This window comes from Ammodytes marinus (assembly GCF_949987685.1).
Source record: "Ammodytes marinus genome assembly, chromosome: 5".
Classification (NCBI taxonomy): domain Eukaryota; kingdom Metazoa; phylum Chordata; class Actinopteri; order Uranoscopiformes; family Ammodytidae; genus Ammodytes; species Ammodytes marinus.
This window is the reverse complement of record NC_137234.1, coordinates 10801843-10904739: the sequence shown is the minus strand read 5'-3', so window position 1 is coordinate 10904739 and position 102897 is coordinate 10801843. Positions and strand designations below refer to the sequence as shown.

The following is a 102897-nucleotide window of genomic DNA, read 5'->3' as shown; positions in this document are numbered from 1 at the left end:
TGCTTCAGCTGACTGAAGGCTCGGGCTCAGCTGTTAGCCACAGAGCTACTGTTTTGCTAACACAACTCAAGACTCGCACACTCTACAAATAATAATTCTAATCGGCCAATATGTTTAACAAGAGTTCCATCTAGCTAACAAAGCATTATCCCCCAACATAAATAACACAATTCATGGAGAAAATTACTGCGGAACGTTTACATTGCGGGCTGCAGCCTGAAGTTACTGTCTTAATATGCGGCCAAACGTACTCACATCGTCTTGACTGGATTCCGCCGCCGCTATTATTATCCTAAGTCTGAGCGTATATCCACACTTTATTTCTGCCTACAGTAACGTGACTTCACACACTGTGTGTATGTTTATGTCTGTCTCACAAAGAGACTCGCTCACAACCAACCTGTCACACAAACACACACACACACACACACACACACACACACACACACACACACAGACAGACACAGAGGTGAAGCAGTGAGCAGCGGAGTGATTTTTGTCAGTTTGATTAACAGTCCCAGAGATGTTGGACTCAGCGCGTAGCGAGATCAACTGGCACATCGTGGGGACAGTAAAATACGGCCCTCTTACTGCAAGCTCCAGCACTTCTGCTCTCAATTCACCGGCCAGTATTGTTGTTGTAAAGCAGCTGACCGGCGCGGCGCTAAATGTTTACGTCACACCTGACGCTGTTTACAAGCACCTCTTTCATTCCGGAGCGCTGTGTAAAAGGGGCTACTGATGCGCCAGCAGGCCGGCGTTGCTTGGTTCTGTGTAAATAACACAGAAGCAAGCAAAGCCGGCATTTTGGAGTGATGTTGTTCCGTCAATATGCCGCAATCTCTGTGTAAAAGGGGCTTTAGTTAGACTGATTACTTAGAAACATAGCAGTTGGATTAGCTCTTTCCATGGGAAGCTCTTCCACATATTAAGGAGGCACAATCTAAATGCAAATTGCTAGCTGATATTAATTTTTTATTTTACCCTTGGGCGTTGAGGTGATCTCAATAGGTTAAAGGTTGTTTTATAGCGGAAAGGAGTAATTGGAGTCCTACCTGTTGTTCTGATACGCCAACCAAGTCAGAAGAAGGTCCAACAATAGGCACCCCTTCTTAAATGGTCAAAGTGATCTTACAACACTAGGATTACACATCTGTTGTGATGCACTGAATATTTTTTTTTTTTGGTGCAGCATATGTTATAGATTTTTCATCCAAAATATGTTTTCAAAGTCATTAAATGTGGACTAAATGGACAGCCTTGACAATATGTGCCATTTATTGCACATTGCTGTAATTTGGATGTCCAAATCCTAACCTCCAGCAACACTAATGCCATGCTCTGCCTACCCGGTATTACAGGCCCTCATTACGGTAAATACTGACACACTTGTCAAACTGTCTGAAAGTAAATTGGTATTCAGTTCCCAGGTAACCATGGTAATAGTGGTGACTGAGAGGTACATTGCACATCATTATTCATTGCACAGTGAAAATATGAAGCACAGACATGTTTCTATTTTATTTTTAATTAAATGCCAGAAATGGTTATGTCATTAGAAGACACAACATCGCACTAAAACATAAAATGCTGATTGTAAAACAAAATGCAAGAGCAAAATATATTGTAAAATTGATAATCAATATCTCACAGAAACGTTTGGTTAATCAATTAAATCATTCTTAACCATACTGGAACCCAAAAGTTGGCAATAGTTCCTCCATGAACTTGATTATATTTATATTTATGCAGTTTCCTTTCATTTTCTGGTAGAATGGCTCAATAAAATGACTTCCCATCTGATTCTGAGCATGTCCGTTTTTGGTTAAGGTACTTGTCCTGACTCGTTGAAGTTAATTACTATTTCTATCAATAGGCTTTAACCTTTTGTGACCTCTATGTTGTTGTGATTCAATTTAAGCTCTGCTCTGGGGAATATGAACTTATCTAAGAAAAAGGGTAATTACTGTTCCCAATATGGGGCACATTGATTTCCTCTACCGCTGAAACGTTTTGTCTAATTAGTCCATAGCATTGGCAAAAGGCTAACTATTCAACATTAATGTAGCCTTTAGGCGTATATTTGCTAAAGAAATAAAGGGGTCAGCCAGCATCTAAATAGATTTTCTTTATTTCTCACCTTCTCAAAAACTGAAAAAAAGACATCACAAGTCTTCACAATTTTCATAGTTTAAGATTAATATTAATGATGTTTGATCATCTTAGCATAGAAAATTGTTGATTAAACACGCTTGTTGATTTGATCAGTTGTCTTGTCTTTCAGTTTTCCAAAAATAATTTAATGGCAGAAAAGCAAAAGGCAAAGAAATGCCAATCCCAGTTCAACTCCACAGTTCAAAATAACATTTGAGAGTTAACTTTTCAGACAAGTTTCAAAGTTATTCCGAACACTCGCTCAACAGCATGTCAATAAAAGTTATCTGGCTGAGATTTGAAAGTTTGGTGATTGGTCTTCTGAAGAATTCTTCTTTTCCAACTCCCCTCAGAATAGTTATTCTGACTAAATGCAAATGTAGGAGTGCATAGTGGTAACTATGCACTCCTACATTTCTATTACAAGGATATAGCCTTATTTAAGTAAGTGACGTGCAGGCAGCATTCTGAGACTCACTCCCATGGTCTACTGGCATAATGTTGACAGACAAGGTAAGTAAAGTTACAGTTTTAACATTTGGCAACTTTATATTTCTTGGAAATTGTATTTATAAACCATAACTTTCTTATTAGCTTGTTGGCTAGCACAATATAACGTAGGGTTATGGATGTTGGACTAATCATTTCTTGCATGATACATTCATGAGACGTTGGCTTGATACTATTGTCAGTTTTATACGACCCTTACGTCTAGCTTTCAGTGTGTCTCAACAGTGTCAACACAGCTAACCTAACATTTAGTGAACTAGTTTGACACAATATAACAGCCTTATTATAGAGTTGCCACACTCCTATATTGACGCAAATTTCAATTACAACGCTCATTTAGCTGAATAGAAGCATTCATCTGTCAGCGTAATGCAAGACTATTTCCAACTTACTGTAGACTGTTGAATTGGTCCGTTGTTTTTTTCTTGGCCAAGACAATACTAAACTGACGTGAGTTGAAACAATTATTCAATTTATTGTAATTTATGTTCCCTGTGCTATATTTAAGAAAGGTTCTGAAAAACATCATGTGTCTATGTAACTGCCCGTTTTCAGGCACCATCAGTCAATCATGCAAAATATGATCTTATTTCTTTCAATGTTTTGTTGTTGTTCATATTTGCTTTGTGTTCTTTATTTTCTTTGTTTAACGCTGCATTTGTTCAAGAAAGGTACTGTATAGCTAATCAATGCAGTTACCGACCATTCCACTAGGTGGCAGACATGGTTCCTACGACTGTCAATTTTCCAAAGAAGTCTAAACCCCTATAGGAAGCACAAGTCACTTCCTTTGGGCAATTGTTTGGCATGGTATGCACTAGGGTTGCGTTCCGAATCGCATACTCTTTCTTTTTTCTATTCTACATACTACATCCGACGATAAAAAGAATCTAGTTAGGATGCAGTAGACATACTATTGGGACATACTTTTCTCTCTTATTTCATCATAACATTGCGCCTTGATCTTGCCTCTTGCTTTTATATCCGTCGCATCCCCGTTTGTTTTCATAACATGGACCTATAGGCTTCGTCGATGTTACGTCACTTCACGTGCGCACTGGATTGTGGGTCAGAATCGCCCAAATAGGATGCACTTTTCAACACTAACAATCTTGGCCGCATGAAGTAGACCATCCGGGTATTCTAACCATCCTAAATCTGGCCACAAGAATCGGGACATCCTAAATCTTTTTTCTACATACTATATAGTAGAAAGTATGCGATTCGGAACGCAACCTAGGTCCATGGGTATGCATGGTACACAAGTTATAATAGGTTCATGGTACACAAGACACAGACAGACACAACAGTCAATTGTTTGAATGAATGGAAGACAGAGCTGGACTAACACCGGTATGGGAAATAAGGTACAACAGAAAGCTTTTAACTGTGGATTATCATTTTTTTATTGTATAAGATTTGTAGTTTTTGTTTGTTTTGTTTAAGCTCACTTAATGGAGCTGTGATGTGTTACTTTGTAGACATGTGAAGGTACTATGTGTTTGGTTTGTTTGTGTCGGTCATTTGTGGGTGTCAAATCAATAATGTTATAAACTTTTGAGCTCTTATCAGATCATTTTCATGCAAATGAACGTGTGCAGCTTGTTCATTTCATAATATACTATGCTCCTATCTCATCCGTGTCCATAACCTCCTATTGGTTGTACGTACGTGTCCCAATATTCATCTTGTGTTGTCATTTAATCTGATGAGATTTTAATATGTTGTATTTTGTATCTATATAGTTCACGGTGCTCGAGGTGCATAAAGAAAAAGATAAAGTTGAAGCATCAGTTGGACTAAGAGCGTCATTTGCCACACCACCCGAGGGGCCGATACAGTGAAAAATGATCGCCACATCTGAGTCATCCTTCTGGCCTGTGTCATCCTCCATCCACATCTGAGAGAATCAGTCTAAGGCGCAAGTTTACATGCGCTGGTAAATATTTGACTATTGCAAGCATTTAGGGTCACCATTAAGACGGCACACCATAGGCAGAATTAATATTTCAGAAGTCAGTTGAATTGAAGTGGTAATGAAAGTATCATTCATTCAGTGGCCTCCTTCGTGCTCTATTCATAATGTAGTCTGTAGGATTTGTGGTAATTTGGTTAGCTGCTGTATTCATTTCAAAGGGTATTAAAGTCAAGTGTGGTGTTTTCAAATGCTGTAAAGAAGAGGTTCCACCTTGACTTTGCTTCAGCCCTGTAAGCTGTATTCTTTTTCGCCAAAATAATTGCCTTTTTTTCCGTCAGCGTCATTGTTTTATTCACATGCAGTCACGATATTCCGCACGTCCGCTTAGTAGTTCAATCTTTTAATATGTCCGTTCTCCTGTTGAGTTGTTCACCACGCTTCTATCCCCATTGGAGCATGACTGAAAGTACACTAGTGGTACAAAAGGTTTTCTGACTTGGAGGCATTTGTACAGATATAACTATTTCCTATCTCTACTTTGAATGTGTGTAGCACTCTGCATAAATCAACAAGAGAAAAACAGGGGCATTTTACAGAGCAAGTCGGACATTTAGTGCTTGACTTTGTTTTCTGCTGCGGGGTAATGTTTTTATTGATTACTGCTTGGCTAAGTAGCTGGGGAGGAGTGCAAATCTGGTGTTGAATGCTTAGAAACAATTGAGGGCAAAGAACTAGAGTTGATTAAGCTGTCAAAATGTCATGCAGATAACAGTAAAATAAATAGTAAAAGGCATAACCACATCTCTGTTACTGGTATTGGCACCTTGCTTTATTAAAACAAATTGCTGTTTGTGAGCAGACCTTTCATTGGAGTTTACGTCTCCTCTTCGACATGATACCGTCTCAAATCCCAAACACATGCGGCTCAGCTGGATCTGAGATCTGTGTTAGCACTTTGATGGATGGGTGCCCTTTGAAAAGGTGCTTCCCCACCATCCACTCAACGCATTTGGGGACATGTGTCAATTCCGAATGATATTTCATCCTTTGTCTTATTCCCACCAAATCCATGAAAAGAGCAAAAGCAGTAATGAATTGATCTGTGTTGCAGAAAAACCTGATGTCCTGCCGCTTATGCCTCTGTGCCGCAGGGCTCCATTGTCATCCAAAGACTATTAAAAATACATAAATGTGTCACACCAGGTGCCATGGTCTTTCATTACAGGGAATATGGCCACTGTTTATTTGAATAAATATATTTTTTTTCTAAATCCTGCATAGTGTACACAATTCCTCTGCTGTAAATACTCACTAGAGGACCACATAGTATTGATCCACTGATAAAATGTGTTCCCATCAAATATATTATCTCCTCCTTTCTGAAACACTGTCTAAAAACTACAGTGCTCAGCTGTTAACATTAACATCTTCAGTGGGAACAAACTGGCTTGGGACAGACAGACAGTTAAATAGTATACAGAGACACGAAGCCTACTAACTTGTTAAGGATTTATGGTCTTTTTATGGGGTTCATTCACAGCAAGATGCATTTAGAATATTGACAACCTTTTGTTTTACGATAAAAAACAATCAGAGTTGAAGTAATTGTTTTTGGATTCGAGTTTCTTGGGGTTTTACTAAGTTATAAGAAGACACGCTAGATGATATTTTTCTCAACCACAGTGCTTCAATACATCCTATTCACGTTCATGTTGGTTGGTCAATGGTATTTTCTCTGCATACTAACAACAGCGAGATGAAGCAGCTGCTCAAAGTTTGCCATATTTCATTATTGCAATAAGGTGTTACTGTACTATAGCCTTAGTCACATCATTATCACATATTTGAATATGAATGTGAATGTGGCCAATGACTGTACACAGCTGGGAAATAACATGTTATACCTCCATCTGATGACTTGCACAGCGACCACAATGACGCATTGAAAAAAAGATTTGCTGTGGTACACAGGGTACTGTCGTTCTATAATAATAATAAAGGGGGGATTTCTATTCAACCGCTATGCATGTTGTTGTCACAGACTGCAAGAGTTGCCAGAAACTAAACAGAGAGATAGTGTTTGTTATTTGCATTAACTGTACAATAGAGGAGTATATGGGGAAAAAGATGCAGCTACTGACAGGGAGGATTTCTCTGGGGACACTACCTGAATAATAATGACACCGCCTGACAGATTAGAAGAAAGGTGTGGTTTTCTGTACACCAACCCTGAAACAAAAACAATGGTATTTCCAGCAAAGGGGATTATAGCTTTTAGTAATTGTGGCGAGATTGGTAAATTCCCCAAAGGCAACATAGGTAGATAAGAGATAACTATGTTGATCCTCTGTTTCGCCACACATTGTACAAGGTGAGTGCACAGAGGGGCACAGCTGGTGGTCTAGAGTCAAATATAATGTAGTGTTATGCTATAGGAGAGAAACTACCATTCATCATTCTCGATTTAATTCTTACCTCAAAATGTACATCAAAATAAATCTGCTTTCTCCTCTCCTTAAGCAAAAAATTGTGTTCTCAAGCTTGTCATATATGTGGCTTCATGAATAATGTAAGTGTAAATCGAAATGCAAGGAAAGAAAGAAATATATGTCACACGGGGTTTAACATAATAATAATAATAATAATAAAGCCTCCACACTTGATTATCATCCTACTCGGTTCCCCATTTCACACCTTTAGCCTAGCTGATGGGAAGAACAATCATATTTTATCAGCTGTGTGATCGCTCTTAATGTGTGTGGAGGACGTGCACATTACAGCTATCACTAGGAGTCAGGGAAATATGAAGGAATGCTGTTGAGGATTAAATGGGACGGTGCTCTTTGTGGACAAGCCGTACAAATGCCACACCGTAAAATTATGATTAGGGGAAGTCATCAACCCAAATGTTAATTGAATTTGGAACTTGGATATAACCCTGCATAGCTTGGGGTTTTACACTGGAAAAAAAATGCCAATTCAAAAATAAGTAAAAAAAAAAATAAACAAACAGCAACACAAGGTGTATTTCACTAAAAGAACATTTGCCACTGTTCTAGATTTAAGATAATCAACTACTTGAAATAAGATAATGAAGTGATATCTTGATCTTGAAGTTAGCTAGAAATACACATGTTGAGCATCTGTTACGAGTAATAGGAAGATATATAGGGGAAGGTGGGGTGATTTGTGCATTTTGGAAGTTGCAAAACCCCTTGTTTCTAGAAAACCGTGGAAGAAATTGGAAATGTGACCACATATTTAAGAAGAGCCATCCATTTGACTCATCCTGTAAAGAAGGGAGACACAAGGAATAAGATATAAGCACATTTAAGCTCAAAAAACTGTGTTTTGCCTTTCAAAGTAAAATTTCCATGATCAAGGTTTTTTGATTATTGTGTCTGAACAATTATAGACACGTTTGAAAACATTTGACACATGTTTTAGTGCTTTGGTATGCTACACTTTGAGTCTATATAGTTAGCACGATGTCAACCCTAAATTGCTGCATCATGCCTATTATCCAAAATTCTGGGGATGGGGTGATTTGTGCGCAAGGGCCTGGGTGAGTTATAAGTAAGTAAGTAAGTAAAATGTATTTATAAAAGCACATTTATGACAGTTTGCACTGTCCAAAGTGCTGTACATAGTGCATTCAGTAGGTAAACAATGAAGGTAAAATAACAATAACCAAAATAAAAGACGTAAAGCCCATACATCCACATAAACACAGATAGTAGTGCAGAGGTAAGTAAGTAGTGCAGAGGTTAATGGGGAGGAAACACCAGGGTGTACATATGGGTTTTGAGCCTTGATTTAAAGGCAGAAATGTAGGGGGAATCACATTTGTCAGGTGGCAGTTGGTTCCACAAGCACGGAGCAACTAGTGCAAAGTACATTTCTGAGAGTTGTGCCAGTGGCATGGCTGTATACGCTGGTCACCAAAAGAAAGTGATTGTCTACAGTAGCTCAGAAGAGAGTGACATCTCAATTCCACTTAACGACACCACTGATGAGAGTTCAGATGGCCAGAAAGATGATGATGGTGACTTTGTCATTGTGACAAAATGACGCACAAATCACCCCACTACGTGGGGTGATTTGTGCGACAAGACAACTTTTTTTCCAAAAGCTATATTTCTTAAACAGTTTATTCCAGATCCAAAGTTTTTATTGCCAGGGATGCACAACATCCTGAAATATATGTACATATTTGAGTTGGAGACATAACTGTCAAGGCCTCACTTTAAAATCACTTTGAGTAAAAAGTTGCACAAATCACCCCACCTTCCCCTATATATTTTTTTAAGATTTTTTCTTTTGCATTTTTATGCTTTTTATTGATAGAGTAGAGACAGAGTTGAAATGGGACAGAGAGAGGAGTGACATGCAGAGAACGACCGCGGGCTGGAATCGAACCCGGGTCCGCTGCTGGCCGAGGCCCATGGGGGGGACGCCTTACCAACTGAGCTAAAGGCGCCCCCATAATTGTGTCATAGTAAGCCAGGTTTATAATCCTGATTTTTAATTCCAGCGTATTGAATTTACAAGTCCCTATAGCTCACTGAAATGTTGCTTGTTTAGGTAATTGTGTATATATATTAAAGGTGGGGTAAGCGATACTGGAGAAAGTTTGTTGACAAAATAACTTTTTGTCAAATCAGTGAATATTTCCTCAAAATCTGTATCCTGCCCGTAATGTGAGTGCGCTGAAATAAGGCTGGTGTTAATACACAGTTTAGGCTCAGTAAACTGGTATGTAAACAAAGGGAATGTAACATGCCCATTTACAGAGCCTAGGCTGTTTATTTATACTAGATTTGTTTTCATCACAATCACTGTATGGACAAGAGGCAGCTTGCGAGGAGATATTCACTGATTTGACAGAAATTGATTTTGTCAACAGAATTGCTCACCCCACCTGTAAGCATCATAAGATATTTTGACTAGAAATTAGACCAACGTACTTAAGATACGTAAGATTTAGAATTTTTGCAGTGTAGACCTGTATATGTTGCTGAGGATGCATGAGAACATGGGGTTGTTAAGTTGATAGTCCTGCTAAATTGTCCTGTTTCCCATAACTGTGCATCTACACATGTTCTAATGAAATTAAAGGAAAGTGCAGTGGCGTGGAAGGTGGTTCAAAGTGCATGAAGCCAAGCCAAATTATGCTTTTATGACTTTTCTGCTCTGGTGCTCAAAAGTGCTGTTCATTAGAAAGCAGGGCAGGAAATGAGTGCAGTAGAAAAGCATCACAGAAAACTCTGCTGCATTATAATGCATAATCAGGGAGGGTGCCATCATTTCATAATGCATGACAAGCCGCTGGACACCTGGAAGGTGATGTCTGCATCTTTCATTTAAATTTCAATGTATTTGCATTTAATTCATACGGTTCCTGTCAAGTTTCCTCTTAATTTTAAAAATCAAGAATGAGAAATATTTTTCACCAGTACACTTGATCACAACCATTTATTTTTGAATTAGAGTAACAATGTGGCTAAACTAGGAGGTTATGCAGGTTCTCAAACAATCTTAACAAGCCAGATATACCAGTTGTTTACTCATCTCAGTGCAAACAGGAGCCGGTCATAAAACTGAATTAACTAAATGTCTGTGTCCACTGTAATCAGCTCTACACATACAAGCCCTCACACAATGATATCACTACAGCATATATGCCAAACACTCTGAAAACAGCTTACTGTGCTAAAAATTTCCCAAGTAGGACAAAGCTATGTGCAGAAGCATCACATTTGAGCCTATTCTCTTAAACGCAGGTTTTCATAAATGAATAAGGGGTTTGTGTACTTTCTTATTAACAACACAATGTATATATATATTTTAAGCTATGGACACGTGGAAAGCCCAGGGAAAATTAGTATGACGGCATGAAATATATGTATCGATTAAAAAAAAATATGTTTTTAAGGGTTTTCACCCTAAATCTCCGAGATATAGACTAACATCAGCAGCCTGCTCAGGGGAATAATTAATCATAAGAAATGTCTTGAAAGGTTTTAATAGAAACATCGAATTGGTTTTGCCGCCGGGAAGCCATCAGTGTCTCAACTCCAAGCCCAGACTCCTGCATTTTCTGAACAATGCAAGCTTTGTATCTTTCTTTAGTTTCCCCTGTTTCTCTTCTGTAAGTGATAATTAAATAGTCCCATACAAAATACACACAAATACAGAACCGTTAATTGCTTTGTGCTTTTATGAGTTATTTTGCAGGTAAACATAACCCAAACAAGTAGTAGTAAGTGAAGCCTCTCAGCGGTGGTATAGTTTATGCTGTCTGCCCAGGTATATAACCTTCATTCATGACCAACGGATACTAATTCAAATAGTATACAGCTCTGGAAAAAAATTAAGAGACCAGTCTGGATTTTTCTTATATCTTCATTGGAAATACTCTTAATGACAGTATTTTTGGGGGGGAATTTGGTAGAAATGTTGTCAGTAGTTTATAGAATAAAACCAAATGTTAACATATACATATAAATAGTAAAAGACACTGAATATTTGGAGTGGTCTCTTAATTGTTTCCAGACCTGTATATTCTTTCTATTTATTGTCATCTTTGTTAGAAAGTATACTGGCTTGGTAGAAGAAACACATTCCTACACAGTGAGCCCTGGAAAATGTTGATTATATGCTTTGAGAATGATGCTGCTTGAGGGTCCTGTGTCTCTTTGACTGTTAAGCCGAACGTCTGTTTGCCTGATATGAGTTAACAGTAGCTTATATTTAAACAACACAATATATATCCCCCTGCCACAATTATAGCCCCGATTATTATATCAGTGTTTGTGTGTCGGTAAAAGATAATCGTTTGAGAAGCTTCCTGGATTATCCCCCAATGTCACACAGTGGCCTGCAAACAGGATTAGAACTTAATCTTTTTATTAAATTGTCATTCACATGGTAAATAAAGTTGTAACCGTTTTGCAAAGTAAAACCAGCCTTTATCAGAAGTGTCAAATGTTACCTGCATAGTGCATACATTTGTTCACGGACACACTCATTCAGTACATATCTAGAAATAGCACAAATGATGGACCTTAAATTGTTGGTTCAAATAATAAGAGGTTAACGGTGTAACAATATTCAAAGTAACCCTCTGAGACTTTCCATGTTAATTTTACTTTATATATACGTAAAGTGTGTTACTGCAACAAAAGTAATACAAGCTCTGAACACTAGAGTGCAAATGTCTCCCTTGTGTAAGCATTTAGAATTGACTCCACATCACAGCCCTTCAATTGATTTCTCCCAAACACCTTCATAGGTAGAATATTGAGTGAACGGAACATTGAATTGCTGTCGGGTATAAAGGTAAAAGGAAATCCATGCATGCAGGAGAGAGATAATGAAACGGAGTGAAGTCAGACCCTTAAGGCACAAACCAGTGACTCGCTCTTGGTCCCATGACAATAAAGATTTCCCCTTAAATTGAAATGTGGTTATTCTCTTCTCTTGACGGACAACGCTTTAAATAAAGGCAGGGCCAGCTCTCTTCCTTTTTGAATTCCCCCTACACAGTATAAGGGCCACTTCATTTTTAAGTATTTTATGTAATGGCCACTTTTCTGTGAAACAAACTCCTAATGTTATTGCCGATATGATGTTTTTTTTTAACATAAAAGCAATTATATTACCAAATGGCAATTTTTCCAAGGAAGCCATTTGATTTAATTTGCCCTAGTTATAAAGCTATGACACAAGATGGTTTGGTAGTCAATATGCGTCTCAGAACAAGATGATGGACTAACACATTCACATATATAGTTTGACCTTTTAGTTGGGGCAAGTTAACATTGAGTCGGAACAGACAAACTCAGGTGCACTCTGACCCTTTGATTGTGACATTATGGCAGCAATGGAAATAATTCACTCAAGTGCTGTAGTGTATGTACACATTTAAGGTACACATTTTCTTTTATTATGTTACTTTAAATACCTAACTTTTTCTCCACTTCTTTGGTTTTGTTTTTCGTTTGCATTTTAATCTTTCCTGTCCCATTAACCATATCATATGTCACATCGAATGTATCTTGTAATCCTAACTACCAACAGCCTATGCAGTAGTCAGTAGCTCTACCTTGACCGGCTTCAACAACAAACTGTATTGTTGCATATTTACAGTTTAATAATGCCATAATGCTTTATGGAAGTTTAAGAAACATATTTAATTACATTTGGTCTATTTGTATCTTTTGCTGATAACACTTTTGTACTTTTGACTTTTACTTCTAATGGATACTTTTCCCTGGAGAGGTGAAGAATTGCCTAAGTACGGTAGTTCACTTACAGAATTACATTTGCTTCAGTCAGAATGAGATTTTCTTGAGAGATATTCAATCAAATCGTCATGTAATCCACACTCGCCGACTATCAGTCATATCAGTGGAAAATTAGGTCCCCCCCATCCCTCCAAGCATTCATAAATAATGATAATGACTTACAGGAGCTTTGACGAGGAACCATCTCTGTGTTTTGGTGGTCAGAGTGCCCTTGAAAAGAACAAGAGGGTCTGAAAAATGGCCTTCTTGGAGCAATTTGTGCTATATTCCTTAGTTGAAACCATGCAGCTCATTATGCATTTTGGTAGCTTGGTAACCTTAAATTGCATTGTTGCTGTAATATGTCTGATTAATCTATTTCAGTGTTACAAATGCCTTAGAGTGCAAGAAATAGAATGCTAAATTAGTTTGGTTTTTTGTAATAGGTTTCACATGAGGGGCACGTCTACTTTTTTGCCCCAGCTCATTTAACACTTCCATCACTGCCAACAGTTCATGAGGTGGAGAGAGATTGGTGGTAAATTGTGGAGTTTGGAGAACAGCCCATTTAGCCTCGGGGATTTCCTCTGAATATGCTTTCAACTTGAAATGCAAAGTACTTCTCACTTCTCTGGTCTCAAACCAGCCTTGGAATTCCATCCATTTAAAAAAAAAATAGTTTTGCACTGTCTTAGCCACTTTTCGCCCAAAGTTCTCATTTGACTTTGCATGTTTTTCAAGGTATACAGGGTTTGTCCTTTTCCGTGTAAGAAATACATGTTGTGGCAAATCCATCATGTGTCTTCGGCTGTCAGACTCCGGGGGAAAAACAATTAAAGGTTCCACACACAGGTCGAGCTGCTCCAATAGTCAATGAGGCAGCCGCCGTGCGTGGGCCTAAGGACAACACATTCATTAAGAAATGCCAGTGAAGGAGGGATGCATGTGGAAGACAATTAAATGACCTACCGTATATGAGGTCGAGGAATCAAGGGACTGGAAAGACTGAGGAAAAAAATTATATGATATGAAAAAAGTGGAGCACAGAAGAAATTTTGCTCAGTTCACTGTAATTATTAAGCAATTAAAACTACAGAATATGTCAGACACTAAATTCAAAATAACTTTGATCAGGGGTTCCAGGAGAACATCAGTAAACAAAACAAAGTCGACAGTAATACACACAGACAAAACCGTGCATTCATTTGCATGCAAACAGACAACACGACAACATTCTTGACATTTGGCCAAGCCACAGACAATTTATGGCCACTGATGCTGCCGTCATATGCTGGTGCATGAAAGTGGATGCCCGTAATAGTCTGCACAGTCAATCAGTTACCATGAATCAGACGCTCAGTCCTTCAATGTCACTTGTCAGTGATGTCAACAATGCAATCAAGAAAGTGCGATGTATTGAATCACGGGGCACATTGTTCACCAACAATCCTTTGCATGGCATTGATTTCAACCAATAGTCCTTAAGCCCTCAGGCACTGGGATGTGGCTCATTGATGAGACACTCAGGGGAGAGAAAAAAAAAGGTCAGTTGAAGTGATTGATACACTCTTTTATGAGTGGTAATACAGATGGTATTACTTGTGCATTTTGAATGCTCTATCTCAATGACATTTGTTCCAACTGGGTCATAAAAAGCCAATTTGAGAGTGAGACTGAGTAATGACGTCCTTAGTTTTGTGTGTTTGTAAATTAGGCATCTAGAGAATATGCCATGCTATCTTATATGTGATGGCAGCAGAGGCGGGAGCCCTTGTGGCATCATGTGGTAGCTCTTTGAGCTGTTGTTTATGGCTGTTGAATGAGAGGAGAGGGGATATGGATTATTTGTTGAAACATCGATCCGCGCAGTGTAGCAGTAAGACAGCGTATCATTAATCCAGCTCACCTTCTTTCTCTTTGAAGAGTAAATTCTAATTATTTGCTAGAATGGAATTTGAATTGTGAGTTACGAAATGTTATTATTTTTTTTAAATGTAGATAAAGAAACCTTTTTTAGTGAACACCACTTACTATATTGCCCCGACTGAAATATCTCAACTACTATTGGATAGATTGCCATAAACTTTTGTAGACATTCATGGCTCCCAGGCTTCGAGTGAAATGGGTCGATAACTATTTGGATGGATTACCCTGAAATTTAGGGCAGACATTAATGCCCCACCCAGGATGAATCGTAATAACTTTGGCAATCCCCAGACTTTTTATGGAGTAATTTTATTAGGTCTAAATTAGAACTTGTCCGATACTTTTGTTTTGACGGTATACAAAACTAATTTTCAGAAGTCTCAGCTGTAGTTTGGGGTGTTTGCTAAATAGAGATGGTTGCATAAATACAAAACATGGTAAACTTGAAAACATCTGCACCTGCTAAACATTGGCAGTATAGCATTGTCTTTTAGACTATTTTTGCCAATGATCACTTGCCATGCTTAAATTGTGAAGAAGTCTATCAATTATTGTAAAGTGACAAGGTGTTCATTTATACTTTCTGACTCCGAGCCTTGAACTAGGGATTCAATTCTATTTCCAAATGCATATGTCTTATCTTCTTCTGCTTACAGTGGCAAATTCACCTCTCAGCATGATACTGAGGGATCCATGCATAGCTAATGCGCGGCGGTAAATTACATTAATTGTTTTAAACCCTGACATATCAGCACAATTATACCTGTCTCAGCAGTGCTGGCAAATGTATTATTGATCAACATGCTCACTGGTTAAATGATATGCTTCTGCAGCCGGAAAGGTGGGGAGCAGAGAGAGAGAGAGAGAGAGAGAGAGAGAGAGAGAGAGAGAGATATGAACAGATTTTTCAACCTTGTCCATTCAACTGTGATAAACTTCTCCCTTTCTCTCATGGCGGCTCTGGTTTGCCACCTCGTTCACTTTATCAAAATGACACGATACACAGCTCACTGTCAGTTCCATGTCTTAACTAACTGGAGTATCTTCCTCAGTCCTCACTCAGAAACGCTGTCTCGCAAAATGAGCCAGTTGAGGATAAGATATTCTTTTGAAGGTACCCTTGATGAGTGAAACTTATGTCTCGACACTGATTGAGTAATGTTTCTATCTATGAAAGCCTCAACAGCCCTTGTATTTTATCCAAATTGTTCGCCTGGCAGCCCTCAAAACATATTGAGTTTTACGACGCTTTCCAGGATCATAACATAAACTAACATATATTGCTGGATTATATTTAAGCTTTTAAGGTATGCACAGTTACTGAAACAGTTCAATAATAAAATATTTTCTTTCATGTCTTGCCTCGGTTACTCTATCTGTGAATTTCTGCTTTTTTCTCTTCACTCTAATCTTCTTCGTCACCTCGGCTCTGCTACACTGTCAAAGATCTTTTTATTAATATAATTCTCTCATCTTTTTTTGTGTTCTTTCCTTTAGCCTACCAGTCCTTGGAAGCTGTTCTTTAAATATAATTCTCTTGTACAATCCATAACCTTAAAATCACAAAAATGTTCCTGTCCTATCTATTTTATCGCTAAAGTCTTTCTGTTTTTTACGGCATAAAATTTAGTTCAAACAGATTTCCCTTTTATTGAACTGCATGAGTGCTTTTGAACCACTTTTATTATTCCCCATTGGAAGTCATTTCCAGCAATACGACTTTGATGAACCCACTCTACCCTACCTGGCCAGCATGCACATCAACAGACATATTCCAAGGAGGACACATTCATGCATTTCTAACAAGCCAAATGTCCAGTCATCTTACTCAGACGATGTTGAAGATCAAAATAGAGCTAAAAAGACAATGAAAATTAGACTTAGATTCCTCAGGTGTCTGCAAACAAGACATGTTGCTCAGTGTTGTGCGCGAGACTTCACTGTAGCTTAACTTTTTTGGTGCACTCTCCCTACTCTTATATTCTATCTTTAGATGCATGGCAGTCTTCGGCTTTCAGTGGAAAAGCTCTCAAAGCCCACTGTACACTGCTAACTGTGCACCCAACAGTAATCGGACACAATTTGCAACTAGCTGGTGAACATATGTGGAGCATTAGCAGCTAAATAGACACATATTTCCCTCAGGAATTGGTGCAAATTGATAAGAGCGCTATAACATGAGTTAATATTGGACTCACCGAGGTAAGGTGGCCAAAATCACTATACCAAATGAAAAATAATGCTGCAACATGCTGGTTGTCTAAATAGGCGATTGTTGCAAGTTCGACATATACAGTATGATTAACTTCTTATAGAAAACTGTATGCATGCATCCTCATTACACATTCTGCAAAATTCTAGTTTAGGGGGGGATGATGATGATGTATGCATAGTTATTTAAGTAACCATGTTTTTTTTTTTTTTACATCTGGTTACAGATGTTCCTGTCATCTTTGAACTCTCAAAGTACTCTGCACAGAACTGGGGATGATGTAAGCTTCACACTCTCCTCAAGTAATGAAGATGTTGATGACTTTGCACTGCCTGATATTGCATAACCCTTACTTTGTGATCCTTTTTACTCCGTGTTGGGCCATTTCCCTCTGACTGCTTTAATTTATGCCTGGGTTTTCAAATGGCTATCGAACATTACGGGGGCCAAGTGGTGCTGGCCATCACATGCATAATCCATTGGCAGTTCCGGTTAAACCTCGACCACTATTATCCTCAGGGGGAGTGAAACCAGGCAGTAGCAGCATTAGCCCTTCCCCTCCAAAAACAGTATGTGATTTGCATATTGAAGTTGTAAACATCTATCTCACTAAGGATTGTGCCTGAATTTATTCAATAATATCACTGAGCATTTCTCTGCAAATGTATAATCACTTAATGGGAGAAATACATTGACCTCTAATGTTGTTCTACACAGCAAACCAAAACATGCTTAACCCCTTTATTAGCTTCTATGATGGAGATCATCTATTACAAATAAGAACCAGAGGTAATCTATATTCCTCACCACCCCGCAGCATATCACCCAACCTTGAGTGTGAGTAACAATGTGTGTAGTGATCTACCAGTTCAAAGCATAACTTTACCAATTAAATCAACTTTTAAGTTTAACTCTGGGATTGCTCATTAGTTTACAATGCAGTAAAATAACTCATTGTCTAATTTGTCACTCTTCACATTGTAAATCTGGGCTGTAGACGTAAACTGTAAAACTTGTGTGGGGATTAATCGTGTTTTCCACACTCACTGGACACTGTTTTTTTCTTAGACAGAAAAATGAATACATCTTACAGCTCCGTCATCATGCATATGTGTTGGTTATTCCAGGCACGTCTGTCAATCTGCCTGTGAAATGGAAGAGCCAGGGGCTACTGACCCGGACACATGAGCTCCTCTTTGGTAATCTAACAACACGTCCCCAAGTCTTCACACTTGCACATTAATTTCAGATTTCTGCTGCCTTCTAGGACATGGCTTCTTGCTCCATCTTTGTGTTGAGTGAGTGGGCAATAGTTTATGCAATATGGTTATGATGGTTGATGAAAAAGACAAAGGAGTTTGAGTCAATCTATATACACCAGAATTGATTTGCCTTATTATTAACACTTAATTCATTTATCTTTCTGCAAAACTTTTAGGAGACTTCATGTAGGCATATTTGCAACCCAAAATACTGTATACTCACTTCTAAAGCAACACCAGGAAACTTCAAATCATATCACATACTTAAGAGCCGTGTCATACTAAAAATGCAACCTTAATTCAAGCATTAGTATTAAAATCATAGGCACCATTAGAAAGTATTTATAATAAAACATTTATTTCCCATTCGTTTGATTTACATTTGAATGCCTATGCTGGCTTTGTATTAAAACATTACAATCACAAACATGATTTTGTCTTGTTAAAAATATTCAGTTTCTCAAATCAATAGTGCAAATGTTTGATAAAGCAGATTTCATGACACTAGCTGGCTTCCCTCTGTGACATTGTTCCAGTTATAAGAGTGTAAACTGCTATTGCTTATGCTAATGAAATGACTTAAAATGCTAATACAAGATACAGAAAACTAAAACTTAAGCAACTCCCATTTCAGAGTACATGAAATGATAGCCTTATTTCTAAGGTCGACATGAAAGTATTCTCAATGAGACTTTTTTGTTTGTTCAATACAAAATCGGAGAACTTCCCACTAACTACCGAAATAACGACAACCCTTTTTCATGATACACAGCAGTGACAAAAACACTAGTACAAAGCCTGCGTATACAATTATATTAAAACTCTGATACAATACTCTCAATAAAACAGCATATGTAAGTACCCCGCTGTGTTTCTTATTTCCCCAAAGAAATCTTTACAAAGTGATCATAGGTTCTATCTCGAAACAGTACATAACCTGATTGTCTAGAACACACAGTAAGTGCCCTTGTCAGATATGAATATTAAAATCTCTACAGGGCAAAGTGGATTCAGAGCATTTCTCACCATGGTTAGAAAGTGCTTGTGAGAATATATGTTCGTTGGAGTGCCAGATGTACAGTACACCAACATCGGCTCTTAAAAATAAAAACTATAACCGCTTCCACAGATTACCATTCCCCATGTCTTGATAAGCAGTTTGTAAACAGATGAGGGCTCAGTGTTGACCTGAGTCTGTTGGTCTCCACAGGAGTGTCTTAACCCATTGATGACGGCTGCTGCGCGATGCCACATTGGCTCTCCTGCCTGATGCTGCGTCGCGCAGCATTATTACTTTATCTAATTTTCATGGCATTCCCAGCATAGAATGCACTGTCATTGGTTCAAATACACATGAGGTGGGTTTTGTTGATTTTTTTAAGAACACGTGACCACCCAAAAGTTGTGTGGTTTGCCGAAAATCACGTCAATCAAAAAAATAAAAAATAAAAAAATAAAACAAAATAATAATAAAAATACGCCGGCTATGTCGGCGACAGAACAGTTAGTGGCGTTTGGTGCGCAGAATCAAGGTCTACTATAGACTACTGACGAAAATCACACAACACATTGCATCTATTTATTAACAATATTTAATAATTTTCTAATTCATCTAAATTTGACGATTTTTAGAAATATGTGTTGGTGTGTAAGCGCTAAGGGAGCATGTTTAAATAAAACCTGTGAACCTTAACTTTTAAATGTATTTTATTTCATGTTTCTATGTGCTACACAGGCTTAGATATTAAGGTTTTGGTAGACTTGACAATTCGTACTATTTTTTCAGAAAACCCTCAGGCATTAAGGACATGCATCCTAGATTGCCATAGTCATCAATGGGTTAAATCAAAGTCGCTAATCAGCCACTAATCATGGAATGTTAAAGCGCTGTCCTGATCATCATCTCCCCGCTGTGACATCTTGCTGAATAGACACAAGGCTTTGTCTGAACTTCTTGGTAAACAGGTGACTGGCTCTTCCACAGTACGTATGTTTGGTGGTCTGTAGCGAGGCTTCCAGCGGCTCAAGCAGTGACGTCTCCAGGTTCTCACCGAACCGGTACTGGGACGAGGAGAAAAACGCAGGTATTATAATTTCTCATTTCAGGCGGGATCAAATTTTATGACACCTTTGTACACCCACACAGTAATGTGTCACTGGTGGCTGCACCCACTTTAATTTTAGCTCTACACCTGTTGAATATTGCATCGTGACTGACTGCCTTAATGGGACGATAAGAATTGCCTTTAAACCACACAAATTAAGTGCCGCATTTTATCTCTGGCAGTTCAAGACAATAACATTTGATTCATATCCGTCAATCCAGACAGTGTTTGGATGATGGATATCTATCGCAACCATACACGAATGGGCTCAGTAAGGCGTGACCATTTTGAAAAAGCTACAGCTGCAGCATTCCAGATATGCTTCTTTATTGTATGCTTTTGTGTGGAAGTGAACAGCACTTCTAGCTCTTCAGCCAGTTAATATAAGCAGCTTTTGTCAGTTTATTAAAAAAAATAGACGCAGGCCTTTTGTTTTTAATATTGAGGTGAGGCACCATTATTTTATTGCTCTAGTAAATAAGAAAGGATCACTATTTTATAGCCTCTCATTTGACTCGCGTTTCGCCAGGCATTAGGTTACTCAAAGCACACTTTCTTTATTATCCTTCATATACTGCAGCAGGCAATAAAGCACCATTAACAGCATCCTATTGATTTTTATGTGGATGCTGCTGGTGCGTTGTCCACACAGCCATCATGATGTCTCAAACTAGCATCAGCACTAAACATTTTTACTACTCTTCTGTGGGCTTGGCTGGGTAATGGTAGTGCCCTTTATTGCAAGCTCCCGTGCAGGCTGGGAGAGCCTGCCTTGGGGGCCGGGCTGACTAAGAAGCTCTTGGTGGGCTGGAAATAAGAGTTTCCTCCAGAATTGCCTGCTCCGGGCTTTAGGAGGCCGTCCTCAAAGGGACTGAGTGGGAACAAAGTGGGAGGGGGCCTGATAAGCTGGAGGAAAAGGAAGTAGTGATAAAAATTTAAAACAAAATACAGCTTATATGACAACAAAAGATGAAACATTTTCCAGTTTTAACTCTTTTCTGTCTGAGCCTGTATCTTACTTGTATCTGCTTAAAGGTGGAGTCAGCAATTCTAGAGAATGCTTGTGGTCAAAATAGTTTTTTTTTTGGTCAGAATCTGTGAATTTATTTTCATGATGTGCTACCTGTACGTACAGTGTGTGTGTGTGCGCTGAAAAAAACCTGCTAGCTATGGTGGGCCCCTTTTGTTTACATACCAGTTTACAGAGCCTACGCTGTGTATTAACACCAGATTTTTTTTTCTGCGCACACACAGTATGGACAGTCTTTGGGTTGTGAGGAGATATTCCAGATTTTGACAAAATGTGATTTTGACAACAAGCATTCTCCAAAAATGCATTCCCCACCTTTAATACAGGACACATCTTATATTTACTACTGACTACAAAGCCATCCTCAACCTCCTAAAATCAGGTGGAGACTGGTTTGAGCTGTCTGAAATGCAGTGTGTGTGTTTGTGCTGTCGGGAGAGACTGATGGAGGCATGAGGGCCGAGTGCCCCATAATGAAGCCTGCTCGTTTACCTAATGGCTGAGAACATTGCCCGCACTGATAGTGGCTAGGCTGGGCCCTGTGGCGGTAATGGATGGAGACCAGCTAATGAAGCTTCCCTTACTCCCCCGATTGCTGCCTGCATGTTGACCGGTGTGCTGAAATCAACAAAAGCAGATCGAAGGCAAGCCGCAGCAGTGAGACGAGGGCTCTCCCGGCTGACTTGCTTGCTCACCGATGATGCATGTGTAGTGGACTTTTAAGCTCCAAAAGCTGGTGAGGCATTTGGGGGTAATTGTGAGAGATGTCATACTTCTTCAATCTTCATAGACTGGTGGCAGCGAAGCGATGTCGTTGCAAATGTTTTTAGATTTTACAGAAGAGACAGCCAGACCCCACCAACTGTTACAACAAAGCCTATGCACAAACCCAGGAGCAGGATATTAAAGATGACGGTGGTGGTTCTATATTTTTAGCACAAAACCAACATTGATGCGCTGCGACAAACAAATATTGTCTCTGTGTCCCAATTCTGATATATCCAACTTCCTCTATGCCATGAGACTCCATTGTTGTCTAAAAACCAAGAAAAGGTTGCACTGACTGATATGTTTCTTTATTAAAATTACCAAAGACAATGTAGTTTATTTTGAGCCACGGTAAATACTAACTAGAGCAAGTATGCGGGATGTTTTATTTTAATTGTGTTATGCTGGAAAGAAGACATATGCAGTAGTGAAAATATTCAGAATAAGACGGAAAATGATGTTTCATAAATAGATTAAATTTTGTCAATAAATCTTTGACATGGGGGCATTGACCGAGTTAAAAATTATCTTGAATTGGCCTACCATTAACGATACTGAAATCAAGACTTTTTTGACGTGGTATATTATGAGACCTGCATTAGTAATGTACCAATACAAATTTCCGAATTAATGCCTTTTATAATGTGTAGATGTGTATAAACTCTTCAACAAACTTTATGAATACATATTAGTCTTTGAGTTGACATCATCTCAAGTCCAGTGGTTGTAGAAAGATGGGGTTGATTTGTCGGGTTTGTGAGAGATGAAACAGGATGACGGACATGTTTACCAGGCTATTGATTAAGCATTGGGGGACGGAAGTATCCATAAGAGAAAAGCAATGACCTGGAGTGCCTATTGATAATGTAATGACTAGCAAATGTTCCTCCAAATAGTCTGCTCCACCTACACAACCCCACTGTAGAGAAACAGAGGCGCTGGAACAATTAAAAGTCTATTAAAATGATCACTCCTCACTAGGATAAACAATGCCTTGTTTGAAATACTAAACTTTTGGAAGATTAATTATACTCAAGTCTATTCAGAAACTTTTTGCATAGTGATTAACATAGTGATTGTTAACAAAAAAGAACCCTTGAGTAAAGACAAGTTTCTTTATGTAAGGGCTTCAGAGAAACCACAGATTTCTGATTAGAGAGAGTGTGTCTCTACCTTTTGGATGGCCTCGTAGAAGGCTCGAAACGCTGGCTGCTTGTCATCATGGTAAACTCCCCTGTTACCATGGAGAATGAAAACCCCTTCTTGTTCAGCCTGTTGACAGTTGCTGCCGTAAATACAGTGGTCTGGACGGTAGTTCCATTGGCAGGGGAACACATAAAGGCTTTCTGAAACATGGCCAGAGAACACATACGCCGTTAGTGAAGCTTTGTTTTTGTCCTTAACATCACCATTCATGGCTAGAACCAAAGCTGTGTACATGGTTACGCATACCTGGATTATGGTGAAATATGATATTAAGAAGGTCCTGATCCCCCCACGTGATATTGAGTTTGTACTTCTGGAAAAGGGGCATGAGAATTTCCTTCCACTGGAGTGCAACTGTGGTCATGTCATTCTGGAAGGGAAAAAAAGCAATCAAGAGATCATTCGTATAATTTTGAATCCGAAAACTAGAAAACCTGCAATTCAGGGAAATGTATCCTTTTGTAAATACTTCACATGAACTCTTAGAAACTGTTTTCATCTCTCAAATCGACTGTTGTCAGTGTGACGATTTAGAAAGAATTACAAGAGTGACCTCAACTGGTGGATATTGGTGGTACAGCCACTCAGTGCAACTGAGCCAAATGGTTCTCATACACTGATTTTTATTTTTTTTTCCTTTTATACATTTAAATTATAAATATTTCCAATCTGCTTAATACTCCTTGATTTTAACATGAGTACTTATCCTTAATCTGTATTTTAATGTCAGATTGGCCATGAATAATACCCTGGTATATTAACTTTGCATTGACAACATTTAGTACAAAAAATAATCTACCTGCACATTACCTTAAAATATGTATCCCTGAGGCGCGTCATGTTAATGAGCATGACCCCTGAGTTGATGCCTGTTTTGCCATAGTAAGGGTGGCGGGCAAAACGGTTGTACCAGCCGATGCGTGGCTCCTCGTGCTCTGGAGCCATGGCGGCTAATTGGCTGGAATTGAACTGAGAAAGGAGGGCCCAGATGTCCTCTACCGGCTGCAGAAAAAGGATATCCGTGTCCACATATAGCAAAGAATCCACCTCCTTCAGAATCAGCTAGAAAAACAGAGCACAGAGAACTTATGAACACATTTTGAAAGTGAGTCATTATTCCAGGTTATATGCATGAAAAATGATTTTGGACCTACTGGCAGGAAGAGCCTCTGAGAGGCACAAGGTTTAAAGAGCTTCTTCCACTCATTGGCATTCTCCTTGGGGAAAGTGATGGGATAGATGGTGAAGTTAAACTTCTTCTGGACTGTCCTGGGCCAGGAGTTCAACTTTTGGAAAAGATAAGCACAAAGACAATTTTGACTTCAACTACATCCATCTGTAGGATTTAACTATTGCTCTTTAAAAAAACAATGGACCTGTCTTTGGGCCTAAAAGTGAAAACTTCTTGAGAATGCAGCTTTTTTTACTGTAAAAACCATTCATGCCTGTAGTATGGCAGAATGTTTCTCAAACGTGCACTGAGTTTAATTGATTTTTTTTTAATATAACACCTTCTTAATGTGATTCTATGAGCCAGTTAACAATGCCACAAGAAATCACTTTCACAGATTTAGACTTACAGCATGTCTGAAGCCGTCATGTAGTTCATCCTCAGCAAAGATGTGAAAGTGCAGAGGCTTTTTACTGATGAGAACAGCAGACTTCAACATGGTGAGAGTCTCCTCTAGCCTAGGCCCACAGGCCACCACAGCCAGGTGACTTCTCACATCACTGGCTTTCTTGACTGCAGAGTCTGACTTTTTTCTAAGAACCAAGACACATGAACATGAATCAGTATAATAATCCCTTAACTTGTATACACTTACAACAGCATGGATACACTGGATGTGGTAAAGAAGAAATTAATAAAGGCATCTAGAGGCTCAGAAGACATGTCCTCAGGCATGGAGGGTTAGAAATGTCATTAGGGTTAATGCAAGGGTGAAGAACAGGACATCACTCATACTTTGTGTTGCCTTCCAGCAATCATTCTAAACTACTTATAGCAAATTTGGAAATCGGAATGCAACCCGTCAGACATTTCAAAAAGCGTTTAGCTCATTTCCCATTCCGTAGCCTACATCTCATAGTATAGCCTACATAAACAATTACAATTGAGAACATTTTGTTAATGTTGTACAACAAGGTTTAAGTTATTGTCTATTCAACATGAAGACGCCAGGCAGTACAAGTTAAATCAATGTTAGCAAGAAATCCTCAAGTAAGCCCAAAAGCCTATTTTATCATTTTGTTTGCCAACAACTAGACTTTGATCGAGTACAACTTCTTCACCACCTACCTATTACTGTGGTAAGAGTCATGCAGATAAGATATTGGCCTGTGTCATGGTGTATACGTGAATTTCAATCTATGACTATTTACATAGAAAGGTTAAAAATATATTGTAGGAGAAAATACCTTTGACCATGTTCATGATGATGTGATTGCTAACTGAACGTGTCTTCAAGTGAGCAAGATGTTTGGTTTCTGAGAACTGATTGTCCTCATAAATGCTTTAGATACTTTATTCATCCCTGAAGGGCCATTTTATTGTTACAGTAGCAAATAATCAGAATCAGGTATCCTTTAAAGATTAAAAATGTGCACAGTGAATTTCTTCTTATTGAAGTGTGTGATATGAAGTAGGTGATTTCTTGTTAGTGGCAGTCTATTGAATATTAAAGAACATCAACATCGTTTTACAGAGGTCCACAAAATCAGTCATACCTAAGAGATGATTCCAATAAGCAGTTCACTCCACAAACATCAGCAGGCAGTCTCCAATATGGGTTCCAGTAAGAAACTGACAGTGATTTACACCTGACAGAATAAAAACATCACCTTTGGGATCTTCAACGTTTAGATTAATCTTGGACATCAGAACTATGCTTTGTGTGTATTGAAAAATTAAATACAATTTAAAAGCTACTGGGCAATGGGCATCAGAATCAGTTCGCAGCATATAAACTACGGTAGCCTATATGGTTAATACATTATAGCTAACAGGTGGAAGCTATTATACTTTTTTTTCTTTTACGACAACGGAACTTTGCAAACAGCACAAGTAGCCTAAAGTATGTAATAATATATTAAGTTAAATTACTATATAAACAATGTTAGCTAAAATGAAATAGGATTTACGAATTAGCTATGTGGTTTTAACGTTAGCTGAAGCAAATCAACAAACGTTTCAAAGGCAACATTATTATTGTGGGCCAGCTAACGTTATAGCAGCTGCAAATGTTGCCCTAATTACTAGTGTTAAGTTACTAATGTTGTTAACTTTGAAGGCTGGGTGACGGATTAGCTAGCTACCTGTCGACCCCTTCACCGTCTCGAGGCCCCGTCAGTCCTGGCATTTTCCTGATTAGATGCCCGGTGTCATGACGGCTCCTCTCGGCTATCCCCTGCTCGTTCAGGTTCCACTCGTCTCCGTCCTCCAGGGTGGAGGCTAGTTGACTGAACACATACAGCAGTGAGAAGAAGGTGAACGCCGTACACAGGAGAAATGCGTGAAGGTAGCATCGCATTTTGCGTTTTCAAGTAGTATGCGCTAGCGGAACATTTTGTATTGGTCGTAGTTACCATTAGATATAATACCGGCTAACTAATCTATCTCATAAATCAAGTCAGAAGGTAAAGTCTGAGGAACCCAGTTGGTGTTGACAGTTTGCAGCTCCACCCACCTCTGTTGCACGGTTGTAATTATCATACTGTATGGTCGTTATGTGTCAGTACACAGTGGGTAAAGGTGACAGCTTCATTATCAGATAGTAAACTGCAGGCAGCAGATTGTTGAGTAAGTAAGTAGCCTACATAAATTAATCATAATATGTCACACATGATGGGAACCTTTAATGGTTGGAACAAATGGCTTTAACTCAAATAAATAGCCTAGCCCCAATTAACCCTATTGATAACATAGGCTAGTTAAAAATGAGGATTGCGGAAGTGGTATGCACAAGTCAACACTCAACACAAATGTAATGCCCTCCACAAACACTTTTACCAAGGTATAAGCACAGAAGGTGCCTTAACCTGGGTAATAATAGTACTAGGATGTACTGTAATAACTAGCCTAACAAAAGCACCAAAGGATGTGTAAACTTTGATTCTTTATTATAAAACAATGCACCATATTTTATACTTGATCACATTTAGTTTGCAGAGTAGGACTAATTGACAGTAAAAAAACAAGTAGAAATGCTGTCTCTGCAATGCAATGAGGGAATGGTATAACGTAGCAGGTGGCAATACTCTAGGCTTACTAAGTTGTTACACTAAGTAAATGTTATCAGTTACTTTTCACCACTGTTTTAGGGCCTTCCTGATAGGAAACAATTTGTAGAGAACTAAAAGTGTAAGGAACATGGTGGAGCAGGTTAATAATAAAGCAAACATACATTACAGGGAAATGTGTGCAACTTATTGACCTTAACTAATAAACAAGTTAAATGCCAAATATATTGCCTTATATTGTTTTTATGGAACACATCAGTCAAGATGTTCAAAAGGTTAAATTCAAAAATTAAATCCACCAACTATGGAAAAACAAAATTAAATAAAAGATTTAAGGAAAATAGACGATCCAATAAAAAAACCTTCAAGAAACGCATGCGTCTACAAGATTGTTCCTGTTAATAATGAAAAAAATACATATTCAAGTATCTACAGCTTATTTTATTCAAAATTATTTTACAATATAAACAATTCTATAGATTAATTCATGCTTAACTATCAAGTGAAAGAGAAGCATAGTTTGAATATTTATTCAGTATTTTTACTAAATTATTCGACGGTAAAACAATAAATGGCATAAAAATGAGAGCTGGATAAAACCAGTTACCAACAGTGTTATGATTTACTGATAATGGCAAAGTGGAAATAATGCTGCAATTTCTTTTCTCACAAACACAAGATGCCATTAAGTGCAAATAATGATAACAAAATTCAAGGAAATACTACAATTCTGAGATGACTTCATAATTTCTTTCATAATGCGTCATCTATTCTGTGCAGCAAGGACAGACAGACAGACAGAGTGGGATGCCGAGGTGTCAAAACCCAAGTCACCACAACACGTGGCACAGTTCATCTGACATCCGGTATTTAATGCTATGGTTCCTTTTTTCACTTCATCATGATAGATCTTGATGTGACAGTTCTCCGAGTTGAGCACACAGCATACATCCTTGCTCCTGAATTCTTTATCATCGTGGGAAGGCAGTGAAAAAATACAGCTCCAAACGGAAGTGAATGCTATCGTATTGGCCTTATTATATATTATATATATAGTAGTATTTAAAAGAAGAATCTCTGGTTGAGGCCTATCAGAGTGCAGTTGAATGGGTTTTGTAGACTGGGGAGTTGTGAGGGTTAGTGAGTTTCTCCATTAACCGGCGACCCCTCCCTGTGAGGCGAAGAACACCTGGACGCCCCTCGTTCAGTGTTATCAGAGCTAGAGCCACTGTGACTGTGTGGGTCTGCTAAAGCAGCACCTGTTGAAGGGGATACGGGTTTGGCTTTCTCCTTAAAGTCTGTGATTATTACAGTTAAGTCTCCAACGGTGACCTCTAGATGCTGGGCGCTGCTCCGGTCTATGTTTTTTAACCTGGGCCTAGTAAAAGAGACAAACAGAAAGAAAGTGGATTTGAAAACTCGCAGACCAGTGAATATGTTTAAACATTCTGCCGTTACCTTTGAAAACATTAATTCTTTACCTCATCTTTTTATGGCTTTTCCTTTTCAGTGTTGGTTCTTTATCACTCTTTTCTTTCTCCGATTTGTCTTTCTTCTCCTTTTTGGGGAGAGTGGGTGATGCAAACTGCTGGTTTACCTGCTGTGCAACAAGCTGAGCGACGGGCCGTGGTTTCCTGAAATAGATGCACAATATATAGTTATTTATTGACCTTATAATTACATCTATGTCACTGAACCTGTGGCAAGGGTGATCATGTGGGTTGCACTGCTAAACAGTGTTCCTATCTCAATATGACCTGGAAAGAGATGGGGCCTTAAAATAAGAACTGAAAATAAAAATGTCTGGCTAAATCTCAAATCTCAAAGTGCCTAAATCTCTGACATAAAGTTAACACAATCTTAAAACAGTTTTCAGATGCCTATATGTAAATTAAAAGGGGCTGTGTTTGCTATAATAATGACCCCTAGTCATACTGGTTGTCAAAATATGCCTTCCTAATGCAATTTGCAATTAACTTGAAACAAAGGGTAGATACATTTTTTTTCAAAAACCTTGGAGTGTCAGTGATGTCAGTCAGACTTTCTCCAGCACTCTCATTGCGCAGACCTATGTTATTAATACTGCAAATTTGGCAATGTTATGGCTGTTATCTACTTATTTTTTCAATGGTCTGGAAAACAGTGGGTTTTAACCAGCTGCCTGTGAGAAACACCTCACGTTTGGATTACCATAAAGTAAGCTTCTTTTTTCCACACATGCATGCTAAACTCCAGAAATATTAGTATTTGTATGGTTGTGCTACAAAACTTGAATCCAGTGCAACTTCAAATGTTACAATGTTTGTGGAAAATCTATTTTTATCAACATCCACATAATTTTTTTTTAATGCAATATTAAAATATTCCTGCAGTGCTACGATTGGCAGTCATTCTTACCGAGTTGACGTCCCCTTCCTGACATCACACATTAAGCACTTGAACGCCTCAGCAGTGTTCCTGTATGTGCAGACGCTACAGTCCCAGTACCCATCGTCGGGGGAGGGCTTGGATTGCCGCTTTGGCCTTCGGACAGAAACAAAACAAAACCACTGTGATATCGGCATATTTTCAATGAGCACAAGTGATTGAAACGGAAACCTTTTACATACAAATAACCGCAGCAGGAAAGAGACTATTCTACAAGGTCTCCTCGGCTCAGAAGTGAGCCATTCAATGAGCACGGAGCAGCCAGTTCAAACAGGCAGTTTGCCCCATATTAAACCAGCAGCATATAGCCGCCATGAACAGTTCAGCTCCATCCATTGACCGAGCTTTCTGTTCTCAAATGACCCGTTAAAGTCTCAATGCAGAGATAGAAGCGACCGTTTACCTTGTGGGGCTTTTCTTGTCTCCCATCTGAAGAAACTCGGACTCGCTGGAGTTAAAAGGGAGCAATGTTACAGGTGAAAAACGCATTTAGCTGCTTCTCAGCTGTCGTGGAAACTCCTGTCGAAGGGCGGTCACGTGACACGGGTTCACCCAATCACTTGTAATTTAATCACAACAGAGACGGCAATGAATGTGACACGACATTGATTAAAAAAGGTGCTTTGTAAATTGTTACAGCACCGCGTGAGGAAGCTTTATGGAATGCGGAAGTTTAAAAAAGGTGTGTAAATCGGCACTCTGCTGAGTGTTAAGGAGAAATGTATAGGCTAACAATTGTTTGAAATGTAGGCCTATTCAATGTTGGCTGATTTCTTTATATCTCACGCACGCACACACGCACAGAAATAAATGCAGAGGTAAAATAATAATAAAAACATACTGTTTCTGGAGTAAATTAATTACGTTGGCAATTTATTACACAGTGCATGAGGGTTTATATGAGCTGAGGTTGAGATTCTGAAATTGGTCATACACAAGCCTTTGCCAAGTATGATGCCGCATGAACACAGCTGTAATGAAACCCCGAATGGGCCAACAATTTACTCAATTTGCAGGGATATACACAAACTTTACTGAGGGATATAAAGTGGATTATATATCTATTGATCAAATGTCCCACACGTTTATAAACTTGTCAGCATTAGCTACACATTGACAATCTACAACATCAAACATATCAAATATTGAATAACAATGTATGTGTGCTTAGTAGTCCACTTATTCTGATTGCAGGATCTCCTTTCGCAGCACAGAGGTGAGTCATTGTAGAATGTAAATGATCATTGCTTTGTAGAGGAATACGCTTTGGTACCTGTCCTAATTAATAAGTAAAGTATAATAATTAGCAATTGTAACACTGTCAGGGTGCATTCTGCCAGAGCTACTGCAAAATTTAATCTTGATTACCTCAATTTAAATACATTAAGGCCTACCTTTAGTTGACTATTTTAACACTTTTTTTTACTACTCTTACTGATGTAAAGCATCATCCATTTCTGATTAAGGTTAAAATAACATAAGACATATTGGGCATTCCCATCAAACATCAAGGGACTATGCAATAGGGTATTAAATTGAGGTTTAAAGGTCATTATTTTTTTAATGTATTTATTTTTCTCTGTCCGCTTTGAATGTGAATTCAACAGGGTAATGATGTTTCATACTGCGATACAGACAGTAGGCGGCGTCATACACTTGAAAGTTATTTTTATAGTCCGCCATTAAACGAAGAAGAAGATTCCCATCAAACACCACCAGAGGGCAGCAGCGCATTGCTTTGTGAAAGTGCAATGTTCAGAGAAGAAGAGAGGACAGTGGTGCTGCTGAAGTTGGCGGGTAGGATTGTTTTGATTTCACCTGCACATGTACTCTTACACGAAGACGAAAGTATGGACTTCTGTTTCACCTTGGTTGAAATATTAGTTTCCTTACGCGATAGCGGACATATGTAAAGGGCACTTAGTGTCCAGGAAGTATTCAAATCCTCATTCGGTAAGTATTCTTACAACTTCCTCTTTTGCTATATCGCTAGCATTCCTTACAAAAGTGCTAACACATGGTGCTTTATTCCTCACTGTCGTGTTTACAGCATACATTTGAGTAAAGCGCTCAAGCTAGTGTACTTATTGCAATCTACAGCTTTATTATGTGTCGTCGTCATATTGCTGTCATTCATACAGACTATTCTTATTCCCCATCAGTCCTTACTGGGATACTTTCGATGTAACTTTTAATTTTAAGGTGAACTAAGCAAGTTTCCATTGCACAAGAGTATGTGTATCAAAGTATGTGAAAAGAGAGTGGGCTGTTGACAAGTAGCCTATGGCGACTCATACCAGGGGACTCATTTTTTAAGTGTATATAAACTGGAATAACATTGCATCCTGGCCATCATGTGCTCCGAATGGCAAGAGCTACAGCATGGCGCAGTTTTGGTTGAGGATGTTGTTCCCCTGTGTGTTTCTGACTTTTAGACGCGCGCGTGCGTGCGTGTGTGTGTGTACGTGTGTCCAAAATGGCTTTGGATAAATATGTCCTTAAATTCAGAAGGCTGTAACAACATGTTTTCTTTTTTAAAGGCTTGTCATTCTCTTCTAAGACTTCTTCTCACACATACCAAAGAGGGACCAACAGTATTCTTTCAACAGTAAGTGGAGACAACTACATAATAATGTTATCAGTAGTTGTTTTCTTACAGAAATGACCTCAAAATGGACTGTTTTGGCTATAAAGTGCTTTTAGAGCACGCTCAGATTTTGACTCCAAACGGTATTAGCCCTGTGCACATTTTCAATCTCTTTAGATGCCATTGTATGAATTCACTTGTATACTAATTGTGCTGACTAGCAGCTGAAATTACTGTGAAAATAATCTTTCACAAAACTAGAAGAAACAGCAATGTTGCGTTTTCTTCTGGCACATTTACATGTTGAACTATGGTGCTCATGTTTATCAATGTGCGCTGTCCCTTCTAAATAAAGAAATCTCAAAGGAACTCTGAGAATGTGTGCAAATTTAATGATTGAAAAACTCCAATCTGAAAAAGTGTGCCTCACATCTGCAGCTTGTCTCAATTTCCCACGGTGGTGTTGAGGAATTCTAAAACTTTCCTTCAAGGCATTCCTCCACTGGGTGACACACTGACTGCCCAGTTATTTTGGCTCGACTAGTGTCTTACGGATTAGAGAGCCTATAGTTCATTACTGTTCAGGGATAAACAACCTACACCCATGTTCTACAGTATTATTAGTGAGTATTTATTTGGCCATTGTTTTGACTAATGTGAGGCCTTTTACCCCACTAAACCTTTATATTTATTCCTCCTCCTGTTCATCTAAAATCTTTTTCAGTAGTAAAATAAAAACGTTTTTTTGGAATGCTATGCACAATGTAAAATGTGTTTCACAGCTGTTCTTTGAACTCAACATAAAAACGTGTTTCTTTTTCTTTTAGTGGCATATCACCGTGGTCGAAAATCAATTAGAGAGTCATATGAAGAACGCTTTCCAACAATGGATCCAAGAGAGGTAAGATAACTTGTTTATATACTTGTATATGTTTTACACAACCCCTTTGTTAGGACGAGTTTATTGGAATAGAGCAGCATTAAACGATCAATGTATTACGGGTACAATTACTTGTCACGTCAGCATTTAATATTGGACAATGCACCGTCAATTTTCACCATATGAATAGGTTACTGTAAGGTTTAAACCAGGGGTACTTTCAAACTTTCCGCCTATAAAAGAATGAATAGAGCAAGATATTTACCGAGCTGATTTTTAGAATTTTGTTTTTTAGATTCTGCATTGTTTACATCTATGTGTAACTGCTGATCAATGAAAAAACATTTGTAGAACGTCTACCCAATCACTTGTGTGCGGCATAAACAAAACAGGGACCCACTATGCTCCATAGGCTAATAAAAGTAAATACCATATTCAACAGCAAAATGTAATGGTTGTTGTGATTTTGTTTTCAGGAGGCCCCATATTCCCAACAGTATTATGACAGAGATGATCTGAGACATCAGTTAGGCTCAAGGTATTTTTTATGGATTTTTTTGTTTTGTTTTTCACGTCCTGAGTTTGTTTTACTGTATTGTTTTTGTAATGCATCAAACTGACCACCAGGTGGAGGCAGAGTCCAGTCATTGAAAAGCTGAATATTGTTAGATGTGTGGCATTCTTTGCATGTAATATCACTGAGAAAAAATGGGTGTAAAATCACATCAACTAAAATATTAGAGAATATAATAATGTATCATTGCAAATTACTTGTTAGAAAAGTACAAGTTTGGAATGTTATATGATATCTGTGAAGCTTTTTTCTTTTCAATTATTTCTGTTCACACTGGTCTTAAGGTAAGCCCAAGAGCTTAACCCCACACAGGGCAGCAGAGTCCAGAAATGAATACTCCTACTTCAACAGACACCTTTCTCGCCCTGGTCACTTTAACATACCAACAGTTTATGGGCCCAGGCTCCCCTTGTCAGGAGTCATACCAGGCTCGAGAGGGGGACAAAGGGCACCAGTGTCTACTCACTCACCCAAACAACCCCACCCCCCCAACTCCTTACCCCACCCTGAGAGGAAAAACAGCTGGACCACTCCCTCTCACCCACTCACATCCCAGATATTCTATTACTAAACACTATGTTGGTCCATTATGCAGCAAATGAAACAGTACTTTAAGTTAATTTGGAAACGTATATGTTTCATATTATCTATTACTTACTATTAAAAAGCATTCAACCTTTGTAAACTATACGTATGCTTTTTAGATTACCATGGAGCGACTGTTTTTTTGATTTATTACATGTACAGTTTTAGATTGTTATAATCATTCAGTCCGTTTCTATCCGGGCAACTGAGTATTGTTTTGAGAAAGATTTGGAACAATTAATAACCTCATTGTTTAATAGCACCTATGTAATAATGCGCCATCATTTTTATCAGAAACATATCTCTACAGTGTTGGTTGAGGGGAAGGTTAATGTTTCAGCTTCTCCTGCTGAGAGGCAGCTGATTCCCTCTCCCCTCTTTCCAGACAACAATGCAGGAATTCTGTTAGTAGGATGCAGGACCCTTTCTTGCACAAGGTGCTATAGTGTGGCCATGTTGACAGTGGGGCAATATTAATCTACTTTCTCATTCTAGCTCAAACTCCAGGCTGTGTGCAACCCCAAGCAAGGGGGCAACTAGCAGGACACTTCTTGTCACACAGACACACACACTAGAACAACTTTTCATACTGTCTTTTGGAACTTTTGCCTTTGAGCTGTAAGTCCTTTTTAGGCTTTGTGAATCACCAAATGCATACTGTTCATTTTTGTCAGTATCAAGAGTTAATGGAGTGTACGTTATGCAGATTATCTCTGCTTCTGCAATGACTTATGGTCTGTGTAGGTGTCAAATTTCTTGTGCAGGTCTTCCCGATGAATGCTTTTTTTAATTAGGTGTGTTGTACATTCATTCAAACGTCTTGGCTACTTCAAACAGACCATGAGTCGTAAAAGTTTGAGGCCTTGTTAGACCTGCTCTTTGTTTGAGATGTGGCTTGAGTTCAGGCAAGGGTCGTGACAACCAGGTGCCTTTGGGTCATTTATTCCTGCGGGCCTAAAGGTTGTTCTTCGGACACAACCTCTTGAGTCTGGAAAATTGTAAAAAAAAAAAAAAAACACAAGGTGCAATGACCAATAAAGTTTTACTACTTGTGTGAGGTCTGTCACATGTTAGATAAACACTCTGAAATTGGTCATTACGCTACACTGTTGAATACATGGCTTTGTGACTTCAGCTCCATGTTTAGGCCTCTACTTTTTTTCTTCTTCTCCTAAATCAGTAATGAAGAAATATTATATCACAGCACTTTGAATGAACACTTAACGTAACGGTTTATTCACCATATTTTGTCTGGAACCGCTGTTGCCAGCGTGCAGGGCACCATTTGCCAGTCATTGACTTGTCTGTATTTTTAATGTCTTTCAGGAACAGAGGCAGACCCGCTCCCTATTTCCGCAACAGTGTTCGAGGGTATGGCCCTCCACCAAGGTCAGTGCCAGAGAGAAGTCACTGTCCTCACATCCATAGGGTTTTGTATTCATTTAACATACTTCCAGCTCTGCACACAGGCTTGTTGTCACTTTTTTCTTTTTGAAGAAGTGGGCTTATCAAAGTTGACACATTTTTATTCATTTATATTCAAACACACAAAGCAAAGGCTTCTCTTACATTTTTCAGAGAAAGTAGTGTCCAATGTACAAGTTTTTTTCATTATTTGTTGAATTATATTTACCTACAACCTGACACACTGCAGGTTTCTTTGAACATGTCACTTATAAAGCAAACAAAGCTTTATTTTCAGGTGAAACCTCCTTAGAAGAAGTGATGCCAAAGGTCTCTTGAGATGCACAATAAATACATTGTAAGATAATAATATGGATTCCAATGACTAGTATTCTATCCCTTGTTTTAAGTGCTGCACACTTGTGAAAATGTGTTCCTGCCTCAAGCAATAATGTACAGATACGAATGGATACAAAACTACAACAACTCAACTACAACTCTGCAACACTATCTTGCCACACAGAACCTAGACATGTTTTAACTTAATACTGTTGTGTATTCAGTGGACTACTGAACCTTTCGATTGTCGCTTATTTCCCTAGAGACGAGCATGATGGCTACAGGGTCTCCCCGGTAGTAGTCAGACGGGACCGGTCTCCACCAGGAAGGAGGGAAGTCCAAATATCAGTCAGGCCTGTATCCAACAGCAGCAGTAGGAGGAGCTTTTCCCCTGACATGGAAAAAGTATACGGCCAGATCCAGCAGATCCGTAAGTATTATGTCTTATGTGGATCCCGATAACAGCTCTAGTTTAAAGTTTTCAAAAGCCTCAGTAATAACCAGAAAGCAATGATTGCACCTTCAGGTTACAGTAGTGAATGAATGAATGATTTATTTCAAATATGCAACAACAGTACAATATTAAAAATGCATCAACAGGAGTCAGCACTAGTGACTCCTGCACTGATAAGGCCGCCAAGCACTCTATAAGGTTATAGGTTACAGTAGTGTGTAACATATGTGCTGTACTCTGTACTTAAAATAAAATAAAAATTATACTCTGAAAGAGGTGGAAAAAGGGTCAAACTTGTCTCCATTTCCCAAATCCATTGTACATTTATACCTACCGAGCTGTCTGACCTGCTGCCCGAGTGGATTATGACGTCCAATTACAAAGCACCACTGAGGTACCCGACACTATGTGATTGGTCACAGGCTGTATACCTGAAGCAGCATAGATAATGGCTGTGCTACAGTGGAGTTGTGAATTTGCCCATATCTAAGTCCTCGCAGCTGTTATACCTTCTAATGACAACAATAGAGACCGTTTTCCCATTTTACCTAGGCATACGTGTGATTGTAATGTCTAAAGGCATTAAGCCATTCCAGGTGAAGCATCTGTTTTCAGAGGTGGTGTGTAATGTGAAGGGTCAGGGTGTGCTAAAACATGTTAGGAAGTTAATTACACTAACACCATGCAGGCTGGGAAAAGGGATGCCTCTGGTTTATTGAGTCGGTTCGGCTTTGAATTCAGAACCTGACCTCCTTTTTTATTTTTTTTATGTGAAAAAGTAGTTCATGCGCTGGCTTAACAATGTCTTCAAAATCACTTTGGGTCCATCATTGTTCGTGCGTTCTTTCAGGACTTTTACAGGCTTTAGATCTTAAATAAGCAATTTTGGGCGTTTGAAATTGATGGATTCGCATTTTACAGATCTGGTCATAAAGTGATCTGACATAAGCAAAATTATAAGTCTGAGGGAAAGCAGTGTAAACACAGTCAATCCTCCGGTGCTTTGGTTTCAAAGATGCATTCTCATATTTATGTGTTGAAGGCTTAGCTTCATGTTTTACCACCCTTTTGAAGATGCAATAAAACTGTGAGAAAACATTTGTACCTCCCACCTCCACTCCCATCTGGAATACTAATTAGGCCCACACAGCACATTTTTGGTGAATGGGTAATGTGGGTATACAAGGTTCGGTCACGCACACAGAAGCTGTGTACAATCTTTTTTTTACATTTTTTTTTTATACAAAATATTGGTCAATGATGGACACAGGGGATGCTGACATGTGGACCCAACACCTGTATGGCTCGCATGTAGAGTTCTGGTGATCTGGGGTCTCACTTAACTGCTTCTACGAAAACTGGCTCTTAAAATGTAAAATGTCACCCAAAGAGCGCTTCGTTCCAACTGGTTATAGTCCGGCCTGTCAAACCAAACACAGTTTAGTCAGAGACCGACTAGCCAGCTCACTCGTGTAATCTTACAAGGTGTTTCAATGCACTGCAGTTACTTGGTTACTGTAGATCCATCTGCATATACAGCATATATACAATGTGAAAGTATCTAACTAAGGCTTAAAGGTGCTGTAAGTGGAATGGTTCTTTTAGCTAACTTCCTGTCAGTTACTGCAGTTAGCAGTCCCCTCGCTCGTCCCTACGTCACCACATTAATGCACTGCGGTCTTCAAGCAGGGAGTTATCTAGCATCATCTCAGATCCATAAGTGTGATAAAACATGATAGAAACCATCAAAACAGACATAGGGAAGGAATTTTACCTGCTCCGCCATTGTAGGCGCATAAACATTCACCCATCTGTTGCTCTGGCGTGCACCGGCAGTGAGACCATAAGTGAGACGGGTGCCGGTTTGTAGCCTTCTCTCTTGTGATTGGATAACAATTTTGGGATCCTCCGATAAGTTTATTTGCCGATTACAAGCAGAGCAGCTGACTGAGAGATCGGCATTATGAAACGCGCACATTATGTTAGTGATCACTGTATGATTAAAGAGCGATTTAACACTTATATTAACATGAATAAACCGCTTACTTCACCTTTTAAGTATTCATGGGTAGAAACAGACTAAATTACACTTCTGTAAAGTTTGTGTTTAGTTTCATTCAAACATCGGATGGAATTATTTCAAATACAAGTAAATGCATACTGTAATCACCTCACTTTCTCTAACTCTGCAGTTTTTGTCATGTATGCTTCTTGGATACATTGCATTTTTAGATATCAGCTTGTTGCTGTCTGTTTGGTCCATACATTCTTGAGACTGTGAGAGAAGCTCCATATTAACTCCAAAGCAAATTCAGATGGAGATTTCACCTTGGCTCTCTCTTATCACTTCAATCAATATCAATTCCTTCAGTAAAAACACACAACTCGGACATTCATGTTTATTTTTTCTAGACTCAGTGAAGCCAGCAGAGGACAATATTATAATTCAGGCACAGCTGAACTCCTCTTCCACTATTGTGTGGGAGGGTCCAACAAGGGAGTATTAAGAAAAACAATGATTTTTACTTTATCAGATGTCTCATAATGCCTTGGTTTTACGATTTGTACATAATAAAAAAAAAAAGATTTGAACCGCGGATGCTGCATTTAACGTTGCATACGTCCCACACAACTGACTCACCGGGATGTTCCCCCAGGATGCTCCCCCAGGGTTTATTTTGATACGAAGCAAAGCTAAATAGAAATACAAATTGTACGGCCGGTCCGTCTCTATGTCTTCTTAGATCAATCTCATTTTGTAGTAGATTTCTTTGTCCAAACTTTTTATTAAGCATAATAATTAAGAAATATTATCTGTGCGCTTGCTCAACCTTCCTTTCCATTTCCTTCTGTCTTTATACTTTCTCTGCAGATAAACCCAAAGTTCTGATCAACCACACTCCCAGCAGCTCAGTGGATGGGTCTCCTCACAGCTCTGCTTCTTTAAAGGTAAAATCAACTGAATTTCACTTACTAATTCACTGCAATTACATAAAATGATCATATTTACATTATTTGTAGTGAATGTAGCTCATGAATAAAGACCTTTTCGGCAGCAAACTCTTTGTGTGCTTTAATTGTTTTTTTTAAACGGCGCCCCTGTTTTGCAAGCACTGCATTGTAGTGAAGATGTAACTTTTACATATGCAGGGGAAATATTCAGTGCATTATTTGTAGTATATAAGCCAAACCGGGAAACCACCAATATGCTAAAGTATAAACTAACATTTACAAAATGATGTTCTTTAATTTGTAGACATTTAGGGTTATGTTGCCTTTAACTGCAAGTATAGCTGACTGCTCTATTTATGTCAGCGGGCCTCTGTTTTGTTCATAAGGATCCTTTAATCAGAGAGATGCATTGTATATGTTACCTAATGTCTGTTTACTGTTGACATGCGGCATGCGTAATGACACATGTAAGACAACAAGAACTCGGCACCCGTAAAGAGAGAGGCGTTGTCTCTCTATTTGAAACACTTTGAAATCAGAACCAACTTCTAAACCGGCTGAACTTAGAACTAACCCCTGACCTTTGGCCCGCCAGGAAAAAACTCCTGCATCCGTAGCGGAGACGGAGGAGGCGGCGGCTGCCAGCATGGAGCCAAAGCCGACACCAGACCAAGACCTAAAGGCCCGCCGGTCGGAAGCCATTAAGGCTAAGGCCCTGGAAATCGAGAAGGTAATGAGATTTGTCTTTATGAAACCAACTTCAAAACTTCTGGGAAATCTCAACATTCATGTTAAAGAATTCTCCTGAAACAAGATGAACAGCAAGGAGGAACCTGTAGACTTGTCTCGCCCCATTTGCATTTTTTTGATGATGGCATTTATTCCTTTTAAGCCTTTCGGGTTCCAACATGAGACTGAGCCATGCTTTACTCTTATACACAACACCTGACAACCCTTATGTCCAGAGTCAAGGTTACACATGGGTAAAGGTAAGGAAGTAAGTCAGAGGTATTTTAGAAAAAAAACGATGTGGTGGCCTACAGTATTAAATAGCATCCTTAGTGAAGCACCTTTGCTATGTACAGTATGTTATATAGAAACATTTAAGTTGTCTGCTGAAGGTATGACATTGTTGCCCAAAAAATGTGTTCAAATTCTTCTGTGGTTGCCCCCCTTTACATCTGTTGGCTTTACCCTGATCTCAAGGGGGGTCTTGTTTCCAGTAAACCCTTTTACATTGGCCTTATGATTTGGCCGGGAGTCGAGGTGTTAATGCAGAAGGTGTATACATGTGCCATGGCTTGCTACATGTGATATTTGAAGAACATTTTTGGGTGGAGAGAAGGAGGATAAGTCAGCAGAAAAGTCCTTAGCACCCCAGGTTGTGACGCCACTCAAGGCCTGCTATTTGGAGTTGCACTTTTTCACTCCCCTTCATCGCTCTGCACTACAGTACCACTTATCTGTTCCCGTCAAAGCAGGGCAGGAATTGCCCTGCAGGATGCAGTGGGCCCACCCACAGTGTGGTACGTCTCTTGGCATTAGCACACACATGCTTATCCTGCCATTTCCAACTGCTTCTACAGACTTGGTGAGAGGCAGAAACCTCTAGTCTGTCTTTACTGTAACATCTGCCTCAGGTTCATTTAAACACACACCAATATATATCGCTGCTGTCACACTGAGCAAATTGGGTAGTGGGCTGAGCTGATCTCAGACCTTCTGCCTTTTAGAAATGGCTTCAATCCACAGCACTTTGGTCAAACTAGCAAGTCACAAGTACTTAAATAAACCACTTCATCCTTTTCTGGTTTTTCCTTAATTGGCCAGTTTTAGTACTGTGTATACAACCATGGTCGCATAGGGCCGGATCAGTCTGAAATTAATTAGTCACACCAGCATAGCAAAATGTTATTTTACCATAGTGAGTGTGTTTTTATGTATGTATGTATGTATGTATATATATGTATATATGTGTGTGTGTGTTTCAGTGTTATAAATGAAATTGGAAACCTCAAACAAATGCCCTCATTTTACTCGCACAGTGAACATTCCTGCTTATGAGACTGCTTTTAATGAGATGTTTTCAAAATGTTGAATCTAGTCATTATGGGCGTAATCAACATCCTTTCAGTTGTTTTTTAAACCTTAATCACAATTGCTTTTTTTCTTGTGATGCAACAAGTGACCTTTGGCGCAATTTACAATTCTTGGGACTGACCACAGACCAAATCTGAGCATGTAAAAATAACAACAGCAGCAAAGGAAAATATCCATTCAAAACTTTGTAAAGTGCCTGGGAGTGATTTTCAGAGAAGTCCATTCATCATTTCAATCAGCGCAAATGAAACATATCCATTTCTACCATTAGCCCCTCCATCGAAATGTCCGGTTTGCAGCTTGAGTGATTAGAATAGCTCTTTTAATATCCCCTAATGTGTACCAGCCCTCAAGTCATTACCCCGCTTCCCTTATTATGCAGGACCCCTGCCTGCATCAGTGCTCATTTGAACAGAGCCTCACTAAACGTCCATGTGAGTGCCTTATGTATAATCTCACCAATTTCCCAACCCCCACCGGTATCCCAGTAGACACTCTCGTCTGCATGTTCACAATTTGGTCCTCAACAAACATCCGATTTAGGCTAGAGCGCCGCCGCACTTTTTAAGGCTCCTCTTTAAGGACCCTAGTGTTGCTGTTTCTCTTGGGGCTCCAGCCCGTCCTGTGTGGCCCTGTATCAGGCTTGGATATCAGCTAGTGGCTCCACTCCAGAGAAGGAACTTAGGCAGAACCTCCCTGCAACCTTTTCTCACAATGTACAGAGCACCTTCAGGTCAAAAGCACCCTTCCTGTTTGTTCAACTGACATCTGAGCAGTTTTTGCAATAATGGCAGGCAGTTTGAAGTCACTCCACAGTTGTTCAGTAGTGTAATAAACGTGATTTGATTTTCTCACACACATGTATGCCAAGTCATGTGCATGTAACCACATGATTGCTTTAATTTTTTCTCAGATCCAGTACAATCAAGGCAAATCTCTTATTTTGAGTTCATAGTTGATTATAATGTCACTTTGATGCTTCCTCGTCCTATTTTCAGGCTTTTAAGTATGTACAACATTGTATATGGTATATAATGAAGTGTGAATGTAATCACTGTCAGCGAAGGCTGTAGCTTTTGGAAAAGCTGAGGAAGGTTTTGTTTTGAAAGATGGCAAACATAATCAACCCTAAGCGTTTCGAGTGACACCGGTTTGTGGGACACACACCACATATGTGCGTCTCATTTAGCCCATGTTTCCTCTCACATCTTCAAACCTGGAACCAATTTTTTCCCCATTCGCAAATAATGGTCACTTAGTGAAAAATGTTGACCAAAGGAGAAATCTGCACTTCATAGAAAGTGTTGTGGAAATCTACCTTAAATCTTAAGTTTTGTAATGTTAAACTAAAACAATATAAAAAGGTTCGGAATAGCCTGGGAAGGGACATCTCACACAGCAAGTAGACCGAAGAAAATCTATGTTGTTGAATGAAGTTAACCCTGAGCCTTGCTGGCCACACGTGTCGTGCATCTCTCACTTCCTTGTGGTCCGAGCTGAACACTATCATTATGTGGGGCCGCAAATTCGCTTGACATGATCTGCAGACATTAAATCATCAGCTAGAGTCCAAACATCTCCCACAGTCTGGGATATTTCTGTTGGAGTTTACGTGACTTGCCTTTCTCTGTGTGTGTACAATGCATGTTGTGATACTGTAATAACCTGTATTGCTATACTATTCTTCGTCATAATAGTTATTTTACCCTACCATAAAATGTTTGTGTTTTGTGTTCCCCCTGTAATTGGAACACAAAAATGGTTTAAAATTCATGTGCTCCAGCAGAGAATGTGGGTTAGGGAATGCAGGAATGAACAGATAGGTGTTCATAAACTATCTGAGCATGCGGTGGCTAGTTCAGCAGGAAAATAATCAGGGTAAAAGAGACAGAAAATTAATTTGTAAAAGCCACAAAGGAAGTCAAATTTAGGGGCTGGAGGCACTGCAGTTTTTGACATTGTAATTTGCAGGTAGAACATTGAGACCTTTTTTATTCTGACACCGAGTTTTTTGTGTTAATGTAAGTTTAACTGTAATTTCATATAACCTTATTAGCCTACTTCTGTCCTTGTCTGACGCCTATAACACATTTTGAACCTGGGATTTCTTTTCTCCCGACCAGCTACTCTCAAAAGCCTCTCTTTTAGCCTTTTGCAATTTAAACGAGGGATCTTTCTGTTGCTTATAAGCACAATGAGTGGTTCCTATGTGGCAAATCATGTTATTATTGTTCCCTTTACCTTTTCTTTGTTCAAAGCACCACCCATCCGAGCCCCCTCCCCAGAGTTTGATGGAAAAGATCAACTTGCTACTGACTGTGGCAATACTTGTATTTAGATATTGTAGACTCAAAGTCCTACTTTGGAGTCTCTTTCTGCTCTCTCTCAGAAGTAACAGTAATGTCCGAAACCTCTCATCAAGTACAGTTAAGTCATTTGACAGTGATATCATTTCCAATAAACTCTTGTGATCATATACAATTTGATGGATACACGCTCATGAGTTAGCCTAGAAACACATTATGAATAGTTTATCTAGGCAAAGACACAGCAGTTGTGGTTTTAGATTTTCCCATAACTGACATAGCCCTGGAACAAAGCCGATTTTACCAGCTAACCTCAAATTCTGCTTAAGACTGGACACTGATTTACGTTGACAGGCAGCATTTTTCTTTTCAAAATTACCAAAGCTGATGGCTTGTGTTTTATTGCATTAAACAGATAGTTAATGTAAGATGAGATACTGTCAACTCATTTTGTTCTGCAAGTGAGGCCTGCACCGCCGACATTCCTAAAATGTTTATGCAGTCTGAACATGACACAGATATACATGAAGCTGCAACCGTGTGACTAAATCTCTACATTTAAGAAGTGGGTCATACATTCTGACTCGTCAATAGAATTGATGCAAATATTAACTTGTTTCCATCTGATGAAGTGATTACCTACAGTTGATATAAATATAAAAAGAATATAAAGCTTTATTATCGGTATAAATAAAATAAAAAATAAGTTTTCAAAGTTTTTTAAAAGGGACATGTATCCTATCTTTACTTGTTATTGGATTTTATTTCTTACTTGTAGTGGTCAAAAGAGTGGTTGTTTTAAGCCACAGAGAAGCATTCTGCCAGCCCCAGTGACAATAATTCGAGGAGAGGGGGGTGATCTGGGCTGCAATCATTCTAACCCTGGACGACCCCGATGTCCCAAACTGTGTCTTGCTCTAAACATCTAGATGGCTTCAGTGCATGTCCCACATTTTTGCCTTTTTCCCCCAGGTGATAAAGATGTTGTGAGGTTGCACCTGGGACTCTAATAAAGGGCTTAACAGCCGTTTTGTGTCAGCAATAAAATCAATTGTTACAATGTGGTGCAAAAGAATGCTAATAAAAAAAAAAGGTTGGCTTTGTTTCTTCACACTATATTCTTGTGCATTAACCATATACACTCACCGGCCACTTTATAAGTTTCACTTTGGCTTATAAAAACAAATAGCTTATAAGCCAATCACATGGCAGAAAATCAATGCATTTAGGCATGTAGACATGTTCAAGACAACGTGCTGAAGTCAAACCGAGCATCAGAATGGGGAAGGGGGTTAAAGTGACTTTGAACGTGGCATGGTGGATGGTGCACGGCAGGATGAGGCCAAATTTTCATTCTTCTATTGTCCAATTGTGGTGACCCTGTGTGAATTGTAGCCTCAGTTTCCTGTTCTTAGCTGACAGGAGTGGCACAAGGTGGGGTCTTCTGTTGCTGTAGCCCATCTGCTTCAAGGTTGGATGAGTTGTGTGTTCAGAGATGGTATTCTGCATACCTTGGTTGTAACGAGTGGTTATTTGAGTTGCTGTTGCCTTTCTATAATCTCGAACCAGTCTGCCCATCCTCCACTGACCTCTGACTTTAACAAGCATTTTGGTCCACACAACTGCCGCTCACTGGATATTTTTCCTTTTTCGGACCATTCTCTGTAAACCCTAAAGATGGTTGTGCGTGAAAATCCCAGTAGATCAGCAGTTTCTGAAATACTCATACCAGCCCTTCTGGTACCCTCAACATTGCCATGTTCAAAGTCACTTAAAACCCCTTTTTTCCCCCCCCATTCTGCTGCTCGGTTTTAACATCAATAAGTTGTCCTGTCCTGGTCTACATGACTAAATGCATTGAGTTTATGCCATGTGATTGCCTGATTAGTTATGTGTTAAGAAGAAATTGAACCTCTGTACCTAAATAAAGTGGCCGGTGAGTGTATATTGTCATGATGAATGTTGACATTCCTGACATGATTGTTTCATGTGCAGCATTATAGGCAGGACTGCGAGACATTTCGCACAGTGGTGAAGATGTTGGTGACCAAGGAGCCCAGTTTGGACCCTCTGCTGCAGGCTTCAGTGGATACGAACCTGTTGGAGATGAAACAGCGCTGCCTAGATGGCCTTAGGCACTTTGTGAAGGAACTGGACGAGGTATTTGAGCAGCCAGACACCTCATCGAAAGCCACCCATCTTTTGGGTGGGATTTAACCGTTTTTTCGGTTGTTTTGTTTTAACTGTTATTTTATCAAATCATGAGAGCACAAATTTATTTAAAAATATAAATTCATATGTATTAACAAATACAAATACGGCAAGTGCAAAACAATTTATGACAGGCAGACCAGAACAGCCTGTGTTTCCCGAACTGTACTTGATCAAAGTTTACTTGCTTCACCATCGTCATATAACCATTATTAATCTTACATAGTCACATATACATACATTACCTCATTGCAATGTATCCTGTGGTATCTCTTTCTCTCGCTTTCATAAACAAATACTGAAGCAGACACTGTTTTGCTAACTGGTGTTGTAAAAACACTACCGCTTTTGTCCAAAGGGGCTGCTACAATCACCAAAACCTGAAAGTTCCTCATAACCACTTTGAATTGATTTACCTTCAGTGCTTGATCATTTAACCAGCTAGAGGCTGGGTCTTATTGAATAAGTATGATATAATAATAATTATGAATGATAAAATCTAACGTGTTTGTTAATCTGGGCACTGCTTAGGAGCGTATGCCACGGTTCAGTTGAGTCTCCTTTCCAATGGTTTTGTGTTTTTTTTTTTCTTAAACCATCCACAAGTACTGCCATGTGACTGTAGTCGATAGGACTATAACACTACCTCCTGCCTATCTGTTGCCAGGTTTGTTTTATGGATCTCCACAATACATACACTCAACGCAGTGAGTGACAATGAATACCTAATTCCAGTGTCTGTAATAAACAAGTAAGATTTTATCCTTATGACGAAAGCCTAGCGATAAGTTTGATGTGATAAAAGAAATACAAATGTCACAATATATGCACAAGTAAAAAGTTACATCATGTTCAATTTTCACATCAAGTTTCATAACGTTTATCAGTATGTTACAGAAAGTCTGTTCTAGATATACAAGGGGTTTCATGCCTAAATTTGAGAATTGTGTGCTCCTAGCGAACAAATAGTTGAACAAATTTCACATGGGAGTTAGCCCACAACTAGACAGAGCCAATAACATGATAACGTTGATGGTAGTCCACCTCTTACCTCATTAAGGTTCCCATTAAACAATATGCTGGATAACTCTGGAAACACCACCACATCAAATACAACACTGGATACAGATGCAGAAAGCACAGACTTCGCAAGACTGGAAGAAGATCTCTTCCCAAGCCCCCAAACCCCTTCCTCCGGTGAATCTGGAGAATCACCCTTTATACTAGAAACCTATCACCACCAAACACAAACAATACCCCGATTTATGGTATTATCAAATGCGGAAAGAACCTGGATCATTTTTATTTCAAATTTTTTTTCTAATACAAGCCCATATTGGAACAATAAATTGCACAAGGCTTTCATTCTCAATACCTATATTATGTTCTTGAAATAATCATAGAAAAAAACGCAGTACACAAAATTGATTGCCTGGCCCGTACATGGGAAAAACAAGAGTACATTATCTGCTATGGAAAGTTGTGTTATATGGTATATATATGACTTCAGGCAATTACATATGCAATATAACAGAGTAAAGAACATATGTTTTATCTTTTCTATACACATCCTGGTCTTTAAGGGATTATAGCCAATCTACACACCTTAAAATCAAAAGGGAAACCCCTAAATTCTCACCAACAATTTCAATTAACCTAATATGTGGAACCCATGTTTGTTTAAAATGTGATAATCTCATGATATCCTTTGAAGTAGATCCAGCCTGGTTTGGCAGCTTTCATAATGGAACCTAATTATAACTGCCTTACCCCTAGGCCATTACCCAAGAGAGAGACCAGCCTGACCATGGCAGCCCCTGCGCATCTTCTGCCATCCTTTCTCAGACGAAAGTGGACTTTCCACAACTATGTTCCACCGCCCACTCAGACACTGACAGAGAACAGGGAAGAGAAGAGCAACCAGACAACACAATGGACTCTGCCCCTGTCCCAACTGGAAGTCAGGGACGAGGAGGAGAACAGACTGGGATTACGATGGGCCTCACCCCTGTCCCAGAATTATATAGACCTGGCCTGGCCACTCCTGGAGCAGAAGACTGCTCTGAATTGTCTGAAATGTCAAACCTCTCAGAGAAACAATTCGACCCTGCTCAGCAAAGGAACTCACAGCGCATGCAGCTGTATAATGAACATTGTGAGAAATTCAAAGATGACTGTCTCTCAGATCCCAATGTCTGGCAGAAGATAACCTACATAAGACCAGGAAGGGTACCAAACCACCTGCCATACCTCGAGCTTGGCGACCGGTACTGGGAACTCAAGGCTAACAGCACTATCATCTCCACTGCTACCCCAACGCAAGGGGGGGATCCTAATAAGGTGGCCTGTGGGGTAACCTGCTATGACCATGAAGAAGGTCCTTGGTGCGAAATCCAGTCCCAGAAGGGGATCAGGATCTGCGTCCTTGCTGCCCCCCCACAGCCCACTCGAAGACTAGTCACTCGAGTGAGGCAGGGACCACTGAAGCACACTGCAACGGAAGGTGTTGGGAGAAGGCAAAAGCCAACCTTGCGAACTGTGAAAAAAAGAGGAACCTCATACTGCTTCGATTCTTTTGAAGAAAAATGAACTGTATCCTGCCAACAATCTGTATCGCTTCAAAAGCTAATCTGTTCTCTCTGTATTACTAATCATAAGCTTTATAAGCTTTAATGACCATGTATAGGAGAAAGAGTAAATAACAAAACCACCTCACTCAACTGTTTAAAAAGAGAAGTATCAATGAATGGGCAAATAGGTTTTTATACCAACAGATGAAGACTGACCGGAAGAGATAGAGAATATGATAATGCTTTCAATGAGAAAACTTTGTTAAATGAAGGAATAGCTCGCTTTGAATTTGTACTCTATGAAATCTTGTATGCTGCTTTTATTACCTTTGGTCAATAAAACTAGGTAGATCACTTGATCTATTGAAAAATAAAATTCTTTAATCATACTCATTTTCCATCAACTCAACAAAGCCTTATTCAACAACACTTTGTTAAGGCCCCTTGTTTTCTACAATTCTCAAAAAGTGTAAGAAATGCTCATCTCAAAGAGTGACTAGCAGTATACTGATGTCACTGGGCCTCAGCATGGGGGAAACAATTTCATCCAGTGGTTAGACACTACAATTAGGTATTCATTCTCAAGCACTACTGCATTGCGAAAATCCTTAAACAAACCGGACAACCTAACACATAGGCAGCAGGTAGTGCAGTAACCTTAGTAACTCAAGCTGCATGGCAGTAGTCTACTCGGGTAAATAGCACACAACCAATAAGAACAGAACTTCATTGGACTCTTTCTATGGCACTTAAAGCAGTTCCCAGATAAACACTGATGTGATTCCATCTGAATCAGCTTACCGAGCACTCGCAGAAATAATAAAGAGTTAAATAATGAAACTTCACAAACACTACCACACCTTTGAATTGATCTTTAGTTTATTAAATGTACATTGTGATTCCAGTGTCTGTATTTGGGACCTAGGGCTGCAAAAACTAAATCTAACAGAAGTATACACAACCAGTATCCTGGGTCCAACTAATGGTGTTACTGCAGCTCTTTTTTATATATACATTCTACTTATGTACCACATGTATCATACATTTGTTGTCTTTTAAATTGTTATCTAACAAGCTTATCAATTTTGTGCACTTTTGTAAATAAAGTCAAGTTGAACATTGAATTATTTCTCTTGTTTATTGTACAAATTACATTATTTTATGCAGGAAAAAATAACATACATCATGATATATAGTGATATTTTTATTACAATGATCTATCTTGGCCTTTTTAATCCGGTTTGTACATTTATACAGATTACAATGATTTGTTTACAATGCATTGACCCAGAAATACACCACTCAACCAGGCATTTGTAATACACAGTGTTTCTCTTTTGTTAGTGTGCCAAGCCTGGAAGAAAACACATTCGAAGAGCTTGGGTCAGAGTCAAATTGTATTTACATTTCTGACACCCTCATGGAAAAAAATGTATCTGTACCAACTGCCAATAGTTAAACGTTAGTGCCATTTTAGTACAAAGCATGCCATGAACTCGATGGTATAAAAATAGCCATTTTATTTTAATTCTACAATATATACATTAATATCTTCACTGTTAAATAACACAGTTTCGATGGTGGTTTATAAATATGTATTACTCTAAAATAGTTAATGTACATGCAGTTTGTAAAGCTACATGTACACCTATAAAGATTCAGAATAAAGGCTTGTGTCTTACACAATCAACTGGGTAAATCGAGTGCTGTGAAGCATTTTACAGCAAGCAGACTGTTATTGCATTTCTGACATTGGACATGAGAGGCAAAGGTGAGAAGTAGAACATTACCAAAAGCTGAGAACAAGAGACTGATGAAAGTCTATGAAATTATACAGTTTTTGCCCTTGTGCCCTTTCTTTTTTTTGGACTTAGTCCGTAGGCCATAAGGAGGAGAGGACATGCCTGCAACAGGGCTGGTTAAGTCATCAGTGTAGAAGTGTCTATGGGGCCTGGGCTGAGGGATGGGCTGACCAAGGAAAAAGCCTTCTTCTTCAGAGTCAGAAGAGGAAGAAGAGCATGTGGAGCACCAATCATCATCATCCCCATACAGCCCCAAAAACCTCCCCATGGCTGGCCCCTGTAGCCTGTAGTCTGACATGGCAGCAGAATGGGGTGGGGCATTGAAGGCTTGGTGCCCCTTGGGGCCAAGGACGTTCCCCCTCTGGTCAGCTCTGTGGCACATTTGGGCCCTCTCCTTGGGCAGAAGGTTAAGAGCATTGTCAGAGCGAGCCTTGCGACTGCGATGCCTCCTGTGGTGGTGATGTTGGCGCCCAGAGTGAGGTTCCTGACCGTGCTCCTCAAAGTGGTACACTCTCCGGCGAGTTCGTTCACTCATAGGGGGCTGGCGCACTGGGAGATCACAATAATGCCCATTGTCCACCACATCATCAGAAAATTTGACTTCCCGCTGCCTAGATTGTGAACGTGTTCTCCTGAGGGTAGGCCCATGAGGTTTGGGCGTGTCCTCAGGGATAGGTGCCTCCTCCTCTTCTGGAAATTGTTCCTCTACCTCCTCCTGTTCAGATACAAGGCTCTTCAGGGAATTTGCACTTCTGTGTAACATAGAAGAGTTAAGGGTTCCCATATTACTGGTTTTCTCACAGTCTTCAGTCTCCAGTTCATGGAAACCTTGAAGGGAATATACCAAAGGTCTGTCTTTACTATCACCATCTACTGAGGCCCCTGGAGAGGAGAGAGGAAAAATTATAAATTATTTGCCACATGGACTCAAGACCAACGATTGCCATCACATAAAAAACATACATTTTAAAGATCTGATGTGTCATGTGACATGTCACATCTACTCACCGGTAATATTGGAGAGTGCCAATGAGTCCATAGAGTCTCTGACATTCTGATCTGTCTTCTTGAACTCGTCTGTGATGCATTCCAAAGAGTCATTATACCATTGTGGCTCCTCTCCTTGGAAGCCTCCTTCAGCCCCATGATCCAGCTCTAATTCCTGGATCTTTCTGCTGCTTGCAGGGCCTGGGTGGCTACCATAAGCTGAGTCCCCCAGCCCATCCTGTGACTGGGCCCAGTACATGTCAGCCTGGTACTTTTTACTGGCAAGGCTCCCCCTTCCCCCTCCACCACCACTGCCAGCTTTTGAGGACTCCTGCTTTGACTTAGTATCCTTTTCAGCGTTCCATAAATGTGTGGGTCTGGAGTCATTGGCTTGCTGGAAGACACCATGTTCCCCAAACTTTAATAGCAGCTGAGTCATGTAGTCTTCATGCTCAGCCCACTCCTCCTCCTGGTCCTCAGGTGCCTCAGTCTCCTCACCATGTCCCCCCCAGAAATGCTCATCAGATAAGTTGGTGTGGGTAAGCTTGTTGGTCAGGGAGTCATCAGCGTTCCCACTGAAGCCAGGGAACTTATAGTTTACAGAGGGTGAGAAGAGGAGCGACTGTCTGCATTGGTCCGCTGAGCGACTGCTCTTTCCCATGCGTACACTGCGGCGGGATTCACGGGAGCGTGCTGACTGGAAGGCTGAGTCTGAGGAGTCTGAAGCATGCACATCTTCCCCGAGACTGCAGGACTTGGAACAGTAAATACGCCCTTGGTGTGGCAGGAAGGGGCAGCCTAGTAGAGAGCTCTTACACTGGGCACAGCTAAAGCAGCTCTCAGTAGCATGCCAGTGTAGCCCATCGTAGGTCATCTGAGCATGGTCAACACCTGGAAAAGCAAAAATGTTGAGATGGTTAGCAATACTAGTACTCTAAAGGCTAGGCAATCATGATGAGATGTTTTATTTTAACTCTACAAAATCATCGTCTTACCAATGTGTTCACCACAGGCCTCACAGTACTCTGCATAGAGAGACTCAAAGCAGCCACAACAGTATGGTCTGCCGTCCTTCATGATATATCGCTGGCCCCCCAGAATTGTCTCACATTCAAAGCATGAGAAGTGCTTCATGTGCCAATGGCGACCCTCTGCCTCTGTGCACTCATCAGCAAAAATAATCTGTAGACATAGATGTACAATTGATTAGACACCACTGCTATATTTTGCCTTCTTTGCGGTTTTCAGTCTATATATTATTGTTTGATTTGTTCATAAATGTTATTGCTAAGAAGGGCTATAAATTAGATGAGTCACTAAATCTTGTGTCTTGTGGTTTTACCTCGTCGCAGGCAGAGCAGCGTGGTTTGAGTAGCTCAGCATGGTGCCTTCCACAGTGGATCTTTCCTTCATGGTAGAAGTAGATCAGATCCACCAGTAGTTCACTACATGTGGAGCACGAAAAGCATGCTGGGTGCCAGCACAGCCAAGGGCCTGCCCTTGAGGCGAACACTGCCATTTCCCCACTGTTGATGTTTTCTCCACACTGAAATATGCATACATGATGACATGGTTGAATATAACATCATTTGAAGGCTCTGGAATTGCACTATGGCAAGTAGTTTGAAAATATTCTTTGGTAACCCAAATTCTGCTTTACATTAATTCATCACACAACTGCCTGGGCATAGCTTAGGCGTCAAGTCTAAATTTGTTGTTTAGCGGAGAGCTACTGTATATGAGGGTGTTTTGACAAGGTTTATGTGCACCCTCTGGCTGCTCAAAATCATTGTAAATGCTTGTACATATATAACATATATAACTGCCCTTACACCCTCAGCCGAGCTAAGGGTGTAAGGGCAGGGTGTCATATTGTATCATATTGTATGGAATGTAAAGACCACTGAGGCAAATGTCAATTTGTGATATTGGGCTGCTATACAAATAAAACTGATTTGATTTGATTTGATTTGATTTGATTTGATTTGATTTGATTTGATTTGATAACTGAAACACTGTCTGTGTTTTAGGTAAAATTGAATCCAAATGAGCCAAATAACCGAAGCAGCAGTCTTTCTTCAATACTGGACTAGATTCCTGACTTCGAAATAACTTAATATATGACAACCTCTTTCCGAGTCCTCTCCATATTTACAGTAGTAAGTCATACATACACGCAAGAGAGGGTACATACATGTTCACAAATGCTGTTGAGAAGATTGCGGGGCAGCAGTTTCACCGTTCCCCTCCCCAGTGCTTCCTTCTTCCTCTGCACACTGAACATAAGTAGCTCCTTCTTCTCCTCTTCACTGAGGGACTGGCAGTAACGCACCTGAGGAGGAAAGCCATACGTTATGGGGGAGAAGGCCATTTTCACAATCACACTGCTTTAGATCAGTGAATGAGATTCCCTCTTTTAAAGGTCTAATTCTGACAAAAACACAGATTTTTGCTAAAGTGGTTCAAGTGCACTTTCCATTTTAAACCCATTGAAAGATCCAATTCCAAGACAGTTGGCGCCTAATAAAATATGATAAACTTAAAAAAATATTGGAGGGCAGAGTGCATATAGAGCATGCTGAAAAAAGACATTGTTTGACCCCAGCTTGCCCTTCCTACACCCCCAACATATCTCCACCCACAGTCTATGATTGTCTGAGAACATCATTTTTACAACTTGCTTTTTTTATGTTTCCCAAAGCCTTAACAAGAAGGAAAGCAGACGTTTACACAAACAAGGCCTGTGTTTAGAGTGAAATCAAGAGGACAGGCAACAAAGGAAGAGACATCTAAGTCGAGCTGTGGTGCCACTGCGGTGGTGGCATCACATAAAGCCTCTTTTAACCAGCATCCCTCTCTCCCGCTGAGCAATCCTCGTAAAAACCACTGCTATGACAGGAATCCTGCTGGCGGGGGCTACCGGCAAACATTATAAAATCTGAGTCAGAAGTTACATTGTGCCCACACTATATGTCTACAAGAGTGTTGAACAAAAAACCCCCAGTGTGATGTCAACGTGAATGCCAAGGGCTCACATTAGTGGGGTGGCATGGTGATGGTGACGCTGTTAATGGTGTGGGTTTAGCGGGCAGCAACAGATGCGACTATTCATACAAAATGTAAAGTGGCCATTTTCTACAGCTGGGGCGTTAATTAGAGGACCTGCTGGGATAGATGTTATGATAGTTGCATTTACCCCCCGTGCAAACAAAGTATTCTCACCTCATTATCGTTCGGTGGAAGTTGATGGAGGAGCTGCTTGATTCTAAACTTCTCTCCTGGACTGTTCACATAAGGGACCTTATCTTCAGGCAGACAGGAGAAGTATAACTGGACCTGCAGAAATCATGGCAAAGAGTAAGCAGATCAGACATAGCAGCGCAGTCAAAGCCAGTGTAAAGAGCCTCAGGTCTAAGTACTAGATTGTTGGCTGACACATCCCTTTTTGATAAGACACATTCTGGGATAGCTCTGAGTTTAACGTATTGAAGACTGACTTTGTTTACTTAAAGTCTGTGAACAGAATGTTATGTTATGGAGCACAAACATACAATCCCCTCACATTGACACTACACATCCTCTTCATAATCAACATTGGCACATTATTGAGCATTCTGCTCATTCCTGCACAATTGTAGCACTCATACCTATTAAAGAACAGATAGTTGCACACATTCCTTCCTTTCCCCATATTTGTTATTGTACATTTTCAGTTTTTCTATTTATATTCTTGACTTGCTTTTACTTATCTTTCCAAAAAGTATTGGAGGCACTTACAGATCAAGACACATTCCTTGTATGGTACACTTGATTGACAATAAAACAAATTCTCAATCAGATTCTGAAAAATGATAATGAATATCACCAAAGCTTTTCGGCACAAGCGGAATTTTTTCTTCATAAATCTAAAATAAGCCAATAGAGGTCAACAGGTCAAATCAGTTTAAAGGTTGTATTTCCAGTCATTTGCTTGTCTCTATAGGGATAGGACAAAGCAGCCGGTCGCATTGGCACTTTGACCCTTGGGGCTGACCACAGAAATCTAAAGTTTATGAGGAAGGGGCTATTACAGCCAGCCAGATAAAAAGGTGGGATGTGCTTGTCTTGTGTGTTGGGAAGGGGGGAGGGGCTTCCTGCAGCTTTGGCCGTCTAGAGGCAACAGCAATTTACCCTGACAATCAACCCAACGTTTGTGCCCCCCCACCCCATAAAGTATGCACATTTCCATGCTGCTATTACCCCTCATCCAGCTCCCTAGGGGCTGGGGAACAGTTAGCTATCAGGCCTTATGTGTGTCTTCACTGTAATGACCTATAATACATGGCCCATTCAGGGCAATGGCTGCAGTAAAGGCATTACAGTTGACCCCAGCATTTCCTAAACAAAAGGGCCTTCATGTTAGGGATTCAACATTATCTGTTACTGTGAACCCATCTCTTCTTGCCCATCTCCCCCTCATTGTTTCCATGTGTGCTGTTTAACAAGTGAAGAGGAATGGAGATATGTGGAGAGAAAAATGAGGGTAGAAGAAGAAAAAATGCTGCAGATTTGGGAAAGGTGCCCCATCGCGCTGGCTGCCCTGCAGTCACAACTATCAGCCCTACCTAGTGTTTGTGGAGGAGAAGGCTTGTTAAAAGACGGCCCCTTGATTCATGATTCTGCCAGCAGCAGTAGGCTCGACCCACCAAGTCCTCCTCCTAACAGATCTCTGATAATCACATGCAGACTTTGCCATACCGCAGTTTGTAAATAAAAGAACACACATCCTGCCTGTAAGTGGCTGTCTGGTTTAGTCTGCCTCCAACAAAGGGACCAAGCAAAAGTTTTATGAAATGTGTTGTCTGTCCCATAGGTTCCATTATCCAGAGACTCTAGTTGGCGTTTCATTCAGTAATGTGCTGAATAGCATTAATCTGGGCCAGGCAAATGGGCTAGAAGGGAGTTACAATTAGGTCAGAGCTGTTTGTATTCTCTGTCAGGAGGATAAACCATTATTCACTGTGATTTGGGAGAATAATGCGTTCCTAACCAATGAAATCAGCACTACAGTTAAAGAAAACAATGTCATACTGTACATTTTCCACTACCAAACTAAGCAGGCTTATTTAAGCTCAGAACACCTTCATAAATTCAGTGAACCATATAAGAAGAATAGTCCATTGTGTTGGATATTTTGCTCACCTGTTCTGGCCTAAGGCCAGGTGGTACCCAGGAGTACTCCTCCAGTGCACAGCCTGAGTCATCGTCAGAGGTGGAGCTGCGCTGGAAGCCAGAGGTCAGCTTATTGACTTTCTGCTCCATTATCAAGTCTCGCTGCCGTGCTCCACCCTGGAAGCCAGCCGCCAACACTTTAGTTACTAGACAGACAGAATAAAACAAAAGTGGAAGGAGAAGAAAGATTAATTGGGGTGAGAAGGGAGGAGAAGTAGACAACAAAGCAGAATGTTGGTTTACAAGCCATTACATCAACAAAATCCTCATATGATGCTATCCTCACTCCATCTAATCCACTTCTCTCATGGCAATGCCATTCCACTGAATGTTAACCACCAGCAGCATCCCACCATCACTGTCTCTTTCATGAGGCCCACAGACACCCTCAAAAACCTATTATGGTATATGAGCAAGATTTTCTTGGTTCACTTCTGGTGATGTGTCCACTTCATAAAGGCACTCATAAAGAGAACTGTACCCCTGCACTGCCATTGCGGTGGCAGTTAAACGTGCCCTCTTTATGTGGCGTTATGAGGTTATAGGGACCATTAGGAAATTCCCAAAGCTTTGTGAGGTGATGTCCGATCTCATTATTGTGACTATAACAAGCAGTTGGTCATCCACAAACACATAGTGAACTGAGAGTTGCTTATATCTTCGCCCAGTCTTGGCCAGTGCTTTGCAGACCTCACATTCCCACACACTGTTAAATCTTTAGGTTGTATCCTTATCTGTGGAGCTAAGGTCTGAATGAGTCATCATTCAGCCTATTGAGGTGCTACCTCATGCAATGTCCCAAGAGGGCCACCACATGGGACCTGATGCTGGCTTGATAAGTTGAGCCTAAGGTCTGTATAAACACAGCCCATGGCCAAGACAGGCCCACCATATGGGGAATGTCCACAAGCCTGGTCTCTCCCTTCATCTCCCCTTTTTCTTTGGACTGTTTGTTTTCAAACCTGCTGCAGTGAGTGTCTGATCATCCTTTCATCTTTTAGATGGACAGAACAATGCAAGACATGTGACGTAGTTGCACAGGGAGAGATGGATAGAAGGGGGCATGGATGGGTCAGATTGGCTTATACTCAGCTGGACACAGGCAATGCAACAGGAGGAAAATAGAGCTAGGAGATCAAAGACTGTCACCGTGTCGACCTACATGTGTGTGGTGGCCATACGCCCCGGCCTTGTAGACATGACTGCAGTAGTAGCAAAGATAAGAACAAAATAAACCATAGCTTGATGAGATACAAAACAATTATTGAATTCATGTAATTTGTTGTTAAGAATAACTGTAAAGAAAACAATGTGTACATTTTGAAGAGCAGCAGCCACTGTGGCTGGCCACAAACGAATTAATGTGGTAGCTCAACAGAAGAGTATTAAATTCAGCCAACTGAGTCAGTAAAATCTCTTAAATAGCAATATCCAATTTAACTCAGCAAAGTAAATTGAATTGAGGAAAAAGTGCATGTGAGCACTTATGAATTCGAATTTTCATTTGTATGAGGAAAACAATGAATAAGCTTTGTCAACCAAATCAGGTGAGAAATTGTATTTGTTAATTGTGAATATATGTTACTTACTAACCAAATCACTCCTAAAGGCCTACTTTACATCCTGAATTGCTGTAAGCTTTGCAAGACCAAGCAGACATGGAGATGATGAATGTGTGTCCAGTTGTGGTCATCTCTCACAGACTGGTCTGAGATCAAATGGGAGCCCAGCCAGTGTCCAGCAGCCTGTCCCTTACATTACTTCCCCCCAAGCCTCCACCCCCTATGGACAGCAAGGGCACCGAGAGCCATGGAGAGACAGCTGAGAAAACCATACACATTCGAGTGCAGCCTTTGAACACCAGCGGGACAGAAAAGGGCCCAGAAAACCTGCACACTCTACTGGAATGATATATATGCGTGGCTACTCTTGGGTGTGTGCAGCTCCTATGCATACATGAAGAGGAAATGCACACATTTTGTGTTGAAACATTGACAAAGACGTGAAGATATATAGACACAGGCATAGCTGTTTCACAATCACACACGTACAGCAACATAAACACCCTTTCAAAGTCAGCTGTATTATGGCATACCATGCTTCTCATTAAGTGATGACTTTCTGAGATGGTGGCACAGCAGACCCTTCTGTGGACGATTAACTGCTGAACACATGGCATGCCAGGACATGCAGCTACTGGCATTTATATCAACTCATCTTCCTCAAGGACAAGTCAGTTCCTGTGGCCTCATCACTGCCAACAACATCATTGCCCTCCATACCCAGTAAAAGACTGTCAAACGCTGGGCGTGATGGATGGTGGTGGCAGTGGATTCGTGGGATTTTTAAGAATTTGTGGCAGCATTGTACCACAAAGTGTCAAATTCAGGCTGATTAGCTTATGACACGTCCCATTGAACGCCTCTGATTTCCTGGACAATGGCGCCTTTGTGAAGTTCTTCACTGAAGGCTTGTTCCGTAAAGAGTCTGTTTCTCCCTTTAAGTATTTTTTTTCTTCTCCTGATGATGATGGTGTGTTATCTCCTCATACAAGACAGTTGAATCCCTCAAACCCAAATAACCTGTCTTCGGATTAGAGATGGGGGGCGAGAAATAAGACACTCTCTTGTTCTATTTGAATCTATTGACTTGCAAATGAGACTAAAATAACCTGCAAAAATGTGGCCTTGTTTGAGAGCAGCTTGGGTTTCACGTGGGAGATAGCTAACTATAGGCATGTTCAGTCAGGAGCCCGGTGACTCCGACTTATAGCCTCACATTTGATCAGGCAGGTAGCCTATCACACGACCAAACCTAACTCACAGGAATGTCAGATTTGAATTTAAGCCAGCTCCACATGGAGGAATAAAGGATGTACATGGCTTGATGTTAGGCAAATCCCCCTTCTCCTGCAAACACATCTGCTTGCATGCTAATTTTTCCAATAGATTTCATGCAGTCTATTTCCTCATGACATTGCCCGGAACGCTTCCTTAACTTGTTGAATGACAGAAGCACTGAGCCAACTAACTTAACCATGCTTTAGCTGACTTGCCAGGTCACTGACTCATCATGTGTTCTGGCGTTTTAAGTTCTCCCAACAAGGGGTTTGTTGAGAGGGCTTTTGGTTTGTGAGATTGGTTTGTATTCTCCCCCTTCTCACTGTTCCACCCCCCTGCCTTGCCCTCCTCCCACACTAGCCAGACCCCTGCAGTCCTGAATGTTTAACAGCCCCTCACTCTTTTGTAAAGGTGCTTGTTAACATGGCTTTGGGAGCTGCAGGCCTGCATATCTGACTGATCTGCCCACAGAGGGCCAGAGGGTAGTGGGGGTACTATTAGACTGAGGCTAAAATAGGAGGACTGACATGTTTGAAATGTTAATGTGTCTTGTTCTACAAAAGAGAAGACATTTAGGTCAAGGTAGGAGAAAGAGGGAAACTGGAACACAGGCTCGCTTGAATGGTGATTTTCAAAACATCCTATAAGATGAAGACGCCTGTGTTCTACAAAAGAGTGCACAGTGACTTTGATAGTCTTGCTGCATAGAACTTTTGTTCTCTACTAAACTCTAAAAGGAGTTCAAGTAACAAGCGGGTGCAAACTTGATTAATTACGGAACAAAATAACTTGACATTCGTATTTCCCCTTTAAGAAAGAATGGCAAAGACTCTGCATCATGTGTTATCTACAGTGTAATGTATTTATTACTTTGTGGAATGCAAACCTCTCACAGGACCTCATACTGTGTGACTGGCCATTAAATCTACCCGTCAGTGACATGTTTAAGGAGTATTCAACACTGCTTTAACCAGAGTCCCCCAAAATCCAGACACTGAAGCGTTGGATTAACAACCCTGGAGAGAGTGGACAGGAAAAATAAGCAGCTTTTGGCCTGTCTATATTCCTCTAGGAAGTGGATGATGGACATGCACACTACCCAACACAGTGCTCTCTGTCAGTTTGGACCGGCCAAACATGTTTAACTTGGCTCCTGCCAGCTCAGCATTGCAGCATAGGCCCTACTTGAAGAGAAAAACAAGATTTTCTCTTTGAGTCTCTGCTTACTTGAAATTGAACTGAGACAAAACTATTTTTATGACACGCAAGACATCTCTTTCCTTAAGAAAAGTATGCAGACTAGTGTTACTCCCTGCTGTACACAAATATCTTCAAACAACAGTCTGACAACTGCTGACAACATTAAGTAATGGTTGTATCCCTTGGGATACAAGTGAAGTGATCTAAGAAACGAACATTGTCAAGCTGCAGTCCAGATCAGATTGGTTATTCAAATATTATTTTCTGAACCACCAGTCTCACAAGTATACCTTTGTAAATCAGCATTTAAGGTTAAACTTGACATTAAATGATCAAGTAAACCAACTGAGCATCATACAAATCAAGAACTGAAATGCATCATTTAGCGTGTTCCTTCATGGCATTTCTGTCAGCAGAAGCTTTGAGTAGAGTCAGCTTGTAAAAGCCAAGGCGGAAATCCAACTGGAAAGTCTGAGTGACCCAGAGAGAATCTTGGATTATGCAGTGTTGAGGTGCTACATGGCTGGAGTTTGGCCTCCTTTCATGGCCGGGGGAGTGTTTTTCCAAGACCAAATGGATGGGAGTGACATCCCCACAGAAAACCAGCTATAGAGACCACCTGCATGTGCTGGTCAGACTGAAGTGAGGCCTTACAAACATGTGCTGCTTTCACATAGCGGACATCAAATACATCCCAGTAAATTCCTTTTGCTGTATAGGGAACCTTAAAATCAACTCTTTCTGAGGGCAGATTTTGACTTATATAAACATCAGAAGTTGCAAAGAACAGCATCTATACAGGTGATGTGCAATATGTCTCCTGAATCATGCAAACAGCAGATTAATAACAATACTATTCTATCAAAGAATGTTCTTATATGTCACCAAAAGACAGTTCAGGATGAGTTATGGTGCAATATGTATCTCTCCATCTCACAAAAAAACTACTGTAATTCCTCTGTCAAAACAAAAGACAGAAACGGGTTACAACTTCAGTAATTTCCCTGTAAGTCTTACCTCAGTGTAGTCCAACTCTCCTGAGGCATGCAAGAAAAGGGATTTTATCACCACTTTATCCAGTCCTAGATTCTTCTCCAGCCTCTGGGCCCCATACCTATGCGAGATCCTCAGAGCTCTAATTCCAGTACAGAAGCAGTCAGCCTTCTCTAACGGAGCTGTCAGCACAGTAAAAGCCCATATCAGAGCTAAGACTAAGAAGTCAGGGAGATGTCTGTCTCAGTGCACGGGAGAGAGTGTTAGAGATGGGTGTGTGCTCGTCATGAAGGAGCACAACCAGATGGTCATCCCACACTAGTCCCTCTCAACCACCACTCCTCCTACTCCTTCCCCTGACCCAACCCTCTTCACCTCAGAGAGCCAGTCGTGGCAGGGTATGCAAGAGCAAGGCGTCTCTCCTCTGCTGACCCTCCCCTTGTACTTCAAACATATGCTTCCAAATGAGAACCACCGGTAGAGAACTTCCAGCTCACAGGAACTGCGCTTTTAAGTAGCACATCAGCGATGGCAGCGCTAGTGTTTACCACACTGACCGCCCCATCTCCACAACAGCTTTCACATGGCATTCTTCTCTCTCTCCTTCCCTATCAACAGCCTCAAAGATGTGGGGAAGCTGGTGAGCGGTAAAGTCAGGCCTCGGTTTATCTGGTGGTTTGTCTCTCCTCTCTTGCGTGCTAAAATGTCACAAAGTTAGAGAGGGAGTTGTTTGTTAACTACAGCTTTATGATTACAGGGCGATTGTTAGATCGAGTGAACAAAACCTGCTTTATTTATCCCACTGCAAAAGAGTTCCATCCTCCCACTTACACCAACCTGGCTCAGCCTCATATAACCTTTGCCTCTAACTCAACATGATGTCAGCAAGTCTTGATGACTCTATCAGGCCTTCAACACATGAATAACAGATGGCACATACAAAGCAATTACAACCTCAAAGCTGTTATCACAATTATCATTGTTTATCTCAACTTTTCGGAGGTCATACGAAAAGGCATAAAGTAACCCTATTACAAAAACCTATGCAGTCCTACTGCAATGCAAGGTTCAACAAAATACAACAAAAACTACATGATATTGAGTTCAGATCTTTAACAGTTAGTTCATGAATCGATTTTTTTCAAAATTATAGACCTTCTATAAAAGTCAAATGTGCATATCCCAACCATCCAGTCAAACTCCCTGGGCAGGATGCAGCTGACCTCTGCCTCTCCTTCACCTCTGCAGGAATGTCAGAACGTGATTCTCTTCCTGTTGCCCCAGAAAACAAAAGTGTTCAGCTGGACAGTTGCACCTTTTGCATCCTTTTGTAGTTGTTTGATTGCAATGTCAAAGTGTTACTTTCTCCCAAAAGGACATGTTTTATAGTTGACAATAATTGTGTCTAAGGGAACTGAAAGACTTATCCTTTTCAACGCAGGGTTTTGCTGTAGAGGGTTAACATACTTTAAAACTGTAAAACAAAGCAGTAGAACATTTTACAAGGAAACAAGGAATCTATTAAACGGCTAGAATTGCTTTCTTTATTAACATTTTAGCAGCTGCTTAATTTTTGTGGCGATGACGTCAGGGTGTAATTCTTTAAACTAGAACACGTGTGCAGCATTTACACTGTTTTTTCTTTTTTTAAGTGGGTGCTGATATAACAGGGTTCAAGGAGGTCAATACTGTTGTGTAGCAAATAAACTCTTTAATCATAAGCATTTTCACAGCGATGCACTACAGAATTGATTTGAATTGGTTCTGCAAATTCTGCTTATTATTTGATCATTTAAGACATAGCCACAACATATTTAATGCTAGTTTGGCTCCTGAACCCAGTACAGCAGAACCTCATTTTCTACGTGTCAGAAAAGTGAGATTGTATTGTAAAATCAAAATATGAGCCTAAAACCAAAGCCACTCAATCTTTGTTCAATTCACCTGTGAATGGCCGACAGGATGCGACTGAGTGGCACTCTTTCCATCATCACATTAACACCATTATGTGTTGAATGATCTAAGTGAGGGTGGTGAATGATGACTGTCATTGCACTGTAATTTAAAATAAATCAAAATTTCAACTTGATATTCCTTTAAGGGAAAATACAATACATTTATCCAACAGAAAAAATATAATTTAATAAATTGACGACTTATGTTCTGGAACTTACAGACGCCTGCATGGTGTATGTACTGTTTGTGTTCGGACAAAGCCATTGTAGCAGCCAAGGCCAGGGAGGAGAGGCAAAGCTCAGGCCTTTGTGCTGGTCCAAAAGACTCTGCACCATGCCCCATTAGCAATTCTTAGAGGGGAGGGACAACACAGCATCCTGCCTTTTGGGGGGGTACATTCATGAAATGCAAAGCCAAGATGGTAAACTAAATGTCAGACGAAGGTTACTGAGCCTATACAGCAATGCCTCTATGAGTTAACATAATTGTTACCCTTTTCAACAAACTGTGAAAATGAATCGCAACATTTGAAACTTTAAGGTAACTGGCTTTTTCAACGTTTCATTTAAAAGTTGGAGAATTTAAAGAAAGTTGAGTTACAGGTTAAAAGTTTTAAAAGAAGCAATCACCAATGTCTACACAATTCAAATGTGTGGACACCCACACTGAAATTGCAAAAGAGAATCAGTGGCCTTTGACAATGACCTAAGTTAAGATACCTATTTAAATCAGAATATCCTTATCAGAATAACAAAAGCCTGAGTCCTTCTCTGGGATCGTCCAACTCTATTGTTAGAAGTATAGCTGGCTGCACAGTTCAAGGTTCGCCTCAGATAGTTGAATAATATTGCGTTGGACAAGTCATGCATCCCTGACCTTTGACCTCAGAGAGCACCAGATGACCCATAAATCTATGGCCCCGGGGTTTTACAGCCCATTCCCCTGTCATAGCCACAACGACCTGAACAGCACCTCACACCTGGTATGCACCTTCTCACCGCTGTAAAGAAAGAAACAAAAAAACAAACGACCCTGTGCTAGCGGCGAGGTAGTCCATGACCAGCATGCCCTGACAATGACAGGACGATCATCATCACAACCAACGCCCCCACGATAAAGCTACATTCTTCTCTGGTCCAAACATGTCACTGAGGAAGGGGACCCATAAATGTACCGTCTGGTCGAAGCGGAACGCTGTATATCACAGACAGCATGTAACCCCCGCGTGAAACATTACGTAGGGATGAATTGAAGTCCAGAGTAGCCTGTTTAAACGAGACAAATTTGAGTCCCAATAAATGCCATAAAACGGGGTACCAAAGAGGGCAAAGGGAAGGTCAGTCTCTAACTCACCGTCATTGATGACCATTGTTAAGAGCAGCTCTCACTGGTGTGTGAGCTACCTTATAAAAAGGAGGCATTCTCAAGGTTTAAATTACTTGCCAACGGGTATTAGCAGGACACAGGCCCAACAAAAGACTTAGTTATAAAGGCCAATAAAAGACTATCACTCTACTGTAACAACAATCCCTTTTTACGCCTTGAAAGAGGGAGGAAAAGGTCAACTGGTGGAGCAGTCAGCGCATTGATATTGACTTAGCTAGATTGGCACTGGCAAATCAGGTCAGACTGTGGGCTTGTTAGCCCTATAACCCTCACATAACCCCTTTTTACTGTTTCACTCTGACACATTGGAGGCAGCTGAGGGCAAGGCTTAAATCTAAGCTTAGTTTCTTTTTAAAATTGAAAAAGAAAAAAAGTACTTTGACACTTGAAAAAAAAAGATCAAATTGAAAAATGAAAAGGTTTATTGTACTCAATTTGAGATACAGACAATTCTGAATTTTGAACTAAAAATCTTATTTTCTGATTACCAAACAGCAAAAAAATAAATAAATAATAAAACAAGACTTAAATTAATTTCCACACTGTATGTGTTTGATTATAAGTTTCCAATATGTAATCCTGTTATATGCCAAGAACACAATACTTTTTAAGTAGATGACGTTAGGTTTGATTGGCCCTAATTGCATTAAAGCAATCTATGAACATATCACTTATCTACCCATTTAGTTCTGCTTTATTTAATTTGCCGTAATCCTGTTAGGTCCTTTATGATGTAACGCAACATGGATCTTCAGTTTTCATAGAGTAACCTGTAAAACATGAAATAAATAACACATCTCTGCTGACCAAAGCCCACAGTGAGCATGTAGTGTTCTGCAACATTTATGTTATATTAAAATAGGTTAGTAAGGTTTGAGGTAATACAGAAAAGCCATAACTGCACCACAAGACACACAGGTCACACAGTGACCTTACAGACGGCAACAACAACTGTTGCAGACACAGCAGAATATAGGAACACGATTGCAAGACCTGGCTTCTATTAAAAGCACACTATTGCTAATAAGGCTTGATATAAGATCTGTCACACACACGAACACCCACACACCCCCACACACACACACTCACATACACACACACACACACACACACACACTTGCACACACACACAGAGTCACCCACAGACACACATACACACATACTCTCACTCACACACACACACACACATGCACACACACACACTCACACAGACACACACACATGCACACGTATACAGACACACACACACACCCAGACAGATAGTGTATTTAACCAACCGCCTGCACTAGATCTTGGCCTTGGCCTTTGCCTTTTGCCCGAGGAATGAAGACTGCTTATGGGATCTCGGTACCCCCAAATTGTCAAGAGTAGGATAGGGTAGGATGAGATCTGAACTATTGTAATGAATAAGTACCTTTGTGTTCATAGTAGAAGTTGTCTACTAAGCTGATATCCTGTTATGTCAACCCTTCAATAAAGTACTTGTTAGACCGATCTCCTACTTCTCCGTGTCTATCTGAAGCCGGTTGAGATGTCTCCTTCTCTCTCAAGTAATATCAAATGTAGGTAAACAATTGGCCCACTCGGCCACGCCAACACCTCCTTGTTCTCCTACATAAATGGCGTTGTCGAAACGGAAGACCTTCAGAAGTTGCAGCAGACAAACGGCGGCATCTGGGTAATGTATATTTTGCCCTAAACCAATGTCAACCTGTCTGTGTTTTTCTTTGAAGGTCTGTTAAACTTGCGTGCTTGTAAAGCAGAATCATAGACTGTCAGGATAAAGTATCTGCTAGTCGTTATAACTGAATCTTGGCTTTTCTGGAAAATGTTAAGAAACTTGTTTAGTTGGGAAGAAAGAAATGGTTGTGTTGTTTTACCCATACTGGCCACTCTTGCTGTTTGGTTCCGTGTTTTGACATTCCATTTTGTAATGAATATCGCTGCAGTGTGATGTGCTTCCCGTTGAGGAAGAGGGAAAAAATAATAAAAGTACTGAGATACCTGTCGATGAAGTTGGGGCCCGTCCACGAGCACACGAACCTCTGACTGGTACAGAGAGATCCGTTTTCCACGGTGGACAGTACGTCAAAAAAGACATTATTACACCCGTAATGTCTTTAAAAATAAATAAATTATCTAATTCGGGAGAGAGACATTTGCTGTTCTAATAAATGACAGTGTTACTGCGTCAAAGTACTTCCAGTTAAAGTCTGGGATTGCTTTAACGTTTTAAAGGTAAGCAGCATATATCTGGTTCTTGTCTATCGAGATTTCAATTGATCAAGGTCTTCTCTCCATATAGACATTTACACAGAGTCTAGGACGTTGATTACCGACAGATGAAGGGTTGCGCTTTAAATGTGATTAAAAATAAAAAATAAAGAGTTGAAAATTAAAGAGAATAATTTAATTTGAAAAAGGAATAGCAAGTAAAACTATTGAATGCTGTTTGTTGCGTTGATTTTTGGTATAATTGTATAGTTGTTGTGTTGGTTCATTGAGCAAAGAGTGGCACTGAGTTGTGTACAGCCTGAAAATTTCTGTGGCATGGTTGCCAGTTTAAAGGAGAGAGCAGTCAAGAGTGTTGATTACATCAAGATTGTTGTGTGGGGACCGAGACCCGCCTCAGTAGTCTCCTCGTAATAGAAGAACCCCCCGCTCCCCCCTCCTTCCCGTTTTTGCTCTAAGCCTGAGTGTCAAATATGCAGGCAGGCTAATAATAGCTGCCTGTAGCCGGAGGGAGAGACTGGACAGTAGCTCTGATTTTTTATCTTAAAAATCTGTAAGAAAGCATTAAAGTAAATAAATTGATTAGGGAATAAAATATAATGGTACATTCTTTGATTTGGCTTAACATAAGAATTGGTTTGTACTGAAAATAAAGCATCTAAGTTAAATTGCCTGTGTTTTAAGACACTGGAGATATGATAAAATGAAACATCTAAGTTAAATTGCCTGTGTTTTAAGACACTGAAGAGACATATGAGATAATAAAAAAAATAAAAGAAGAGGTGACATGTGTTTAGTAAGAATTAAACTAAGTAAGAATATGGGTTTATTAAACTCTGTGAGAACAGGTGTTAATTAAACTAAGTTAGCATAAGTTTATTGGAACTGTGAAAATACCTTACAGGGGTTTCAGTGATATACGACAAATAGAGACAGTAAAGTTCTTTCCACTGATATGTAACCATTTGTTTCTCAATTGGGATTTGAGAGCTGTTAAAAGCGTTAAATTGCATTGTCACCTGTTAATTGAAACATAGTTCTCTGAAACATGTGTGAAAACGTGAGTGTACGTTGTTCATGTGATTGAAAGAGGATGAAAATGTCTGTTTTGTTTGTAAAAAATGTTCAGTGTTGAAGTTTAAGTAAAAATGATCTCTTAAATCTAGTAAGAATCATTGAAGTGTGATTTGCCACATTTATTTCCAAAAAGAACCAAAACAGAATCTTTGATTTTGTAGGTCTAAAAAGAGCTAGATTGAATTGTTAGAAAAGGGTTAGACCTGTTGAAATTTAAAAAAAATAAAATTAAGTTACTAAGTGATTTTAATTAAGGTTTACATCTGAGTAGGCTAAAAAGCATGTTCTAAATTGCAGTAAACAACAGTAAATCCTGTGGTTTTTGGGTAAGTAATAAAATCTTTTGAATAACATCGTGATTAACTTAAAAGTAAGAGATTTTGCGAGCAACAGTTTGAAGGTTTGAGAATCCCTTGGTTCTATTTTAAGTGTGTAACATTTCCTTTTTTCTCTTCCAGAAGCTGGTTAACTGAAAGTGCACTGGAAGAAACGATTACAGTGCACTGCAATGTAAAGGTTTAGCATTTGGGTTGAAGAGATAGATAAACAAATAAATCCCCTTTTTTAGTAAGAATTCACTATTGATATAAGATTATCTGAAGTCTATTCTAAGAGAAATTATTATGCTTGCAATTGGTTTTGGGGCACTAAAATTCGAAGGTTGTCACAAGTCAGAATACCTTTTCTCTGCCCAAAAAAGAAGAGGAGGACACAAAATGCATTTAATATCAAGAAAGAAGGAGAGAAAGTATAAAGACGAAAAGACAAGTTGCCTGGCATTACCGATGCCGCAAAAAAACGATTTACAAAAGATATTTGAAAAACGAAATGGACTGAAATGCAAAAAAGACACTTAGCCTGAAGTCTGCTCAGCTCAAGAGCAGTTTCCAGTTTCAGTTTTGGTCCTGGAGCCAACGCATACCGACAGGGATCGCTCTGCCAATGCCAGACTGAACTACAAAGATGGAGGCGTGTATGCACGTGGCTAAGTAACACCGTGCCAAAAGTGACATTCAATGCCCTGTTGTGGACCACAGGATGGGAGAAAATACAAGAATGGCAAGTTATATGTGCCATAATGACATTGCTGACTTTCTGCCTTGTGTTATAGGAAAAAAGAGACACTGAAGCAGCGATGTGATGGGTTTCCGTTGCTTCTGAACTGAAAAAGTGGACATTCCTTCTGTAAAAGGAGGGTGGAATCAACTGCTCCACTTAAGGGAAAAAAAGAAAAGTGCAAGTACTAAAATTGTGACAATTTTCTGATTAATGGTGTTTCCCCTAAATGTAGATTGTGCAAGCAAGCAAGCGAATGAAATAGGTCTGCTTTGGACATAAACTAATTTAGTTATGCCTTTAAGACAACATAAGATTTTGTAAGGAAAAAAAGTATGTAAGATTAAAAGTTTAAAGGACTATTTTGATAACTAATAGGTTTCCCCTTTTATGCATTGAAGAAAAGTATGTTTAGGGTTATTTCCAAATAAAAAATACAACTAGTGTTTACGGTTTCAAATCAATAAAAGATTGTGTTGTTGCTTTCTCAGCCAAAAAGAAAGCAAGCATGACTGAGAATTATCACTTTAATGATTTTTCAGACAGAGATTTAGTGTTTTTAAATATTCCTAAGCAAAGAAGGTTAAAGATAACAAAGTTAACAAAGTTAATAAAGGATACATTTTCCCAAGTGAAGTTGCATTAAGGATAAATAATGAAATAGTTGTTGATTAAGTAGGATTTTGAACCAATCTTATTCTCACACTTTCAGGAATACCTGAGTTTTTAAGGGTTGCTCGTACATCTTACCGATTCAAGAAATTGGATTTTTTTTAAAAAAAAAAGGGTTAGCATTCTAAATTTATTGACCGTTTGGGGTTTTGTTGATAAGAGGGCTGGGAGAAAGCCACATGTTTGTTTGTTCCTGTTTGAATACAATTGCTCACACAAAGTGAGCATCTTATTTTTAGCTGAGTTTTTAACTTAATATGCTCCTTTTTGTGTTTCAAATAGAAATTTGAAAAAGGAGGGAGAGGTTGAGAGAGCACATTAATTTAAAAATAATAGAAGTACATGGTAAAGAGTTTAAGAAAGCACGTTAATAAAAATAGAGAAAACACTACACAAGCAAAGTAAGTTTAAGAAGAGAGGATGATCAAAATACTTAATATCCATTTAAGTTAATAAGTAAGTTATAAGTAATTTATTTAGGGTTCAGGATCAACACTCCATTAAATAAAGTAAGAACAAAACATACTTGTAGTGTGTTGTCAATGTCATAATCCATAGCTGTTCCAAAAAGTGTTACTGCACAGTTGACATCAAGTGTGATTACATTACAAGTGTTTGCAGTAATACAGTAAACCTAGGTAACAAAATTAAGTAGACAAACACAAACTCCCCAGAAGTTATTTAGAAGTTTGTCAGGTAGGATTCTTTTCCCTATCTTTCTCTTTCTCTGTCTATATCTATTTCTCCGATGGCCTCGATAAAAACAAGGTGCAGAACCTGATTCCTGCTGTGCAGATTGGGAGAAATGTCGTGCTGTAATCTGATGCTAAGCTACGCTCTCAACTCGTGCCATCAGCGTGATGTCACTGCCGTGTCCAAGTCGTGATGTCACAGGACAACTGACAGCCGAGACCGAGAGGGGGTCGCTTTCGCAACTACACAGCCCAACCCAATCCCAGCCAGAAACCAGGGGTCGCCAACTCGTCTCATCCAGCTTGTGCAGACAACTTCACAACCAGCGAGAAGGGTGCCACCTGTCGGCCTGGAGAAGCAACTCGACACTGGTCGACGAGAAGTCGCCAACAACAGAGAATCGAGATGCAGTCGTCAATGTCGTCATCTGGAAATTCGAGAGGGGTCGCTCTCGTCTCCCCTTCAAAACAATCAAGTCATGCACCAGTCATCAATAACCAGCTAAGGCACCAATGCATGGGTGCACTGGGCTTCCCCACAGCTCCCCAGAAAGGGGGGAGGCTGTTGTGTTGTGCTCTTCGCACAGAAAGAATTGCCTGTTTAAGCAATTCTAAAAGTATGCTCGTGTCGTTTCTCGCAAGTGCGCGGGTATTTGCGGGACTGGACAATGGTCCGAAGAACAAAGAATGAAAGACAATTATGAAAGTCATTATATGCTGTTCAACTATTGTTATTGGTGTTGAATTTTAAGAGGGTCTAATAGGTTTTATTAAGTTTCATACTATATAGTAACCAGTGGCCACTGTCGTTTTATTTTGTCAAAGTTTATCATTTTTGGTTTGATGTTTGATTTTGTAGAGTTTAAGGGTTGTGCATTTTTCAGGCTTCAAGGGATAAATGTTGAGATTCTTTGGTGCACCGTATTTACGATGCAAGGAGGGATATGTAGTGTTCTGCAACATTTATGTTATATTAAAATAGGTTAGTAAGGTTTGAGGTAATACAGAAAAGCCATAACTGCACCACAAGACACACAGGTCACACAGTGACCTTACAGACGGCAACAACAACTGTTGCAGACACAGCAGAATATAGGAACACGATTGCAAGACCTGGCTTCTATTAAAAGCACACTATTGCTAATAAGGCTTGATATAAGATCTGTCACACACACGAACACCCACACACCCCCACACACACACACTCACATACACACACACACACACACACACACACTTGCACACACACACAGAGTCACCCACAGACACACATACACACATACTCTCACTCACACACACACACACACATGCACACACACACACTCACACAGACACACACACATGCACACGTATACAGACACACACACACACCCAGACAGATAGTGTATTTAACCAACCGCCTGCACTAGATCTTGGCCTTGGCCTTTGCCTTTTGCCCGAGGAATGAAGACTGCTTATGGGATCTCGGTACCCCCAAATTGTCAAGAGTAGGATAGGGTAGGATGAGATCTGAACTATTGTAATGAATAAGTACCTTTGTGTTCATAGTAGAAGTTGTCTACTAAGCTGATATCCTGTTATGTCAACCCTTCAATAAAGTACTTGTTAGACCGATCTCCTACTTCTCCGTGTCTATCTGAAGCCGGTTGAGATGTCTCCTTCTCTCTCAAGTAATATCAAATGTAGGTAAACAATTGGCCCACTCGGCCACGCCAACACCTCCTTGTTTACACTACAAGCACACTTGTTTCTTCACTTTATTCAAAGTACACCGTTGTCTAACTGCTTTTCCAAACATTGCAGAGATGTATGATAGGGGAAAGCTCATATTTCACCCTCAATTTGACACCCTCTCACCTAGTTGTAAAAGCCGGACCTCATTGGTAACAATGGGAAGTGGAGCGACAGAGCTCCTGGGGCTGTTAAAGGGAGGAAGCCCCTTTATTTGAGGACACTATAACTCAACAAAAGCCTGTGGCTGTCTGCACACAGAGCAGACCCAGGATGAATGGGCCACTCTTACACCACTCACTTGCGCTGACAAAAGCACTGGATCAGCAAAGGGCAGAGTATGTCATGTGTGGTCTCCCAGGACAAACTGGAGAGAGTATAGACAGACATAAAAGACAAAAACAGCCCCACTAACACCTTAAACCAATGACTTCAACGAACGGAACCTTTTTCACCCTATTTTATTCCTTGAATATTTCCCCAATGTCAGGTTTTCCATGCCTTCAATTCCCCGTTGTGCAAAAGGGTTTGATCCCTCCTGTTGAAACAGAACTCCATCAAAGTCCAGGTTCAACCCTTGTGAGCTTTAACATTTTGGCCACATTTATAGCTTATGACCTCACACGTTCAGAAAGTGGCGCTCATTCCCCGCTCAAATCTCACACATCTGGGCTTTACTCGTCTCTACTTTCCTCGAAGTTCAACCCTATATCCTTCATATGGAAAGAATACGATTTCCTGTGTGTTTCCAGCCCCGGGCTCAAACGGACACATGAATGCAACCACCGTAACAAAACAGGCAATAATCGGGCGCGATTGCTACGATCAAGTCGCTGTAGACGGAGAGGATGCAGTTTCTTAAAAGAAGAAAAAAGAAAAGAGAAAGTTGGCAATTCCCACACGTGGAAGCATTTTCCATGAGCCGCGCGGCTTCAAAAGGCAAACCATGGAATCCAACAATACTCTGAAACAGTTAAGAGCTGCTCTGTCAGGATCCCACTAATGATTAACATTCCTGGAGAAACACTGCGTTACAGTCTTTTTAGAGCGTTCTAATTAAACACATGCTCCAGTGCCACAGCATAGAGGGAACTCTGACAACTGAGAGCAGGGATGCGTCTTTCCAGCCCTGCTTAATTGGACACAATTTAAGTCATTAAGGTGGTAGTAAAAACAGCAGAAAGAGCAAAGGATAGGGCCAATGATCTCCGCTGCAAGGCTCCCTGTTGCTCTGATGCTGTTGACCCTTTAACCTCCTCATGTGACTCACATTCAAACGTACAGAAAAAACAGAAAAGATTCTAGACCTACTTTCATTGTTACATGTCCAACTGAACCTTTAGTGTTGTTTGAGTCTTTAATGATACTGGTAGGGACATCTATGTCTAATGTATTCACTTTTCTGAAGAGGACAGAGAGGTTATACACGTTTGGAGGTTGTTCATCTTGACAGGCAAAAACTTATGTCTGATTATCTGTGCATCTGATTGACAAATTCTCTGTGGTGATATATTGCCTATTGATGAATTGTTGATCTCTTTGCAGTCATAAGTAAGTGATTAGTGACCAGAATTATAACATGTGATGGGAAACAAGTTGAGTAATAATTGATTATGTGTTGTGAGGCCAAGACTAGTCCAGTGTTTGCACTTTCTGTATTATGTAAAATGACCACGAATGTGCATACATCATCAAAAAAACCATATGTTGTTGAATTTGAGACAGAAGTCATCTATAAGTAACAATAATCATGGAGCTTTATTAAAAACTTACTGTAACCTAGGAATGCACTTTTCCAACATTAATCCTGATACCAATTATAATACTTTAATGTAGTTTATCGGAAGATACTGAGCACAAACTCCAATACCAGTCCATCTTCTAGAATTCATATAATGTAATTTGATCCAATTAAGGCCTGGGATCTGTGTGCACATGTTATGCACTGTATGGATGTGTATTCAGGTCTATAGCGAGATCTAATCTAAATGGCTCTGGAGGCCTCACTCATTTCAGCAGATACCAGACAGGCCGGACATGGGGTCATTAAAGCCTGGGAATCTGTGTGTGTGTGAGGGTGTTTGCATGTGAGTGTGTGTTGGCACACTGTGTGCAATGGAAAAAAGGGCATAACTGGCAGCTTATCACCCCCGAAATTAAGGATACCAGTCCTCCAGGGTAGAGCTTATTCTTAGAATCCTCTCATGTAATGTGCCTGTTTCTACCGGTTATCAGTGTGTTATTTTTGGAGCTGCTAATACTTATGTTACTTATGACACCAAACCATTTTCAGACAGCGTCACGGGCCAGCATAAGGGAGCATGTGAGAGAGCATGGGAATACATGCTGTGTGTGTTTTGAAATAATATATATATAATCTTTTCCATAAAATCTGAGATCCCTTTTCTTCTTAAAATCCTTTTCAGCATCATGAAACATCTTTCCTGAGTGGTCAAATGTGAGCATTTGTCTATGGACAGGACACGTACGCACAGATGTACACATCTGGTGAGCCACTGCTCTTGTTTTCTTTGGGAGCCCAGCCCCTAACAGGAAGACAGTGCGAGCATAGCAAACAAAAGCCCAGCTCTGTGACCTGGCCTCTCACCAGGGGCTGCCGTCAGGTTGTTGTGGCCAAACGAACTGTTTCTGTGTCAGCTCAGTGGGCCCCAGGCTGCCGCTCTGCAAGACATGTCCTCAGTTAGCCTCTGTCAATATTGACCGATCTGTGTGTTACCCTACAACGTCAACCTTCCCTGTGATGTATTTCCAACTGATAACAACACATTCCCTCTGTTTGAAGAGAGGATTTATATGTGACAATACAAGGTAGAAAGTGCTAATCATAAGTTCTGCAACGCTAGCTGTGAAAACACAGTACCTAGAGCTGAGCAAGAGTGAAGGTGGGAAATTTGAATACAATGTTTCATAAATATGAATGAATTTATTATTTGTGGCCAGGAGGGCTACAATGTGTTTGTTTTATTGTACCAATCCTCTGTATCTCATTTAGTACAGAGGTGGCAGTACGTTGGGAGTGAGTAAGGTTCAAATGTTATAGATTCTGATTCCAATTCAGTTTATCAAATATAGCTGCTTTGGAATTGCGGTTTCTGATTTGGGAGTCATTTTTTTAAACTAAAAAAATACACCAAAATATGATGATAGAAAAACGCTGTATAATAACATCTCTGAGGCAATAGTAATTTAGTGTTTCAGATAAAGTGGGAAAGGGTCTACCGTTTGTGAAGCATGTGCTGTAGTACACATCTGCTGGCATACAGCGCACTCACTATTTTTGGATGGAAGATCCCGTCAAGGAATTATCCATAAATTAGCACGCAAGAAAAACCTCCTCCAGTAAATAACAAAGAGAAGAAGCAGTAGGGAATAATTTCATGATTCATTGCTTTGCGTTATTGTTAATCTTCTTATAATGTATTTCAGGAGATATTTTAAACAAATCCAGCATTGTGTGATTTTGAAGCGTGGCCAAAACTCTCGTATTCATAAATTTTCCTCCGAGCCTGATTAACGACATCGTAAAATATGTTCAGATAGTAAGTGTCCTTAGAATAATATATCCTGGCAGACATCCAGCAACTGTCCCTAGTACTGTCTCCGACTGTAACCTTTCTGAAAAGTCTCAGGAAATACCTTTGTAATGGCTCCAAAAATCTTTTACCCGGCAGAGTCCATTTTTAAACCCCTTTGACCTTTTCCATATCATCCACGCTCACTGACTCCACGCCAGTGTGACAATGCCAACGGGGCAGGAGGAACAAGAGCCACAGGAAGGGGAGATGGAGGGTGTGTGTGTGTGTTTTTGCATATTTCCAGCAGTGGGTCCGGAAAAGCTTTAACCCGAATCCCCTGTTGTGTGCCGGGGAAATGAGCTGGGCCTGTTAATGACTATCTCAGGCTAATATGTTTTCTTTTGCTTGTAGCCCTTGATGTTGTGATTGCTCGGATGGATCCCCCATAGATGTGACGGAGGAGACAGAGGACAAAAAACATGCCCACCTGCAGACAGGCAGCCATGTGTCTGTGTCAGGTTGGGCCAGACTAACTTTCCAAAGACTCCATCACCAAGGCTGCAGTGCTGACATTTGGTATCTCTACATCTGTTATACCCCCCCTCCCTCCCATTTGATCAAAGACAGACATGTCGATAATAACCACTTTTCTAGCACGGCACGTGGTTATTACGCAGTATTCATCCAAGAGCTGAGCATCATGCCTATACATGGTGGTGATAATGAAACATGTGTGTCGAGTATGACTTTCATCATCGCGGTGGTCTGATGGTTAGTCCCGCAATTATGCCTTGTGTGGTTACATGAGATCTGCTGGGGCATTAAAATCCAGTGTGAGAGCCAAACCCTGTTTTGCCTCTTAACATCATCCTGCAGCTCCTAATAAACAGAGTTGTGCCTGGAAGCGCTAAATCACTAGCTAGCTACCTTTAATCACTTTAGAATAATGCTTAGCATGTGCATCCAATGTGTGCCACTGCTGCAGGCAGATCCCACTCACTCTCATACATGATGCCATCTGAAAGGCTACACGACGGGGAGCCTTTACCACATTGCCAAGCACAAAGTTATGATCATCTTCCATAGACAGCGGTGAGTTATCCTGCGACGTCTTCGACCGCAGTGTAACAGTCCCCTAAATCTGACCATCCAGGGCCACCGTCCATCCATTCAGCCAGCAGGCCGAGTGACCGCAGATGTTCGGGGGGGACCACCGGCGTTTAAACAAGTCGTACTTCATCCAGCCCTACTGCCAAGCTACCACAAACAGTTTACAGTCAAACGTGCTCTACTCTCTGGAGTTTGTCTATGGCAACCCGACTCCATGCCACATCTCTCTCCGTCCCGAGCCTGTGAAAGACTGGCCTCCTCTGACAGTTCTTCACAACACACAGGCCCTGTACCTCTCTGCTTTTAGCCCCTGCTGTGGTGAGCTGGACCACGTCTGGGTTTAAAAGGCTGCCAGAGTGTTTTGGCTTGCCGGCGATTTACACGGACGCGAAGGTGATTCATTCTAACTTTTGCACAAACAGGCCTCTGTGTACACTTCACTGGTACTGCATGGGCTTTTTAAATCAACAGTGGGAAACGTATACACACGAGCACTTGGACTCACATTCTCCTCATTCACACTGACACACACTCACTGTCCGACACCTACAGACAGTCCATGGGCACACATAGGTGACCACTTTGTCTCTCTGTCCATCTGCTCCTGTCAGACAAACGCACACACACACACACACACACACACCTCAAAATGCCTCACTGTTTATGTCTGAGAATGTCTGCGATTTGTCTTCACTTTCACCACTCTTGCTGTGAACTAATGCTTAAAGCTAACTTTTTTAGTTGAAAGGTGCTTTGAGTGCACATGCAACAACAACAAAAAACATGCCTTTTTACTGCCCAGTCTTAAATTCTCCAGTCCTTATGCACTTTGGTACTAAAATAAAGCATCAGCATATTTCACATTTATTAAGCGAGAACTCGTAAACATCAGATTGAACTAACTGCCCAGAACCTTTTCCACTGCTGCGTCCAAGAAGATTTATGATAAGGCCAGCTATTTTATTTCCCTCTTTAGGCGTTTGAACACAAATCAAGAGCTAAAATGTTTTTGATTCTGTGAATGTTAAACCTTCGATACACCACACGTCTTTGGAATTGAGCCGTGAACAAGCTCTGTGTGACAGGTGGAGCGGCTCCCACAACACCACTTGTAAATCATTTTGTCTATAAATAACTTCATATTCAGAGAATTCTCACCTGCAGCCCATCAGTAAAATAATATCTCCCCTAACACATGCCTTGCTTGCTCCATCCTCTAAAAAATTAAGCAGCTGCAGCTGTGAAGTATGAGACCCAGATTTCAGCAGATAAACAGTTTGTCAATCATCCTAAAAACATTAACGGTAGAATACACTTCAATCATTGATTAGATTTGGAGAGAAAAAATGTCCTTAGGGCACATAAAATCTCAAAATAATCATTTAAATGTGTTTTCTTATATTGATGAAAAATGAAAGTAGTTCAGGTTGTGAAGACAATGCTGCTGATGATTGTCTGTGACAAGTCATGGGCATTGAAGGCGTCAATCTCTATTCTAGCCACTAGGTGACACCACCACCTTGTTTTTTGTTTTTTTTGCTCTGTCCTCTCTATTTCTCTGTCAACAACCCTCACACTCACTTGCAGTATTTCTTTCTTTAGCCTCTTCCATTACTGGCCAGTGTCCCAAGCGACAAAAACAATTGTTTCAGGACGGTTAAAAAGTTCTGAAATAATGGATGGAATTCCTTGTGGTGCAATTACAGCGAGCAGATTTTGACCTGGTGAGTCACACTTGTTAGTGGCATTGCTGACATTGTGCAGAACCTGCACACATTCTTCCTCCCCCTTGTCAAGTCAAAGTGCTGGTTGCAATTATATTTATTTAAATCCATTTTCACCTGTGTTGTCCTGCAGAGCCTCAAATCACTTCCACAATCTATCCAATGTGTCCAAATAAAAGACCACGGCACCTCCCGTGTCTGTCCTCCCACCTAGCTGTCAGGCTTTGAGCTGAACTGTCCTGGCTGGGTTCAGCAGCGCTCTGTGTTTGTCAGCTGCTGTGGCCAAAGTGACAGATCTCAGGCCAGTCTAACTGTGGTCTCTTTCAAGCTCGGTCTTAGCCAAGTGGGTTCTGTCATTCTGTCAGCCCCCAGGAGGGCATGCACTACTGGACTTAATGGCTCATGATGATGTTTTCTGTAGTGTGTTCCAAAGAGAGCAAAACATGTTATCTTTGACAACCTTGGTTAAATATAACAGCAACAGCTCTCCTGTGTCTTGTGTAAGCACTTTCTGTTGCAGCTGGGAATGGAAATGTTTCAAACTTGAGGGTGTCATAGCTCTCCAGACAACACTTTATGGCATGTTTAGCTCTGTTTGAGGTCCATAAGGAGTGACAAATTCACTATATTAGTTTGTTGACCTTTTTTTTTATTAGGTTTGTTATTATCTAGAATAACAAGAGCATAATGTGCTGATCCGGAAGCAGAAGCCTGACAAAAGAAAATTCTCAAACCAAGTTGATTCCAAGTTGCCAGACGTAATCTCTTACTTTCTATGCATTTCTGGACTCAATATTACATCCAATCAAGGCAGAATGGATTTTTTTTTTAAAGCTGTTGCATTTGTTTTTGGAGGTGAATCAGTCACACCTTATCCATCATGGTTAGAATAGCAAGGAGTGTGAGTGACGTCTCGCACTGTATGTGGCAGGAGTGTGCGACCACATTCTCACTCACTCAACAGCGCTCTCCTGACAGCTATGCAGCCCTGCCGTGGCGGACAAGCAGCGGTCACGGAGCGCCGACCAGTTGTCACCAAAGTGACAGGCGACAGCTGAGTCCATACATCTGGAGGCCCCGGGGACTCTACACTTCCACCCGCCCCACGTCTCACTCTGACCAAGTGTTTTTCAGCGGCAGAGAGATGAAGTTACTTTAGCAACACGCGCAGGGAAAGTCAAACGTGTCTCGTTGGAGATGTTGTTGCGTAAAAGCGTAAAAATGCATTGCACGAGGACAGTTTGATGAATTGTGGCGCTGACACAAGTAGCCAATGACCTCTATTGAGTCATTAGTTCAACTGAACTGATAGAAGTTGGGTTGTTTCAACAATATTGGAAGTGTTATTTTCCTCTTATGAAAACCACAACAAAATCGAAATTTCTCAATTTTCTTAACCACGTAATTAAGAGCGTAAAACTTGTAAACAAAGTGACACGAAAATATGTTGTTGCAGCCATGGGTAATGAAAGCTATTAGGAATCAATTTCCAAAAAACAACATTTAAAAACACTCAATGACTTGGTGTAGCCTACTTACCAACTAAAAGCGTTCAATCGCTGTAAACCGAGTATCCTGAACCAATATTCCCGACGTGAGCAAAGCAATTCACGCTGCGTCTCATTGGCATGAGATGAAAAAAGTCCAGAGAGGGTGCACCACTGCGCCGCAAAGCTGAACCCGGAGCTGTGCGATGAGATAAGCTTAGCAATCTTCTGGCTGCATTGGAGAGAGAGAGAGAGGAGGCGCTGAGAGAGCCTGACTTCACCCACTGTCACCACATCTCATTTCAGCGGCGCACGGTGCGCTATGGTGCTCCTCGCGGCGGTCACACTGAGATGACATTAGCGTTGCTCCCTGCCTATTGGCTTAAACAAGCAGCCCCCACCAATCCTGGAGAGACGGACCCGTCTGGAGCACAGTGGACAAATGCTCCAGTGAGTTCAACTCATGCTAATGCAATTGGGAGTTTTGGAAGAACTGTTTGTGTAATGTAAGTGATTGAAAACTACTAAGGGAGTCAATCTTCCTCTTGTGCCTTTACCTCTCTTATCTCTTACCCCAATATGAACTTTATAGGCAATATATATATAGGCTACCAGTAAAACACTTTGTGGACTCTTATTTTTTTCTGTTTTAAATATTAACCACACCACTAAATGTCCATTCAATAACAGAAAGTATCGATGTGCATAGACACCCTTTTTTACACTTCCATACAATTAGTCATCCCGTGTAATACAATCCTTTGTTTTGTTGCAAACCTATTTGTCCCTCTTAGCATCTATATGAAAAGTTCACAGTGTGCTTTATGCTCTCCTTCACAGGCTCTGTAACACTACTCCTATTTACAGTGGGCCATGAAAGGTAAGTCTATATGCATCCGCTGAAAAGAGGCTACTGCCCAGCTGTCTATTAAGGGAGACAGTATCTTCTGAGATGATCAACGATCATGAAAAGCAATGCTGGAGCATAATACAATTGTATAGAATCTGGTTTGTGCTACATTCAAAGTCATGCACAAAAGTTGTTGATTTAATTTTGCTTGCAGAATCAGCCCATGTTGTTAAGTTTTAAGGCATTATTTCAGTCATCAAAAGTGCTCAACACTATACCTGTGGGTACATGCACATTGTTTGCACATCAGCGTACAAACAAACTCATGTGCTGACAACCTAAACACAACCTAGAAAAGAGTTTTGACGGGGGGACCCTTGAAGAGCTCTTTCACCTGCCGTGACCCATATGAGGCCCTTTCATGACATCAAGAGTGACACTGCTCGACCAAACAACTCAACCAAAACCTGAATAGTTTGTTTCTTAAAAAAGTGTCTTTGGAATTCCGCCGCCTCCGAGACATGAAACATAAATGTGACAAATGCATTGATTTAATTGCATGCCCTTTGACCTTTGTGGCTGTCTGCCTCACCAGATGAGAACCTACATCTTTCGCTGACCTGGTTTACAACCCAGTGACCGTCACGTAGACCTGACTGTGTGAATGCATCTTAAGTAAGAACAGGTTTTGCGAGCTCAAACCTGTCAGTCATTCTCTCCGCAGCCTTGGCATTAAGCTATGGAACGCATTGCACTGCCAGGTCTTATGTGGACCAGATGGATCTAAGCTATTATTTAGTAGAACACATCCCTGCAACCACACATTGTATATCTCCTTTATCGTTGCTGCAGATAGGGATATCATTTATAGAAATATAGCTTATCTAAACGAGGTTTCACATGAGTAGTGCCTCATTTAAAGCCATCATTTCACTTCATATAGGTCAGTCAAACGGAACTATATTAAACTGTCCTTAAAATATTTTTTCTTGTTTATCTGTAGTTGTGATGTGTCTGTTTTTAGCATCAGAGAGTTTGAGATGTAGCCGGAGAAATCTGACCTAATTCTGTTCTGTTTTCCTGCTTCATATTTTAAAACTACACTGAAAATAAGTCTAAATTAGATACCAAAAAAAAACATCCCTTCCTAACACAGCACTGAAGCAGGTAGATACCATTTCAGATCGCTGATCATTTTGAGGAGCTCTTTTTGCCTCAGACAAGAGGTTCAGCTGGCCAAACCTGAATGTTAAAAAACCCTCTCGAGCACTTATCTTTGAACATTCTAGACCTAGCTGTAGTTTGTCTTATTTATGACGCTGACAGAAAAACAAAAGCGCTTACACGACTTTGGACCATAAAGATGCTCGGCATACTTTCAAGCCAATTTCTCATTATGTGGTATGTGACTTTTCACCTTTTGAATTCAAAAAATATAAAACCAGATTATTCTGCTGTGTAGAAACTGAGCATTGATGAGCATGAGTGCACCAATTGGTCAATTTATATACTGTATGTGTATACAGTATATATTTTTGACTGTAACTGTTGCTTTGTATTGGTCAAGCTGTGTGATTGACAATTTGACCAACACAGCTTTTATTTGCGGAAGATGACATTTTCTTTTTGATATGACCTATTAACCGTTTTCATTCAGACCCATGTAAGGGTGCACTGGCATGTAAGGGTGCCCTCTTCCATAACTTATTAAGACAAAAAAACACTTTTGTGAACCTGTGCATTTTCAGCTGTGCAGCAACAGTAATGGAGCATTTCCCAAAGTCAGGCCACCGACTTGGAGACCCAGTTTAACAAGCTCGTGGGAATTCCACATTCAGCTTTAATGAATTCAATTTGCATCTTTATTTTAGACTTAGGAAGTGTAAATGCGTGTGGTTGCGTGGCAAAACAGTGGCATACATTCAGGAACATGTTTAACCACCAGAGTTGTTTGATATCTGGCCTGGAATTACAGTAATTGGGCTGTCTAAGAGATACAAGTCTCTACTGAACACCTCAAGCCGCCAACAGTAATGTAGTTATACACTTGGTTGCCAGGTTGAGTGGGGATATTTGCCGGAGTGTTAGTGTGGTCTTAATCAAGTGGCTTGCTTAGTCTTTCATGTTTGCTGTACTCTTTATAGGTGGCAGGCAGCATGTTTGCTTGGGCCCAGAGTGAGTGAAAACGAAGCAGAACACTTATTTTGCTGAGATAGTTAGATTTTTTTATTATTATGCAAGTTATGACTTCCTGTAACCTACCGGGGGATTTGCATATCGGAATATATGCGATAACGAGATACAGATACAGGAACTGTTTGTGCCCGAGAGCCCTATTCCACACACACATTTCCCTTTAATTCGGTTCGGAGATATGTGGTAATTGCTTGTTGATGGAACATTACTCCCACAAAGAGTAAATGCACATCGAGAGGCATTCAAACAGTTCGGGAGAGGATTCTTTTTTCTAAAAGGGAACTTGTTTCTTTGAGTTTACACAGGAACTCTCTATTCCAAACAAAGGCCGGAAAACAAACAAACAAGTGACTGGCCCAGAGGCTAAGGGCTGAAGGCAAAGGCGGGAGCAATCAACAGAGCAGCTGGACCTCTTGACCAGTCACCTGGCTGCTGGCCATACTCAAACACTAGTGACCAATTAGGGACCACTGATCATCCCCACCAAAAAGCCCCAAAAGGCCCAACTTTGCTCAGTCTGTTGACTCGCCTTGTTGTTGCAAAGCTTGTCACAGATTGACAAATGGGATCACATTACTAAAACAAACAAGTTAATGCAATGAGCCGGAGATACAGCCAGTCAGTCGGATGCAGATTGCTTTCCACTGTTTCTGTAGAATCCCACAAAGAAAGGCAATAATACACTCCAAGGTCTTCGCGAGCTGTTACAACAACAATGGGTTATTGGCATTGTTGATTGAGAATTTTGTGAATACCAAACCATCATGGTGGTTGATAAGCTACACTTAAGCCTTTGTAGTCTTTAATTGGATCGGGTCCAAGGTCTCCTAAAATAACTGCAAACCTCCACGTAAACAAGAGAAGGCTTGTTTGCACACAGCATGCTAATTATGGAATTGTTACAGGGTATAAGTAGTAACCAAGTGCTTGTACTGGTGCCACAATGTTTGCTGGCCTCCTTCACTTTATGTCTTCTGGGGTTTGCTACTATTATCATTGTTTGTTAATGCAATACAGGCAGAGCAGGGCTGAGTACAAGGGAACCCTTTAACTATTTGGTAGATGCTTTCATTTTAAGCACATTTGTGTAGCCAAAGCTCATGGTTCCTCTGCCCCCCACTGGGATTGAAATTGAAATCCCTTACACTAGAAACGTTTAAAAATATTGGCTAAGAGATAGTCCAGCACATAACCCTCTCAGGGAAACCTATACAACTTATCATTTCTACACATTTTTTCAGAAACAAGGTTTGACACATTATAAGTGAGATAGTGACCCTGGATGTGTTACCTTTATACAGAGCCAGGCTAACTGTTTCCATTGGCCTCCAGTCATTATTCTAAACTAAGCTAACCTTCTCTTGGCTCCATCCACATACGGTATTTTACCCAACAGCCATGAGTGGAATCAATCTTCTTATCATCCAGCCCTTGAAAAAGAAACTGAATAAGAGTATTTCCCAAATGATTCCTTTCACGTATGCTCTGCCTATCGTGGTTACACAGGAACACATTACGTTTTAGTTCACATTGGAGAGTCTCCTTTCAGCAGCCATTCATAGATTAATGACTTTTCCTGCTATTGTATCCACCATCTGCAATCATACTTGTACTTTCCTCCCCAGCAGTCATATATGAAAGAGCTGCATCCTTGAAAATGTTTCAAATAGAGGTTCCCCCTTATTTGATCTAGGGTGTACCACCAAGGAAGTTAACATAAACAAAATCACTGCTCCCTGAAGCTTATATGATTTAACAGAATAACATTTCCTCCTTAGAATAAGGCTTGGTATGACCAAATGTTGAAGAAATAACTATTATTAAATTATTAAAACTAGGAACCTTTACACAACCATCCACTTAAGGTGGTATTTTGGGGCCAGTTGATGTACACAATACACTCCATAGTGTGTAGGCCTCCAAGAAGGAACAGCAGAGAGCTTGTGGGAAATACAAACACTGAGAAAGTCCAACCGAGCTATGCCACTGAACAAATTTAAGTTCAATGCATTATCTCCCCTCCTTTAAGTCTGGTCTGTGTCTTTGTTCATATGTGGGAGCTTCCCTGCAGAATTTTTCATGCCCTTCTAAATGTTATGCCTCAAACATAAATTGTCAGAGGATCAGTCCCTGATGTTAGCCGGTTTCCGTTGCCGCCCCCCTCCCCATCTTTGTGTCCTCCCTCAGCCTTTCATTCTTATCCCAGACATTGCAATGCCTCTGCTATTAATTCCCCAGCCAGCGGTGCACTGAAGCTCCTTTTAGGCATGCTGCATTCCCCAGGCCGCTCTTCTGTCGCCTGTGAGATAGCACAGAGCACACAACCTGCACTTCTATTGAGATTCCTTATGTTAGCCAGATAAGCGACATGAGAGGACCTCTGCTTTCTCTCTTCCACTACTGTCTTTTTTGTCTCCATAATGTCTTCCGTTCCTTTCCTCTTCCCCCTGTGTCTCTTCACTAAGGATCGCTGATGCGCCTGTATTTGCTCCGTCTCTTTCTCTCTCTCTCTCTCTCTCTCTCTCTCTCTACCCGGCTAACTTTTCAGACCTTGACCAATCAGCATTAGCACACTGACTCCACTGTTTGGTTTCTGTATCACTGTCGGTGGCCCCTTGACACTCTTTTCCACCAGCACTTATCCCCCTTGTTAAAGGAACTTGGGAAGACTGACATTCTGCTCCAGGTAGTGTTTCATGTATATAGATGTTATGATTGCAATTCCAGGGGAGAAAACTAATGAAGAAATGTACACCTTTATAGACTCAACACAAGCTTAAGAATGGCTTGTGAATGAATGAGAGATGTCGCCTGGAAGCTATTTGTATAAATTCTCAGCCTCCCGTACATAATCCCTTTTCAGGATTATACTCTCTTTCCTTGGCAATGGAAACCATTTGCAAACGGCCGGGCCCAGTGGATAATGTCTGTTTCCCTCATAACCAGGGCTGCTGTACATCTTCAACTGCAATCCTGTGCATGCTTTCAGCGGCACTAGGCTGTAATTTAATGTGTGCCTGTGGAATTCAGCGCCGGGTCATATTGCTTCAGAAAAATACCATCAACAGCTTTGTTCCACCACGAAAAAATACATTAACAAAATGAGGTCAGCCGCACTTCTGGGCGACACTTTACGTATAACACATGACTATTTTACAGTCTTATTAGAGTCTGAAAAAAGCCAGATAATCAGATTTACGGCCCTGGTTCCAGTATATATATATATCAGCACTAGCAGGCACTAGGCTTCTGCATTTTGTGTCACCTCGATTGTGGAATTTGCTCTGGTGAAAGGTGTCTGTCCGTGCAAGGCTTTTTTTTCACGTTCTTGTAGATGAGTATCATGAGGATCGTCAAACCCGGGGCTTGGCCAGTACAACTCTTTCTACACCTCTGCAAGACTGACAGGCTGATGGAGGAATGTTTTTTTTAGTGGGGTGCGGGGTGGTGGTCTTGGAGAAGGTAGTCTGAAGGTAGCAGCCTCTCAAAAGGAATCTGCCCCATTCCCTAAATTCCTTCACAAGGCAACCTGTTTCAGAAAAAAAAACATGTTTCAATTGAGGATGCATATTTGTCCAGCGGGACTTTTTTCTGCAACTCTCGAAAAAACTTTGGGCCCCTGCTCGGCGCCCCCAATCCCTTTGACTATTCCTCCCTCCCTTCATCCCTCTCTTTCTCTCTCCCTCCTTCCATCCCTCTGTCCCGTGTAAAACGCGCTATTGACAGATCTTTATCAGCAGCCCCATCCCTGCTCGGGCTCGCCACTCGCCTTTTGTTTTCATTTCACCCACCAAGTGCTGAGCCAGGATGAGGGATTTGTGTGTGCGCTTCCCTCTGCAGTTCTAATGTGAAACTGGTGCATTTTGTGGTCGTGACAATCCTTTTCCACTCTACGAAAAGTTGCCCTGGATGATAATAACATGGGTCCCTGCTTGGGGGGGTGAGGAGGGGGGGGGGGGGGGGGGGGACAACGCGGTGCGGTCAAGGTCAGCCGCAGATGGTCGTGCCTGCGGAGGATATAAACAGTGGGAAATGTCAAAACAAACCTCTCGGACAAGTAAAGGCAGAGGGAGCTGAGAAATACTGAGAGAGTGGAGTAGAAAAATGTGCCAGTGAGCGAGAGTACTTGACGGCTGGAAACAGACATTGCAAAGAAGAAGACTCAGCTAAACATAGACAACACAAAGAAGACCAGGAGAACTGCCCCTTTGTCCCTGATGGTGTGATTATATGGTGATGGCAAATGGAAAGTATGTCGAGCAGCAGCGTAGAAAACCTTTCATTCCCTAAGGCACATGGACAAACAGGCTGGGTGAGTCTCTAGAGGGGACCAAATCCACTCAGGCCTCTTCGGACTCCAAAGCCACACTACTGCTGTATATCCACAAAGCACCGCCACCCAGGCTTCTACGAGTTGGGAACGAAAAGTGTTAATCCCTTTCAGCTATCTCTATTGGCAGCAACTACATGACGCCATATGTGAAGCCAACTGCTCGTGATTTCATTTTGTTCTGTCCATTCCCTTTGTTTGTTAATACCTCTTCATCCATTTACACATAGTTTCCCTGTGTGTACATGATTTGAACTCCAAAACACCAACATATTCTTGTTTTTTTTATTCTTTTAATGATTTTCATTTGCTCAAAACGTACACAGATTCTTCTAGGCATTTGAACAAACAACAGATGCCATTTTTCTGCCGAGGCAAGTCTCTTCTGCTTGACTTCATGTCTGAGCTTTAAAATATATTGAAAAAATGTGCTTCTAAGCTGTCTGGCTCTTGCATGATGCCAGAGTGCCTTATTCATATTTGATGGTGGGTAAACATTGTGTCCTTGATGTGCTTTTGCCAACCAAACACCCGATGACCAGATGCGAAATATTAAGGAAGGAGCACAGGATATAGACAGGTGGCACATCCCGTCTTTCAGTCTCCGGCTTGCTTTCTGTTTCTGATGCATTCAAACACGGGCACACACACACACACACACACACACACACACATACACTCTCACACTCTCGCGTGGCAATGTGTCCTCACAAAGTAAGTTTGTCTGTCAATCAACACTTCCCTAATTAGACAAACTGTATCTGTGAATGGCGTCTGGTTTCATTCGGGCGTTTCTTTTTTTTTTGCTTTCAAAACGATCTGCGTCTCTCACTCAGTTCAAATGTAATGAGGCGGAGACAATGAAAGAAAGCCGGACCATGTGCACGGCCTCTGTGCCACTCTTAATGACCTGAAACTATTGTCACAGTCATTACCATTTCCACTGTCTGTCTGACTCCTATTGCAGACAGTGCTCATTAAAAAGGTCACCAGAGAGATTTCCCTTCTTTAGCCTGGAATAAGCCAACGTGTGGCCTTTGAGAGACGGATCTGTCTAATTAGCCAAAGAGAGGACTTTCCCTTGAGATCAACTTCTAAAAAACACACACTTGACCTTTGAAAACAGTCCAACACCTGTGCCAGGCAGGGAATTGCTTGAATCTGATACTGAAGGAAACACACAGACACACCACACATACAGACACAAAGTATTAAGGTTAATGATCATGTGTTAAGATCCCTGTAAACATTATCTTCAAGTGTAAATGTTAAGTATCCTTGTATCGCAGGTGCCCACCATCCCCTCTCCACACACACTTGTGAGACAACTATTACCATATTTGTGATTTTCAATAGCTGCCGTGTGTGGAAAGATCAGATAAATGAATTTGACTATGATGAAGTTGATGAAATGCATAATTAAAATGTGTTTTTTATTTTTTCACAAGAAATTCTTCTCATGAACAGTAGTTTCAGACAAAATGGATGCTGTACTTTAGAGACAAATGAATTCCTATCATACATTGTGTCTGTGGTGAAGGCGACCATAATTATTTAATGTTTGATATTGTGGATGACATATATTTTTTTAAATGTGTTGTTCCTTTTATTGGTCCATCCATGACGGCAGCTTAAAATGAGGATGTTTCAGCATTAACCTTATAAGCTGACTGAGTCTTTTTGCCAGCTCCATTCTTTAGACAAAACACTCTTTGCAATCTACCTGATCAAATAGGACATAAAGTATTGAGTCACACAAAAAAGAAATCAAGTTGCGCAACACAGCAGAACACATTCATGTTCCCTAACATAACAAGACAATAACAACTGCATGCAATAAGCAAGGAAAACTGGATTTTATTTTCATAATTTGAGCAGAAAGCTGTTGAAAAAAAAGGAAACCAAAGTCATATTCTAAAAATACTAGTTTCAACTGAGCGAGCTTGTTGATTTCAACCTCATGGCCAACAGTGTGGACAAGGACAAAGAAAAACAGCGCTTTCAAAATCCTCAGTGAAAACCTGCTTGGTTGCTCAGATGTGCATATCTAAACCTGATTAGGAACCTAATTGTATGCAGTTTATATCGAGCTTCATCTGCACAGCGGGGGTCAGTCCTAGTGTAGTTCTCCTGCATGGTCTTTGTTGATGTGTAACAAGCATTGGATTTCTAATCACATAATAACACATTCAATTAACGATTACATTTCGTCAAAGACTGCAATTTGATTGTTCTCCTGTTTACACATCATCACGGTTGCAAAATGATTGGTGGCTGGAATGTCTTAAATGCCCTCAAACCTAAATCTTAAACGCTAACTAAATCTAACCCCTGCATTAACACATTATACACAGCATTAATGTGGTCTCTGTCATCAGAAATCACTGAACTTGAAGTTTTTTTTTTTTAGCTCGCCATACAAAAAGAGGTTGCAGCCACTTGGAGATCAGTTATAGCAAAGTGGGAGTAGCTGTCAGGGGAACAAAAGGTGTTGCCACTCAGGTGGTGTAGCATAACCTCTGTGTGTACATCCCTGTCAATGGCTTTCTTTCTCTTGTTCAAGTGCTTATCCATCACTTTAAACCCAGCGCTCCCTCACTGTCGCCTGCGTAATCAGTGTGGTGTGGAATGATGGGAGGACCTCAGGTGGGATCAGCGGAGAGAAACGGAAAAGTGTCATCATCAACACATTAGTTATTATGAAGCATTGGAAACACTCAATGCAATAGATCATGTGACACAGACACAATACCACCAGACTGCGACAACACGTTTTTCAGGTCAGGGAGGTGACGGTTGGAGTGTCGGAGCTGTGTCCATCAGTGCGGAGGATAAAGTCTGTCACCATCATAATGGGATAGGATTTAAATTTTGAGTGCAAGAGAGAAAAATGAGAGCTCACTATATGGACAGCTCGGATGGAGGCAGCATGTTTTTTTTTAGGTGTTCTGATTTTCTGCGGGCATGCTTTTTTGATGAAGACAAATTAGCCTCTTTCAGGAGGCACGGAAACAGCAATTGAGTTGGACAATGGGGCACAATCCAAGCCAGTATGAAGATATAAATACAGGGTTAACTAGAAGCATCATTCATTGTCAGGGCATCCATATTGTTCTGGGTTATATTAGGCAACGGTTTATTCCAGAATGAGCACATGCCAGGAGGGGATCACGCTGCAAGAAATAACTATGGAATGCCGCATTGTCTTCTGTGTAAAAAAATAATTTGCTCCCTTTTTTTTCACTTACTTTGAAGGGAATCACTATTTTAAGACGCAGTCCTAAACAAACTTATTTGGTTCTTTTTGAAGTCTTACAGAGCAAATCTAAGCAGTGCTTCAACTGGCCCTCTTCAAACAGTTTATATATCGTGAGGCTGGAGGCTTTACAGCTGCATTAAAACAATCATTTTTATAATAACAACGGTTCAACTGGCTCTGAGTATCGTGAAATGACTTTCTTACAGTGATAGCACATAAAAGGGGGTAGTTTGAGCTCATTTGAATGGCCATTCATGATGACTTCCCCTTCAGGGTAGTTAAACGCTGGTGAACATAACAATGAGGCATCAGAGGAAAAATGAGACTTGTTCCAGTCTGTTATTATGGTGATGCCACAGCACAATGCCAGACAGATGTCAGTGTGCATGAGACAAGCTGTGCTGAGTGGATTGAAGCAGTGTCATGAGTGACATAGTTTAGGAGACGTGAGTCACTCTGCAGACTTTCCCATACTCAGCCATCTGACTGACTCCGTTGCACAAGCAGGACATGTCAGCAACATGTAGTTCCAGGCTGGCAGGCTAGAAAAGTGTATGTGTGTGTGTGTGTGTGTGTGTGTGTGTGTGCACGCACAAAACCACGAGAGACAGAACAAAAGACAAAGGGAGACACATGGTCATTTACGTCTGAACTGAATGTGGTCACTCACTGTCATTAGTAAAAAATCTTCCTAATGACTAGACTGCAGACTGTTAAATAAACAGTTGCAAATGAGTCGACCAGCGCCACACTGTGAAGAGAAAAATTAAAAAAAAAAGTCATAATGTTTAACCCTAAACGAACACCCAAGTAGCAGCTGCTCATAAAGCTTGTGGAAATGAGTCATAGTGTATTTCTATGAATTCATAAGGTGCGATTTTAATAGTTTATGATTAATTAATCGTGCCCCCGCTGTGCCAATTCCTCCAAAATATCCGTGGTTGTCCATAATGAAATGCAAAACACACATCAAGTGTGCAAGTCGGTGTCGTGAAGCCAAATTGGAAACACAAGAAGGTCTGACAGTCTGTACAGATTTATGTCGGGTTCACGCTCTGAGGATTTACACCCTTTTGCCTGAGCACAAACCACAGCTGAAATAACCCAAAATGGTCCAAACCCTCAAGCCGCTGCCGGTACCGCTTCAAGTGGTGCAAGAGAGCAGCATGAATTATATGGAACATTCTCCTTTTTATGTGCTATAACGGAATGAAGGAGAAGAAAGAAGTGCTGAAGCGGTGTCATTTCTTGCAGGATCTTATTTAAACCGAGCGGAATAACAAATTATTCTACTATCAAGACATGACCAAGGGAGGGTTTGTATGTTTGGTTTTGGGGAGGGAGAGAGGGAGGGAGGGAGGGAGGGATCCGGCGAATGGACCGGGGATGCCTGATTCAACCTGATCTTTGTCGGAGCCCGCGGCCTGTCCACCAGCTGTGTCCAAACAACCCACACCCGCTGCCTGTGTCTGGGAGCTTTGACTGGTGGTGTGAGGGTGGGTGTGGGTCAGCTGAGGGTGCACCAAAAGCGCTCTCTCTCTCTCTCCACGCTACAGTAACTTCTGCTTTTGACATGTGGAGGCTCCGAGCCAATCCGTCCTCCCTCCTGACAGCTCAGCTGCTCATACAGGCAGGGAGAGGGAGACAGATTTGGTGTAGGCTTGCTGCTTTAAAAGTCATAATCTGTGACACATTTTTTTATTTCTTCTCTAGAAATGTTTTTTTTTTTTCGTTTTTCTTTGGCAGTTCTTGTTGTGACACTGTGATTCAGTAGTGGTTCCCAATACCCAGCCAAGGAAACACTTATTTTCTGCTGTAAACACCTCATTGTCCTCGAGAGCATACAGCAGGAATATGCCGCACTAAAAACTTTTGTTTAAAACAGCTAGCTCAAGTGGTGAAAAGTCAAAAATGGCATCACAGTGTGTTGCAATATTTTGTGAGGCAAAAAAAGAGTAATGACAACTAACAAGCAAAAGTGTCATCCAAATTAGCAGGAAAAACACTATTTGCAGGTGTAACTAAACTCGTGTTGCTCAAACTTGGTTGCTCTTGGACCATCTTTACAAAGTTAAATAAGCTATGCAAAAGCAGGAAAGCAATAGTAAAAGCAACCCACAGCAGGAAAGGTTACCTGTCAAAATGTTATCCCACTTCATACAGATCATGTCTCAAAAAGGAGCCAGGGGAGACACTGTAAAAACAAAAACAAATCATGGTTGAAATAAGAGAGATGTTGCGGTGCAGATGGTGTATCTTAATAAATGTGAACCCAGTGAGCTGTGTTAAGGGACCATGTGCACTGTCCCCTAAGCAGGGAGAACACCCAATCCCTGTTCAAAGGGCTGTGCAGCATCTGCAGCCAGACATTAATATATGACCAGTAAACTACATTGACAAATTGAATGCCACCGATGAGTAATGGCAAGATTGTCACCACAAACTAAGGACTCCATTGTTCCCAAATGCACTGGGGGCATGCGCACAATAATAAAGAAGGAATTACCTAAAATGTGAAAACTATGTCAAAGGGTTGCTCATAATGATGAACTCCATAGAGAATTAACATCTGATTCTGCAGCTCCCCTTAGGCTACAGCAAGTTTCAGGTCATAGTCTCCACAATAGTGTCGTTTTCAGACACAGCATGCTTTTCCTTTTCAGCTAAAAACAAAACAAAAAACCCCACTGTAGCCTACCTGCTTAGCACCAGACTGCAGGCACACACAGTTAGAGACTCGCCAATGACATAATGGAGCATTTAGCAGCTTAATGCGAAGATAAAAGGGAGGGGTCGAAATCGTCTGTATTTTGCCGAAAAACTTTATGCATGCAGTGTGTCAGGAAGTGTAGTGTTTACCTGCGGTGAAGAGACGTCTGTCAAGGAGAAGATGATTATTAAACTCTATAGGTTACTTCAGTTCTATGTCCCTTACCGCTAGCGCTAGGGTAACGTACAAAACAAACAAATAAATGCTGCTCGGTACAACACAACGTAAATGGTTGGAGAAATTGCAGAATGCTTATTTTATTAATGTCAATGGTAGTTAGAAAGGTACTCCCTAAAGTAGTGGAGGACATATTGTGTGCTTTGTTGACTTCCATTGGATTTTATTTGGTACATTTAGGTGGCCAAATACCACAACTACCAGCATTGCCTTTTCCTAAACAACTGGATGCCCACATGCCTTCAGACTATAGGGACATATTTAGATTCTGCACAGGACCATGTAGTAAAGGTCCTTTTGGTCATGGCTTTGCCATTCTTAGTGTTTGACAGTAATCTTTCAACTTCTTTGTAAACTATGTAAACACAGAAGCCCGTGGCTGTGAATGGGCAAAATGTATTCTGAATCCAATCTCTCCTCACACTGGGATCTGTAGATGCTGTAGTAATAACTGGAAAGAAAGCAAACGCCCACGCCCAGCTTGCCCGAATGTGCGAATACCATAGTAAACTTTCGGCCGGGTGTGTGCTGAGAATAGTTCTGTTTCCCGACACCTTTTCCCCCTGACTGGCTGATGTTGCACCTAAAAACATAACGAGGGATTGAGTCATATGGTTTCACTTTGAGGAATATACTTTCCTACATGCTCTCTGAAAAAGCTCATGTTTCCATTTTCGTAGGTGGGGCCTTCTATTTGGGTCACAACAGAACTCAGAGGAGAGGAATTCCCTGTGTATCCATGTGCGGCAGGGTTTTTAATGAACTGCTCAGTGATTGAAATGGGGCGAGTCAGCTTACTTTTACATGAAACCCCGACTGTTACTGTTTTTATAAGAGAGGGACATAACCGAGTGTACATTACGCTAAAAAGAAACAGAGGGAACCGCTCCAACATGTCTGATCGAGAATCTGACGATAGCCATGGTGAGAAGTCCACAGAAAAATCCAAGCCATGATTATTCCACATTCAGGAAAAACATTTAACTATGCGTCCTCAAGTCTTCATCAGGTTATCATGAGCTGCATACCAACGAGTTTTTCATCTGTGCAAAAAATGCACGTGTGTAGGTCGAGGGTGGAGGATTCCGTGAGTTAAGGCCGCCGGTCCGTGTGCTTGCAACTCAGCCAGATCTTCCACTCCTACATCAGGACAGCTTTCCTTTTTTTTTAATGAAAAAAGAGGATGCTTTATGGCCCCTGGTCGTGCAGGGTTTTGGCCAGTCATGCACCGCAGCCGCCTGTAGTATATTCCAGACAGTCATTATCAAGAAAGAACAATCCGAAAGGCCTGCAGAAAGTAAGCGGTCTCATTAAATGAAAAGTTGGTTAGTAAGTGATTTTTTATTTTTTTTATTTTTTACATACCACCATTTCAATTTACTTCGAGTCCCGGGTATTTAACAGTAGCCTATAGTAGATTGTCTGGTCCTCCACAGGATGTTAAAACGTAGAAAGAAAAGGGAAGGGGAGGATTGCATGACCTCGTCCTGTAGAAACATATTCCAGTTCCTAGTGTGTCATCATTTGAGCATCACCTGGCTGGAATTCTTTCCAAACCACTAAACTATCAGCAGATGTTAAAAACATGTTGGAAAAATGTTTTAGCTTCTCACAAGACATTTCGAAGACTGGTAAACTAGCATTTGGAATTAGTGATGGATGAAGTATAGGATCTAGATATAGGAAGATTTATTTCTTATCTCTCTTTTTTTTTTACAATACTATACAACACTGAAAAAAATTGGTCATTACAAAGTCCTAAATATAACTACTGATTCATTATCAGAATTTGAATGTCAAGGTAGACCTAATTTCAACAAATGGAAGTACTCCAGTAAAATATCTCAAACTGATAATTAACACATTAGCTTGAGAAACTGGTGTCACATTCTGCCCACCCCCCTTGCCATTTGAGTGGTTTTAAGCAACATTGGCAGTTTTTCTTGGCTGTTAGTGCATGAATGGGCACTTTTCTGCACGTATGCGTGTGCTTCTATTGGTTTGAGCCGGTGGTGTGGATTAGGTCTGGTCTCTGGCTCTCGTCAGCAAATGCCGGACCAGCGCTCTGAGGCCCTGCATTCATTCCATGTTGTTTTCATTCCCCCACCTTCACTAGGTGCACAAAAAAAAGTCTTCGCATTCCAGCAAAAAAAAAAAAGGTCCTAGCATTTAGTTTTACACACACCTGGATTGTGGCCTTTCATGTGATACCCAACATTTTTCAATTGCGCAGCACAGAACAAAAAATGTGCACCATTTTGTCTTCTTCCCCTTACTCTTTTTGGCACGCAGGACAAGTAAACAAACTGTCGGTGAAGCTTTATTAAACACATATTTCCAAATCCATCATTTATCAGAGCGATCTACATTTATCTTGGCCCATTAGTACTGTTAAAAATAGCCATACAGCACCGTTTTTTTGCTCACAGAGGGGCCCTATCACTCTGTTAGCACTGCAAACTGGAGCAGGAAATATCAAGGCCTGTAATTACAGTCAGATACAGAAGGTAAAGGAAGTGGACTTACATTCCTGATCAGAGTGCAGCCTGGATGGAAGACACACGACACTTCCTCCGGTACACATTCATTTATTAGCTTTTCATTAGGCAACTCGCCCTCGGTTTGATCCTTCTCTAAATAAAGCTACGGAGACTTTTTTCCAAGAGGCAGTTATAGGGTTTTCTCCTCCTTATAGCGGACAACCTGGGGTCAGGATTTAAACCTCTCCTTTCAGTGTAAAGCTAACACGAACATTCACCACCACACCATGTCCGACCCACACTATAAACACAACACATCGTGCTTTCATCAAGGCTGGCATTACATTGTTTTTCCATGTTGATGCTAATGACTCTTTGATGGCCTTTTGCTTTGATTCAGATTGACATCCTTTGACATTCTGGGACTGGGCAGTCGACAGGAAGCAGTTGGCAAGCTCTGGCACATCCTGTGTCTGGCCAGCAGCTCCACAGATGCTTTGAGCAAAACGTGTTGGGTCATCTCAACATCAGCCCTCTTACCGGAATCAGACTTGGCTGAACACCTTTTCTGCCCTCGGCACACCATACCGTCATATATTAAACTAGCTGCACTTGTCATTTCTGTTATGATTTTTGGAGATCTTGTTCTACATTTGGATTTAATCGAACATGTTTTACAGACAGAATTGGCTCCCAAGTGATGTCTCCTAATAGCATTGTCAGTAAAAGGTCCTAACAGTTATATGATAAATTAAATTTGGTATGGACGTTCATGACCTCATCAGAATGAAATGTAACAACTTTGGTGATTCCCTGATTTTCCATGTAGCTCCATGATCAGGTGAAACATTTTACCGGAAAAAGCTGTGAACAAATTGAAATTTGAATTTAGCTCAATATGCTGCTGCATCAAAGTACAGCCTCTCACACCTGCTGTAGACTCTTTAGTTTATGCACCGGTAATGTGTATACTATACAGCGACGATGTACAATCTACCATGCGTCTGGTGTGATCTTAGTCCTTAGATACTTTCTAAAAGGTGATAAGATTTTTTCTAATTTATATTAGTAGAATCAGCAATGATTCACAGTTTGATTTTAGGTCACCTCTGTTGAAAACTTGGAGTTACTCTACAACCTTAAAGTAGTTTCTGTTGATTCTAGCATTGAAAGCGCTGGCCTGCGCCACTTGCATTTGTTTAGGAAGCGAGTGAAAGAGTTAGAGAGAGAGAGAGAGAGAGAGAGAGAGAGACTTCAGGATGCTTAACAATGATGTCATTTATTTATATGTGACTATGTCTGATTAATAATGGTATTATGACAATGGTTAAGTAGATTAAACTTGATTTAGTACCGTTTGGGAAACACAGGCTTTTCCAAAGTTCATCTTGGGAGGTTTAAATGACTTAAGTATATTTGACAGAAGTTGATCGTGCCAAGTTATAAAAAGTAAATAATTGAATTTAAATCTACTTCACTGGATTATTATCATCTCTCACCACAAACATGAGAAAATTCCCACACTTGTCCGTGTGCGACCCTGTTGTCATGTGTTTATGTTATACGAGCATATTTACTAAATGATTTGTGCGATTGCTGGTGCGATAAAAGCAGTAAATGCCTGTGCATATCTCATTACCGGGTGCATGCATGGCTGTCTGTATCGCAGTAGGTTAGTTGCCCCTATGACACCCCGGATCTTACTGACGACCTCATACCAGAGAGATGCGCTGTACTGACGGGGAGCTGAGATTCTAGCACCATACAGACAGCCCGGAACAGGGCAGGCTTTCATAACAACGCTGCCTGCTCCACTTCCTCTCACTGATGGTGTGATTTGGGGATGAGTTGAACCATTCTCCACTGTAACAGCAGGCTACCAGAGGCCATAACCATTTCAGATCTTAAAGGTGGAGTCAGAATTTCGGGAGAATGGTTTTTGTCAGTATCACTTTTGTCAAAATCAGTGAATATCTCGGCACAATCTGCTACTTATCGGCACTAATCCGTACTGTGTGTGTTCACTGGTGTTATAGTACACAGACTAGGCTCTGTATACAGGTGTACATTGCTAGCTAAGGTGGGCCCCCTTTGTTTACATGCCCATTTTCAGAGCCTATGCTTTGTATTAACACCAGATTTCTTTTCAGGGCACACACCGTACAGACAGGTAGAGGATCTTGAGGAGATATTCACTGATTCTGACAAAAAGTGATTTTGTCAACAAGCATTCTCTAGAATTGCTGACTCCACCTTTAACGTTATACTGCATGTGTCTTCTTCTTTGCAATTTCCTCCTCAAGCCCTAGCGGGGTCACCCTTCCACTGAACACACAGAGAAGGTCCAGTCTATACAGCAAAAAATACATTCCCTTCTTGCAGGATCTTGATAGGATTCACAGCTCAGTTTCCAGCGGATATGTGCTGTTATAGTTTTTGGTGGAGTATTGGCCTTTAAGCAGGAGGCTCCGGGGTGCTTTGTTGTGGTGGGGAAGCAGCGCCGCTATCCCAACAGAGATCTCTGTCGCATGGCTTTCGGACAGCAGGAAAGCCAACAAGAGGGGCTTTCACATGAAATCCCCTGAACTGGTTGCTACTTTAACATCACACTTCCCCTATTCCTTAACCAACGGAAACAGATCCTATCTCTTCTTATCCTGTGGGTAAGAGGCAACAGTGACTCACATCATTACATCATAGGAGAAGATATAAAGAGATACATGGTGCATAATGTAATATAAGTTGAAGTCTTTCCCACACGCCACGATAGGAATCAGGCACCACAACACGTTGAGAAACTGTAAAAGTTTGGGCCTGAATAAAAGAAAAATGCCAATGGCAAGCAGAGAAAGACAAGCTACGTCTCCGTTAAACAAGGATAGAAGAATTTGAAACACTCGCTTGGCTCCATAAGTTGGACAAACTGTTGAAAACAAGCCGAAGGCAAAAAAAAAAAAAACGCCGGCTCAGAATGAAGGGGAAAATGATTACGACCGCACAGACTTTGGCTTAGACACGATGGGTTGTTTACTGCCAAGAACAGCAAATCAGCAGAGGAAACAAGACCATTCTGACACTCTCTCCGAACGAGTCCCTGGCTTTCGTGGAACAAGCCATTTACCGACAGAGTTTGATTAAGAATACATTGATTTGAAGTTTTTATGTGGTTTTAACTTGGATGAACACAGTCCAGTACTCAAATAATTCCCTGGAAATGTGGCTATTTCTGATCTGTGCTTTGGCTCCTGCATGATATGCTCTCTTTTCAGATATATTAAAATGTTCCCAAGTCTCGGCAGTGGTAGAATTGTGAAAGGCTTGAGCTTTGTTACTGCCTTGGGTTCTATGTATTCTTGACTCATATGGGCACACAATCTAATATCTCTCTCTCCCCCTTAGCCCTTGAGGACTCTGCCTATGGTCACTTTGTGGCCCTCAGAGCTTCAAAGTTCACCACTAAGTGAACTCTGTGCCTTTAGGTCAAGGGACAAGAGCCCAGGGCCAGGCCACAGCTTCAGCAGCTGACAGTTATGCTTAGAGATAATACTCGGCAAGGTGATTTGTGAGGTTTACATAGAGCGTGGGCGGGATTGTCAAACAAAGCTGTTTATGGCCTGAGTGTTTACCTGTGTCCTGCCCCGAAACATAATTTTCTGGGGAATTATTCTAAAACTGCAGCACACAGGATATTTAACAGCAATGACAGGAGGCTTAGACTTACTAAGCCGCGGCAAAGTGAGAAGATATTCATCACTGCATGACAAAAAAGAAACTTCTTGAGTTCACTATGGCATTAGTCTCCAATCCATACAAAAGGTGTGCATACAGTGTAGCAAAAGCTGTAAAGCTATAGCTATAGTGAGGAGCTAATGATCTTTTAAAGAGGGACAGCAACAACAAAGTGGCCCATTGCAAATCTTGTCAAGGCTTTTTGAAGAGTGCTCTCATAATGCCTGCTGACCCTGGGGTAGAGTAAACATTCCATTTGGCCTTCATGACTTGCCAGTAATTACCCAGACTGCCCTAGGGCCTTGCTCTCTGCCTGCCTGCCTGGCTGGCTGACTGGCTGGCTGATTTTACTAGCAAACAGACATACAAAGAAACGTGCATGCATTTCCCACATTAAGGAATCGAAGTGCATTCACAAGGGGCAAGTAAACTCACTTTCATAAATCTCATACTCATGGCAGAGGGATTCATTCTAAGGGAAAGCATCTTTGAGGTGTTTTTATGGGTGCATTCAGCTTTTCCAATCGTGTCAACTATCCACAACGTTTGTGGTTGAGAAATGCAGCCTATACCCAGATGTAACAACTCAGTGAACCACTGCAATGGTTGTCGGCGCTTCAGCACCTCTTTGCATACAGTAGTACATTCATTTAGGTGTGTTGACCGCTGAAGGCTAGTGTTGGTTGCAGTAATTGTTACTGTCTGCCACTCCCTCATTATTTGTATAACTGCATGTCTGAGACCTTTAGCCTAGTGGTCAGGTCAGGCCAAGTCTCTCTCCGCAATGACGACAGACATCCCAGCCAAGATAATTCACCTATGGGACATGAATGTGTTTGTTTGGCTTCACTGATTTGATTAGCATGTTCCTCCTGTTTTCATTTCCATTGATTTGGAGGAAAACTACTTGCTACACTATAATAGGGGTCTCTCTTATGGAGTATCCAGAATCAAGTCTGAAAAGTCAAGCTTTAGTGGCCTTACCGTAATAAAAATAAATTAATGTTGTAAGTAAGTATAATAATTTTTTTGAAGACACACACTCTTCTTTGCCCACTAGTGGTTTACTAATAGACTAAGCATATGTGAGCCTTTAAGCATGTTACATATCTATAGAGAATCTGGAGAAATATCTGGCTGATAAAAAAAAATATCTAAAATCAATGGCAGCTGTGGTGGAAAGAAAGCAATTCAAGTGTAACTCCTAAAATGTTTTGCATTAAAGAGTTTGTTTAAAACTTGGACGTAAGAGAACATTTCCTAGTACGTATATGGACCTGTTGCCATGTGTTGTAGCGAGTGGTTTAAGGCACTAGGGGAGACTGCCGAGCTGAATGCAGGTACTGTTCACGCTAGGCCTTCTCTGAATACATGTTTACTCAACCAGTCACATGTCCCTAATCTAAGCAGAAAAAAAAGTCATATTACAGTTTTCCAGACAGATTAACCCGTAAGATTCAGGTTAACAGCCCTCCAGCACAGGAAATTCCTGTTTCACATGCTATGAGGGACTTTACTCCAAAATATGAATTTTGATCTGCGCTGCAATGACCTCTGTAAATGTAATCTATACATTTAAGGGATATGAAATAAAATCAGTCATTTAATTCTAGAGTTGGATGAATTTCAATGCTGTTTGGCAACATATCAGCCATTTGATGTCATATACAGTATAATTGAAATACTGAACCTGACACACTTTTTTCATGGAATGGCAATGAAAACTTATCAACTTTGCACAGCCTTCTATGAAGGTGAAACATAACTTTGTGCAACTCTTATCCATCTTCTCAAAGTTGAGGACATGCAAGGAATACAACTTGGTTTCAGTGATAGGTTGATCCAGATTAGGAGTGTTTGACAGTGAATATATTCCTGGAGCTTGTGAAGAAAGTTTGATAGGGAGGATTTTCCATGCTTGTATGCACCCAGAGTCTGTGTAAATAAAGGGAAAGGGCTGGTAGGGCTCTCACAAGGCTTTGCTCTCTCTGCTCCGACCTTATAAGGAGGCTCGCTGATCAACAGAGCACTCGCTGGGACATTTGATCCACGGAGACAAATAGAGAGCACTTGCATTGGAAACAGTGGGCAGGCAGTCTGGGGGAGGTGGGGGAGCTATCATGGTTAACCATCCTGAGGATATAGCTGACATATCTTTAGGCGCTTTCCAAAAACGTGTGTGTGAGTGCTGTATTTAGAAGAAAACAATATAGTGTCATCAATGAAGATGTTAATTATTTACTGGTCATGTGAAAATAATGTTCATTGAATAGATACACTAAAATCGTTAATCTTTCCTGCTCACGTTGTGACATGCAGGATCAGCTTACTTTGCCCCGCAGGCAACAGTTGCTGATTCACACTGAAGGCTGGGATGAGAAGGTGTTGCCAGCCTTACCAAGACTTC

The 102897-nt window shown here is 40.6% G+C and overlaps 4 protein-coding genes across 5 annotated transcripts; 1 reads left to right on the top strand and 3 right to left on the bottom strand.

Annotated features, from left to right (window-relative positions):
* Nucleotides 1-18606: 18606 nt before the first annotated feature.
* On the bottom strand, nucleotides 18607-27047 carry gxylt1a (glucoside xylosyltransferase 1a). Its single transcript, XM_080027271.1, has 8 exons — nucleotides 26695-27047; nucleotides 26107-26199; nucleotides 24960-25143; nucleotides 24534-24665; nucleotides 24190-24441; nucleotides 23626-23749; nucleotides 23347-23519; nucleotides 18607-20331 (listed from the first exon to the last, which is right to left on the bottom strand). Exons 1-8 carry the CDS (start codon nucleotides 26907-26909, stop codon nucleotides 20170-20172), a joined length of 1335 nt encoding a protein of 444 aa, XP_079883397.1. The 5' UTR covers nucleotides 26910-27047; the 3' UTR covers nucleotides 18607-20169.
* A 517-nt stretch (nucleotides 27048-27564) lies between these two features.
* LOC307250871 (YY1-associated factor 2-like) lies at nucleotides 27565-30583 on the bottom strand. Its single transcript, XM_080028134.1, has 4 exons — nucleotides 30449-30583; nucleotides 30016-30141; nucleotides 29100-29252; nucleotides 27565-28996 (listed from the first exon to the last, which is right to left on the bottom strand). Exons 1-4 carry the CDS (start codon nucleotides 30532-30534, stop codon nucleotides 28756-28758), a joined length of 606 nt encoding a protein of 201 aa, XP_079884260.1. The 5' UTR covers nucleotides 30535-30583; the 3' UTR covers nucleotides 27565-28755.
* Nucleotides 30584-31835: 1252 nt separating this feature from the next.
* LOC307250367 (uncharacterized protein) lies at nucleotides 31836-49044 on the top strand. The gene is made up of 10 exons (XM_080027424.1): nucleotides 31836-31998; nucleotides 32586-32653; nucleotides 33460-33533; nucleotides 33989-34050; nucleotides 35998-36060; nucleotides 36678-36844; nucleotides 39741-39817; nucleotides 40416-40550; nucleotides 46222-46386; nucleotides 48214-49044. Coding segments are annotated over exons 2-10 (1557 nt in total). The 5' UTR covers nucleotides 31836-31998; nucleotides 32586-32652; the 3' UTR covers nucleotides 49027-49044.
* A 1765-nt stretch (nucleotides 49045-50809) lies between these two features.
* On the bottom strand, nucleotides 50810-80849 carry prickle1a (prickle homolog 1a). 2 transcript variants are annotated; one of them, XM_080027423.1, is made up of 8 exons: nucleotides 80752-80849; nucleotides 56978-57153; nucleotides 55019-55132; nucleotides 53991-54128; nucleotides 53139-53342; nucleotides 52792-52978; nucleotides 51818-52687; nucleotides 50810-51691 (listed from the first exon to the last, which is right to left on the bottom strand). In XM_080027423.1, exons 2-8 carry the CDS (start codon nucleotides 57095-57097, stop codon nucleotides 50829-50831), a joined length of 2496 nt encoding a protein of 831 aa, XP_079883549.1. In that variant the 5' UTR covers nucleotides 57098-57153; nucleotides 80752-80849; the 3' UTR covers nucleotides 50810-50828. The 2 variants fall into 2 exon arrangements, with proteins under 2 accessions (XP_079883549.1, XP_079883548.1); XM_080027422.1 differs by lacking the exon at nucleotides 80752-80849 and adding an exon at nucleotides 62065-62332.
* Nucleotides 80850-102897: the final 22048 nt, after the last annotated feature.

Excerpts from the sequence above, each read along its gene's own strand:
- gxylt1a (XM_080027271.1), bottom strand. The coding sequence starts at position 26,909 with ATGCGATGCTACCTTCACGCATTTCTCCTGTGTACGGCGTTCACCTTC. Across the intron at positions 24,442-24,533 it reads CTCAGAGGCTCTTCCTGCCA|CTGATTCTGAAGGAGGTGGA; the intron begins GTAGGTCCAAAA and ends CTGTTTTTCTAG. Across the intron at positions 23,750-24,189 it reads TCAGGGATACATATTTTAAG|AATGACATGACCACAGTTGC; the intron begins GTAATGTGCAGG and ends TTTCCCTTCCAG.
- LOC307250871 (XM_080028134.1), bottom strand. The coding sequence starts at position 30,534 with ATGCGTTTTTCACCTGTAACATTGCTCCCTTTTAACTCCAGCGAGTCC. Across the intron at positions 29,253-30,015 it reads AGGAAGGGGACGTCAACTCG|GAAACCACGGCCCGTCGCTC; the intron begins GTAAGAATGACT and ends CATCTATTTCAG. Across the intron at positions 28,997-29,099 it reads AAAAGCCATAAAAAGATGAG|GCCCAGGTTAAAAAACATAG; the intron begins GTAAAGAATTAA and ends CTCTTTTACTAG.
- LOC307250367 (XM_080027424.1), top strand. Across the intron at positions 33,534-33,988 it reads CAACAATGGATCCAAGAGAG|GAGGCCCCATATTCCCAACA; the intron begins GTAAGATAACTT and ends TTTTGTTTTCAG. Across the intron at positions 40,551-46,221 it reads AGGCCCTGGAAATCGAGAAG|CATTATAGGCAGGACTGCGA; the intron begins GTAATGAGATTT and ends TTTCATGTGCAG.
- prickle1a (XM_080027423.1), bottom strand. The coding sequence starts at position 57,097 with ATGGAGCAGAAAGTCAATAAGCTGACCTCTGGCTTCCAGCGCAGCTCC. Across the intron at positions 52,979-53,138 it reads GCTGCTCTGCCTGCGACGAG|ATTATTTTTGCTGATGAGTG; the intron begins GTAAAACCACAA and ends CTATGTCTACAG. Across the intron at positions 51,692-51,817 it reads GGCACTCTCCAATATTACCG|GGGCCTCAGTAGATGGTGAT; the intron begins GTGAGTAGATGT and ends TCTCCTCTCCAG.